Below are 101,687 nucleotides of genomic sequence, written 5' to 3'. Positions count from 1 at the left end.
GACGGGAAGTGGGGTAAAGATGAGTGAGACCTGTTGTCGCGGCGGACAATAGTGAATATATATTTTTCCCACTCTTACCTTTGGAAATATGGACTTTTTTTCCTTGGATTAGTTTCAACGGGTACCCGGACTCTGCAGGTCTGCATCACATCTTAAGTACCGGTATCATTTTCTGTTAATTTTGCTAGCTGTGGTTTTTGGACTGTGTACTTTATTTTCAGTTACAACCGCGGGACTTAATGCCGGGTTAGGGCTAAATTTGTGATTGTGTTACATGTTCAATGTGGGTGTATGCGGCTTATATTCAGGTGCGGCTTGTGTAAGTACAAAATCTGTTTTCCTCATAAAATGTGGTGGGTGCGGCTTATAATCAGGTGCGCTCTATAGTCCGGAATTTACGGTATATAGATATATGTACATATATAGATATAGATATAGATATAGATATAGATATAGATATAGATATAGATATAGATATAGATATAGTTATAAATATAGATATATTCTCAGACGCTGCCCTACTTACGGACATTCATGCTATACTTTGTATGTTTAAGGTTTATATACGTATGTTTAAGGCTTTTATAAGTAACCTGTATTGTTTTGTACTAGAAAATAAACATTTCATAAAATAATGTGCTCGATAAAGCTGAATAAAGTGAAGTTTGAATTACTTGTAGAAGATGGGCCTCAAGAGTTAGGCTACTTTCTCCTCCGTGGTAGAAAGTGGGCTACTTTCATATAAAAAGAAATGGCTTGCCTCTTCTTTACACTTCACACCAACCATATTGAATGGATGCATGAGATATCAAACAATAAATACGTCAAAGTTCTTAGCGCGCTAGAGATACAGTACACGTAGCATGTTTACACACGAACTAAGAAGAGGAAGCGGATTTCTTCTTCCGGGTGGATGCTGGGTGACCTCTCACAGCGCCTTAACACGCCGGTAGCGGCGGAAAGAAGCACCACAGTCATGTCCTCTACTCGGAAAAAAGTGCACACAATACAAAATCTAACATACAGCAATGTCGGGATATTTTTCGACATACAAAAGAAATGTTCGTTTTTGCCGTTTTTCGTAAGTTAAATAGTCGGGGAGCATCTGTACATTCAGTATTAAAGTTATTTCTCATTTATTGTCAAATTTATTTGATTTTCTATTTCATAGTAGCATTGTTGTCATGTTTACAGTTCAAATCGTCAAGTCAAGTCATGCCCTTAATCACAAGGGGGTCTCAAAGGGCTGCACAGACCACTGACTATTGCAAGCTACAGACTATTATAACATAATCCCCTGATCTAAAACTTACATTAGTAAGGAAAAAACTAAAAAAAAAAATAATAAGAAACCTTGAGAAGGGATCGCACATGAGGTGACCTCTCTTCCAGGATGACAAGGCTGCAATGAATGTTGCATTAACAAACAATGAATTAAAAAAATAAAATGTAAAATAATTAAAGTATGATATAAAATAAAAACAAAATCTAAAGAATGACCAGGTTGCAATGGATGTAGTATTGACAAACAATACATAAATATTGACAACATAAAATATAGATCATTCATAAGCTATGGAATATAAGTGTGTTTTAAGCTTAGATTTAAAGAGTACTAGGAGTGGCTACCGAGAATCACTTGTTTCCCGATTGCCTCTATCAAGTGCCATAGGAGAAAGGTGTGCCTCATTTCAACGGAGGGATTCTGATTCAGCACACTCCCTCACGGTCAATCAATTAAGAAATTAGACCCAAAAAACCCAAATTGTCCAGAACATTGTTAGTGCGCCTTATAAAAAAATTAACCTTAAATACCAAAAAAACATGGTGGTTACAATTGAAAATGCATCGTTACAATTAAATGATGCTGCATATAGTAACTGTTCTGCATTTGAGAAACATATAGAGAGGTCTTTGAGTGCCCTTTTCCTAAACCTCTGGAGGTCTCTGGCTTGCTTCATCATTTCAGCCTCAGTCAGCTCATTCAAGATGGACGTTCAAGTATTTCTATTTCTAAGACGCGCTCGAATCAAGTTCTTTTTTCATTAGGTTTGGGTTAGGGTTTGAACTCTACTAGAAACAGACCTTTTCTTACTTTAACCATTTTCATGCTGCACTCACGGGAATTTAATGTGTTCTGCCCCAAACAGCTCCGATAAAAATAAGGTAAAAGCAGATAGGTGCAGAGGAAAATCAAGCATAAGGGCGCTTTGAACTCGGTTGGGCATTGTTTACCTTTTAAACGACCCCTTTAGACGACGCACCCCACCTTTAAAACCGGATTTAGGAGTCGACACCCATGAACTTTAATGCTTCCTATACATCTGTGTTGAACTTCCTTCTGAAATTCTGGATACAAAACTGTTTAAGAAAAGTAAAAACCTTTCAAAAACGTTACTTTTTGCAGGCGTCACAAACTTCATGACTTCCAAGTACACTTTTGCTGCGTTTGAAGTGGGAAGTCAGATTCATGCCACATAGATCAGTGTGGTTTCCATCATCGAAACGTTGAAGGTATATCTAAATAACAAAGAGGGCTGAATGAGATAAAGTGTTCGTCGTTACGGTTTTTCCCAATCGTGTATGCGTTTGGTACGTGAATCTATGGGTATCGAGTCAGACAACCTTCTTTACTTGATAGCGTTAACCCCGAATGACGTTGTTGCGGTTAGTCTCCCGGTACCTTGATGAGATCTTAGATGGGTACGCTTTAGTCACAGTAGTACGACAAGCAGGCTGGGTGAAACTTGACTGCGATATCCGTTCTAGTAATCCATTGCAGTTTCTCAGTGGTTCAAAGGCTGTCCTGCAGCACAACTGTGCAACATCAAACAGAACTCAACTTGGAGGCGAGCGTGGAATGTGGAAGCTTCAGCTCAGCTATGCATGCTCCAACACTCGCTTTGATTTTTTCTTTTTTCACAGCGAAGCAGAATTGAGAAGAGGTTGATTCGAGAGGCCCATGACAATAAAGATCACAACTAATACGCCCTGTATTAGTGCAGGGTGTGGGAATTTAGCATCATCAACTTTGTTTATCTGATTACCGAAAAAAAGTGATATTAAGACAACTGTCATTATCCATCCATCCATCATTATCCATCCATTATCTGCACCGCTTATCCTTAGTAGGGTCGCGGCAGTGCTGAAGCCCATGCCAGCTGTCTTCGGGCAGTGGGCAGGGGACACCCTGAACTGGTTGCCGGCCAATCGCAGGGCACTCAGAGACAAACAACTTACTCATTCACACCTAGTGACATGCACGTTTTTGGAATGTGGGAGGAAACTGGAGTGCCTGGAGGAAACCCACCCAAGCACAGGGAGAACATGCAAACTCTACACCGAAAGGTTTGATCCCATGACCTCAGAACTCGGCTGCACACGCTGCCGTGCATAACTGTCATTATCATCAGTCCAAAAAATATTAGAATCGGAATTGTCTTTACTGTCATGAATTACAAAGATGGGCACCACCAGGCTGTACCTGCGCAAGACACACTCCAGGAAATGGTGACCCTATGACCTTGGTGGTTAAGGGATCCAACCAACCAACCAACCGAACATTGTTTACGACAACATCTAATAAAGTAAAAATTTAATAAAAAGAATGTCAGAATAAATTAGCAAAAATATTTACAGGGTAGTAGAGGTAATATCAGGCCCAAAAAATCCAGGCCCACGGGTGTTGAAGCCCAAAACCAGCCCGAGCATGACCAATTAGGTTTTTGAGTTTTTCCTTGCCCTCATGTAGGTTTTAGATCAGGGGATGGTGTAATAGTAGTCTGTGGTTTGCAGTCATCTGGGGTCTGTGCAGCCCTTTGAGATTAAGGGCTATACAAATAAACATGACTTGACTTGAATTAATGTGTTAGATTAAGAGGCTGTGGAAACCAGAACTATTAGTTTCATGTTGGGGAGGGCAAACCCCTATCCAAAAAAACGGCCTGTAGAGAAATGGGCGGCGCCAGGCTGTATTTGCACAAGACTCACTGCATGAAATGGTGCCTCAGCAACCCAGGTGGTAAAAGGATCCGTCAACAGTGAACCATGAACCGACTCTCCATGACCCGGTTGGGTCACGTGTTGGTTTCATTGGAGATCTTTGTTTTTTTTTTAATCTGTCGACGGCGCTCGGCTCCAAACATAATCCCGCACGCGCCGTCTCAGTGACACTTTACGTCTCTGGCTGTAATCTGACTAAAAAACTGGATTAAAGCTTCACAACCAAGCTTTCAGAAAAAAGCTCTCGCTGCATTTTGAATCGAAGGAGGGTGGGCGTAGGGGCGCATCTCACAAACATAAATATTGACATAAATGCGAGCATCCCTCCCACCGCCTGCTGTCCCGTGTCTGCAGCTGTCAACACGAGCAGGACATTTGTTGTCGTTTGCTGAACGTGTCTCGGTGCAACAGATGGAACATGACATAGTCAATGCATTGAATCCTAAGGTCGTGAAATCGGCATGAAATTTGGCAACGTCGGTTCACATGTGCTAAAATTATCCCACGTTAGCACCGGGCTATGTTTTGTGTCAAAGAGAAAAAACAGGAACAAAACAGTTTTGAATAGAAAACCTTTCCAAACTGGTCCTGTGATGTCAGACAAATTGGATTGTGGGTAGAAATATCAGAAAGATGCAATAATCCTCTCTTTATGTCTATGTCTAAAAAATCATAACCATTCAAAGGGATTTAAAGTATGAAGAGAGACAAACATAATGAGTTGAGTCAAATTTTTTTGTTTTTTTCCGCCAAAAATCTTTTTTCCCCAAATCCACCTTGTCCAGTGACATGTAGTCAGAAGAGGCTGGGGAATCCGTGTCTCACCTGTCATCATCCTTATCCTCAGTAGGATCCCGGGGGTTGCTGGAACCCATCACAGTTATCTTCGGGCAGGGGGCAGGGGACACCCTGAACCTCACTCATTCACACCTAGGGACAATTTGGCCAATTAACCTGACAAGCATGTTTTTGCAATGTGGGAGGGAACTGGATTGCCCGGAGGGAACCCGTGCAAGCATGCGGAGTGCATGCAAACTCCGTACAGGAAGGCTGGTAGTTGAATTGGAACCCATAACCACAAAACTGTGCCGCGTACGCGCTAACCACTCAGCTGTGGTGCCGCCCTGGAAATATACAACTACAATATATATCAAATGGTTGGATTTACATAGTGTTAAAGTTTTTTGTTATTAAACTTTTGGAATTTAATTTTTAAAATCACATAATTTTCTTATTACAATATGAATATTTTTAACACACCGGCAAGAAGGCCTGGCATCACCCAGGACATGCTGGAGAGACTACGTCTCTAGGCTGGCCTGGGAACGCCTCGGGATCCCATCAGATGTGGATAGGGAGGTCTGAGCAGCCTCAGCAGGGAAGCCCATTCCCTGCTGAGGCTGCTGCCCCCGCGACCTGGTAAGCAGAAGATAATGAATGAATGAATGGATTGAATAAAATTAGTATCACTCTGCTAAGCGTCTGCAGTTGGTGAGGGAAGCACACAATTCTCAGGCTCGGGGAGTAACTGGATATATGTAACGGCATTATGTAATCAAGATATAAAAAATAAAATATAATTGTATTCCTTTACAGTTACATCAAAAGATATGTTATCCAATTACAGGTATATTTTGTAAAAATAAGGATACTTTACGATTACAATTTTGTTAAAAAGCATTTTTATGTTCCACACTACAGGGGACAACATTTAGGCCCGGTTTGCTTTGCTTTTTATTCTTTTCCTGGTTCATAACTTTGTTCACGTTCGCCAAGTCTGTTCGCTACTCTCTTTCTCTGCTTTCATTCTACGCACATGCCTCTGTGTAGAGGAGCAAAATATTGCAGCCTGGTCATCTTGAAAGGGGCCTTACCTCTTGTGTGCCCCCTTCTCAAGGTTCTTTATTTTATTTATGCTGAGGTAATCGAGTTTTTCCTTGCCCTCATGTAGGTTTTAGATCAGGGGATGGTGTGATTTTTGCTTGCGCAGTCCTTTGAGACTTTTTGTGATTAAGGGAAGAAAATGGCGTCTGAATGATAAAGCAAATGGTAGATGTAAGCAAATCAACGTTGTTATTGTTATTATTAATACCATTATAATATAATGATAATAATAATGATAATAATAGTAATTATAATTATTATTACTGGCATTAAGGGCAGCACGGCGGCGCAGTTGTTAGCGCGTGTGCGGCACAGTTCTAAGGTCTTGGGAACCTGCTGTGTGGGTTCAAATCCAGCTACCAGACCTACTGTGCGGAGTTTGTATGTTCTCCCCGTGCTTGCGTGGGTTTACTCCGGGTACTCCGGTTTCCTCCCACTTTCCAAAGACATGCATTTCAGGTGGATTGGCCGGTCCAAATTGTCCCTAGGTGTGAATGAGCGAGCGAGTTGTCTGTCCCTGTGTGCCCTGCGATTGGCTGGCAACCAGTTCAGGGTGTCCCCTGCCCACTGCCCGATGATTGCTGGGATGGGCTCCGGTACCCCCGCTACCCTACTGAGGATAAGTGGTGCAGCTAATGAGATGAGATAACTGGCATTAATTGTTATCATTGTCATTATATTTTGTTTGTTTGTTTGTACATGATTCAAATTGAATCGTTTCTTCCGGCGCCGTCACGAATGGCAGCCACTCCAGCAGCTCCCGTGTTATTTTCGATTGTTCTCGATTGTTTGTTCTCAGCTCAGGGATGCTGCTGGAAATGTGAATTTCCCTTCGGGGATGAACAAAGTATCTATCTATCTATCCATCTATCTATTGGTGAACGAATTATATTTAGTGAGTACTATCATTATAGAGTTAATAAATGGGTAAGGAAGAGACTGCGTATCCACAGGGCCAATGTAAATATGTGTATTCATGAGTATTTTTACATGTAAATACACAAGGGATCTAGATATTGGGACCCAATTGTTTAGGAAGTCTAAGGGTAGGATTTAATAAGCATATACTTCTTCCTATTCCCTTTCGAACAGGTTAACATTGTTTGTGGTTTTTATTTATTAACCTATTTTGTTTTTGCTTTTGTCATGTTCGAAATAAAACTTTCATTCATTCATTCATTCATTCATCTATTACTAATGGACTTGACTCAATACTCTTCTCAAAAGTATTATCGAGGCATCAAACCAAAACCACTAAAATGTCCTTAGTAAGCGATGAAATGTCTTATCACTAGACCCATTAATTGAATCCTTCACAAGATGTTATGACAGAAAATAAGAACAACATCTGCAATGGGAGGTGCTCACTGCTCATCTGATCTCACAAACGACTCCTCCGCTTTTAACAGTATCTTCCCCGCCACTCGAACCATAATTTCAGTCTTTTCATTTTATATCAGTTGCTCTATACAGATATTTTAGGTTCAATAGAGATTATAATATCAGATTTGCCAGGGGATAGGATACCAGGACTTGATTATTACCTGGGGACGGCTCTGGTATTACAATATGACCCGATATGGTACGTTCACAAGGAATGATACATTTACTGCACATGCATTGCATGTGCCTAGTAATCCCGCTAATTACCGTATAACGATCCAAATCGGGCAAAAATAAAGAGGAAAAATGGAGACCGATATGTACAGCTCAGCGCTAATGAGCGAACCACCCATGGGTCACGGACATCGACTATTATCACCCCTGCATGCAAGAAGCTAGCTTCAAATTCCACACGGATGCATAATGGAGGGGGATTAGCAAAGAATGCTTTCTGTCATCTGCGAACAGCGTGATGAGTTGAGATGAGGGGGCGGTGGGGGGGATTGAAGGAAAAAGACAGAGCGATCATAGGACGAGGGAGACAAAGACAGAACTAGGCCAATTGTTTTGATGCGCTTAACTCTTTCTGGCTTTGCGTGTGCATTTGTATTCTTATGTAAACATACTTATACGTCAGCGCCGGGCATGATGCATCAAAGAACAAAGGCATCGGGATGCTCATTATCCAGCTCGACGAGCTACGGTGACACACAGTTTGATTATAAATGTAAATGATTCTGTGTTAATTGTTAATTCTGCCAATTATTTCAATCCACTTGATGGTGATGGCGGTGATGGTAATCAGAAGATCCTGACAAACATCACTTAGGTTAAGGAATTTGCCAGATCGGTTGGGCGTTGCACCATTTGTTGAAAGAACGCAGACAAGAATTAGGGGAAGCTTTAGGTTGTAGCACACCTGGGGGTGTCACGTGTGTGGAGGTAGACCCAAATGTGGGGAAGTCGGAATGGAAGCAATTGTGCTCAGCAAAGGATTTTATTTATTGACAAAAAAAAACACAGGAAAACCAAACAAAATTAAAACCAGGTCTCAAAACAACTACCAAAGTGTAGCCTGATAGGTTTATAGTTCAGTCAAGACTCAAGAGAAGGAGAAAAGACATCATCCATCCGTCCATCCATTGTCTTCCGCTTATCTGGGGCCGAATCGCGGGGGTAGCAGCCTTAACATGGAAGCCTAGACATCGCTATCCCCAGCCACTCCCTCCAGCTCATCCGACGGGATCCCGAGGCGTTCCCAGGCCAGCCTAGAGACATATTCTCTCCAGCGTGTCCTGGGTCGCCCCCGGGGCCTCCTGCCGGTGGGACATCCCGGAAACACCTCCTGAGGGGGGCGTCCAGGAGGTATCCTTATCAGATGCCCGAGCCACCTCAACTGGCTCCTCTCAATGCGGAGGAGCAGTGGCTCTACACAGAGTCCCTCGCGCATGACTGAGCTTCTCACCTTATCTCTAAGGGATAGCCCAAACACCCTGTGAAGGAAACTCATCAATAAAAGACATTAATGAATTATAAACTTGCAAGAAGAACAGGGTAGGACTGTAAGGGGAAGCTAAAGAATGCCAAATTGCAAAGCCCTCCCCTGAGCCCTCTGTTTTTGACAAATAGGCCATAAAAAGCATATCCACCCTAAAGGGTGTGGAAATCAAAGAACAGCAACATTATTGGACAACAATGACATAAACGGTGCATAATAGTCAAAGTAACGGTAAAAATGTTAGGCACAATTGTTAATATATCAGACTGGTTCAATATTAAAAACAGAATAAACTTATAACCACCCATCCCAGCTATTCATAGTAGACAACTGTGAAAATGCATTCAACCCTCAAATGATCTTTAGCAGAAATATCAGAAAGATGCAATAAACCTCTCTTTATGTCAAATGAATGCCTTGAACAACCTTCCAGAATCAGAGTAAAAACCTCCAGGTGTCAAGAATAAGCATAAAAAAAAAACAATGAATAAGTCAAATTTTGACCAGACGCATTGATGGGTTTGATGATTATGAGGATTTTTTTTTCAAAGAATCTAAACAGTTCATAGGTTTACGTGGCACGAGAGAACAGAAAATATCCATTTTTCACTATAGAGTTTTTTGAGAGGGTGCACCGTAGACAGCGTCAATGACACTCAATAATGCAGCTGTTAACCAGAATTTCGTCAATGTTTTTTTTCCACTGAGATTTACTTGAAAAATTCATGTTCACTACCCTTTTGAATGGGGAAAATATCTCAAATGGAGAATCTCACACTTTCAAAGCATGCATTATTTCAAAATAAGGCGCAACAAGAGAATGTGTTGCTTATACATTCTGGTTTGAATTGAATCACATGCAAAGACTGCAGCCTCTATCACTTTTGGAAAGACGCTTGCACTTAAATCTGCGTGTGTGCATTATTCAGATGGGGGAACTATGCTATATGGGAACACTATGTAATAAGTACATTTTATATGTATGGCATCCACATCGTGGTAAGCTGGGAACTGGTTTTAAATATATTCAGATCAGGTAAATCTTGCATATCAGTAATAGTACTTGAGGCTACATGTAATTGTCATGTTCTGTACTTTAACCCTAACCCTAAACCTTCATGTTTTGATCGTTTGTGTCCACGCTTGGTTTAGTTGGAGTTTGTTACTGTTCCAACATATCCTGCGTTTTGCAACTTCTATGTTTTGTTCAGTTAGAATTAGTGTTCCAATATTTCCTGTATCGTCTTCCTTTCATGTTTTTTCAGTTATATCTAGCGAGTGTGCCCGCAGTATATTTCATCGTCACGTCGTCATGGCGCTCGTGATGTTCTGTTTACCTGTGTAAATGGTTTTCATGTTGTTTTCCTTTTGTGTTTTGTTCTGCTGGAGCCGGTAGGAATATCAAGTAGTTGTTCTGTCCACGGATTACCTGCGTGCTCTTGATTTTGTGTTTTGTTCAGTTAGACCAACTTAGTATTTCAACATATCTGTATTTTTTCAAGTTTTGGTCAGTTAAGGCTAGTTTGTGTACTATCATATTCTGCATTTTCCTCGTTACTTGTTTTGTTCAGTTGGAATTTGTGTTCCAACATATACTGAGTTGTCTTCTTTTCATGTCTCTTTTTCAGTTGTAGCTTGCGGGTGCGCCTGTAGTACATTTCATGGTTTCATCATTCTCTCTCTCTTAACTTGTGGGAATGTTCCTTGTGTTGCCCTCTTTCAAGTTTTGTTCTGTTAGATCTGGTGGAAAAAATCTGTAAATGTTCCACTCATGAGAACGTTGTGTCTTCTTGATATCTGTTTTGTTCAATTAGAACGAGTTAGTGTTCCAACATATTCTGCGCTGTAACTTTCAAGTTTTGTCCATGTAGAGCTAGCCTGTGTTAAAACCCATCCGGTGTCTTCTTTTTTTCATGATTTTTGTTCAGTTGTATCTAGCAAGTGGCCATGCCAGATCATGACAACTGTGGCCTGAAAATAAACCAATATACTTTAGAACATGATCCGTGGAAGAACTTTGACGATGACGAAGAAACGATCTTGTTAGGATGTTTTGTGTGTGGATAGTACACAAATACACTGCCTTAACACTGAATTGCCAATTCTGTTTCAATACTTGTGAAGACTGTATAGTTCCAGAGCTATGAACCCGGCAGCATGAGTCGATCTAGGTTACTGAGCCGTTACCAGCGATAATAATAGATGGGCCGCACCTTTCGGCCCACTGGGAGGTGTTTGCTCCTTTTGAATCACTACAATGACAGCGATAACGATTAGAAACAGGCCATTTCGCCAACGGGCACGATCCAAAGTTTGCATATTTGTAGAGGCAGAGGTTTTGCTCGATGACTGCTCGGAAATCATTGGTTTGTTTGAACTCACACATATAATTGACAAAAGCAACATAACAAAGAATTGATATTTGAATAAGCTTGATAAAGAAAAATATAAGTAAGAGCGATTTTATCTTCTCTGTTTCGGTTTTCTACGTTTAGTGGGGTTAGAGGTTATATTTTTCCCCGAGCCTGCATCTTGTTAAATTGTATTTTGTCCACGTCTGGTTAGTTTCTTCCTTTGTTGGTGGCTGCCTTTGAATTCCCACAAGGTTTGCACAAGGTGTGTTTGTTATTTTGCAATTTTCCTCCTAGATTAAGAATTCTGTGATTTTGTTGTTTTAGTGACTTTTGATTTTTACTTTGTATCTGATATAGGTTATTTAAACAACGTCTTTTTGAGAACTCCCTTGCCTCCCTGTTCCTGCTTCCCTGCATATGGGCCCTCCCTCAAAATCCCTCACAAGTGATTGGCTTCTCTGTTGATCATTCGATGTTTATCGGCTGGTAGAAAACAAAAATTAACATATTGAAGATGGCAGCCACGGACAACATACCTGTCAACCACGAGTGATTAAAATATGTACGGGTCAGGACACACAAAAAAAAAATAATAAACTCATAGTGCAAAGGCATGTGCAAGAACTCTTCTTTGGGTTTCTTTACAACCGTAAAATATTTCGAACAGCACTACATTGTGCTTGTCACACTTGTTATTTCAACAACTTGACTACGTATTTATACTTATCACTCAATCTCTCAAGATACTTCCTGGATTTGTAAGGTGTAAATGTAATAGTTTTCTTTCTCTCTTCTGCCGTTTTCAAATGTACCACGATGTCCAGATTCAACACCAGGAGCAATCAGGGAGACGAATCAATGTGCACACATATGTAAAATCTCAGTTGATTTGTAAACAATGCCCCCCCCCAAAATATTTTAAATAATGGTTCGCAATTCACAAATCCCTTAACCACCTGCATCATAGGGGCACCACTCCCGGTGGTGAGTACTGGAGTATAGCCTGGCAAGCATCATCCAGGCCGTTTTTTGGTGATAGGGGTTTGCTCATAGACATTAAAAACTGATTGGTTTTCCATGGTTACCGGTAGTAGGAGAAACCTCCTGATCTGACTCAGATACAGCACCTTTGTCATCAGGTCGCTGTTGTCACATCTTAAAGTACGCACTGTATCACTTGTGGCTTTCATAATTTTGTTGAAAAACAAACTTTATGGCAATGACATTATGTTCTTTGCTTTGTGACATATAAAAGGCTCTTTTTGATTTTTATATTTGTGGGTAAAAACATTTCTTGGCCTGGAAAGGGATGGGCGCGACCAGGCTTTACTTGCCCAAGACCTACCACAGTGTTGCCCCTAGTAGTTAGGGGATCCAATACAACACAACACAACACACATGCTGATTGAAAACTATCTACAAGTATAAAGTGTTAAGCATACTGTATGGTCAAGCATGATTTATAGTCTGTTTGTGCTGTTTTGTGGCTGATTGTCGAGTTTTACCTATTTTTATTTTCTTTTGGGGAGAACAATGTAATTTCTCAGCAAAACAATAATACTTAAAATTCCTCATCGGGAACTCCTGTTTAGTTGTGAAAGACACACTATGCAGACAAATAACCGAAAGAAAAGTTAAATCTCCCTATCAGGATCCTCAGTATTGCGCGTGAGAGGGGGACATATTGTCCGCTATGCTAACAATGAGTGGGTAACTTAGTCACCATTTAACTAGTAGTGTTTGAAAAGGAACTAAAGTAGCAAGAGCAGTGGCATGGGCGTGGTTTAGCCTAATTGACGACAGCAGTTAAAACGGCAACTAATAATCTAAATGACCATAAACTGTTTTGAATATACTAAGCAATGCTACGCTAATTAACCATCATTAACCATAGAACTCCCCGTCGGGAAATCGAATCCTAGTCTTCCGCCTGACAGGTGGAGATATTGTACATTACACTAACAAGGAGAGGTTAATTGAGTCTCGATTTAACTAGTAGTGTATGAAAAGGAACTAAATTAGCAAGGGTAGTGGCATGGACGTGGTTTGGTTACAATTGACAAAGGCAGTCAAAATGCCATTTACTGTAATTATCTTTATGAGTATACTGTAAACTGTTTTGAATAAACTAAACAATGCTATGTTAATAAACCGGTAAGCGGAGAACAATAGAACTCAGGAAATCAAACCCTGGTCTTCCGCATGACAGGCAGAGATACTGTCCAATATATTATTGAGGAGAAACACCAATTAGTCAGTGCTATCATTTAAAAAAGTGACTCATGAGCTCTTGTTTATACTAAAAATAAAATACTGTCAAACAATGTTGTCATTTTTGTGATATCAACATATCTACGTCAAATGAAAATTACTTTTTGAACAAGATCGTATTAAAGAATTTTTCAAAAATGTATAGAAAATACAATAAAATTGTATTGGATGAAAGATATGCTTACACTGATTGGTGAGAATACTCTTTTTTTTAATTCTACAGTGTTTTGATACAAATCGCTGCTGATTTGACAGTTTCGAAACAGGCATTATGGTATTGTTATGTTCAATAAAATCTGTACGTCAGGACTTCCGATACTTTATTGGCCTGGATCACTTGAAGGCAGGAATTTAAGACAAACTTGCAAAAAAGTTTCTTCGACACATCTTAATAACTACACAAAAGTGTAAAGACTATTGTGATATTAAAGAAAAAAAAATTGTTTTTTCAAAAGTGTCCTGTTTCCATTGTTACCTTGCATATTACTTAGGTTCCCTATAATGAACGATCAAGGTTACTTCCATTTATTAATTACGGAATGTAATAAAAATGCGGTATTTTTCTAACTTCTTAAAAGGACAACATGTAAATATGCCTTTTTTTTTTGGTCTAAGTGATGTAAGGAGAACAAAGAAGAAAGGTTGGGCAACGAAGAGCATGGCCATTAGGAGATTGATTCTCAACCGTGAATACAGAAGAGCGCTTCAGAACGGGCGGGATATTTTCCGAAAACGTTGACTTTCTCTTTACTTGTCAATACAAAGTGCATTATCTGTTCAGCGCTTCCGCCACGCCGTGCCCTTGTCCCCTCCACTGAGACCAAACACCCAACTGTCAACTGTCAATCAGGCAGTGACATACGCCGACCTTCGGTGGCGTCGTTAGGAACGATTTGAATCGACCTTGCCTTTTGCTTCCCCACTCGGTTTCCTGGGAAAATTGGCTTGAGGAGAAACCCGCATGATTGATTGTCCCTCAGAATTGTCCCTTTCGTGAATTTCAAACCTATGGCGCAGGTGGTTTTCATAGGATTCCTATTGTTCAAATGAAACTGTCAGGATCTAGCATGCCACCTTCCTCCAGAGGGCGCCAACTGGGTTTGGCGCAAGACACACTTGAGCCCACACCTGAAGATACAACAAAATTCTGCGTAGAAAATAGTTCGTAGATAAAGAACTGTTACGGTTGCGGAGGTGGACCAAAACGCAGGGTAGCTGGAAGGAAGGCAGGTGAAAACAGTCATTATTAAGGGTCAGAGTAATCACCGCCAGGTGTGGGGAGACTGGGTGCAGGTGTGCCCAGTGTCACATCCCCTGGTTGGCACCATCTGTTGAAGGTAGCTTGCCAGATACTGACATTACCTCCCACTGAAGGCCCAGATATAAGATGGCCAAGACGGAAAACATAAGAAAAGGGATCCTTTCGCTGAGACAGTGCTGTGGAATCTTCCTGCCGGGTTCTTTGGTGGTCGGGTCATTCTGTCACGTTCTGGATGGTGGACCTAAACGCAGATAAGCCAGAATGTAGGCAGCAAACAACAAACAAAAACAAACCAGGTATTAAAACAACCAGCAAAGTGGCCGAACCATGAACAAAACACAAACATGACATGGTAACAAAAGACAGGGTGGAAGTGTTATGGAAATGGCATGTGGAATGTGCTGTCCAAACAGTCATTGTAAAGGGTCAGGTTAAATAACATCAGGTGTAGGAAGACTGGGCGCAGGTGTGCTCACTACCACATCCACTGGTTGGTGCCCTATACTGAGGATGGTGTGCCAGATGCTGACACTGAAGACACAAACTAGCTGAACGGATGATTGTCGTAGTTTACAGAATTCCTACATCAAGAACTTCAACGCCAACATACTTTTACTTTTACGGGGATTGATGTTTTTTTTACAATAGCGAGTGTGTTGCAGTGAGTTGGCGCGGAGTTGCCTAGGACATGTGATTTTCGTGAGATGCTACAAGGAGACCCAAATAGTGCACAGACAGTGGATTTATGGTCATTATTATTGTTGATATTATTTTGGTAAAAATACAAACATGTTTAATGCCGCCCTAATGGAGGGCTTTGAGCATATTGCTTGACATTAAACCGGTCCGTAGTACAGAAAAGGTTGTGGATCACTACTTTAGTTGGCACTTGGATGGTCAACAAATCCTTCTATTACTGCCGTTTGTTGCAGCTTGAGCTGAAAATGAGCAAACAAACTAGTCAAATATCTGGTGAAGAAAATAGCTACCGGTAAGTTTGTGTACTTTATGGTAATATGAAAAAAGAAACACAAGCTTATTTCTAATATCGCTCATATTCATATTTCATGGACGTGTGGCGCTTATTTTCTTCTGCACAACATTTACCACGGGAAGGACTACATTAGAAAAGGCTTGCTGTGTGTTTTGACCAAAAGCTACTTAAGCTAAATCTTTTTTTACTATTATTTCTAGTCTCTGCTCCAGGTCTCAGATCAGGGGAGGTTGCAGTGGTGTTCCCGGCAGCCCTATGAGACTGTTTGTGATTAAGGGCTATACAAATTAACATGACTTTACTTGACTTGACTTCTAGCCATTACAGTTTTAGTACTTTCTGGTGTAAACACTGTAAAGAGATTGAGACATAGTAATCAATTAACATAGGTGTACCACTTTAACTTGCTTTAGTGGAACTGATTTGAGGCTAAATTAGGCCAAAATAACAAACATATCCTGCTTAAGCCCTTATCTTTTTTGTGCAAACACTACGCATCGACAGATTCCATTATATTGTTGGGTTGTACAGTGTTCACGGTTCACGGATCCCTTAACCGCTTGTTTTGTCAGGGCACCACTGAGGAAACAATTCTGGCTAGCTTCTCCAGTGCTGACGGGGCCTGGCCTAACTTTGTGTTGTGGCAAAGTTGGCACCAGTACAGGCCTTGATATTGTTGGCCCAGTTTTTCCTCTCTCTTCCTCTCCTCCTGCCCCCTTGGACTGTGCCCTGGAGAATGATCTTGGCCAGTCCTGATGATCTTGTCACGTGACCATACTACTGCAGTTTTAGTCCGTGCACATTTGACAACAGTTCTTCGTAGGGGCCGATGTGCCCTCCCATGGTGTTGCACATTGTGTCATTTGTCACATGGGCTATGGAGCCGATGCCAAGAGGATTCCTTGTGCATCTCATCTGTATGGCCTGAATTTTCCTTTCCAGCTTTTCTGTGACAGTGCATGTCTCACAAACAGAGGAAGATGGAGGTGACGAGCGCTTGCATGAATCTGGTCTTTGATTTCACTGCTATGTTCTTGCCTCCAGATGAGTTCAGGTCTGGCAAGTGCGGCTGTAGTTCGAGTTATACTAGCCATGATTTCTGGTCATGACCCCTCTTCTGATATCATAGCTATTTAAATTTAGTGACATGTTCAAGCTCTTGGTGGTTGATGGTGATGTTTGTTGTGATACTTAGGAGGTTGTTGGTCACTATATTTTGTTTTTATGGTGTGCTGAATTCCATTCCAGTGCACCGGAACATATTTCCCTCATACGCTTCTTACCTTTTTAACACCTGACCCATTTTTATGCCTGATACGAGGTTTGAAATTGAGTCATGGAAATGCTCAACTGCCACATTATCTTCCTTTCACCATCGGTTTTCTGATCTCGACACCATTGGTGAAGAAACAAGACAACCAGCAGCCTCTTCAAAGCTGAGCCTTTGTGAATTGGTCATATACTGATGTTTCTTTTTTTTCCCAGTCAAGCTGATTCTCACACATGGAAGCCCCCACACCACCCACCCGCCTCCCAACCTCTCTTTTCCTCTCTCTCTCTCACTCATGAATGTCACCTCTACTGAATTCACACACACATCCTCTCCAAACCATTCGCTGACTTTGGATGAGGAGGAGGAGGAAGTGGGGAAAGGAGAGACGGGGTAACCGGTGTAGGGACGGAGGGGGTAGGGTTGGGGATGGTGAGAAGGGGGGCAGTTAGAGGTAATTCGCGAGGACTGTGGGAACAGAGCGATGCCATCCAGAGGCAGAAGAGAAGCCTCCATCGATCTGGGTCCATGTCTCTTCACCGCCAGCGCACCGCCCGCCGTCCTAGCTCCGGATTTAAATCCGGCGGATTAGCGCTCGGACTCCCACATCCTTGTCGGGGGCTGCCGCGTTTCAATGGGAGGCAAAGTTCCTCCACGGACTGCGCGAATGGAGATAGACGCCTTGGTTTTCCATGTTTCTTCAAAAGATTCCTAGCATTCAAAATGCTTTCACCTCCCTCGAGGGAAAGTCTTTTTATATGTGGAGTCGGGTTTTTGTAAAGTAAGACTAAGTCTATGCATCAATTGGGAAGATGCGTTGAGAAAAGCATCTTCTCCTTTTTCCACAGACACATTACTATCTTCAAAATGTGACTGTAACACTTTGATATATATTGGCGAAGAACATTGGACTGCAGGTGAACTTCCACCCTTCCCAGATTTTTCCAGATCCAAGGTAACCCTCCCACTAAACGGCTTCCCTTTAACCCCCTTCGGGTACCTCTGGTGGGGGGCTTCAAGCACCTTCGTCTTATTCCACAGCTATACAGCCAGGTTATTATCTTCAAAATGTGACTGTAGCACTTTGTGATATATTTGCAGAGGAGATTGGACTGCAGGTGAACTTGCAACCTTCCTAGGTTATTCCATATCCAAGGTAACCCTCTCAATAGACGGCTTCCCTTTAACCCACTTCAGCTTCCCTTGTGGGGGGCTTCTCCGCAACCTTTGGTTCCTACTCCGGCTTTGGCGCAAGGCACAGGCGCCGCGAAGGACGCCCCCCCTCCCAAAGTTGAGAGGGGGGTGGGAAGATGGCAGCTCTCGCCAGCTCACTCATCAGACAGAAACGGGCGGTCAAGGACGACCAAGCCAACCGACCGGTGGCCAACAAGCGCAAACCCTGTCCGAGGAGCAACAAGTCCTTGTGTCAGAAACAGATCCTGGTCCTCATATCCAAAGTGAGACTGTGCGGGGGTCGCAAAAGTCGCAACGAAAAGAGACCAGGTGTGTCATTGCCGTCATAAAACTAATCTGTGCATAACGTTAATACTTGGAATTTGATTTGCCCAATTGGCTATTAACTTGGTTTATGTAGGTCGTAAAAAATATATGAGTGTTTCCTCCCAGGTAAATTCAATTCCAGTTTGTTTCCAATCTAATAACGAATCAAATATATTTTACCAAGGGATTTATATGCATGCAAATGTAAAGCAGTACATAATTCATGACTGCATGCGTAAATACATTATTGTAGTGATGATATACGTTCTTCATTTATAAAGTCTTCATTAATTTAGTCATCATGAAGTAACCTCAGTTTGTTTAGTTCATAAAATAACTTCACCTAAGGTTGAATACACAGTGAAAGACAGGAAACATAATTTCAGATTATGAGATGACTAAACTAACACATTCCTGAGAAGATCGTATTAAGTAAAGTCCAGCTTTTGTCTGTTTTATCAATGTTCTAGGGATGGGCGATACTGTGAATTTTGGTATCCATCAAGTTCAAGTAAACACAGGGTAGTATCAATCGATACCAATACTTTCTGCTTGGATATGTTATGATCACTGAACAATTGAACCCCTCCTTATAATTAGCTTATAGTGTAAAGCACATTGTAAAGCGCTTTGGGAGGTCTTCATTGACTTGAAAAGCGCTATATTAATGCAGACCATTTACTAGTAACCATAAACACCGCACAAAGACTAAAAATTGTTTTGTTTGTTTTTAAAAAACTATAAAGGAACAGTGTGTATTATTTAGCGCCTCCTAGCGGTAAAAAAGAAATGACATTTTTGGGGGGAAAAAAATATTTGTGGATATTTTAAGCAAAAATACATGAACTGTCAAAAAAAAAACGTTTTTTATGTACCTTAATTTGACATTACATGAGCCTCACCTAGACGGAGCTGACATCATCTTTGTACAGTTTCTTGCTACGATTACCCAAAAACCTTAAAAAGGCTGGGCAAAAACTTCAAAAGCCACAATATGAATTTTGAAGACTTTCAGCCTCCGTAGTTGGTTTTCTTCCTTGTGATATATAACAATTGTTTTCACTTGCACTCCACAGTACAGCGATATCGAGTGGTCAAATAATACACAGTGTCCCATTAACGGTATAAAAATGGATACAAATAGTTCTACTAGAACCTTTTTAAGCAACACTCAAAAGAGATTTTTTTTTTTTTGGGGTGGGTGCCATGAAATTAAATTATTGATTCAGAAATTATTTTGGGGGGGATATTACTCTCAATTTAAAACATGACTGATATGTTGTGTGACTCACGGGCTATAAGCAGAGTTATTCATTTGCATGATAAACAAAAACTTTAGTTTTACCTTTTGTGTGGATTAAGGGTACATTTGCATGACAAACACATCATCAAAATAGGAAATGTTGTTCTTGGAATTTTTGAAAAGTTGCGCTGCATTCACAATAAGCAGCCAAACTGTAAGAGGAGATGGAGATTTGCATATGGCGCTTGCGCGCTAGTTGTTTGTCCTCTCTTTTATTGTTCGGCGGCATGTTTGCCAGTCTTACGTCGTCTCTGCTTAATGAAAATGTACACTTTGGCAGGGAAGATTTATAAAGATGTCAACAGCACATACGCAACATCCATTCTGACATTCATGAAATAATTAGGGCTGGGTACTCATACTCAATACCTGGACCTGTTCCAGTTTCATTCAATCCAAGTCTGATACATGCAATTGCAGAAATGTAATCCTTTTTAAATATCGAGTACAAAAACCTAATTACAGTTTTATGATTGTAAGACTCAAACTGGTAAAATGTTTTTTTTTTTTTGGTTTTATATTGATTTGTTGTACACGGCAGCGCAGTGGTTAGCGTGTCAGTGGCACAGTTCTGAGGTCAAGGGTTCAAATCCAGCTGCCAGCCTTCCGGTGCAGAGTTTGCATGTTCTCCCTGTGCTTGGGTTTCCTCCGGGCACTCTGGCTTCCTCCCACATTCCAAAAACATGCATGTCCGGTTAATTGGCTGTTCCGAATTGTCTCTAGGTGTGAATGAGCGAGTGAGTTGTCTGTGTCTGTGTGCCCTTCAACTGGCTGGCAACCAGTTCAGGGTGTACACTTCCCACTCCCAGAATAAAGCTGGGATGGGCTCCATCACTCCTGTGACCCTACTGAGGATAAGAGCTGCAGATCATGGATGAATGGATGAATTGTCATATTTGTAAAAACTTAAGTAATAAGTTTGTCCTGTGTTTAAAATTGGACAAATGCAAAGGAGATTTCATAGGATTCCAGTTCCTTATTTTGACTATTTTTGTGCACTATTGTTCGTTGTTTTGACTATGAAATCATTGTCGCTATCGGCCAATTATGTTGCTGTTCTTTGTTTTAGACTTTCGTTAAAGCTGATCTGTGTTTTGTAACCTTGAATATTTATTCAAAGAGGAGGCTGAGGGGAGAGCTTTAGGACAGGATGGAATTCTCTCATCCGAAGGTTCCTCTCCCGGTCCTCCTTGCAAGTTCAAAATCCATTCATGTCTTGTCCCCTTATTTTGAGTGTCTACTAAAGTTTAACCTTATAAAGGACTTTTTATATGTTGTCCTAAGTGAAAAATAAATAGTCAAGTAAAAAAAAAACATATATACAATGCTGAAAAATCTGTTTGTTTTGCTGCTTATCCAACTAAGCGGCTAAATTGTTGAGCTCCTTAAACACAGAATTTAGGTAGTGTAAATTTCAGTCATAGAAGGAAACAACATTAAATCACTGCTGAGAAGATCCTGTCGCTAGTTTTTGGCATAAGATAGGCTAAAAAAGGAGCACAGAAAAAAATGTTGTTTTCATCTCAAAAGAACTTGTAACTTAATACGAAACACAAGGATCATTCTCTCATAAAATTATCCTTTTTTTTCCTTTAGAAATCAGCTTAGTGTCACAGGGACAGCCAATGTGAAAATAGGGTGCTTTTAAATTCCTTAAAACACTCAATTTCAAGAAAATGAAAGAAAATCTTAAATTCAATTTTTCACATGACATATTAGAATAATAAATTCATGACCAAATGGAATCAGGACAAGGAAAATTGTTTTGGTAATCAATTATTGGGTTGCTAATCTATTCCAATTAAAATGAAGATATCTAATGTAAACAGCTCCTCACCTAATCATTGCAATAAAAAGAGATTTTGAAGTGGCCAACTAAACATAAAATCATCCAAACAAGTGATGCTTTCTTGAGTACCGCACGTTTCAAAATAAGCTCAAATATTAAAACAAACCATGGGAACTGTATACCAATATGTTTTATGTTTCTTTTGATTTTTTTAAATCACGGGTCTCTGACATATTAAACGCTGTAACTTCTCAAAGTAAAAAAAAGGCAGCATTCGATTTAGTTATAGTTGTACCATGAACTTATCCACTGTTTAATTATATTAACTGTCATGATTACCGATATGCTTCACCTGTGCCCGCTCCTTTGGCGCCAAGCGCCTCGAATTCTGATTGGCTCCCTGTCCCTATTTAAACCCACTCCTATCTGTCCCCGTTTGTCAGTCCGTCTGCGGACCTCAGTTAACGCTAGGCAAGCCTTTTTCGACCCTGACTCCCACCTGTTTTTTGCTCTCGCCTTTCCCCCGGCTTCGACCCTTTTTTGATCCGACCATGTCTACTCTCTTTTCGTGGCTTACGACTCGCTTCTGACCCCGACCACGTATTTACTTCCTGTCCTGGCTACTGACCCGTTTTTCCGTTCCCGACACCGCCATCGCTCGCCACGGAAGATCCACTTCCGTGTTCAGAGCGACCTGCTTCCCGTGCGAAGCGAACTACGGATCGATGGCGCAGCCTTTCCTCTTTCCTTTAATTAAACTTGTCAGAAACGTAACCCAAGTGGGTCCTGTCTCCGTTCTGGTCCTGACAATGAACAGTAGATAGATGGATATAGTTAACCGCTGAATTACTGATGTGCGTAAGGGTTGGCAGGTGTGTTACCTCACTCTTCTTAACGTAAATATAAAGTAAAAATTATATTTAATGGTAGAATGTATTCAGTGTTAAAGTTCATTGTCATTATATTTCATAATTTTGGATTTTCTTTCTTTTTCAAAATTGCTGAATTTTCACATTGTATTATAAATATTAGTAATACAATTAGTATGTAACGTATCACGGTGCGGAGCGTCTGAGGATGCAGAGTGAGGCACGCAACAGACTTGCCTCATTGCATAGGATAGTGAGACCAAGTATTCTGATTTGGTGCTCAGTAGAATTAGTCGTAGTATTAGCAAGCTAACAGTAAGTCAAGCTATCATTTTCTTATTCTCAGTGCAAGGACTTTTTTTTTAATAATGGAGTATTACCTACTGTATCTATTGAATAATTTATTCAAAAGCAGCAGCGCAAAGAACTGATTTATAAGTTGAGATTTTTTTTAAGCTACAGTTTATGTATTGCTTTCTTGCTCTGCCAATGAATAATATGTAGGTTCATTTATTTGTAAATCTGACTGTGCCTTAGCAGGCACAAATCTCACAGCACGTCACTGATGCCAACGAAATGGAAAATGAAGGTTTGACGTCCATAACCTCCTCTGATATTGAACCCGTTACATCCGCGCTTGCAGTACAACACAATTCTACCAGTTTGGAAGACAGAATAGTAAGTGGTCCTGTAATTAGAATACTCCTATGGTGTGGCATCCAACCTTAATAACGTTTGTGGCGCAAATTCCAGACGCGTTGCTGAGAAAATATTCCTAATCAGGGGGCCACATACCGACATGTTTGATTGGCAAAGACTCTGCCTGGCGGATTTTTTGTTTGCCTGCCGTGCCCAAGGCTTTATAGGTCTGTTTAACTCCAAAACAGCATTTGACAGTAATCCCTTGTTGTTTCGCGGTTTTGCTACTCTGCGGATTTTCATCATACATTTGTTCTGCAGCAGATAACATGCAGCAAATGCTAGCACGGGGGTGGAGGGACTTGTGTTTGTGTGTTGGTGAGCGTGACAGTCCGTGTGCACGACTGAAAGGCAGGTGTGTGCTTTCAGTCAAAGAGCAGGGCAGGCGCACCATTAAATGGGGCAAATAAAATAAACAGCTAAGCACACCGAAAGCTAGTATTTTAGCAGCTCGTTACATTGAAAATAAATTAATCAATTGTATTATACTCTGAGAAAAGTCAGAAGAGTTTAAAGAAATGCTGATCACCAGCGGGTGCTCTGTGGAATATTATCGGGTTCGGGACGACACTGAGGCGGAGTCGGGAGAGAAGGCAATAGCTGTCCAGCAGGTCCAACCTACTGCAGCTAGGCTACGTAACAACTCTCACAACAACCCCCTGGTAAGCTTGTATCTCAACAACACCAGATCCATTACCCATGGAATGAATTACCTGGAGCTATAACTCGTGGGACACCGCTACATTTGTGACGATTGTATTTTAATCATCACGGAGACCTAGCTCAACCCAAGTATCCCGAATACTAACTTGCAGCTAGCCAGCCGCTCTCTTCATTGCTTTCCTAAACTAAAAGTAGAATTCCTCCAATTTTATTGCACTATTGTATAATTAATTAAAATTAAGACTATTCATTTATTCATTCAACTGCAACTTTGCGTTGAGTGTTTTTTCTTGTAGATCTATAACTATTCTTTTACAGTTGGGTATATTATATATTACTGATCCAATAAATAAATAAACGTTTTTCTTCCCGGGTTTTAACTATCACGAGGCTTTTTTGGAAAGCAACCCCTGTGGAAAACAAGGGATTACTGTATTCCAGAATCATCACCTCATGAGTATAAAAATCAGGATTGATGTTTAATATATGGGAATAACCTCATGAATTTCTAGCACTGCAAGTTTAGACAGAATTGGATCTACGGTATTGCATGTTTATTTCGATTTCACTGTACCGTGTGGGTGGGGGGTAGCAAACAATTCAAGAGTAATCTTCTACATTTTTATGACTCAAGCGCATGTCAATCGCACACACAATAGTTTCCCACTAGCAAAGGCTATAAGAGGAGCTCCATTTGCACAAAGAAAGACCATGGGCGCTGCGGATTATTTAATCTTTTCACTAATCTCAAACTCTCTTATCTTTTTTTCAGAGCGGAAGAGTTGGCTCTACAATCGATCAAACCGGGGCAACACATTGCCGCACACACGGGGCATGAAAAACGAGCAGAAATGAAATCAGCATTGATCGAAAAAAATATACATAAAAATACAAGTGCATACATTAAGGCGCTGCGTTTAAGAAAAAAATATGAATCAGTCATAATCGAATATTGATTAAAAAAACATGAATTAGTTATGTGCAAGGAGAACGGGCTTATTTAATACTGCAGAAAAACAATATTAATCAGAATGTCGTGTACAACATATAACTGAAAATATTTCAAACATCAAATTATATTATATCAAACTGAGATTTATCATTTCAAAAGCAAAATGTCTTGGTTTTTTGACATGTGTGCCCAAGAAACAATTGCATCTATCAAGCCGATGGTAAAAGATTGGACTCATCTGTTTGGAGTGGTCGGTGGTCGGGAGCTGCAGTATCCAATTCGGCCGCCCGAGGGCGTTATTAGTTTCATTTTTAAATAAATAGGATTACCTTGCTGTTTCTTGCTGTTGTCTTTACATTTACTCAACAGAATTTCAAAATATTTCGATATCAAAATATTTTAAATCCAAAACTTGACTTAAATGGTTATTGTGTATCATTTAGCGTTTTTTGAATGTTAAAAAAATGGATTCATTAAAATAAACAATGCATATTGATTTGAATGTCAAGCAAACCATCAGATCTTTTTAAAACACTTGTAAGTTGGGAAGATTTGGGTACTTTGAGTCGTTATAGTTTTTAATCTCTGTTGCGCTTTGTAGCGCTCATTTGCTGTTGCACCACTCAAGTATTACACATTTAAATTGCTTAAATATCAGTGCTAAATCTCCATGTAAGGGTCTTACTTCGACCAACAAAAATCAACAAAATACTTTGTCAAGGTATTGCCTCTTCACCAGTACTTTTAACAAAGCAACTAAATAAACTAAATTAATATTATTTGAATTAAATATGTTTACACGCGGGCAGCACGGCGGCGCAGTGGTTAGCGCTTGTGCGGCACAGTTCATGTCATGGGAACCTGTCGTGGGTTCAAATCCAGCTCCAGACTTCCTGTGCGGAGTTTGTATGTTCTCCCCGTGCCTGCGTGGGTTTTCTCCGGGCACTCCGGTTTCCTCCCACGTTCCAAAAACATGCATTTCAGGTGAATTGGCCGGTCCAAATTGTCCCTAGGTGTGAATGAGCGAATGAGTTGTCTGTCCCCGTGTGCCCTGCGATTGGCTGGCAACCAGTTCAGGGTGTCCCCTGCCCACTGCCCGGAGATGGCTGGGATGGGCTCCAGCCCCCCCGCGACCCTAATGAGGATAAGCAGTACGGCTAATGAGATGAGATGTTTACACGCATACATAAATATAAAGAGGTTGTATCACTTTACACACACAAAAAAAAGTTATATAGTTTTTTATGTCTATACATACATACTATACATTGCATTGAAACCAAAGAACAAACCCTATTTACAGCCTAAACCATTTGATTTACGATACTTTGTAATAAAATAATTTCTGTACTGTCGAATGATAATTTTTGAAATAATCTTGCTGCTATAATTCAATATTGATTCGAAAAAGGGTTCGAAATGATTTCAGGACACGACTTTTCAAGTTTAGATGATCCTTTTTCGCTATAATGTGGACGTTATTGAATAACAAAAATGTGCCGTAAAAATGCTTTTACCTTCCTTTAGCATGTTAAGAAGTTTAACTTTATCGGCAATGGAAAGCATCTTCCTTTGCTTTTGAGTGCCTTTGTGGGCCCCGAGGAGTCATTTTCAATTAGTGGGTTGGGACCAAAAAGTGGGTCGCCGACACGTTATCAGTGGGTTGTGGACCTTTGCATTGTCAAAATAATTTCAAGATGAAGAGAAACGGTAGAGTGTCACGACCAGAACAGAAGTCGGACCCAGATGCGTAACGTTACTCACAAGTTTATTGAAATATAGAGGAAAGGCAGCGCCAGCGATCCGGTGCTTGCTGGACGCGGGAAGCAAGCCGCTCACGGTATCGAATCGTGTTCCGAATGCAGAAGTGGATCTTTTGGAGCGGGAGATCGTAGCGTAGATAGACGGAAAAACAGGTCGTAACCAGGACGGGAGATCAGAATGGGGTCGGCGTCAAAAAACGGGTCGTTAGCTGGGACTGGAGATCAAAACGTGGTCGGAGTCATAAAACGGGTCGTAGCAGGAGACAAACGGGGAAAACAGGAACGGACGAGTGGAAAACGGGTGACAAAACAGGACCGACGGGAGTCAGAGTCAAAAATGTTTGCCTTGTGAAAACAGAGGTTCGCTGACGGACTGACCACAGGCGAGTGAAAGGACAGAGCTTAAGTTGGACGGAGATTCAATAAGGTAGCTAGTAGTAGCTGGCGCCAAACAAGCGGGCACAGCTGAATGTAATGAGTCATCATGACATAGAGAGCAATAATGCCCTGCTCGGTCTCTCCTTCCTGCTCAGGCAATTGGCGCCTTTAAAAGGGACCCCATCTCATTTGATTGTGATGTTGTTGGTTTTATTTCCTATTTCTGCCCATAACAATGGGTCCTAGGAAAGTTAGTGATAAGGGGAAGAAAAGGTGGAAAACAGTGATAACAAATATCGAGTCCAAAAAAAGCATTGGTTGCGAAAAATAGAAATGTTTGCCATTAAAGCTACGATATGCTTTGATCACGATTCATGATACTAAGGTGCTGATTCAATTCATATCACATTTCTTGGTAATTGCAATTGTGCAAGTATTGCGACTAGATACAATTGATGATTGCAATTTAGTTTTCTTTCCTAAAAAACAAGCAACTTAAATGATACACTCCTGGGACAATAAACCATGAAAGATATTCTAACAATGCATATCATTCTGTGTCAGTCAGTAGATTTAAAATAAATGGGCGCCAGACTTAGTTCTCGCTGCTCGCTTTATTCCTCCATTTTCAACTTCTGTTTGCTGTCCAACGTTTTTACATACTGGATATGACAGAACAAAAATCGGGGGAGAAACGTCAATTTTGAAAAATCGCCAAAAATAAAATCACGATATAAAAGTGAATCCATTTTTCGTCACATCCCAAATTGTAGCTCTGCTGGAAGGTACAGTAAATAATTCAATTTTTTTTTAAACTATTTACCAGTATGTTCATCTGTATTTACTACATAATTATCTCATTATCGATGTTTAGGTACAGGCTTGATTTAAATATCGATTTTGTTTTAGCGTGTGGCTATTTTAAAGCAGTTTTAGGAGGTCGCTAATATGCAATGTACGCGAGTATACAGTATACGTAAATTACTTGAAGTCGTTTTAGTTTTGGTGGTCATTTTATCATTTTATAAAACGGCGAATATAATCTAACTCCGCTTTAAAGGGCACAATCCTTTCATTGGATCAAATTGAGAAGTATATATTTTTTTCTTGAGTTTGGTAGTAGCTTGTCTTTTGGGTCGAATTGTGGTTCTTAAAGTCAGACCAGTTGAAAAACACTGGTCCAGAGTGTTTTGTTAACATGATGGCTTTTAAGAAACTCAAAATCTAACAAGATTTGCGGGTGAGTAATATAGGTTTCTGAAGTATTTTTCCATACGTGTAGAACTTATTGATGCACAGGCAGACACAGGCAAAAAAGGAGCAGGGCAACTGTTTAGCGAACCAGAATGCAGATCACAATGCACGATTAAAATCCACGAAGTAGCGAATCTGCAAAAAGCAAATCAGGACAGACAAGTGAGGGCTGTACTATGAAATCTGCAGTTCTTCTCAGATAACGATTTTAATGCAAACGGCAATTTATTTCCAAGCGAAACAATACGATCCAATCCGGTCTGTGCTATTTGCAAGCAGTAGCAACGCAGTGCAGCGATTACCTGCATCTGGCCAGAGCGCAAGCGTTCGGTGGCGGAGCAGCAGACCGAGTTACAAGGAGAGATCCAGCCGAGGGTGGCATTAAGCTGACCCCAAGAGATCGGGGCCCTGCAAAGTCGCTTACTCGGCAACACCTGATCAGACGACGCAGTGTTGGGTGGCTTCTCATCAGAACTTTACTGACTGTGACAGGGGTCAGAGAGGAGAGGAGGGTGAGGGGACGAGATGCAAAGGGAGGCAGGGAACGAAGGGGAGGGGGTCTCTGTCGAAGGTAAACAGAAATCGATAGGAAAAAAGTCAAAATCTTAGCGATGTATGTTTCTGGGACAGATAAAAAAAGGGGTAGGATCAAAAATACAGAAAGAGGTGTAAAGGGAGATAGCGGTGCAGATGATTTGGAAGGTAAAAGGATGAGAAAATATAAAATAGACCATTCTAGAAAATACTGGGTGGATATTTAGGACCAATCCCATTACTTCCCCTTTCGGCCAACCCACTTTGTCTTTTTTATCTTGCTCACTCCCTTCTACTTCCTTGGGGAGCACAAGGTTTCCGACAAATTAAGAATATACTTTGTGGCCACCACTGTATCACTTCGAAGCATGTTAGTTGTGACAAAACACGGAGATTAAATGGAACGTTTGGAGGGACAGAAAATGCGGAACAGGAAAAAATGTTAGATATTTAGGACCAATTTCAATACTTCCCGTTTCACCTACTCGCTTTGTTGTTGTTTTTTAAACTTCCTCATCCTCTTTCAATTCTATGGAGATAACAAAGGAAGGATTCATAAGAATTGGGAATATACTTCCTGCTTACCACGTCATCAATTTGAGCTATACTAGTTGCAAAACAAGTAAGTTCATTGGAAAGTAGGAGGAAGTGAAAACATACAGAAAACATAAGTCCCCAAAAATAAATGTTGGATAGTTAGGACCAATCCCATTACTTCCCCTTTTGGCCAACCCACTTTGTCTTTTTTATCTCGCTCACTCCCTTCTACTTCTTTAGGGCGCGCAAGGTTTCCGACAAATTAGGAACACACTTTGTGGCCACCACCACGTCACTTCGAAGCATGTTAGTTGTGACAAAACATGGAGATTAAATAGATAGATAGATAGATAGATAGATAGATAGATAGATAGATAGATAGATAGATAGATAGATAGATAGATAGATAGATAGATAGATAGATAGATAGATAGATAGATAGATAGATAGATAGATAGATAGATAGATAGATAGATAGATAGATAGATAGATAGATAGATAGATAGATAGATAGATAGATAGATAGATAGATAGATAGATAGATAGATAGATGGATAGATAGATAGATAGATAGATAGATAGATACTTTATTCATCCCCGAAGGGAAATTCACATTTCCAGCAGCATCCCTGAGCTGAGAACAGTACAATAATAAAGCCAAAAGAATGCAATATACAAATACCCAGTGTGACGTGCAAATGCCCACTGTAGCGTGTTATATAGAGTAACTAAATAGTGCTACACAGAATACATATTGCAGTAAGATTCGGTAATATCCAATGTAGGTGGTGTGGTTTAATGTGGGTCTTTACTCTGCCGGGTGGAGTTAAAGAGCCTCATGGCATGAGGAAGAAAAGATCTCTTCAGTCTGTCCGTAGTACAAGACAGTGACAGCAGTCTGTCGCTGAAACTGCTCTTCTGTCTGGAGATAATGCTGTGTAGTGGATGCGATGGATTGTCCATGATTGACCTCAGCTTTTTCAGTGCTCGTCTCTCAGCTACTGTTGTTAGGCTGTCCAGCTCTTTGCCCACAACAGAGCTCGCTTTCCTAGCCAGTTTATTGAGACGAGAGGCATCCTTCTTCTTGACGCTGCCTCCCCAACAGGCTGCCGCATAGAAGAGGGCGCTTGCCACTACTGTCTCGTAGAATATTTTCAGGAGCTTTTTGCAGATGTTGAAGGAGGCCAGCCTTCTGAGGAAGTAAAGTCGGCTTTGCCCTTTCCTACATAGAGCTTCTGTGTTGGCAGACCAGTCCAGTTTGTTGTCCAGCTGCACACCCAGGTATTTGTAGGTCTGGACAAATTCTACACATTCTCCCTTGATGGTTACAGGAACCGGGTGAGTTCTGGTTCTCCTGAAGTCCACCACCATCTCTCTGGTCTTGGTGGTGTTTAGGTGCAGGTGGTTTGCGTCGCTCCATCGGACAAAGTCCTGAATCAATTTCCTGTACTCCTCCTCCTGCCCGTCTCTGATACATCCCACGATCGCAGTGTCGTCGGCAAACTTTTGCACATGGCAGGCCTCAGAGTTGTACTTAAAGTCCGATGTATATAGAGTGAATAGGAACGGAGAGAGAACGGTCCCCTGCGGAGATCCTGTGCTGCTAACCACAGTGTCCGATGTACAGCCCCCCTGTTTCACATACTGGGGTCTGCCTGTCAGGTAGTCAGTAATCCATTCTACAAGGTGTGAGCTAACTCCCATCTCTGTCAGTTTCCTACTCAGTAGCAGAGGCTGTATGGTATTGAAGGCACTGGAGAAGTCCAAAAATGTAATCCTCACAGCCCCCTTCGCCCTATCCAGGTGAGAGAGGGATCGGTGTAACATGTATACTATAGCATCCTCCACTCCCACCTTCTCCTGGTAAGCAAATTGCAGTGGGTCGATGGCGTGACGGACCTGTAGCCTCAGGTGGTGCAGCAGCAGCCTCTCCATGGTCTTCATCACATGTGATGTCAGGGCAACCGGCCTGAAGTCGTTGAGTTCCTCAGGTCTTGATTTCTTTGGGACTGGGATGATGCAGGATGTTTTCCACAGCTGAGGGACCCTCCCCTGTTCAAGGCTCAGGTTGAAGATGCGCTGTAGAGGGTCTCCCAGCTCAGACGCACAGGCTTTCAGCAGTCGGGGGGATACTCCATCCGGACCAGCTGCCTTGCTGGTTCGTAGCCTTCTCAGCTCTCCACACACCTGGGCTGAAGTTATTTTTAGTGGGGGGATGTCTTCCATGCTAGTGTCCAGAGGGGGAGGGGGAGGGACAGCTGCATTACTCAGGGGTGAGGATGAGGCGGAGTGGTCAAACCTGTTGAAAAAGTTGTTCAACTGGTTGACTCGCCCCACATCTATATCCACAGCCACACCCTGCTTGGTGCTGCAGCCAGTAATTGTTTTCATCCCTTCCCACACCTCCTTCATGTTGTTGTTCTGCAGCTTTTTCTCCAACTTCCTCCTGTACTGCTCCTTCCCTTTCCGGAGCTGGACTTTGAGCTCCTTCTGTACTCGTTTTAGCTCCTGATGATCACCATTTTTAAAGGCCCTCTTCTTTTGGTTCAGAAGGCACTTGATGTCGCTTGTGATCCAGGGCTTGTTGTTGGCATAGCAGCGTACAGTCTTTATAGGAACAACATTGTCCATGCAGAACTTAATGTAGTCAGTAGTGCAGTTTGCCATCTCCTCAATGTCCCCACTGCTGGACCCTAGCAGGACAACCCAGTCCGTACATGAGGGAGTTAAAAAAGAAAATGCTGGACCAAGAAATAATGGTAGATATCTGGGACCAATCCCATTTCTTCCCCTTTCACCTACTCACTTTGTTTTTTGTTTTTTGTTTTTTTTATCTTCCTCATCCCCTTTCAATTCTATGGAGACAACAAAGGAAGGATTCCTAAGAATTGGGAATATACTTCCTGATTACCATGTCATCAATATAAGCTATGCTAGTTGTGACATAACATGTAGGTTTTATGGGAAGTAGGAGGAAGTGAAAACATACAGAAAACGCCAGTCCAAAAAATATTTTGGATAGTACTAATCCCATTACTTTCCCTTTCACATACCTACTTTGTCATTTTCATCTTCCTCATCCCCTTCCACTTCTTTAAAGAGGGAAAGAGAGGTATTCCTAAGAATTAGGAATATACTTCCTGTTTACCATTTGACATAACATGGAGGTTATATTGAAGGTAGGAGGAAGTGAAAACATACAGAGGATGCCAGTCCAAAAAGTAATATGTTGGATAGCTAGTACCAATCCCATTACTTCCCCTTCAACATAACCACTTGGTCTTTTTTTAAAAATCTTCCTCATCCCTTTCCACTTCTTTAAAGAGGGAAAGGGCGGGATTCCTAAGAACTGGGAATATACTTTCTGTTTACCATGTCATCAATTTGAGTTGTGATATAACATGGACGTTATATGGAAAGTAAGAGTAAATGAATACATACAGAAAACGCCAGACCGGAAATATGGGTACAATATTTAGGACCAATCCCATTACTTCCCCTTTCCTCTACCCATTTTGTCCTGGTGTGAATGCATAGTGCTAAAAATATAATTTTACTGCCGAAGCAGTAACATTTTTATTTATTAATTCAATTTAGGGGGTCACTAATATGCAATGTATGCAAGTATACAGTATACGTACATTACTTGAAGTCGTTTTGGTTTTGTTGGTCATTTAATCATTTGAACAAAAGGCGAATAAATGAGGGGCAGTGGCTCAGGAGGTAGAGCGCTCGTCTTGGGATCAAGAGATTGCAGTTTGAATCCCGGCTCCTCCGTGTTACATGACGAAGTGTCCTTGGGTAAGACACTGAACCCCCAATACCCCCAATAAGCAGGTTGGCGTCTTACATGGCTGCACGGCCGCTATTGGGAAATGTGAAGCACACTGTAAAGCGCTTTGGGAAGACTTGACTTGAAAAGCGCTATAAAAATGCAGCTCTTTTTTTTTTTTTGTATTGCATGACGAGTGGTAAAAAAAAAAAAACAATCCTCTATTTGTTTGAACTCGTAATTCCAACTACGAAGATCAGAAGTTACCAAAATATCTGGAACCAAATAGTGTGAAATGACATGAGTGATGATGTTCTAATCTCTTCCATCTATTAAACCTTATCAGATTAAAGCCAAGCTTCGTCCTGAAGTTTCCAAGCCTAATCTTTTCGGGATTTCTTAATAAAAGTAGAAATCCGCCCAAGTTGAAGGGTTTTATTTACAGGTTTACTTTGATCTAATCCTTCGTCTCTTGATTGCAGAGGCTTCTCGTCACTCTGTAAAAAAAAATGAATAAGATAAATAAATGCAACCGACATGAGCGGATTGTCTGCGCTATGTGAATCTGACGCTTGATTTTTTTGCGGCGGCCGAGCAGTTGACAAAGCTCTTAAGTCATATTTAAGAGTGAGGCAGAGGAGGGAAGGGTATGCAGAGAGCGTCCGTTTGTTTCCTGTCGTCCTGAAGGTAGCACCTTAACCTCCCACGCGTACTTGGCTAAGTGGAATCAGTGGGCGCTTTGATTAAACCTGACAGGGACAGACTGAGTGTACAAAAAAGCGAGACAGTGAAGATGTAGGACACCAATTGGGGCGCCGACAAGAGGACAGACAAGGAGGAGGCGAAGGAAATTAGCAAAAACGGGCAATGCGCCTCGTTCTTATGATTCATTCTGTGAAATAATGAAACTACGGTACGTGATAAATCACAACTCAAACAAGTCTAAATCGGAGAATCATAAAAATGTAGGTAAGTCTTAAAAACCCTACTAAACCAGTGATTTTTAAAGGGACACTGTGTAATATTCGACCAGTAGATGCCACCGTATTGTGTTTTGCAACAGAAAACGAGTGCTACAAAGCACAAGGAAGAATATAAACTACAGACCTAAAGTGGCCAAACCGCACAAACTTTCCTCTCATTTTTTTTGCCCAGCCCTCCACAAGGTTTTTAGTTTATGGGGGTACCCGTAGCAGCAAGATGGTGGACAATCATGTCAGTTCCCTCGAAGTGAGGCTCATTTTAAGTTAAATGAATACAAACTTCTCAACTTATGAGTACAGTATTTAAATCAGGGGTGTCAAATAGGTGGCCCGCTAAGGGATTGAATCCGGCCTGCGAGACAAAGCTCAGAGAAGCACAAGAGTAAAATGAGCTGCAGGTTGAAATAAGTCCACTTGATTTTGCCAAAACCAGGTGCCTCTCGCAAAGACGCTGTACTTGTATTTCTTTCTCACTCTCACTCTCTCTCTCTCTCTTTTCTTCCCTTTATCTTTTTTACTCTCTGTGTTTCTCTTTGTCTCTTTCTCTCTCTCTGTCTTTTTACCTTATTTTGCTCTCTCTTCTTTTATCCTTTTCTCTCTTTTCTCTCTTTTTCACTCTCTCTCTCTCTCTCTCTCTTGCTTTCATCTTCTCTCTTTCTCTCCTTCTTTTTTCTCTACTTCTCTCTTTCTTTCTCTCTCACTATTTCTCTTTTTGTCAATTGTTTCTCATGTTCTCTCTCTGTCTCTCTATTCTCTCTCTTTCTCTCTCCCCCTTTCTTTGTCCCTCCCTCTCTCGTTTTCTCTCCCTCTCTTTCTCTTTTTTCTTTCTCTCTCTTTTATAATTTCTAATCTAATAGTCCAGCCCCCGAGAGAATGTTTGTTTTATCGAGTGCCCCCGAGTTAAAATGAGTTTGACACCCCTGATTTAAATAAATGCAGGTTAGTATAATTTTTAATGTATTTTTTGCTTATTATTCAAATATATGTATTTGGTTGATTAAATACGTTTGTACCACTAGGAGGTGTTAAATAATAATAATGATAAACCAGGGCTCGGGAAACTTCTTGGCTCAAAGAGCCTTGAAAGCAAAATATGTTGAATTTTCTTTTTTTGAGAGCCACACAATATATTTTAAGACAATTCTCAACAAAACCACCAAACCAGCTTTGCAGACAAAATTTAATTCTTAGAAAAAAATTATTTTACTGTGTGATGTTTGATAATTTGATAACATCAGACAATTATACCAGAGTATGTATCCCATATCACCAAATACACTACTTTAAACCTGTTTCCTCCCCGCAGTAACTTATCGTTTTTAACCATCATTTTTGCCGTGAATAATGGTTTCAAAACAAGCTGCAAGCAGAGTTCTTTTTTAAAATGTCACAAAATACTGCAGACAAAAAGCATTTGGATGTACTGTATTTGACGAATGCGCTATGTGTGCAGAGATCTGCCTATCCTTACCGCTCACCCAATCAAATTGCTCTAGGTGCTTGGATGGCGTTTTCGGGTGTTTACCGTTTGTTCTGTGGGTTTTTATCAAGAAATGTCTCAACAGTTAAGAGAGATTGATTAATGAGCCCTCATCTAAAGGATTCCTTAGAGAGAGCCAAAACTGTGTCTGTTGGTGTAGCACTGTAAGTATAAACTGTCGTTGAAAATTTGCCCTATATATATTCTCGACTCAATATCCAGCTTACTGTATCATTTTGGCTTAGTGTACACCAAAATGGGAGTTATAGAGAAGATTGCCACTGTCGAATTCTATCTCTGACCCAGATGTACTCTGAAAAGATATCTGGCTTGTGAACCCTTAATGAAACAGGGCATAGTAGTCAAAAAAACGAACAAAAGTGAAGCACAGTAGTCAAATTCATATCCTTGGCAGTATCATTTGCAGGTGTCCAATATTAAAAACAGAATACACTTATCACACCCCAAAAAAGACACCAGAAAATCTCTTTGACGATCAAAGTTCCCCGGCTGCTTAGTTATGCAGCCCCTCCAATGACCTCCAGTCCGCAATACAAACTCAGCTACCGGCCAATTAGCAAGAAACATTCTGCACTTTAAAAGTAAACAAATAAATGAAATACCAGTGCAAAGATAACCAACACACTTAAACCTCAACTAGTGCCAATTACATCACGGGCCGGCGTTTAAGCGTCCTTGATGGCTGCAGTGATGCGTGAAGCGATTCCTCCGGCTTCTAATGCCGTGGAACTCGCAGACGCGTTCGTAATTGGGCGGCAAGCGGCGGCACAATTAGGACGAGGCCTCGTGGGACGATGGGGGATTAACGCCTTTATAAAATCGCGCTCAGTCAGATCCACGAAAACGCTCTCAATCGTCTGTTAACCAGCCGATCGGAAATATTTTCCGGTGCATCAAAGCTGCACCTCGCGTGCCAAACGGGAAGCCCCTTTCCTTTCGAAGGTCATCCGGGAAGTGCTGATGAGTGGACACATCACTGATGTACACAAACAGACAGCGAGAGCTCTCTTTTGTGACCGGCGCTCCACTGACCTGGATCAGACCAACGTTTTCTGTCGCTCCAACCCACATGGGTCCGGCTTGCTGCTAACATTAGGTTGTGAACATCAGGGCCAGTAATTAGAATAGAATAAAATATACCTTTATTGTCATTGTTACAACATGGGATATATTGTGACAACGAAATTGGACGTGGCACTCCAGGTCCACATTTTACAGTGAGGATATAAGGAAAACAAAGAGATAAAGGAATAAATAAGATGTTTGTACTGTCCTTGTTGTATAGGCTTTGTTTTCCTCCGGAGGGGGGGTGTATGAGGGGGTGAGGGACAGACAGAGTTTGGCGGATCCAACTAGATGTTTGATCTTACTGTACACACGGTCCAGTGTTTTTTCCCAATTGCTCAGTCCACGTTTTGAATGGATTTGGGAAGTACAGTCCTTAAACATGCCCGATTAAAGTCGCCGGCGAAGATAAAAACTCCGTTGAGGTGTGCAAGCTGCTGTTTATTGATAGCAGCGGGCAGGAGATTTAGCGCTATGCTAACGTTAGCATCCGGTGGAACCTTAGCATCCGGTGGAACGTAAACAGCAACCACAATGGCCACAGTTAGCTCTCTCGGTAAATAGAAGGGTCTACACGATACTGGTAGAAACTCTATATCGAGTGAGCAGTGTGTGTCGATGATTCGGCTGTTATTGTAGCGCATAGTCCCCAACCCCTGTTTTTACCGGAGAATTAAGATTTCTATTGTGTCTTGGAGCTGTAGGATGTTTTGCACCATCCATATTTTTTTTAATTTATCTAGAATGCAATTTAAAGTGTTATCAATAGGACTTGTGTCATCAAGGGAGACGGCAATGTACAGGTGCATAACTCTGGCAACAGACGCCCTATCTCCTGAGGAAGCATATAAAGTTTAAAATGTATTGGCCTTAAAATTGAACCATGGGGAACCCCAGAATCAGTTTTAGGGGTTGCAGAGGAACATGCATCCATGCTTACTAAGGGGCCGGTCACACAGACATTTGCGGCTGAATCACGGCTAAAATTTTGCGTTTTTTTTTTGCCCGTGGTTGCCCGGGATGGAAAATGCGCAAAATTTGACAACCTGCCGTTCGTCTGTGGTATGGCCGGAAAAAAGACGCCGGCGACTGTTCCGCTTCCTCATCGCGTCATTTTTGCGTCATTTTCTCGTGTGGACCACGGGTATAAAAGCTCCCGAGCCGGTGTTGTGCCCAAATCCGACTCCTACGCAACACACCCACCCCCCACACCCTCGCGTGAACGCGCATTCTGCTGCGATCCGTTTTTGACCTTTTCATCCGCGTTAACGAACGCATTTTGAAGAATACGATCGCACTTTATTGTTTAAATAAACGCGTTATATAGACTAGGATCCCCCAATTATTATAATTAGCTCGCTTTATTGTTTTAATTAGCGTTTAATATAGAATACGATCGCTTCTGATGAAAGCGCAGCAGAATGCGCGTTCACGCGAGGGGGGAAGTATTTACCGTTCGATTACGTTCACAACAAAAATAAGGACGGAATGGTTAATGTTGTATTACATTCCCAACGAATGCAAGACGAAGTGGATTTGGTTATATGTTCGCCATTACATTCCCTATAAGTGAGATAAAACGAGGTAAAAATGGTTAGAGAAGCGAGGAAATGCAAATCTCGGCAGGGATGTATTTCTCGGGGTGGAGAATTCATAAACGATTTAGACAAAGTCCCGTGAATATCAGGATTTCAAGCTATGGCATCATAATTATTTTATTATCTCGAAAAGAAATGTCAAGATATAAATATGGGTTAAGACGAGATCACTACGCTGACGGGGAGGGGTTTATTGAGGGTAATTGTTTAATCTATTTCGCTAATTATTCATTATCGATCAGTTCATAACACGTTACAAAGCTTAGGAGCCGGGACTCTTACTCTCGGCCAAAAGGCCAAGCTAAGGACCTAGCATCAAAGCCTTGCTACGACCATTGACAATGCACCGAAAGATTTATTCGAAATGAAGAGAAACTACGCTGACGGTGATCCATGTTCACCCCCCTGACGTCACGAGCACAATGGTGTGCTCGGCAAATCGCGCTGTATATACGCGGAGAAAGGCGTTTGACTGTCACACACGTAACACGCTAATTTCACGTAATAACACCGCGATACAGGCGCAGAACATGCTATTACCATGCTCCGCCCACGATTACCCGCTGAAATTTCCCGTCCTACCCGTGTGTAACTACGCCCTGGCCGCGGCCAGAGCACGTCGTTCCGCGTCATTTCCGCGTCATTACCTCGTGTTGACCACGTGTGCGGCACGCGGTTTAACACGTGCTCAAACTTTTGAGCAGCTCAAAAGTTTTGAACGCGGCCAACCACGTGAAAATTTCCGACCGCGAGTAAAGCACTGCTCTATCTCGTCTATATGGCGGTCTCAAAACGTCCAACAGCGCCTAACGACATCTGCTTCACGGTCAGAAGTTTATGGCCGCGGTCCAGCCTCGATAAACTCGTGAAAGGCTGTATCCACGCGCTCTCAAGAATTGAACAGCGCAAAATTAATTCGCGCTGCCACCCGCGTGCGAATTTCCGACCTCGTGTTATGCACTGCCGTAACTCGTCTGAATGGCGATCTCAATGCGTCCTATAGCGTCCGCCTCAAAGTGAGAAATTTCTGGCCGTGATTCAGCCGCAAATGTCTGTGTGACCGGCCCCTAAGAAATGTCAGGCAGTCAGGATTTTTCAATAGAATGTGGTGATAGAATGCAACAAAAAACAGGTGATGTGCAGTGATGTTGGTGTTTGGTGAGGCACATTTGGATTTATAAAGAAATTATCCATGCACCTTGTATTGATAATTTGATAAGCAGTGCAAAAAAGCCATTTGTAAACTGAGGCATAGAAAAAGAATATGTTATCCTCTTAAAGCCTTAGTGCATGATATTTGACCACTAGATGGCACAATATGTCATGATTACTGATTAGCATCACCTGTGCCCGCTCATTTGACTCCAGCCGCTGCGGGCTACCTGATTGGTTCCCTGTCCCTTTTTAAGCCCAGTCTTGTCACTCTCCGGTTGTCAGTCCGTCAGCGAACCTCTGTTGTTACAAGGCAAGCATTTTGACCCTGACTCTCACTTGTCCCGTTTTTGCCCGCGTTTTTTCCACCCGTCCGCTCCTGATCTCCCCGTTTGTCCCCGGCTCCGACCTGTTATTTGATTCCGACCACGTTTGCACTACCATCCCGGCTTACGACCCGTTTTTTATCCCGACCACGTTTTTTGCTCTCCTGTCCCGACTATCGACCTGTTTTTTTCCGTCCTTGACACCGCTATCTCCCGCTATAGAAGATCCACTTCCTATTCGGATCACGATCCGATTGCATGAGCGGCTTGGTTCCCGTGTCCAGCGAGTGCTGCCTTTCCTCTTTCTATCAATAAACTTGTGGTTAACGCTACGCATTTGGGTCCTGATTCCGTACTGGTCGTGACACTATAGTCATCTAATGCAAACAAAAACCACTGCAAAGAGCACAAGGTAGCAGCAAGATGCCAGGCAAACATGGCGACAACTTCTAGTGTGGTAAAAAAATACAAATTTCTTGAATTATGATTTTTTTATAAAAATTAAAATTGGTATGTATTTTTGCGGAGTATTCAAATCAATGTTTTTTGCTTTTTACTCAATGAAAGTGTTTGAACCACTAGAACCTTTATGCGCTGCTCCTTTTGGATAGCCTATTATGACCATTTTTTTTTTAATTCCATGCAACAAGAGAAAAGTGCTGAAAGGCTTGACTTGCTGTGTGCTTGCTAATACCATGACTAATTCTATTGTATGGGGCTGAGGTGTGCACCAAATCAGAATCCTTGTTTTCACTATCGCCCTCAACCATGAGGCAAAACAATTGTGTGCCTAAATCTGCATCTGCAGACGCTCAACACAATAGTATGTCACATAGTATTAATAATCTTCATAGAATAATGCGAAAATTCGTGATTTGGGGCAAAAAAAAATCGAATAATGTGAAGTTCAATGAAAAGGAACATTATCACTTTCAGGACCAGAACGGAAACAGGACCCAATTCCGTGACGTTGACCACAAGTTTTATTGAAAGAAAGAGGAAGGGCTGCGCCCACGATCCAGTGTTCGCTGGACGCGTGAAGCAGGTCGCTCTTGTACTCAGATTGTGATCCGAAGACGGAAGTGGATCTTCCGTAGTGAGCGATGGCGAGTCAGGGACGGAAAACTGGTCAGTAGCCGGGAATGGGAGAACAAGGCGTGATCGGGGTCGGAAACGAGTCGTAAGCCAGAACGGGAGAATAGACGTAGTCGGGAACAAAACGGGGTCGTAAGCCGGGACGGGAGACCAGACGTGGTCAGGATCAAAACAGGTCGTAGCCGGAGACAAACGGGAGCAAAAACGGGACAGGTGGGAGTCAGGGTCAAAAAAGGCTTGCCTAGTATGCACATAGGTTCCCAGATGGACTAACAACAGGGGACTGATAAGACTGGGTTAAAATAGTGACAGGCAGCCAATCAGAACCCGCAGAAGTTGGCGCGAAATGAGCGTGCACTGGTGAATCACATCAGTAATCATGATGAATAAATATAACCTTCTCATATACAGTGGAACCTCGGTTCTCGACCAAAATCCGTTCCAGAACCCTGTTCGAAAAGCGATTTGTTCGAACACCGAAATCATTTTTCTCATTGCAAATAATGTAAATATTTTTAATCCGTTCCAACACCCTGAATGTTTACCTTGGTTTACCTTTAAGACACAAATAACATAAACATAAATGTAACCCGGGCTAATCGTACGTTCGCGTTATCGTAATCTTCCGTACGAAAGATTACACTAACATGAACGTGTAAGAATAAAAAAAGGACGAAGAAAAGAATTATGAATAGGATTTTTTACCTTTGTGGTGGTCAGCAGAAGGCGCAGGTGGATGGTGGAGAGGGATGGAGGAGGAAGGAAAATTATTGTTTGGAAGGAGAGTCCGCTTCCATAAAAACTTCGGGGAGCTCTTCTGTCCGAGGGGTGCTCACACGTTCAAATCTCTTTGCTACGCATGACTCGGCTACAGGATGTTCTTTTCTCTTGAAATATCTATCCAATGACACTTGCTTCTGCCTTCTTTTTAGCACTTTTCGGAAGTGGCTCATGACAGTGTCGTTAAATCATTAATGACTCTGGTGGCGGCAGCTTCATCGGGGTGGTGGAGTTCGACGAAATCCTGTAACTCGGCCCATTTGCAACACATTTGTTTAATCTCGGACCTCCCCTAGTGTAATGGAGGTGCAATTGCACCTGAGAAAATTAAAAGGAGTAAAAAAATGTGATGTGAAACATCCACCCCTAAAATTGGTATGTCCCTAGACGGTACCACTGCACTACAGTCAGCCATAGCTGTATCGCGGAATACTTAACGTGGTTTTGCGACTTCACGTATTTTCATCACCCGTACGTCGCTCAGCATCCCACCCTCGCGTACGCACTCACGCGTCGTACCGGCGTTCGAACTCCGATTTTTGTTCAAACTACGAAGCAAGAATTTCCCAATTTTTTTGTTCAGACTCCGATTTGTTCGAACTGTGAGTCGTTCGAAAACCAAGGTTCCACTGTACTTGTTTTTATATTTCCATGATGTCAGGTGTCATTGAACAAAAGTAGCACATTAATCCATTATCACCAGGACTGTAAGGATTAAAACTAGACTGATATTTCTCTAAAATTCTGTTTTCTGCAAAAAAAAAAAAAAATCGAGAATACAGCTGGCTGGTGGTTACTTGATTTGCGCCATGAAATAAAAGTGTGTATTCGAACCATATGGACAGAATTAACTTTCTTTTTTTCTATCTGCAATTAACTGGTAATAAATGTCGTTTTCTTTCCCCCTCACAAAGAGCCCTTTTTTCATGCTCTGGGCTCTTCTTAGATTAATGAAAACAAGCAGATGGCTTCTGCACTTACCACCCAACAATTCAGGTGTAATCACTAGCGACTGTTATTACATACAAAATATCGTTAAGCCTGTTTCTTTTCTTTATTTCAGTTTTTTTTCCAAGCACGAGATCAGTTTTGCTTGATATTTCTTCCTCACTGTTTGCTTCCCACATGATGTTTGACTCACAAACATGCTCAGTGCAAACAATTTGAAGCAGGTGATGGCACTGTGCATTTCCATCGACCTACTTGTTTTGTTTAAAGCGACTTTACAAAATAAGACCGGTGGATATGGGCCCGAATGGATGTAAAGTAACTGAAGATTAGAGTTAACTATAGATTGTATTAGAGCTTCCTGTTCAAAATGCAAGTAAAAGACAGTTTTTCAAGATTTTGTGGTTGTCTTAGACCAGGGTTGGCAACCAAAAATGTTCAACAAACTTCTGCCCCACAAGACGTGGGTTCCGACTCGGTCCTGTTCCTGCTAGTATTTCCTGCCTGGTATTGTTCCCGGCTATTTTGTCCTGTTTAATTTCGTTTTCCGGTTTTGTTTCCGTCTATTTTGGTCCTGTTTATTACTTTCTCCAGTTTTCGTTCCCATCTAGTTTCTCCGGTTTATTTTCGATATCCTGATTCATTATTTATCCTGTCTGTCCTGCCCTGTCCGGTATCGACCCCATCTGTCCGATATCCACGCAATTGGTATCGATCTCGTTGGTCTTTGGCTTCCTGTCTTTCCATGCCAGACCGCTGCCTAACGTGCATGACTCCCCATTTCCCGTAAAATAAAAGGCTTGTGTGAGAACGTCACGCGTTTGGGTCCTGATCCTGTTCTGGTTCTGACAGTGGTCTGTGAAGCCCGTTGAGACTCCTTGTGATTAAGGACCATACAAATAAACATGACTTGACTTGATTTGGAGATCAAAATTAGAGAACAGCTTATAGAAAAATGAATAATTCGAAATATTACCATCTTCACTGTTCCACATTTAAACGGCATTTTATTGAGTCTATATCATGGTACTCCAACACTTTTTTCACAAAATGACTAAAGGCATTTCACAAAAATATATCTATTTTTCAGAAAACACAGTGATCACAATTAGAGAATACACTGATCAAAATAAGTGAACAAAAATGTCTTTAGCTTGGAAAAATAACACTGAAGGTTACAACAGTCAGCAATTGGTAAGAAGTGTACAGGCCTCTGCTGTGAATGACTTCAGCACATTTGCGGCCTCAGGATAGTACTAGTCCCTCACAACCACTCTGGTGTGATTTTGCTCCATTCTTCTTCCAGCCCCCTCGACAGTAGTGGGTTTATTGACTATACCTTTGTCATGAAGGATTTTCCAGGGGCTATCTACTGGGTTGAGATCTGGACTTTGGGTAGGCCATTTTATTTTTTTAAATTAACAATGCTTTCACCTTCAAAAAATTCTTTACCCGTTTTGCTGTGTGACAAGGAGTATTGTCCTGCATAAGACTGCAGGCTAATTGGGCGATGAACACAAGTAAGAAACCATGTGCTGTTGAAGAAAGTTATGCAGCTGTACAAGAGGCCTACTCCTGCTGTAAAATACATGCCCCTTCCACTGACTTTTTTACAGACTTTGACTTTAGTCCTTCACCAATGTGTCGCCAAACATAATTCTTCCCATCAGACCCAAATCAATTATATTTTCTCTTATCACCAAAGTGAACACTGGGCCAGTTGTCCTCTGTCCACAATACATGCTCCTCATCAAAGCTTAGTCTATCATTTTTAAATATTTTTGCTTATGAGAGGTTTGGTCACTGCAGTGAGGGCCTGCAGTCCAAATGCTCTTAATCGGTGAAACATTATGGCGAGACAGAGCCTTACCATATTCAGCACTGAACAGATGAGCAATTCCAGCTGCAGTGTGGAAACGATTACCAATTGACATCCTCCGCAGTGACCTGTCCTCTCTTGCATTTGCTTTCCCTGGACGACCAGCCTTCTTGGACGACTTGATTGAGTTCTTAGTTTTGTAAAGATTCAATATTCTTGAAATTACAGATCTGGAACTCACAACTTGTATTTCTATGGCTGATAGGGTCATCCCTTTCATTTTCTTCTGGGCAACCTGCTGCCTGAAGCTTTAAGTCACTTAAGGACGGCCCAACATCTTGGAAAGTCAGCAAGACTGGCAGTTAGAACAGATAATCAAGGAAATTAAGATTATATTACCACCATTAAGTGGGAGGCACCTGGAAATGTTCTTTATTTTTGACCAGTGCATTTTTTGTTAAGATTCTTATCCATTTTGTGAACAAGTGTTGTAGTAGCAATGTATAGACACAACCAAAAGTCCTTAAACTGTTAAGCAATAAAGATGTTTTTTTTTAATCATCCATCCATCCATTTTCTGCGCCACTTATCCTCACTAGGATCGCGGGGGTGCTGGAGCCCACCCCAGCCATCATCGGGCAGTGGGTAGGGGACACCCTAAACTGGTTACCAGCCAGTCGCAGAGCACAGAGTGACAGACGCTCATTCACACCTAAGGACAATTTGGACTGGCCAATCAACCTGACATGCACGGGGGAGAACATGCAAACTCCGCACAGGGAGGCTGCAATAGCTGGATCAAACCCTGGGCACCATAAATGTGGGGCTGCACGCTAACCACTCTGCTGCTGTGCCGCCCAAAATGATTCAATTGTCTGTAAATTGTTGTCTAATTTTGATCTCCAGCGTATTGAGCCTTATATAAACGGCAACAACTACTGTACATGTATTCTGTATTTATTCATATTCATTGGGAAAAGTTCATGTTTGTGTCATTTTTGTCCTACAAAAAAACACATGATTTTCCATTATCAAATATTTTTGAAAAAGCGCCAGGGAGCCACTAGAAGCGCCAAATAGCATGTTGCCAACCCCGATCTTAGACCGTGTAGCCCCCTTTGAAAAGTCTGCTAACACATTGAAACAGTTTTTCCCAACTTTTTTCGAGCAAAGGCAAAAATCTAAAAGCATACCGTAGCAAATACTGACAGTAGCATTAGAAAAAGTGACACTAGCATTAGCGAAAATGTTGCTAGCATTTGTGACTAGAGCCATGTTAGCGTATTAACATAGGGCATGTGCTGCCACTGCCTTTGCTTCATAGCTCTAATGACCCGCTTAAATATTTGATGCATTTAACACCGCTGTGGGCGAGGTTTATTGGAGGAGGAGGACCAATGAGGCTTCCTGGTCCTAAATTTTTATCCAAGTTTGTCCGCCTCATCGGGCATTCAAGGAAAAGTGAGATTAGTGAGAGTAGGGAAGCGGTAGGGGGTGAATTTGATGAGTCACTGTAGACCTGCAGGGTTTTCTTCGCTGTTTGAAACAGGAGGTTAAGTTATGTCTGTTTCCTAAATTAAAACGAGCTGTGGGGGCTTCGCTCATTAAACATTCACTTTTTTCACCCTGCCCGCCTCCTGTCCTGCACCCAGATTCCTGATTGCATCTTTTTGCTAACCCTCTAAATATCTCAGAGCACAATTATGTGCAGGATTTGTACCATATTTTATCTATTTAATTATTTTTGTAGTAATTTTAAACAGCTCCTTATGTGAAATATTTTTTTTACAATATTGTATATATCTTTTATATTTCTGCAGTGTAATCTTAATTATCTTTATCAAACAAAACAGGTTGCTATATACATACTGTACTACTCCATAATTAGTAGATAAACAGGAACAATGCAATATGCTGACACCTACTGGTAAGGATGATTTCCTTGTCTGATCACTGAAAGAAAGCCAAGACACTGAATAATGGCATGCTTTTTATTAATGACAAGCAATGGCCTGGCATTGCCGGGCCATTTGGAGATTGGATTCGACAGCTTGGAGTGGCTGGTGGTCAAGATAGGGAATTTGGCCACCAAAGGGGGGTTAGAGATCCCACGAAAGCAGACCACATGATAACTTATGTTTAAATTTTCACAAAAATGTGTTCAGCCATTTCTGAGCCTACAAGTCACATACAAACACACACTCAAACATATATTAAAACACTCACAATCTTGGACCTATAAAGTAAATTAGATAGATAGATAGATAGATAGATAGATAGATAGATAGATAGATAGATAGATAGATAGATAGATAGATAGATAGATAGATAGATAGATAGATAGATAGATAGATAGATAGATAGACAGACAGACAGACAGACAGACAGACAGACAGACAGACAGACAGACAGACAGACAGACAGACAGACAGACAGACAGACAGACAGACAGACAGACAGACAGACAGACACAGATACTAAAGTAAAATGTCATGAAAGTGGCATTTAGAAAAGAAATACAAAGTTTAGAAAAAGAATAGTAATTATATAAGCGTTTTTGTGGAGGGATTCGCCCCCTCCCCCTCAAATAAGCTAAACTTTAAATACTGAAGCTTCTTGATTAAAAGCTATACGAATAAACATGACTTCACTTAAATGATGCCCTTGTCTTCTTTTGCAGAGCCACAACTGAAAGGCATCGTCTCCCGTCTATACAGCCAACATGGCTACTACCTGCAAATGCAGCCCGACGGTACCATGGATGGCACCAGAGACGAGAGCAGCTTATTTTGTGAGTTCCCCTTGACTGATTCGGAGGACCGATGCTAGCATATGTGCAAATGTATGAATCAACAAATGCCTACAAATATATGCATCATAAATAAATGAATAACTTACCTGGTACCTTAATATATAACAAAAAAAATGCACCTTTTTTTTGTATTGTATAAATTATTTGGTGTAATTTATCATTTATTATGTTTCATATTTTGTCATGTATTTATTTCTGTATGTATTATGTCATATTTTGTCAGGTATTTTGTCATGTACTTTGTTACAACAAAACGTTATTCAAATGAGGAGGCGGCCCAGATGCTTGAGCTTCTCACCTATTGGTTAATCGGCGAGTGCACCAATCAACTGCAATAACAGCTGATTTATTTATCACTGATCAGCTAATAGGTGAAAAGCTCAGGCAACTGGGCCGCCTCCTCATTTGAACAACGTTTTGTTGTGACAAAATACGTGACAAAATATGCTACCAAGTATGTGAAAACGACATTACAAAATACACTACGAAATACATGTCAAAATATTTCACAAAATACGCTACAAATTATTCGAGAAATTACACAACAACATAAACAACAGAAAATTGCAAAACACAAACACAAAATACATGACAAAATACACAACATATATACATTAAAAAAAATTATGGCAAAACAAAAAACAGCAATAAAAATGACATAACAAAATAAATAACAGAAAAAAGGACAAAAATTCTAGAAAAAATAAACAACATCATACACAACTAAATGAATGATAAAATACACTACAAAATATAGGTGGCACGGCAGCTGGGTGGTTAGCGCGCAGCCCCACGGTGCAAGGTTCAGGTTCAAGTCCAGCAACCGCAGCCTCCCTGTGTGGAGTTTGCATGTTCTCCCCGTGCCTGCGTGGGTTTCCCCCGGGCACTCCGGTTTCCTCCCACATCCTAAAAACATGCATGTCTGGTCAATTGGCCGGTCCAAATTGTCCTTAGGTGTAAATGAACGAGTGAGTTCTCTTTCTCCGTGTGCCCTGCGACTGGCTGGCAACCAGTTCAAGGTGTCCCCTGCCCACGGCCCGAAGTCGGCTGGGATGGGCTCCGGCACCTCCGCCACCCTACTCAGGATAAGCGGTTCAGATAATGATGGATGGACAACAAAATATAACACATAAAACAAGACAAATACACAACAAAGAAGAAAAAATAAATGACAAAATAAATGAAACAAATATATACAGTACAGGTGAAAAATGCAAAAATATATGAATAAATTGTATTCATGCCATATATTTACGCATCATTTGAGTTATTCATGTGTTAATTTATTTTATATAGCATATATACAGTATGTCACAAAAGAAATTTCATCATAATGTTTATTGGAACATCACTGAAAAATACTTTTCTTTGACACAATGAAAATAAGTGTCAATAAAGGGCATGTCTTACTGAAAATATATCCTCTGGTCTGATGAGACAAAAACAAATGTATTTGGCTCAGATTGTGTGAAGCATGTGTGGCGGCAACCAGGTGAGGATACAAACATATTTGTGTCATGCCTAAAGTCAAATATGGTGTTGGGAATGTCATGGTTTGGGGCTGCATGAGTGCAACTGAAGTTGGGGGGGTTGCATTTCATTGAAGAAAACATGAACTCAAGCATGTACTGCGAAATACTGGATCTCTGAATGATCCCCTTCTTACAGAAACTGTGTCGCAGGGCAATGTTCCAGCCTGACAATGACCCCAAATACACATCTAAAATGACCAAGGCTTTTTTTAAAGGGGCTAAGGGTTAAGGGGATGGACTGTCCAAGCATGTGTCGAAAGGTAAATCCAATGGAACATCTTTAGAGCATCCTCAAGCGGAAGGTGGAGAATCACAACGTCTTAAATATAAGCCAGCTCTGTCATTTTGTCATGGAGGAGTGGAAGAGCATTCCAGTGGCAATTTCTGAGGCTCCATGGCCAGGAGAATTAAATTAGTTCTGCAAAACTATGGTGCCCATGCAAAATATTGAACTTCAGGAACTTTTACTTTAGGATGTACTCACTTTTGTTACCAGGGGTTTAGCTACTAATGACTATATTTGGGGGGTTTTCTTTGGGTAGGGGAAATAAATTTACACTGCTATATAAGCTTTACACAGACATTCTGTCAAAGCAATGTTTCTTCTGGATTGTTCTATTACACATTATTCGGAAATCTTTGCAGAAATGTGAGGGTTGTACTCACTTTTGTGACATACTGTATGAAGGTTTGCATTTATATACACATGTATTTCTAGATGGGGCGGGATGTGTCTACCACGTTGTTGTCCCCCAGAAATCAAATTCAACTTTCCGCCAACAAATGAAGCATATCGGCCTGCGGGTGAAATTGAATTTGGAAGTTTGACCCTCTGCACAAAGACTGCTCTTTTTTTTCTACCGTCTTTGCTTTGCTGTGTCTAACTATCCTCTTTGAGCCCCATTTGCTGAGGTAGCCCATCCCGCTATTATCCAGTTTTAGAGGCCGTGTTAAGCTTAGTGAAGGTGACACGCTGTAGAGTTTGCTGCAACATAAACTCTAGGAGGCCGCAGTATTTGGACTAAAAAAACTGGCCCAGGGGATTGGGAAATCGCAACAACAATTTTATTTTCTATGTTTTCGCTTGTTTGACTTTGTGTTTTGCTCTCTCTTTTGTGTCATTTTGGAAATGGTTTGATCCAATTTAGCGCAGTTTAACCTGATTCCTGTGGGACTGCGGATTGTGGCAATCCAGGGTGCAAAGACGGGGCTGTACCTCGCCATGAATAGCGATGGATACCTCTATACTTCGGTAAGTATGCCAGACCGATCAGACTATCAAAATAGTGCCGTACCGGTTTCTTTTTATTGCGGCAGCACAATCAATCAAAAACATTTTATTAAAAATCAAGTATCCCTGGAATTATATTAAGAGGTAAGATCTCTGGCCCAAGCTCAGTCCGTGCCCAATTTAAAAATTGGGTCGGGTGAGGCCTAAAATGTCAATCAATATGTTCAGGTTCGGGCCTGCCGGGTTTTTCTACATGGCTTTTATTTTTTTAGTCCACCTGTCATGTTCTTTGATTATTTTTCTTAAGGACGTACCGCTGTTGTGGTTTATGGTCAGATTTCCTAGCCGTCAAAATGACGGACAGCCTTAAATGTTACCGTCAACTCTTTAAAAAACCATCAACGTGGGCAACATATGGAGCCAAATCCTCCCATTTCTTCCTGTGTCCTAACAGATTGGTGCCTCAAATCAAGTTAAATCATATTCCATTGCCAGCTGATATTTTCTATTTATTTTCTAACTCGTTAGAACTGATTAATTGTCAGTAATATCTTTCTTCTTTTCCTACATTTTAAGTTTGTTTGCCTATTTATTCTGACAATCTTTCTTTTTTCCTCTCTTTAAATTCTTTATTGCATATTTACCCTGGCATGCCTTATCTAAATTTATTGGAAATAATGTTTCACCACGTTATCCGTCATGATTACTCATTACACTCACCTGTTCCCGTTTGTTTGGCGCCAGCTGCTACTGGTTACCCCATTGGTTCCCCGTCCTCTTTAAGCCCAGTCCTTTCACTCGCCTGTTGTCAGTCCGTCAGCGAACCTCTGTTATCACAAGGCAAGCATTTTTTACTTTGACTCCCGTCGGTCCCGTTTTGTCACCCGTTTTCCACTCGTCCGTTCCTGATTTCCCCGTTTGTCTCGGGCTAACGACTCGTTTTTTTTCTACCCCCACCACGTTTTGATCTCCTGTCCCGGCTAACGACCACGTTTTTTGACCCTGACCACGTTTTGATCTCCCGTCCCGGCTAACAACCCGTTTTTTGTCCCTGACTACGTTCTGATCTGACCTTTTTTTTTTTGTCTAACCACTCTCCGATCTCCCGCTCTGGAAGATACACTTCCACATTCAGAACACGCTCCGATCTCCTGAGCGGCTTGCTTCCCGCATTCAGCAAGCACCAGATCGCTGGCGCTGACTTTCCTTTATAAAGGTTACGCGACTGGGTCCACCATTTGTTCTGGTTCAGACAGTTATCAATGACAACAAAGACAATTCAATTCAATAAGCAAAAAAAGACATACATATGCAAGTATTTATTTTTATTTTATTTAATTTTTACCTTTTTTTGTCATTTGATAAGAAAAAAAACCTGAAAATGAGCATTTTCATCTGATGGCACGTGACAGAAGGTTTTGTGTATGATAAGAATTATTATCTTGATAAAAAATGGTGAAATGAATACAAAAATATCGTCTCTTTCATATAAAAAACACACTCAATTTAAGGATCACTTCCTTTATTTTACTTAAAGGGACATTTTAATAAGAAACTATTAAGAATCCATCTTTAGGAACTCTGTGTAAAATTTGACCAGAAGATGTCACTCAAATATAAAGTGCAACCAAAAATGAGTGCTACGAAGCACAATGAAGACAACTAACTACGGAGGCTCTGCGTTACCAAAGTGCGCCATTCTTAATTTTATGTTGCCCAATTTTTCACAACATTGTTGGGTATTGGGGGTACCCATGGCAGCAAGATGACCAACAATAAAGTCACCTTCCATGTTCTGTATAATAAAAATGAAGCTTTTGACCTACGAGTATCTTTAAAACATGCACTTTTGTTCATGATTTTTTTGCGTATAATTTAAATCAATGTTGTCGTTTTTTAAATGAATTCTGTTTTTCTACCACTAGGGGAGGCTAAATAATACACATATTTCATTTGAAAGACTTTTCTGTTGCAACATCTGCAAAAAAAGAAAGGTAAAATAATTCCACCACTATATATGCATTGCATTGTGTATTGCGTTATCTTGTTTTAGCTGAAGAATAGAAACCCAACAGTATGCAAAATTATGTGGAATACGATAAAAAGCGCAATCTTAAATTCTTTTCTGAGCCCCTGCTCATTATTCTTTGCCTCTGCGTACGGAATGGGGATTTCCTCTGCTGCAAGTCGATAGCCAGCGCGGGCCGCATTGCGTTAGGACGAACACATGTCGACGCGTCCTGCGCGCACGCGCTCGCGTGTCTTACGGGGGAACACCTGTCTTTTGCTGTAATATCATGCATATTTGATTTTACGACCTCATATTTTCCTCTCAAGTGTGCCTAACGCAGCGATTTAATGGTGCGGGGAGGGATTGAAGGGAGAATGGCAAACTTCGTTGCATATCCCTACTTAAAGGCAATGCACGCCCGAGTTTTGCATTTAAATTCATTTTAAAAAATCCAATTATATGTAAAATAAAATACTGTTAGTTGCTCCAAAAAGAAGTGCCTTCAAGGGGACCTATGCAAAAGTAGATTTGGGGACCCTTATCATTTAATCATTCGCATACTTACTCTTACTCTTACTCTTACTCTTACTAAGGGGCGTCACACAGCCGTTTGCGGCTGAATCACGGCTAAAATTTTGCGTTTTTTTTTTGCCCGTGGTTGCCCGGGATGGAAAATGCGCAAAATTGGCCAACCCGCTGTTCATCGGTGGTATGCCCGCAAAACAGACGCCGGCGACTGTTCCGCTTCCTCATCGCGTCATTTCTGCGTCATTTTCTCGTGTGGACCACGGGTATAAAAGCTCCCGAGCCGGTGTTGTGCCCAAATCCGACTCCTACGCAACACCAACACCCCCCCACCCCCTCGCGTGAACGCGCATTCTGCTGCGATCGCTTTTGTTGTAAGCGTGCATTTACGTTGGTGACTTTTTCATCCGCGTTAACAAACACATTTTGTAGAATACGATCGCACTTTATTGTTTAAATAAACGCGTTATATGGATCTCCCAATTGTTATAATTAGCTCGCTTTATAGTTTTAATAAGCGTTTTATATAGAATACGATCGCTTTCGGTGGAAGCGCAGCAGAATGCGCGTTCACGCGAGGGGGGGAGGATTTACCGTTCGATTACGGTAACAAAACAAAGACGGAATGGTTTAAGTTGTATTACATTTCCAACAAATGCAAGACGAAGTGGTTTTGGTTATATGTTCGCCATTACATTCCCTAAAAGTGAGATAAAACGAGGTAAAAGTGGTTGTAGTAGCCAGGGGATGCAAATCTCGGCACCGGGCTGTAGAAATCATAACCGCACAAGACACAGTCCCGTGAAGATCAAGATTTCAAGCTATGGCATCATTTTTATTTTATTATCTTGAAAAGAAATGTCAAGAAATAAAAATGGATTAAGACGAGGTCACTACGCTGACGGGGATCCATGTTCACCCCCTTGACGTCTCGAGCACAACTGACGTGTGCTCGGCATTCGCGCTGTTTATACGCGGAGAAAGGCGTTTGACCGTCACACACGTAACACGCTAATTTCACGTAATAACACCGCGATACAGGCGCAGAACATGCTATTACCATGCTCCACCCACGATTACCCGCTGAAATTTCCCATCCTACCCATGTGTAACCACGCCCTGGCCGCGGCCAGAGCACGTCGTTCCGCGTCATTTCCGCGTCATTACCTCGTGTTGACCACGTGTGCGGCACGCGGTTTAACACGTGCTCAAACTTTTGAGCAGCTCAAAAGTTTTGAGCGCGGCCAACCCGTGAAAATTTCCGACCGCGAGTAAAGCACTGCTCTATCTCGTCTATATGGCGGTCTCAAAACGTCCAACAGCGCCCAACAGCATCTGCTTCACGGCTAGAAATTTCTGGCCGTGGTTCAGCCTCAATACGCTCGTGAAAGGCTGTGTACCCGCGCTCTGAAGAATTGAGCAGCGCAAAACTTTTTCGCGCTGCCACCCGCGCGCGAATTTCCAACCTCGTGTTAAGCACCGCTGTATCTCGTCTGAATGGCGATCTCAATGCGTCCAATAGCGTCCGCCTCAAAGGCAGAAATTTCTGGCCGTGATTCAGCCGCAAATGTCTGTGTGACCGGCCCCTTAAATTTACCCACCTGCCATCCGTCACTGTGATGGGCAGCAGTAGCTCAGTAGGTAGAGCGCTCGTCTTGGGATCAAGAGATCGCAGTTCGAATCCCAGCTCCTCCGTGTTACATGTCGAAGTGTCCTTGGGTAAGACACTGAACCCCTAATACCCCCAATAAGCAGGTTAGCGCCTTACATGGCTGCACGGCCGCTATTGGGAAATGTGAAGCACATTGTAAAGCGCTTTGGGAAGTCATTGACTTGAAAAGCGCTATATAAATGTAGATCATTTCATTTCACTTCATTAGTCACCCCTGTCATGATTACCAAAGTCAATCACCTGTGCCCGCTAGTTTGGCGCCAACCACTGCAGGCTAAGATTGGCTCCCTGTCCCTATTTGTCCGTCTGCAAACCTCTGTTGATCCAAGGCAAGCCTTTTTTGACCCTGATTCTCTCCTGTCCCGTTTTGCACCCGTTTATCCACCTGCCCGTCCCTGATCTCCCCGTTTGTCTCCGGCTCTCCTGTCCCGGCTTACGACCCATTTTTGATCCGACTACGTCTATTTTCTGTCCCTGACACCGCCATCGCTCGCTACGGAAGATCCACTTCCGTATTTGGATCACAATCCGAGTGCGAGAACGACTTGCTACCCGCGTCCAGTGAACACCGGATCGTGGGGGCAGCCCTTCCTCTTTCTTTCAATAAAACGTTAAGCTATTGGGTCCTGATTCCGTTCTGGTCCTGACAATTCCATGTTCTAATCCAGGGGCAACTATCTGTAGTCGGGGGCTGCATCGAGTTCAAAAGCTTTGGCCAAGGGGTCGATCTTGGAAAAAAGATCTAATTTTTTCATCTGGCAATATATACAGTGCATCCGGAAAAGTGTTCACAGCGCTTCACTTTTTCCACATTTTGTTATGTTACAGCCTCATTCCAAATTGTATTAATTTAATCTCTTATCTCAAAATTCTACACAAAATACTCCATTATGACAATGTGAAAACGTTTTTTTCTTACTTTTTTTGAATTTATTAAAAATAGAAAACTAAGAAATCACATTTATATAAGTATTCTCAGCCTTTGCTGTGAAGCTCAAAATTGAGCTCAGCTGCATCTTTTTTCCACTGATCATTCTTGAGATCTTTCTACAGCTTAATTGGAGTCCACCTGCAGTAAATTCAGTTGATTGGGCATGATTTGGAAAGGCACACACCTGTCTATATAAGGTCCCACAGTTGAGTGTGCATGTCAGAGCACAAACACCAAGCATGAAGTCAAAAGAACTGTCTGTAGACCTGCGAGACAGGATTGTCCTGAGGCACAAATCTGGGGAAGGATACAGAAAAAATTATGCTGCTTTGAAGGTCCCAATGAGCACAGTGGCCTCCATTATTCGTAAATGGAAGATATTTGGAACCACCAGAACTCTTCCTAGAGCTGGCCGGCCTTCTAAACTGAGCGATCGGGGAAGAAGGGCCTTAGTCAGGGAGGTGACCAAGAACCCGATGGTCACTCTGTCAGAGCTCCAGCGTTCCTCCGTGGAGAGAGGAGAGCCTTCCAGAAGGACAACCATCTCTGCAGCAATCCACTAATCAGGCCTGTATGGTAGAGTGGCCAGACGAAAGCCACTCCTTAGTAAAAGGAACATGGAAGCCCGTCTGGAATTTGCCAAAAAGCACCTGAATGACTCTCAGACCATGAGAAACAAAATTTCTCTGGTCTGATGAGACAAAGATTGAGCTCTTAGGTGTGAATGCCAGGCGCCATGTTTGGAGGAAACCAGGCACTGCTCATCACCAGGCCAATACCATCCCTACAGTGAAGCATGGGGGTGGCAGCATCATGCTGTGGGGATGTTTTTCAGCAGCAGGAACTGGCAGACTAGTTAGGATAGAAGGAAAAATGAATGCAGCAATATATAGAGATATCCTGGATGAAAACCTGCTCCAGAGCGCTCTTGACCTTAGGCTGGGGCGAAGGTTCATTTTTCAGCAGGACAACGACCCAAAGCACACAGCCAAGATCTCAAAAGATTGGCTTCAAAATCACTCCGTGAATGTCCTGGGGTGGCCCAGCTAGAGTCCAGACTTGAATCCGATCGAACATCTCTGGAGAGATCTGAAAATGGCTGTGTACAAACTTCTCCCATCCAACCTGATTGAGCTTGAGACTTATTGCAAAGAAGAATGGGCAAAACTGCCTAAATATAGGTGTGCTAAACTTGTGGGATCATATTCAAAAAGACTTGTGTCACGTGGCGGAGTGGAAGGGGCTGTCACGGGGCGTGGTGGAGTGGAAGGGGTGACCGGACCAGAACGGAGGCAGGAGGCAGGAAGGGAGAACTCAATTGCGTGACGATCCATAAGTTTTATTTAACAAAATAAAAGTTGTCCAAAACTCAGGGACAAGACAAACAAAAACATTCTTACACTCAGAACAGAACGGTACCGAGTTCCTCCGGCACGAACTCAACAGGACAGGGCATAACAGACGGAAAATGTTTAAAACTAAAACAGGACAAGGCATAACAGACCGGGGAATGTGTAATGAGCCAGCGCCCGCCAAACCCACAACCCAGCCTTAAGTAGCAGACCAGCAATCAGCTGATCTGCTACAGCTTGAGTTCGACCGTGACAACTTGAGGCTGTATTTGCTGCCAAAGGTGGTGTATTAAGCGAAGGCTGTGAATACTTATGTAAATGTGATTTCTTAGTTTTCTATTTTTAATAAATTAAAAAAAAAAAATTAAAAAACTTTTTCACATTGTCATAATGGAGTATTTTGTGTAGAATTTTGAGATAAGAGATTAAAATAATACAATTTGGAATGAGGCTGTAACATAACAAAATGTGGAAAAAGTGAAGCGCTGTGAATACTTTCCGGATGCACTGTACATGCAGACATTTACATTTGAGATTAGTCTCATCAAATTTGTTTTTAAACAATAACAATTCAAGCAAAATAATATATTAGGTCCCTGTTTTAAGCACTTTATTTGATATTTAGTTTTCAAGTGTTGCACTTTTTTAAAAGTATTTTTTAGTATTTCTGTAGTTGGATTTCAGTTGAAGTTCAGTAGTTTATTTGTAGTATTACTCTGGTTTTATTTTTGTACTATCTCTGCAGTAGTTTTCTTAGTAGTTTGTCCGGAGTAGAAAATTCTTAGTATTTTTGTTGTAGTACGATAGTAAATTGTTTTGTTGCACGTCTGTCGTATTTTTGTGGTATTACAGTACTTTAATGATTTTGGTGTTTTTGTAGATATGCTACATTATTATATATATATATATATATATATATATATATATATATATATATATATATATATATATATATATATATATATATATATACATTTTGTAATGTAATATAATAATACTTGGTGTCCTCTTTATCACTCTCGTGTGTGCAAGGGATGGGAGAGCTTAAAATCAGCTGTAAGGCTCTACATGTGTACAGGCTGTTGTAATTGTACAGGATTCTAAATAGCCAGTGCAGCAGATTGAGTTTTGTTTTGAGACTGATTTTGTTGCACTCCTGTTACTGTGAAATAAAATGATATTGACTGCTGCGCTAGTTTTTTTAGATTGACAGCTGCAGACACAGTCCGCAAACAAGCGTCTTGGTATCTCAAACAGATAGAGTACACAAATACTGTTTAACCTATCGGAATGCAGAACGAAATGCACTATGCAAATCCGTATTCCAGGCAACGTGAGTAAAAGTAGTGTAATAATGAGATAAGAGTCTAGTGCAGGGGTCTCCTTAAATACAGCTGAGGTGCCCATGGACCGGTTCTGAAGATAGCTCACCAGAGCTGTGTCATTGTGATTTCCAAGTATATATATATATATATATATATATATATATATATATATATTTTTTTTTTTTTTAGTTCTTGGCCTTACTTCCAATAATCAACCTGGAAATGACCTAGTAACAACATAGTACTTACATGCTAAGTAGTTATTTCTAAAATGTATATCAAAGCGGGTTCCCTTTAAACTAATTAGTAAGAAAAGTAGCTCTCGGTTTGAAATAGGTTGGAGACCCTTGGTCTAGTGCAGGGATGTCAAACTCAATTGCACAAGGGGCCAAAATTCAAAACACACTTAAGGTCGCGAGCCAACCAGGATAAACATTTATTGAACACATTTAAACTGAACGTTTTTGGAACATAAATGGGGAATAAAAACAGACAAGAATATTAAATTTAAACCTTAAATCACCTATACAGTATTTATTATTTTGCCCTAAATAAAAATATCTTGTTAAATTATACAACTTAGAACTTAACTTGAACAACTTAACATTAAAATAACATTCAAATTCCTTTGCTCCTATGTCAATGTATATATTAAAAAAAACTTAAATATCCCAAAAAATGTTGCTCTCCTTAATATATCTCCTGTCAAAAGAAGAGATATGAAAATGCTAAACAAATTATTTTGTAAAAACGTCACAACATTCTGAGAACAGGGAGCCTGGTGTGCTTAGCTTTGGCGCAGACGGAGTAGGGCGAGAGATGGGAGGGAGTGCTTGCACTTTTTAAATAGCTCCACCCATCCCTCCCACTCACCCAATCAAATAACTAAGTTCTCTTCCGGTGTTTTGGCGTATTTACAATTTGTTCCGTGGATTCATCATAAAGTATCTGAACACTGAACACAGATTATATTTATATGAAGGATTCTTTAGCGTTGTACAGCCAAAACGAGGTTTTTTTGTGTGACACCTTGACTGTAAATCGTAGTGAAAACGTGCCCTATATATTCTGAAAAGTACTATTTGGTTTTTTTAGTCTGGTTTGGCTTTGCGTGTATCTGAACAGGATTATTGGCTCAAGTTTTGAACGAGATGGAGAAAATTTGCATGCAATTAGATTTGTCTCTGAGCCATAGGAAGAGCTATATCAGGCTGGCGAGCCATAGGTTCCCGACCCCTGGTATATAGTATAGTATACGTCATATATGAAGGAATATGTACAGTGACTAAAACGTCAGAATATGATGTCCAGGGATGAGACGGCGTTGTTCATATTGACGGGCCATTAATAACAATAATGTAAAATGGTCTCCGGACGTGGCCCGCGGGCCGGGAGTTTGACACATGTGGTTTAGTGGGTAAGTGTCACATGTGGTCTAGTGGATAAGTGTCGGCGTTCGATTTCCATAGCATACAATGTTGTGCGACTTTGGTCAGCGATGTTTAACGATCATTGCACAAAGTTTAATGATCGATCAATCATTGCACAAATACGTGAGTAACACACGGCTATAAATTCTGTATGCATTTTCAATCGTATCCACCTTATTCTGCAATGTACAAGGTGCATGGGGTTATAAGGTACTTCATTTATAAGTAAAGGTAAGACAAGACATTTTTATGTTGCTGTATTGCTCTGCCAATCTAATGATAAATAACAGGTTGTATTATTTGTAAATCTGACTATGCCTCACCAGAAATAAACCTCACTACACGTAACTGACTTTTCCAGATAGTATTAAAGTGTTTCATGTCATTTCTTGTGCCAAACCCTTCAGCTCCCATTTCACTTGACATATTCCCTCAGACCCTTACACAAGCAGTTCTCGTAATTGCCCAAAGCACATCAAAACATGAGTTATTTGTAGTAGTTCTCAATAGTAATTTGCCAAGATATAAAGTCCCGCAGGTGATAGTGACACAACCAAGCGTTACCCGTTTGCCGGGTAGCGTGGATAATTAAAAGCTGATTGTTAAAGGCAGCAGGTGTCGTAGAATGATGGAGAGAGAAAATTGAAGCTGCTCCTTCTCGCCTTTGAGTTTCATACCATCTGCCAGTCAACAATACCAGACATTTTAAGATTATCATCCGCATGCTTTGTGTATGTCGCCATTGAAGATAGTCCCAGATAAAATTTGCTCGAGAGATTTAATTTTAAAGTTCATCTAGCTAGTTTGCTGTAGGGATGTGACATCATTGAGGGAACACAACACTTTCAAAAATTGTAAATCCCAATAACACAACATGAAAGGATAGTTCTGAAACGGACAGCGATTGTGGTGAACAGCTGTTGCATACTGTTCATTTGTGGTTGGTGATAGGCAATTGTGGCTTTTCGTTCGTGATTTTTGCCCGTGTGTAAAGCGGTTGGTAATAATATGATTCAGCTAGCTCCCCGTTATCATCCAGGCTTCCAGTTTTGTTGGCACACAGTTGGCAATCGTTGGCTACCCACTGTGTGTTGTTTGGGATTAGCGCCCGCCGGTTTTGCCTTGTTCTTTGGTTCATTCCCGGACGGCTTTGGGTTTATCACCTTAGTCCTTGCCGCTGCACGTTGTTGGTTCTCGGTTAGCCTGGCTGCGCACCGCGTGTTTTTTGGTCAGCCAGCCTAGCCTCTTTCCTCCAGGGCTACAGACTCCTTTTGTTTATCGGTCCGGTTAGACCCCCGTTGGCCGCTCTCCTTGTGTTTTACTGTCAGTTATCCCATTTTTGACTGCTGGCCCTTTGTTGTACCGTTACTTATTGATGTTCACTGTGTTTTGTGTATTGTTACCCAATGCAAAACTTATTGCTCCCCAGTCATCCTGGAAGGGATATTACCACTTGTGAGGCCCCCTCTCAAGGGTTCTTATTTTCCTCATGTTGAGGTTTTTGAGTTTTTCCTTTCCTGCATGTTGGTTTAAGATCAGGAAAAGGTGTCATTGTAACCCGTGCAGTCCTTCAAGACATTTTGTGATTAAGGACTATACAAATAAATGTGACTTGACTTAACTTAACTAAAAAATGTTTACCTGAATATGGTAACTTTGCTGTTGGATTTTATATTACACTTCTCTAAACTTCTGCAAAATTAACCAGGTATTATTTCTTTAATTTGTATTTTTCGTACATTATTAAACAGTGCATCTGTGAATTTTGTTTTAGGTTAAATAACATCGGAATGGGTTTCCTTAATGTTCTCTGGTTGAATAATGGTAGTCAGCAAATACAGCTACAATGAGTGCTTTGCCAGTGGCACTAGGCTTTAGCAACATCCATTGGACATATTCAAAACTGCAAGTCATTGTGTCACGCGATGCAGCTAATTCATTTATTTATTTATTTCTCTTGTGCTTCTCTCTCAGCATTCTCTCGCGGGCCACCAAAATGATTTGACGGGCAACATTTCGCATTTTAGCTTGTATTAATCCTTGTGCTGTAGATCACTTGTTTTTATTTTGACTGACTACACCAGGGGTGTCATACTTGTTTTAAATCGGGGGCCACACGATAGAACAAACATTCTGTCAGTGGCCGGACTAGTAGATTAAAGAGAAGGGAAAAGAAATAAGAGAAAGAGGGAGGGAAAAGGAGAGAGGGCGGGACTAAGAAAGAGAGAGGGAGATAGCGTGAGAAACAAGGTAAAAAGTTGTGAGAGAGGGGAAAGAAAGGGAGAGGAAGAAAGAAATCCAAAGATAAATAGAAAGACAGAAGGAGAGAAAAGAGAAAAGAAAGCGCAAAGGGTAGGAAGAGGGAAAGACAAAAGAGAGAAAAGGAAAAAAAGGAAGTTAGAGCAAATGAAGTTAAAAAGACACAGAGAGAGAAAGAGACAAAAAGACAAAGGATGAGAAAAAGAGAGTGAAAAAGACAGAGACAGAGTGGTAGAAAAGGGTTGAGAGAGAGAGAGGGAGAGAGAAAGAGAGAGAGAGAGAGAGAGAGAGAGAGAGAGAGAGAGAGAGAGAGAGAGAGAGAGAGAGAGAGAGAGAGAGAGAGAGAGAGAGAGAGAGAGAGAGAGACAGAGAGAGAAAAATAAATACAAGTAGAGTGTCTTTGTTCGAGGCACCTGGCTTTGGCAACATCAAGTTGACATATTTCAACCTGCAGCCTGTTCTCTTGCGCTTCTCTGAGTGTTGTCTCACGGGCCGGATTCAATCCCTTAGCGGGCCTGATCTGGCCCGCGGGCCGCCTGTTTGACACCCCTGGACTACACCATCTAGTGGTCAAATACACACAACATTATAAGCTAAGATACTGCCGGACAGTGTTGACTGTTTCACATTTTCATGTTTAGCATTGAATGTGTTAGCTGGTTTATTTTAACAGTTGAGTAATTACAGTTATACACCTGAACAAATTCACCACGCTATATAAATTCTACACTGCCCTCTAGTGTCTGTAGAAAGGATTTGGTTTGTATTCATTTAAAGAATCATAACTGTTGATAGAAATTACCTAGAGACTACTTCTTTTTTGACATACTCAGAAATGTATGGCGTGACCGATCAAATAATCCAATGGGTTGGATTTGGCCTGCGGCCGGTTTGTTTGACATACCTTAGTCGATGATTATTTCACTGGCTTGGCATTGAAAGAGTTAATCAAAGCTTAGAGAGAAGCTCCACCTGGCCCCAAAAACAACATCAGCAACATAAGCTGCAGCCGGGTGTGCAATGCAATGCAGATTGTGACATTTTAATGTTTACATAGCATGATTTCTTTGCTGTAATAGATTTAAGAAAATACGGTCATTTATCCCAGTTCAGGCATATTTCCTCTTTCCTGAGTGCTGATGGTGTAGTGCACAATGTTAAATCAAGTCAAGACGTGTTTATCTGTATACCTTTTCATCACAAGAAGTCTCAAAGAACTGTAACAAGTCACAGCATTTAGATGGACCAATAACTAACATTTTATTTTTTCAGGGTTAAGGCGCAAGAAGGTAAGTGACATCCATGTTTTTATCTCATTGAGGCAGACCTCCAAATTTCGACAAATGCCTCTATTGGAAGATACTGTTGAGTGTCATGTGCCTAAGAATGGAAACTTATAAATGAAACGAAATGAAATTATCTGCATTTTTATAGCGCTTTTCAAGTCGATGAAGACTTCCCAAAGCGCTTTACAATGTGCTTCACATTTACCCATTCACACACACTCACACACCAAATGCGGCCATGCAGCCATGCAAGGCGCCAACCTGCTTATTGGGGGCATTAGGGGTTCAGTGTCTTACCCAAGGACACTTTGACATGTAACACGGAGGAGCCGGGATTCGAACCTGCGATCTCTTGATCCCCCAGACGAGCGCTCTACCTCCTGAGCTAATGCCGCCCCATTATACCTGCATTTAATATAAATTAGCAGAAGCATATAAATACTAAAAGAAGGGGACCAAGTACTAAACCCAGCGGAATGCCACAGGTGACAGTAGAGGGTTCAGAGGTCATAGTCACAGTGCGTCCAATATGAGAGGTAAGATCTAAATCAAGATAGGACAGTTCCTGAGGGACCAATCCATTTTTCCAACCGATCTAGTAAGGTATTATGGTCAAAGGCAGCACTGAGGTCCAGCAGCAGCAACCGTGATGAGGCACTAGAGTCCATTGGCAGGAGAAGATCGTTGGTTACCTAAACTAGGGCTGTCTCAGAAGAGTGATTAACCCTAAATCCTTAATACATAAAGATTATCCATGTGTCAAACGCATGCCCGTCACATGATTATATGTGGCTCGAAAGACATGGCGCTTTAATTCTCTTGTTTATTTTGTTTTTTTTATCTCTCCCTCACTATATCCCACTCTTACTCCCATTTTAATCTCCTTTCTTGGTCTTTTCTTTCTGCTTTCCATTCCCTCTAGCTCCCCCTGGGTCTCACTTTCTTTCTTTCTTTCTTCTACTCTCTCTTACTTTCTCTCTCTCTCTCTGTGTCTCGCTCTTCCTGTCTTTTCCTTTCTCAAATTATTTCTCTACTTCTTTCATTTTCCTGCTGTCTCTCTTGCTGTCCTTCTGTTTTTATCTTTCTTTCTTCCTTTTACTTTCTCTCGGTCTTTCTTATTTTCTCTTTCTTTTTTTCTTTCTTTTGCTCTCGTTCTTTTTTTACCTCTTTGACATACTCTTTTTCTCTATGGCTCGCTAGGTTTCTCTCATTCGCGCTTTCTCTGTCCTTTTTTGTTTTTTCTTCCTTTCCCTTTTATTATCTCTCTCTCGTATTTTGTCTCCCTTTTTTTTTTGCTTTTCACCGTTATTTTTTTCTTCCTTTCTCTCTTTCTTTCTGTGTCTTTCTTTTTTTTGTTTTCTCCATTTCTTTCTCTTTTTCTACCTTTTTAAAAATCTATTCCTTCCAGCCTTTCCGAATTCTTCTCCTTTTCTATCTGTCTTTCCTTCTCTCTTTTTTTAATCAGCGAGTCCACCCCCTATGGGAATGTTTTTTCTCCATGTGGACCCCAAGCTAGAATGAGTTTGACAACTCTAGCACTGTCGTGAATAGGCACAGGGAGCCTTTGAGACCGCTGCTGTCTAAAAAGAAGAATGCAAATAATTGCTTGACAAATGAAAATTCTCAAAGCGCTTCTGCATTTGTAGGGCACCGCTAGTAAATGAGGACATGAGCACAAATAAGACATTGAAACTGGGTTTCATTCGCTGTTCCAATTACCAACAATAACGAACATGGGAATTGGTAATGGAAGTTTGTTGAGCGATTCGTAATAAGGGTGGCCGATATTGTGACTTTTAGTATTAATCCAATCCAAGTAAATACATGGTAGTATCCATCGATGGCTATAAGATACCGACCAGACACGGACAATTTGCTCGGAAATGTCATGACGATTAAAAAAATGGATTCCCCCCGATTTAGTTTATATTTACTATAAACACAGAACAAAGATTTAAGGCCCTTAAAATGTTTCATTTTTTTCATTAAATGACTACAGTTTAGCCCTGCAACTGACTGGCAACCAGTTCAGGGTGTCCCCTGCCCACTGCCCCAAGATAGCTGGGATGGGCTCCGGCACCCCCGCTACCCTACTGAGGATAAGCGGTGCAGATAATGAATGGATGGATGGACTGCAATTCAAACAAAGGGTTCAGAACAAAATCCAAGAGGGCCAAATAAAAAACAGCAACGTAACGAAAATGCAAAAACAACAATGTCAGCATGTCAACTACCGGAAATCCCCGACTATAGAGCGCACCTGATTATAAGCTGCACCCACCACATTTTAAGAGGAACACCGAATTTGTACTTACACAAGCCGCACCTGTAAGGAAAGGCCGCTTGCGCCCACATTAAAACATGTAACACAAACACAAAACTAACCCAAACCCGACTTTAAGTCCCGCGATTGAAACTGAATGTCCTTCATTAAAGTACACAGTCCAAAAATCACAGCCGGCAAAATGAACGGAAAATGATACCGGTACTTAAGGTTTGATGCAGACCTGCAGAGTCCGGGTCCCGTTGAAAGTAATCCAAGGAAAAAAGTGTATATTTCCAAAGGTAAGGGTGGGAGAAATATATATCCACTATTGTCCGCCGCGTCTACAAACATGTCTCACCTTTACCCCACTTCCCGTAACCCCGCGTTGGTTCCGCCCCTTCTTTATCATTCGCCCGTGCAAAACATATCAGAATAAGTGTCTAAAATACAAATAAATACATTACAAAAATATACAGTTGCAAATACATTTACATGGTTACACATATTTACAAAGAAAGACGGTACACCGAGAGAGTTTTCAAAGCTTTAATAATAATGATATAACTTTCATCCCAAACGGTGCCTGTGACAGGGCAGTTAATGGTAGCAACACACTAGCAACATGCTCGCAACACAGTAAACGGGTCTGTTAACAAAACATACCGTACTTGTAAAAATCACGGTAAACCGTCCTCATCTTCCTCCTTAGAACTGAAGCCATCAAAGTCGTCTTCCTCAGTGTCGGAAAGAAACTTTGTCATATAGACGTCGTCCCACGCTCCTGCAGCCTCACTCGCGCTGTCACTGTCGCTGGAAGTCTCATCCACTCCTGATTCTGTGCCCTCCTCTCCGTCACGCAGCAGACCGGCTTTTCGGAACCCGTTGGTGATGGTGGATTTTTTGATGTGCCTTTCTTTTTGCATTTTGCATGATGAGGGTATGTTTACGCTAATTTAATTCATGCACAAGCCAAGAAGTTGCAGTCTTCCTCGGCGCATATATTCCACCGGTCTAAATCTTACCTTTTGTACTCGAGCGCCGCTGGCGGCCGTTAGAAAAATTCCATAAATTGGCCGCATCACTGAATAAGCCGCAGGGTTGAAAGTTTGGGAAAAAAGTTGCGGCTTATAGTCCGGAATTTACGGTATACATTCTCTTGCACAATATTTTAATAAAGTCAAAATGTGCCAAAAGTGTAGGATATATAATCTAAAAATCTTTAACTGCATAAAACATAAACTACTAACTAACTTATACTTAAGCAACTGTTACAGAGCAAAAGTCAAGCGAGTCAAACCAAAAAAACTCTAAAAGCACTATAACAAACAAGCCCTTTTAGCTCTGTTGTCATGCTGACAATGGATTACTGGTTTTTGTTCAGGAACAGTAACATGTTAACATTTTTGGTTGCAGCTTGTTTTTCAACTTGTAAGGTGAACTTTTTTTATGTGTTTATGTAAATTTGCCACAGTAACATCCACATTACCACACAAATGACACCTGGCGTTGAAAAAAGTCCACACTACACTGCGCTTCCCGTTTGCGTCTGTCCTATTTAGTTTCTAATCAGGGCGCACACATATATTTCTATCCTTTGGTTGGCAGGCAAGAGGCAGCAGAAGGCCAGGTAGGGAGAAATGCTAAAAGTGTGCCTGTCAGTCACGAAACAGGCCCAAATGTAGAGAGTGCCTGAGGGTGCTGGGTGAGAGCGAGGACTGGGCTATCTTCACATAGAAGCAGCACTTTGAGGAATTAGGTAGAGGTGTGAAATATTGATCTCAGGACATCAGTATCAATTACATTTTAAGTACTTGCTTGGTATCGATAATATTGATATTTGGATCCGGCCGCCCATCCCTGATTTGTAAGTGAGTTTAGTGAACGACGGAGAAGGGGGTTCAGCTTCGTGAGGGAGGTTGGAGAGATAGCATCAGAAAGAAGGGGTTGCACAGAGGTGGGTGCATTCCTGCATCACAATACGGTTTTCGGCTCATCTTGCCAATTCCAAGCACGGTAGTGTACTCTTTTGACCTGATTTCGTTTACATTTGTTTTGGCACGAGAGCCATCAGGCAAGCAAAGTCAGGCACTCAGCCATTGAGGGCTAAATGTTTTGATTTTCCTGACGGATCAATATAAAACGAACCATTGGAGCAGTGTTTTTCAACCAATGTGCCGTGACACACTAATGCAGTAATGTCAAAGTCAAACAGATATCAGGGCCATTTTTAAATGACGCACATAGTCGAGTGAACCTAATTGAACCTACTAAAACGTGAATAATTATAATCAAATATGATCAGATAAATCAATGGTTCCCAAACTTTTGCCGGCTGGCGCCCCCTTGGGTCCTCGGTGGATTCCTAGCGGAGGTTTGTTTACCTCTCAGTCCACTTGTAGATGTGCCTTCTTCGTGATCCTTTTTGACATATCCCGTATTGTAATATATGATCATTTTTAAGGTGCTGGTACCAATTACCTGTGTTTCCTCTGGACATAGCAACTACGCAAAAGCAAAAACTGCAACGGGTGTTTTCTTCTGTTCCACGTCCGCTTTGTCGAAACGAAAATAGGTCCAAACATGTGGTGTAGCGCCCTACTTCAGTGCAAGCTTCGTTTCCTTCTCTTTTGTTGAGTCTGGGACTATGTTTACAGATTCCCCCATGACACTCAATGAGCTCACACGGTGGGTGTGGCAAAGTGTGGTGGCTGCAAACTGTGAATCCAGTTTATTGGCTTGAGCTATTATTAAAACATGCCTCTGATTGGTCGGTGCTTTTAAACTTGAACAGTAACAATTGTGGTTTGCCAAAACTCCATCACTCACTAAAAAACCTTGAAAAAAACTAAGTGCTTTGCGGTTTCACAACCGCACTACGTCACATCGCTATGTCGATGCGATTTCGGTTAATTGTGCAGCCCTAACGTGTTGTGTACAAATCGTCAAACAAACGTTCAAACTTCTGACTTCGACTTCATACTGCCGCCCCCCTACAGCCCCTTTTTTGGGAACCACTGAGATAAATAAAGCAATATTTTCTTATATTCCTGTCAATATTTTTTAAAGTAAGAGTGTGTAATATTTGACCACTAGATCTTGTTTGACTATTCTGTATGACAGCGTTATAAATAATGGTGTTTCGTGTTTTAGTAAACGGGTAATCCAACTCAGTTTTTCCACCATTACCGTTACTAAGGGTCAAAAGCGATGCATCACTTAAGCAGCAGAACGCCAACGCTGGTAAGCCCTACACATCTGACGTTGTTTTCAGTGTCACGGTTTTCCACTCTCCTCCGAGTTGTTTACCCCTTTTTAGATCATGTGACTTTTCAAAATAATGACTACACTTTGGTTGGACAGAAATTACGAATATAGTTATTACAAATGTGCCAAAAGAAAATGTGAATGAGAGCTGATTGCTGAAAAATGTGACCCCTTTATTTGACAAGATCCTGATTTGTTTCATTTACGAACGAAAGGTCTCTTTGAGCCGACTCTTGGAAGTGAACAAAGGGAGAATGCTCCCAATCAATTGACAGCTAATTCCCTCCAAAATTTCTTTTTTTCTCGTATGATTGCTTTTGGGAGATTCTGTGTTGTTGACTTTAAACTTGTTAACCATAAAAAAGGTTCAAATTGATTTGTATTATTTTGCAGATTTATAAATATTTGAATGATATTCCCTGTGTTTTTAGTGTTAATGTTAAGATTTGATGGTAATGATGATGAACCCCGGCAGCATGGCGGTGCAGTGGTTAGCGCATGTGCGGCACAGTTCATGTCTTGGGAACCTCCTGCGTGGGTTCAAATCCAGCTCCAGACTTCCTGTGCGGAGTTTGTATGTTCTCCCCGTGCTTGCGTGGGTTTCCTCCGGGCACTCCGGTTTCCTCCCACATTCCAAAAACATGCATTTCAGGTGAATTGGCCGGTCCAAATTGTCCCTAGGTGTGAATGAGCGAGTAAGTTGTCTGTCCCCGTGTGCCCTGCAATTGGCTGGCAACCAGTTCAGGGTGTCCCCTGCCCACTGCCCGATGATTGCTGGGATGGGCTCCAGCACCCCCGCGACCCTACTGAGGATAAGCGGTGTAGTTAATGAGATGAGATGAGATGATGAACCCATGTTGAAGGTGCAGGAACTGCAGGCACAGGTTCTCAAAAAGAGGGCGGTATTTATCAACAAAAATCAAGACCAAAACACCAAACAAACAAGTGGGCACAAAAGCAATAATAAAATGTCCAAACAAAAAACAAACTTGACAAAGTTCAAACTAGAAATGACTGAACTGGAAACTGTAAGGAACAAAGTAACAAAGTAACAAACAAACCTGGTGTGTAAGAGAAAATGACTCCAAGGACGACGGAAAAACTCAAAATGACCAAACAAAGTTTGCTGAACAAAAATGTCCTTTTAAATGATTTAAGATGATTGGACACAGGTGTGTGATTTTTGGACACACATGTGCCCAGTTCAAAACGTCATTTGGAGCCCTCTGGTGGAGGGAGGTAAACCAGACCCTAACAGTAAATGCGTTTATACAAAAATGTAGTTTAGTATTTTTTTCCTTTTTTGTCTCTCTATTTCTTTTTGATATTGTATTTCCTCCCCTTTTTATATTTTTGTATTTTTTTCTCTATGTTTCCCCATGTTTAAGTTCTTTAAAATTAAAGCAACAAACCAAGAGAGCCGTCTCTTTTTAGTGAGCGAAGCTAAGAAAAGGTTCTGTAAAAATAGTCGGGATTCCCATCAATAGTATTTTGTATTTGCTCAGAAAATGTAAAATTCTTTGACATACAACTTATTTTCAACGTAACGGAAATAGTTAGTTTCCGTGGTAATTAAGTTACTTTTACTATAGAGTAATTTAGTTACTAATTCACTTACTTTTTGAAAGAAGTAGTGAGTAACTATAACTTTTTTTTTAAGTAACATGCCCAACACTGTCGATTGCAGGGTTCCCCTTGAGGACAGCTGAGGTTCCCACATACCTGTTCTGAAAATAGCTCATCAGTGCTGGGTCGCTGTTATTTTTGAGGAAAATTATTCTTTATTGGTTGACTCATTCTATAACCCTATTTCCACTAAATAACCTGGTATTAACATAGCAACAACAAGAAATAACATGACAAGTTGTTCTTTTAGAAATGCATATCATATCCCGATTTAGAGGTTACTCCAAGGGTGTTTCAAAAATTGACGTAATAACGTGACAACGAAGCCAAACTTTGTGCTAAACGGCCGTGAACAATCACTTTAAGGAACAACAAATGCATAGCAGCGCCAGGATTTTTGTTTTCTTTAAATAACGGCGAGCGCTTCCTAGCCGCTCGGATGAATGAGGATCAGGATTCTATTGTTTGGTTATTTTCGGGAAAGTGATTATGAAAGGTAATTAAGGGGATTACTATTTCAGAGGATAAACTGAAGGGCATTTGGTGAGAATGACGAGAGTGGGTTGCACAAAGTGTTTGTGAGATCAAGTTGCAGTAATGTCCCCAACGCCACCAAAATCTAATTTTTCTGTGATATAAATAAATCTCTACTGGGCTGTAGTGTTATCTCCTTTTTTGGTCTTGGACACCTTCTGCCCTCTGCTCTGATTAATAATGAATGAAGCACATCAACCTATCGATCCTATTCCTCTTACAGTAGCCAAAGCGGGGGATATCAAACCTGTCAACAGACCTAAAATAGCGCCACGCTGTGCGGCTCAGAGGCATTATTAAGTTTTAGGGTTGCAAAACAAATCTTATTGATAAAATGATTGATCTATTGATTATTTTGTTTGTTGGTACCAATCTATGTGGTGTCAAATGGAAATTTAGCACAAATAATCAGAGAAAACATGTACTTATTACCATTTAACAATTGGTTTGGTTTAATAAGGTAACATCCGAATTATGACCTAAATCAGTTCCGATCAACTGGTTTTAAATCCATTGCAATGGCGCCATCGGCTGCCGTGACGGTATCTTGTTACTGAGTTTAGTGGTAAAGGAGACCGAGTATTGCTACAACTCAATTGTTGTACAGATTCCAAAAATTCACGTCTTGCCCACGGTAGGACATTTCGAGAGGGGAGGACATTTGTGCAGAACATCTGTCCTCAAAAGTCACATTTCCTGCACGCTTCGGAGTTTTCTCTTCTCCAACTCAAGTGATACAAATTATCAGCTAGTTAGGGAGCTGGGCAAGCCGTTTATAACAATCTTGGTCATTGGAATAACCTGTATTGGAGCAGAGAAACTCCAAAAAACATAAAGGACATGTGGCTCTTGAAGACCGGGATGGCAACCCGTGCTCTAAAATTTTAGACAAGTTCTAATTCAAAGGTTACCTCAATGATTATCGTTTATTTTAATTGTTGTTGGTTGCATTGACAATTGGTAGTTGAATACAGGTATATTAGAATGTGTTGCACCTTCAGTAAATTTTTAAAATAAAGGGCTGGGGCGTTTTGTTTTTTCTGGTCAGGGAGCAGGCGTTAAACAGGCATAAGGTCTTAGAGCAGCGAGTGGACAGAGAAAGGTCACTAAGTCTTGAATTGCCTTGTCAGCTAAAAGGATGATGCCTCTCAGAAAAGGAGAAAGGTGATGATCTATGATAAGTGTAAAACTGGAAGTCTAGAGTATATATAGGCTTTCTGCTTTTGCTTGATCAAGGAAGTTTGTTGAAGCCGATTGGTGGTCCTGACGCTCTTGTCCTTCTCTTCAAAGTTTCAGAGAAACTAGACACTCATTTCTCTGAAGAGGATGGTGATTAATCAATTCGCCAGATTGGCTTTGGCGTCTGACAGGGGAAGGACCCTGACAAAATTGATAGTGACTCAGGAAGATGTATATCCGTCTCAATTGCTTCAACGTTACACAAGGTATGTTGTCCTTATGTAGGGCAGCTGACATGAGGGTATATTAGGGAGCAGAGAGGGGAAACGGTCCTTTGCAACCATTGGCTGAACAAAACATTGATTTTAAGCTTCAGTGACAAAACATCTAAAACATTATAGGTTGCACTTGTCTTTATGTTGGCGAGTAACCACCCAGCAAAAACTGGTTGGAAATACCTTTAACAAATACCTCTATATTACATTGAACAGTGAAAGTTGAAGGAAATTGTCTTGGGGAAAGTGTAGTTTTTTTGGGACTAATTTAAGAACTAAATGTTGACCATAATAAATGAGCTTAAACAACCCAATTTAAAATGTCTATTTTGTGAGTAAATCAAGTCTACAACCGACAGGAATAAACTCAGTCCAAAATCCAATTAACCTAAGAATTAGAATTGTCATTATAGTCATTGATCACAATGTTGTGAGCAATGTTTACAACAAGATCTATCTATCTATCTATCTATCTATCTATCTATCTATCTATCTATCTATCTATCTATCTATCTATCTATCTATCTATCTATCTATCTATCTATCTATCTATCTATCTATCTATCTATCTATCTATCTATCTATCTATCTATCTATCTATCTATCTATCTATCTATCTATCTATCTATCTATCTATCTATCTATCTATCTATCTATCTATCTATCTATCTATCTATCTATCTATCTATCTATCTATCTACCTTGGTCATATCCCTCAAGAGGGGTGACCAACAGCATGACACACACATACAATAACAAAGAAAATAAAAGGGAAATGAATAGCAAAAAAAAACACACAAAAATTTTTGGACCATGGCCAACCCAATTGCCCAAACACCCAAACAAGTTAGGCACCTCGGCACCCAAGTTGGTCATGCTTTCGTCCCTCCAGATGAAATGGGACACCAGAAAGCGGCGATGTCACTCGGGTCAGAGTGTCACAACACACTCTTTTGTTCAACAGCAGGGCCCGACAGCTTTCACTGGTTTACCCCTGCCGCATCATACGGGTGCCCAGCCCATCCTTAAAAACGCGTCCACAATCCCATTATCCTTTCACAACACCTCTCCACTCTTTTCTATCACCAACAAGAGCTCTAGCTTCCATTATATTTAGACCTCTTTCCTGCAGTACACTCATAACACCATCCATCCACGTCAATCGTGGCCTTCCTCTTGGTCTTCTGCTCTGTAGATCCTCTTCAACATTCGCTCCTCATCCATCCTCTCCATGTGTCCAAACCAACCGAGTACTCTCTTATCAACACGCATGCTCAGTTCCACAACTACTCCAGTTCTGATAAGATCACCATGATAAAAAAAAGACTTAAAAAGGAAACATGAGATAAAATAGAATGTTAAGATAAATAGGCAGATATTTACAATGTATTGTTTGTCGACTGTAGACAATTTCCAAAAGACGTTTGTTACCGGCTAGGAACAGATAGCCGATGGGACTGTGCACAATACATACAGTATGGTGGTTTAAGAGGTTTATATTTTCAATGGTACAGTAATCACTTATACGTTTCAGGTTTCGCTACTTTACGAATTTGGATCTTGTCAGAGACCAGAAACTCAGCTTTATTTAGAAAGAGGAAAGGACTTGCACCCACGATCCGGTGATCGTCGGTCACAGGTAGCAGATCGCTTGGAACGCGGAAGTGGCACTTCCGTGGCGAGCGAAGGCAGTGTCGAGAGCGGGGGAAAGAACAGGTCGATGGCCGGGACGGTGGAGCAGAAACGTTATCGGGTTCAGAAAAAGGGTCGGCGCCGGGAATCAAACGGGAATCAGGACAGGATTGAGTCAGAGGTCGAAAAGTGCTTGTCTACCGAGGGGCTGAGGTTCGTAGACGAACTGACAATCGTTGACAGGTAGACGTGGGTTTAAAAAGAGATGAGCGGCCAATCAGCGTCCGAGGCCGTTGGCGGCAACGGAGCAGACTTAGGTGCCCCGCATCAGTAATCATGAAACATCGTGTATTGTGTACTGCATTCTGATTGGCTAAACCAGGGGTGGCGAACAAGTTTGACACAAAGAGCCAAAATTTTTAACTGTGAGAGTCAAAGAGCCACACCACGCACTGACCTGCCATGACAGACAAACACACACAATTAAAAACATATTATTTCCCCTAACACACTCCTCTCCTTACAATACAACAAGTGTTGTTCTTGTGTTGATTTCAAGGAAAGTGTCCACCCTCAATACGCAAAAAAAATAAAACTAGAAATGAAACAAGGCAAACACTATAGAATATATGATGAGGCAAAAAGCCTCTTTCTTACTGGCCAAGAGCCGCATGCGGCTCTAGAGCCGCGTCTTTGCCACCCCTGGGCTAAACAGTCCCTCCACTCAATATTATTTAACGACAGAGTGGTCATTTGTAGAGAAAAAACTAAAACAAAAGAAATGTTAATACCGTACTGAGTATTGAGCCTGTTCAAGGGGTTTGTTGTATGGATTCAGTGTATAATATTCGATTGTATAGTCATTGTAAAAAAAGGTGTCTACTTCACAGATTTCGCCTATTACTGGCTCTATTTGGAATGTAACCCCCCATACGCCCCGCCCCGCCCAACAAACGAAGGATTACTGAATTCGTTGTTTTATCAAGTGAATACTTAATTAACAAAGAATAGCAAGTCTAGTCTGGACCAGCTTCTGAGTAAGGCAGGACAGACACTGTAACAAAACTTTTAAAGGTCAGGCTCCAGACCGAGACCTTTGGAATGTGGTTTTGCGACTCAACAAGTATCTCGCGTCAAGAAACAGAGTCTGAAAGAATCTAAAGGCCTTTCTTTAGTGTTACAACAATAATATTCAGGTACAGATTATTGCTATAATAGTTTATTACTAGCTAAATACCGAATGATAGTTTCATGTCCCATTGATAGGATACCATCTGTTTGCGGACCTTGTTCAGACTTGATTTGAATCCAATATCATCAGGTCAGGTTGTTACTATTGTCGGATCTTGTTTAATGTTGTTCCTTTGAATCAAAACAAAACGGTTAATCCAATGAAACAATGTGTCAGTGTTGTGCTTTTCATCTTGTTTACACAGCGGAATGTGCACTGATTAACAAGGATGTTTTTTTGCCATGGACAGCATAAATGTGTTTGTCCCCCTAAGGATAAGAACGTCCACGCTCTCTTACACGTTTTCTTTTTGCATGTTCAAAGACTCATACGATGCCTCTGCGTTCTCATGACAATTGTATGTAATATGGAATCCCTTGCAAGAGTTGCTAATGCGAATGCACCTCTGCCCCGTTTTCCCTTTTGGTGTTTATTTCTAGGATCACTTCACTCCAGAGTGTAAGTTCAAGGAGAGTGTGTTTGAGAACTACTACGTCACATACTCCTCCATGCTCTATCGGCAGACTCAGTCTGGTCGCGCTTGGTACATCGGTATCAACCGCGAAGGCCAGGTCATGAAGGGCAACCGCGTAAAAAAGAACAAAGGAGCGGCGCACTTTTTGCCAAAAGTCATTGAGGGTAAGTTTCAATTTTTTTAGCTCAAGACCTAGAGGTATTAGGAATTAGTAAGTCGTCAACCTCTTGCCAAATGTATCACGTCAGTGGTCGGCAACCTCTTCTGTACCACAGACCAGCTAACTCTTTGACAATATTCTCAAGCCGCGGCCCGCTATTATCAATATTAGTTATAACAATAGGATTAATGACAACAAAAATGATTATAAGCTTGCACCGGGCAGCACGGCAGCTGAGTCTTCAGAGCGTCCACGGCACAGTTCTGAGGTCATGGTATCAAATCCAGCGACTAGCCTTCCTTTGCAGAGTTTGCATGTTCTCCCCGTTCTTGTGTGGGTCTCCTCTAAGATTTTATCTTATCGTCACATTATTTTTACTCACGGTACCAAATTATCTCTCCTTTTTATCATAAAGGCTCACGTGATCGGTCAATTGTTGTACAACGTTTTAATGGAGCATTATGGGAATGATTTCAGCCAAAGTAACGTTGTACAAGGATTGACCGATTATGTGCGCCTTCAAGATGAAAAGGTTGAGACAACATGGTACAGTGAGTAAAATCAGTGTGATGATGAAATTACCGTATTTTCCGCACTATAAGGCGCACTGGGTTATAGGGCGCACCCCGAAAAAATAGTTTTTGGTCCAATTTTTGACATAGATAAGACGCACCGGATTATAAGGCGCTACAATGGGAACGTGGACAAAACAGTCAGATAGTTCAGTCCAACCGATTACCCCCTTAACATTCCCAAAGCTTGCAAAGAAGCAAATACGTGTCGTAGACACGTGCGGATGCGGTGTCCGTACGATGTCACTTAAATGCGTCATTTCAAGTATCATTCGAAAGGTTAAAGTCTTGGGATTCAAGAAATGCCAAACATTTCTTAGTTTCTATTTTCATTTTCGCTCGCAACTTTACTGTGCATATGACAATAAACACTTGGAATTGAGTTTAATTTAAAAATAGACACTCCATTCCATCCATTATCTGCAACGCTTATCACAGAAACATCGAGTTCAGTCTGAAACAAGATACAGGGACAATATAAAACCCGAAGTAGCTCACCGAAGTCGTTGTGTTCATAATAACGTGCAGCCAATGTCCTCTTATATCCGTGAGGGTAGTAAATCCAGGAGAATAAAATAATTTCAAATACAGAATAGAAAAAAATGCTTTCTCCATGCCGTCAGCCACGTGCCATAAACATTCATCTTTTTTTGGCCAATTGCAGGCTTTGTGTTGCCGTTTAAGCCAATGCCAGCCTGTAAATGATAAAAAGGATCCGCCTCTTGACCTTCGAATAACTTTAGCCAATAGTGATCGATTCAAATGATGATTGACACATTGGTTAGCCAATGAAACGCCGGTAAATAAATCCCAGCATACACCGTTGTTTTGGCCAATTGCAGGCTTTGTGTTGCCGTTTAAGCCAATGCCAGCCTGTAAATGATAAAAAGGATCCGCCTCTTGACCTCCGAATAACTTTAGCCAATAGTGATCAATTCAAATGATGATTGACACATTGGTTAGCCAATGAAACGCCGGTAAATAAATCCCAGCATACACCGTTGTTTTGGCCAATTGCAGGCTTTGTGTTGCCGTTTAAGCCAATGCCAGCCTGTAAATGATAAAAAGGATCCGCCCCTTGACCTCCGAATAACTTTAGCCAATAGTGATTGATTCAAATGATGATTGACACATTGGTTAGCCAATGAAACGCCGGTAAATAAATCCCAGCATACACCGCGTACTACTTGGCGTTCGCGGGAAAATCGAGTCGGCGGCTGCAAGTTAGTTGGAAAACTTTGCAATTTTAAAATTGATCCATAAATAAGGCGCACTGTATTATAAGGCGCATGGTCAGCTTTTGAAAAAAATAAAGGCTTTTAGGTGCGCCTTATAGTGCGGAAAATACGGTAATACAAATCGTTGAGTGCTGGGATGTGCCAAAAGAAGAAAAAAATCACCCTTGCTTTTTGTTATAAAGGTTTTTATGCACGCGATTTTTTTACCAAAAAGCTCTTTCCCAAATGCTAGGTACTAAATGCCTTTTCCATTGTTATCAAGTGCATTCTTCCTCCTGCGATCTGGATGTAATTCCCTTTGCATCAGATGTTGAGCATATGTGTTCGGCAGGATTTGACAATAGATCAATTATTGCTTAAATATGGTAGGAAACTTATTACTTACCGAAAAAAAATAAAGCATGCATTAATGGTTATAATAAAATAGCAAAAGCAATTTTTTTTAACTTTCGGTACCAAACAACCCATGGCCACGTACTGTAGCTCGGTGGTTGTCGACCGCTGCTTTACATAATTTGTCCAAATTGCTGTAAGAAATGTTCTTGAATTTTAAATGCCTATCCATGTCTTATTCAAATGCATAACAACTAAGTGTGTATATTTAACAGTAATTACAGTGTTTCTTTACTGTGCAGTGGCGATGTATAAGGAGCCATCTTTACACGAGCTAACAATTGAGCCGGTGAGTCCACCGAGGAAGACGACAAAAACATCCGATTCCCCGACCTTAAAAAATGGCCGGAAAGAGGCTCCCAAGGCTGACGCCTCGTAGCACAGGAGACTGAGGGTGGGTCAGGGGTCAACTGTGACACTTAAAACAAAGTCACCCATCATGCATGGAGGACGCCCTGGAATATAGCCCTCGTGGTCCGCTATTTCAATGATGAGCTATTGAAGGGTGAGCAATCCATCAGCTGACAACGAGATGAGAGAGGAGTCTCATCCCTTTGGACCCTACTCCCACCCTTAACACCACAGAATGACAGGCCTGGGCCCCCCGCATTTAAAACTTTCCCCTGCCCGTCCCAACCATTGTCTTTAACACAGTCCTTTCGAAGTTGTGTTACTTTCACTGTGACCATTAAGTCGGGTTTGTTAGCATTTTATAATGATAAACCCCATCATTTATGAAACCGTTTCAACTCGGTAATCCTGACCCATGAGCCCATGCTTCCTGGAAATTGGTGACTACACCACCCTGCTGGATTTCCGCGCACCATCTGCCAACCGGCTCGGCTAATCATCAAGGTCAGTTAAAGCTCAATGAAAGATGCAACAGCTCAAAGAGTCAGGATGTCAACTGGAATCCAGGGTCAAATCAGGTCAAAACAAGATGGGGATAGGCGAATACTGGAAAAGTCTGTATGTCACTCAATGACCATCAGTATTTCTTATCCGGTATTTTGAAAAGGGCTCGACACTGCGACCAATTTACCTGCAAATGTGGTCGAATTTACAATGTCTGCTGGTAAATAACTTGTTTTGCTTAAAATGCACTGCAGTTGCCCCTCTTCATACAAGATCCTGGATCTTGCGCCTATACAAAATTATCCATATCTCAAGCAAATTTTCCCCATAAAAACTATCTAAAAACGAATTTATCCATTCCTGGCCTCCCAAAATCATCTCAATCACTCAGCCCTCTAGTGGTAGCATCTGGAAATTATCGTAACTTGGATTTTCTCTCATATGTAAGGAAAGATGTTTGCTCGAAAGACATTTCAAATCCCTCGTAACTAGAGTAGATTGTATGTAGAGGGGCGTCTGTACTTCTAAGTTGCTGTCTCTTCTGTTGACTCTCCCATATTTCCATAAATGATGGTGCGACTAAATCACGTGCCGTGCCACCAACTAAAGAAGGCGAAGATGCATTTCACATGTAACAATGAAACGTACAACCAAATTAACATTCGTCTCTGGTACCGTGACTGAAAATAGTGTAATGATGAGATCAAATGTACGGTCTTTTTGAAAGACATCTTCAGCGCTGATGGTTCGGTGACCTCTAAGTTAAACATGGACCTATTAAGAATGTACACAGCACAACAGAAAGTTAATGTTCCATGGACTTTTTTTTAAAGAACCCACTGAGTGTTATACGGTTATTATTTATTTTATAAATAGTGTTGTTATGTATTTTCTGATTTATATTCTTTGAAGAATCCAAATAGGGTTAATTTGTTATCATTTATGTGATCATTAGTGTTTGACTTTTGTTTTGTGAAGAATTCAGAAGGGTTACAGGATTGTGGCTTTCTAGGAAAACAATACATTTTTTACATTTAGGCACTCCTGCAATCGTCACACTATTTCTGCTAGAAATTGACCCTGGCCCCTTATCAGAAAAGGGAACAAATATGCAGCCCTCACAAGAAATTTTTTGAGGACCCCGGTTAACGTTAGCAATAAATTATTTATATCGTGGTTACATGTATAATCAACAACGTTCATCACTTAGTTTAGTTCGAGCAGAGAAAAAGAAACACAATTTTATAGTGATTTTTATTAAATATAAGCAGTGCGCAAAATACCTGTGTGCGAGTTGTACACTAATAAATACGACATGTATTTGCATCAAAACAGCAAGGATTTTGTCCCCAAAAATGAAAATCTGAGACACTAAAAGAGACAATTGGCATTCTCCTTCCGGTCTTTCTACCCATCGGTTGATCATTTATCATTAGAAAGCGAGCTTAAAGGCTACCAACGAACAACTGGGTCACACTTTTCAATCCAGAGTGGATCAGAACCGAGCCATTTGAAAAAAGAGCAGAGGTGTATACTTCACTCGGCATCTGCCGTCAGCACAAAGCCGGGTTTGAAGGCAAACATCAAAGCCAGAGGAGCCTCTGAGCAGAAGCACTTGTTATTCCGATGATGTCTGGCAGCTTATCCACCCCGCTCGCTTTATCAAATCACCTTGGAAGAATCACCCTCAAAAATGGAGCTGTCTGAATGGATGCCTTGGTGGGACTGTGTCGTAACCCTTGTGTGTAGATATCAGCGAAAATGGAAGAGATACTGCTGCTATCCTTAGCCATGTTGTTCATAGAGAGAGCAAAGCTCTGCGTAGGAGAATAAGGGCATTTTACGAAGGTTTTTCTTTTTTTGGTCAATCCAGACTTCTAACACTAATTTGGTCGCAAATATTGCAATTTTTTTCATGCAGGTAAATATATGTCAGTTCACTTAATTGCCGTACTCCCTCTGGCTCACTTTCTCTAAGGGGCATCGATCTGATCCAAATAAATACCTGGTAGTATCGATCAATACCGAACAAGATCATGAACATTTAATAATTCATAGATCCAACAGCGAGTGCTAAGCCACGCCCACTATAGTTCCGGTATCCATGTATCACAAGAGGCGCAAATAGGCTGGCGACTCTTTAATGGATATTCTTGACAGCATAGCTGTATCAATTACTCCGGATGATGCAAACTTATCTCAAAAGTCAGTAAAAAATGGTCTCAATTATGATATGCAAAGTTATATTTATGGCATCAAGGTGTCTAAAGACGCTGACCTTGTGACTTCAGAGTCTCCAGTGAGGAACATATGGAATACGTCATGAGTTTCAAAAACGAGATATACTGGATCACGAATTCCACATCCTATTTATCGCATAGTTCACAAGTTTTACTTTAATTACGAAACGCCACCTTTGCTTGTATTTGTTTTTGTCATATGTTAACGAGAGCACAGTGATATACTCAAAGAAAATGATAGGTGTCTGACCCTGGCAACAAGTATTGATTGAAATGTGCTTGGTTAAATGCTTGAATATGAAAGCGCACATCCTAAAGCAGCACAACCAAAGGAAAAGTAATGACAATAAACTGACAGATAATTTGGAATTATTCAACACGTATTCATAGACAAAATATAATCAACATCACGTTTCAGATGTTTTTTAGGCCAGCAGAGAATGCCTTGCAGGCCCTGACTGCCCACCGTTTCCATGCAGTTTACAGATGAAATTATATTTGAAGTCTCAAGAGGACAGAAGAATGCCCCCCGCAAGTTGTCAAGACGGCAAAATGACATGTAGAAATATGGCAAAATAGAATGTTCAAACTACCTGGCATTAAACGTGACATTAAGACTGCCTTGGTAATGTTTAAAAAAGGAAATCAGTAAGTTGTTCAGGGAAAAAGTCAAGTGATGTTTGAAAAAGCAAGTTAATTAAAAGTTGAGGAAGGCAAGACAGCAGAGGAGAGAAACAAAGGGCACGGGATACAATGATCGATAGATCGGATAAAATGCAAACAAGAGACTTGTGATGGTTGCAAAAAACCTCTCCAGGGCCTGCAAGAAACAGCAAAATATTTTTGTTCTGGGAGAACTCACAGGCCAGGTGCGTGGACGACAGATTTTCGTATTTTTGCGGAGCCATTAAAAAACATGTTCCGGTTCGAAACAGCCCGAGCAGACCGATTTTCTTTGATGCTATGAATCGAGGCTCGATTCTTCAAACAAACCACCCACGCAGCCAGGATACCTTGTAGAGTAATTGACTATTCAAGCTCCGGCCATTGCTCGAAACATTAAAACATTGCCTTAGTGTCCCAGTGAGGTTTACAGACAACAAAGAATATTAAACGGCTGTGAATGTGGCAGCGAGGAACCGTGGAGTTGATGGACTTTCAAACCGGCGTGCTAAATAGAAACCACGGCTGCGTTTAGCGCTGACACGGAGACACAAATAAAACGCGTTCAATCTTGAAATGAGCACTTCAATAAAACTCAAGGGGGTACGCACTGCTGTAACTAATCACAGTGTTTGGAAAAGGAAACGTGGAAGAGAATATTTTACAAAAATGATATTACTTTTTTGTGAGTAAACCATAAATTGCAGTTTGAGGTAGAATCTAGATTTTTTTAATTTCCTACCAGTTATATGTTGGATAGCTGGGGTCGGAACCGATGGCTCACGAGCCATGTATGGCTCTTTTCATGAACAAGTAGGGCTCGGAGAGAAAATCTTAGACATACAATTTCCATTTATAGCAGTATAATTCTTTAAACAGCAATGGTGTGTAAAGTGTATGCATAGCGGACTGAATACTATTAGGAGGAAGGTTCGGGCCAATATATAAAGAGCATATCCCCACTAATTTCCAGTCACGGTGTCACTCCAACAGACTCAGTTTTAGCTCTATGACGCTAAGGAGTCGTTTATATGGAATCTCATTAAGGAATTTGGGTTCACTGTTCAGACACTTAATGATAAAACCCACAGAAAAACTGCTCAAGCACACAGAGCAATTTGATTGGGTGAGCGGTAGGGGTTGGCAGAGCAATACACAGTCTACCCAGCACCGTATGCACCGCAGGGAAATACTGTACGTCAGCACCCTCATTTGCAGTAATTTGTGACATTTTTAGAAAAGAACCTGTGCTTGCACCTTGTTTTGATACCATTATCAATGACAAAAATTAAGGTCAAAATGAGACTCAATGAAGTAATTGTGGGAAGGAGACAAGTTTAAAGTGGTATATTTGTTGAAATAGGACACAGGCTATTATTATTTTTTCATAAATGTTACTAAATCATCTAACGTCACACAGTGAAAGGAAATGCACTGAGAAATTAGATTTGTCTGGAGGGCGGAAATTTGTCTTGAAACATATGGTATGGCTCTCTCAGAAAAAAATAAAAATTGAAAATTCAAAATTTTGCTATTATGGCTCCTTGGGTCAAAAAGCTTCCCGAACCCCTGTTGTATAGAGTGGATAGTAAGTATATCCTTGTGCTTGCGGTTTTCTGTTAGTGTAGAATGTAAATTGGGAAAGTAAGAAAAGATCTGTTTCAAATACAGTCCAAACGCCAACCCAAACCCCATAAAAGATGAACGAAAAGTTTATTCCAGCACGTCTAAAAAATCTAGGTACTTGGACGTGCCACACAACCAGGTTGACTGAAGCTTCAATGATGATTTAAGCCAGAAGCAAGTAGAACATTTTCAAACTCCGGACAGCATTTTTAAAAAGAAGTATGTTAATATTATAGTTGATGTAATTTTGTTAATTATTTGAATTAATGTTTTTTTTCTTTTTTAATGATTGAAGTTTTTTACCACTAGGTGGTGCTAATTAATACACAATTTCCTTTTAAACATTATATTTATAAAGGAAAAAAAATCTTAGTGATATGGCCCAGAAATATACCCTCAACTTTCCCGGTGAGTCTGAAGAATTATGAGTTTAATCAATGATAGCACTCAGTCACAATTAGTCTCGAAGGGCTGTAAACATTCAAAAAAAAAAAGAAAGAAAAACAACAAAAGAAGAAAAAATTAGAAAAGAAAGGAAGAAAAAGACTGCAAAAGAAATAGAGCAATAAATATAACAAGAAAGAGAAAAAGAGGGAGAGATTCAAAAATTGAGGCATAGAGAAAAATAATCACAGAAGAGAAAAATAAAGTTCTGACTAACTTGATTAAATGTCACAATTACCTTATTTTCTGCACTATAAGGCACACAAGATCATAAGCCTCACCCCCCAAATTTAGTCTTCTGTGATATACTTTTTATATACAGTATAAGGCTTATGTATTTAAAACTACAGCAACAGCTAAGGTTGCATAAGAAATAAAAATATACATTATAATTTAAATAATTTACATATAACATAACATAAATTAACATTATGACATCTATTTTCACCACTAAAATTAATTTTAGCAACAAACAATTAACATGTTTCCCACAAAAGGACATTCGAAGACCATTCTATATGTTTCTCAAAGGCAGAACACTATCAAATTTGGGGGTTTTAGGTGCATCTTCCAGTCCGGAAAATATGGTGAATATTATTTGAAAATAATCTCCAGCTTTAGGTTACACAAATTAAACTACGTATAACATTCCTACCCCTGGTTTCACCATCTGGGCCGTTTGAATTTGTAATTTTTTAAAATAATGTATTAATAAACAGATTTGATGGATTACCCAGCTCTAGATTTCTCTGCAACCAGTTTAGGGTGAGCCTGCCCACTGCCTGAGGACAGCTGGGATGGGCTCCAGCACCCCCGCGACCCTACTAAGGATAGATTCCTCTGCTTTCTCAGGCAGAGCCATAATTGGTCATTCTTCATTCAACAACATTCTCAACAAAGGGCCCCCAAAGGGAAGAGAAAAATCAGTAGATGTTCCTTCTTTACTCATTCCACAAAACAAAATGCTGTGTTTATACTACCTGAAGCCCGTGCAACAAAGTTTGGAAATCCTTTGGGTTGACTTCCACTTTGATTCTTCAGAAAGTATCGCTCTATTTTGTCTCCTTAATGTATGCAAATGATAAAGATGAGTCAGTAATTCTATTCACTCCAGTGGGAAAAGAGAATACGAGCGTGTATTACGGCCTGAGATAGTAAAAACTACTCATAATATTCACACGCTTCACATCTTGAAATTAACCATCTTTATAAAGAATACTGATCACCGACCCATTATCTTCCTCTTGCAGTTTATCACAGAATGGGAAATTTCGGACAACAATTCAAGAGTGTTCTTTCTATGCTTATCATCTGTGTTATTTATTTTGAATGTGTGCCATAGTTTCATCATTTTAAATGGATACTATGTTGATACATTTCGTACAATCTCTGAGAAGCGTAGAATGCAAAGTATTTTGTATTCATTCAATAGTTCTCAATAGACACTACCGTTCAAAAGTTTGGGGTTGCTCCAAATTTTCCTTATTTTTTAAGGGAAATCACTGTTTTTTTAATAAAGATCGAACCAATCAGAAATACAACATTTACATTGTTAAAATGGTAAATTATTTTTAGCTGCAAATATTTGTTTTTTTAATGTAATATATACATAAGTGTATAGAGACCCCTTTCCAGCAACTAGGAAACCAGTGTTTTAATAGTACATTGTGTTTGCTTATGTTAGAATGCTAATAGATGATTAGAACCCTTGTGGAATTGTTTTAGCTCAGTTGATTATAGTTAAGTTAGTCAGAGAAGCAATAACACTCACCTTCTTTTGAGCTGGTCAAGTATCTGAAGCATCACATTTGTGGGTGTGATTAAACTTTCAAATGGACACAAAAAGATAATTTTATATTAAACTCGGCATTGTATTCTTGTGTTAAGAAATGAAGGCTATTCCATGCGAGAAATTGGCAGGAAACAGAAGAAACCACTCAACGGATGACAAGTAAATTAGAGTCTCCAGTTTGAATAATAGACACCTAACTAGCAGTTTTATTAAATAGTACCCACAAAACCCCAGTGTCGAGAACTACTGTGAAGAGGCGACTCCGAGAGACTATCCTTCAAGGCAGAGTCGTAAAGAAAATGCCGTAACTGAGGCTAGCCAACAAAAAAGGGGGTTTATTTTGGGCAAAAAGACATAGGAAAACTCATTTGGTAAAAAAAAGTGTGTTTTTTTTTCCTGGATAACAAAAAATATTCTGGTTGACCCCGAACTTTTGAACAGTAGTGTACATTGTCTGTTTTTGTTGGTCTTGTCTTTTCGTTTCCAAAACAAACAATTTATTGATTTTATAATTTTGAACTAGCGCATCTTTACAATACCCAATCCCATTTTGTGACATTGATCCCAGGTGAATCCTACCAATGTAACTACAGTATGTTTGTGAAAATGTAACTGAGAGAAAAAAGAAGTGGGGGGGGAACAAAGCTCAAACGTGTCCCCACAAATCCGAGAATGACCTTTGTGAGCTTCAAGTTTTGGTCACGCACGTCTTCCGAATAACGTTCTCTATCTCGCTGCCCTCTCGAGCTCTTCTCTCAGTCCGACTTACAGTTTGTCTTGTCTTCCAACAAAGTGACACATTTCAGGAAAAGACAAGAGCTGATTTAAAGCCATAAGGGAACGCGGGCATTGGCTTTGATTAGCCAAAGAGAGATGGTCTGTGTTCAAAAATATATGGAATGGACTCCAAAAGAGCAAAACAAACCAACAAAAACTGTTTTTTTTCTTCTTTTTATCTCTCTTGTTTTGGGTTCAATCATTCCCTGGGAATGAAAACCAGCAATATGCAATGGGACTTTTCACCCCTTTGAAATCAAGGATGAGAACATTGAGCGGGAGGATTGGACTGCGATGAGAATTGCTATGGCAATCTTTGATCTGCAATAATTATGATAATGACTGAATGTCTACAAAGACATTTTGGTTTGTTTTTGTAATGTATGTCTCTGTGGTTTTAGACTTTGGGTATGACTTAATCTCAGTATCAACAGACACAAGCCCTCGATGTACCCTCTCAATTAACCTGATGTTTCAGTATCGCTGTGCATATTTCTACGACTCCTATATCTGAAATTAAAAGGAGATGTGCTATTCTGGAATATTATATAATTAAACTGAATATGTTTGTATTGTTGTGCAGTGCTTTTTGTCTTCTGACTTTAAACACACACAAACAAAATAATAATATTGTGTTATCCATCTTATAAAACGAGATAATGTGTTATTTATTAGGATATTGTGGATACATTGTCAATATTAAATATTTCACAATAATGTACGGACGCTGCCCTACTTACAAACGAGCTAGGTTACGGACGAACGTTTGTCAGTTGAATTTGTTTGTAAGTTGCTTCCGTGCTGTATTTTCTATGTTTAAGGTTTATATAAGTATGTTGAAGGCCTGTAAAAGTAACCTGTATTGTATTTTACTAAAAAATAGATATTTTATAAAATAATATTCTCGATAGATTTAAAGTGAAGTTTAACTTACTTGTGGAAGATGGGCTTTAAGAGTTAGGCTACTTTCTCCGCCGTGGTAAAAAATGGGCGAAAAAAAGCGATATAACCACTTTCTCAACTGCATCAGGCTTTCTTATTCGTCTTTCATTTCAAAAGAATTGGCTCGCCTCTTCTTTACACTTTACACCAACCATATTGAATGGATGCACGTCATTAAACAATGAAAATGTCAACGTTCTTAGCGCGCTGGAGATACAGTATAAAATGTTTAAACACGAACTAGGAAGAAGAAGCGGATTTCATTACTTCCGGGTGAATGCTGGGTGACCTCTCACAGCGCCAGACACTTGTAGCCGCAGTAAGAAGTACTACAGTAATGTCCTGTACTCGGAAAAAGGTGCACACAATACAAAATCTAACTTACAGCAATGTCCGGATATTTTCGGCATTCTGAAAAAAAAATTCGTATCTGCCGTTTTTCGTGAGTCGAATGCTCGTAGGGAGCTTCTGTATAAAACCTGTATTAAAAAAAAATTCAGTTTGATTTTTTTTATTGATATTTTTTTCTATACTACAAAAATACTATTCAGTAATACTATTATATTTTTGAGTGTCTATTAAAGTTCAAACGTAAGACTAACACAACAATTTTACAAAAGGTCTAAACACGATAAGTTCCTGTTTATCTAGTGCAGGGGTTTTGCATTTTATTTTTTATAATTTTCGTTATGCTGGAGACACGAGGTGCCTGTAGATTAGATGACAAAACAGGCCTACTTAGATCAAACTTCAACGCCAAATTACGGATTTTGCCCCTTAAAAATGGCTACCGCTTTAAAAAAAAAAAAAAAAATCTACAACTTTTTCAAATGTAATCAACAAAAATTGCCTCAGGACTAGTATTATTGTCTACGGCTAATTTATCTTAAAATCTACCGCTTTTTAATATCAATAGATTGGCATGTATGTATACAACTTGATTACAACACATTACCATAATTTCTTTATTAGAAGTGATGGATTTATATAAATTATTTTTTTTAAGCAGGCATGTTAAAAAAAAGAAAGACTGATAAAATTGTATACATAGTGTTGAGTTTGCATAGCTTTGTGAGTTGGTTCAGGTGTAAAACTGCATTCACTCAACTGTTAAAATAAACCAGTTACTGCATTCTATGCTAAACATTAGTATTTTCCCCCCTATTGTTTGTGGGTATCTGTGTTGTGTTGACTAAAGATCCCTTATCTATCCATCCATCTTCTGCACTGCTTATCCTCAGTGAGTTCGCAGGGGTGCTGGAGCCCATCCCAGCTATCTCCGGGCAGTGGGCAGGGGACACCTTGAACTGGTTGCCAGCCAGTCGCAGGGCACACAAAGATATACAAACATTCACACGCTCATTCACACCTTGGGACAATTTGGACTTGCCAATTAACCAGACATGCATTTTCTATTCTGGAAACCAGAGTGCCCAAAGGAAACCCATGCAAACATGCAAACTCCACACAGGGGAGGCTGCAACAGCTGAAATCAAGCCCTGGAACTCCGCACCGTGGGGCTGTGTGCTTACCACCCAGCCGCTGTGCTACAGATCCCTCAGTATAAGATATTATAATACGTAGGGTTCGGTTTCTAATTTTGGCTGAATGATAAGGCATAATACTGAAAAGCAGAGCTAAACATTTGGAGTCGACATTGTCTTACAGATTGGGCCCGCCTGAAAACAGAGTCCGGATCCGGTCCCTGAGCCAAACTGAGTTTGACATCCCTGATATAGTAAAAAACATCATAATTTCACCAATAGATGTTCAGTTGCCCCGCGTACCTACTCAGGATAAGCGATGCAGAGAATGAAAGAATGAATGAATGAATGTTCAGTTAAAGAAATTCAGAGTAATGCATAGAAGCTCAATTGCAATGATAAGCGCAGTCATTTTACAATTAATTTAACCAACATGTTTACCAAAAGACTGCTATCTGTGGCAACTTCCAAAAAGTAGCCTTATAATTCCCCACTCACTTGTGAGTAAATAGTATATTGTAAGTGTGAAAACTCCATGTTCAATGTCACTGTACTGAAGTATAATCTTACCAATCTGCACTTTTAAAATATACACAGTTGGTATTCTGCAGCCAAAGGCATTGATGCTGAATTCCCCACGCGGTTGGCGCAATGTATGCACCAGGCTTAAACTGTAAGAAATACACCTGAATGAGTTCATTTTTATGACTGTTCAATCTAGCGTGGCTCATACAGAGACACAATTTAGTTTCGTTCTGGAACATGACCATGAGGCTTTTAATCAGGTGCGCTCTGTAGTCCAGGATTTACGGTAAATCAAAATTACAAGCAGAAAAAAATGTATATTTGGACAAAAGGCCGCTCGTGCTTGCCTCCTCGACAGGGTTAGGTAGGGCTACAATAACTTGATTACTTTCAATTACTTTTGGATTACTCCAATACCAAATATGCTAATAAAAGACAAAAGAAACTGAATATGAATAAAATTACTAAATTTTGTGCAGGCTTGGGGAGTAACGGAATACATGGAACGGCAAAAATGATGTTGGCAAGCTGTTTGGATTTATTTTCATTTTGTTTCTTTCGCATTTTATGTTAGTTTTGCCGGAGATCAAAGAGATCAAAGCCAGGAGAGAAAGCTTACCACGTGTTGTGAGTCATAATTGTATTCATCTTTAGTTTATTTTGTCTTTTTTTAGCATATTTGGTATTGGAGTAATCCATTGGATTGGATTGCTTGTAAATGGCATGTAAACAGGGTTATTTGTTTGTCACTAGACATGTAAACTATCTGTTCAGATAGGTCCAAAAATTTAAATTCTGATCCCAGTCGGACTATTCCCTACATGTAAACGCAGTCACCGTTAAGGCAAGAATAAGACCTGAGGAGTTACTAAACAATCTTTATGTGTTTATTGACTAGTCCAGGGTGACCAACTTTGCATCATTTGAGATCATGTACGGTACAATTAACAACAGAAAAAGGGTTGGTGGTGACATTTTAATTCATATTTGCAGTGTATTCTAATCAACAGCATCAATCTAATAATTCAAGGAAAGTCGACAATATTGTGCCAACAGTTATCCGTTTGCAGACAACTATGTCAGGATTGACTCAGGAACTCTGAAAGAATCTCAAATACATTCCCCTCCACCATGCAAAGCATCTCAGGAATCTGGAACATGGAATGAAGACGATCCAAGCCTGATATTTCCCCGGCAGAACTCACACAAGATACGACATACGATGCATAAATACATTAAAGAGCTGAATCTTTTGGATTAGATTTGAAAATAAATGAACTGCTTTTCAGCTTACTGCAAATTAACTTTATTTGACCATTACTTATTTTTACACAAGGTAGCGGGTTTTAAATTTTAGTTTTTGGAGCAAAAGTGAACAATGTGGAAACCAATAAACGAGTACGCTAGTATTGGGATTTAAGAACAGAAGACCATTAAGAATACAGTGCTAGTTATAACCATAAAAAGAGAACTTTTGACTCAAAAGAAAATGACCACATATTTTGGCGTATGATGAGTTTATTCTGTTTTCAATACCAGACGTCTGAAAAGAAGTTTGCTTAGGATGCCATTTTGTTATTTTGACTATTATACCTCACTGTTGTTTGTTACCTTCACTATTATGCACTGTTTACATCATGTTGTTGTTTGATATCAACACATTTAAGGGCAAATCTGTTTTTGTAACTTGAGAGATTTAATTAAAAGAAAGGGCTCAAGAGCCAGCATTTGGAACAAGTTGTAATGTCTTATCTGAAGTTGCGGTCTTCTCTTGTTGTCTTCACGCCTAAACTTGAGTGTCTACTAAACTATAACCATAAAAAAACATAACATAATAAAAACACAATACAATATTCAAGTTATTGGCCCAAAGAAGAAGAAAACACTAGTTTTTGGATTAGAAGAAGATGACAATTTGTTTGCATAGTAAAAGAATACAATAACTTCAGAGGAACACAAAGCTAACATTTAGCCAAGATGATAACAAGTATAGTTTTGGGTGCAAATTACAACTATGCTAATGTACAAAGCTCAAGTTTTCAATAAAAGTCAAAGCAATAAAGAAACTAGTTATCACCATAGATGACCATCATTTTTGGCATTAAAGAATGATATGATTTGATGATTAAAAGTTTTCGCATAAAACAAGTTTAAGACATAAAAGAAGACAATGCAAACCATCACACTGTTGCACAAAACTTTGGCATAAAAAGTTGAATAGATATCAATCTATAGGAAGACAAGCGTAACCTTCCAACTTTGTGGGCACACTTTAAAGAAGGCCATTTTTCATTCAAGCTCAGCTCTGTCCCTGTAAAAGCACATAAAGTCATGCTCTGCTGAGTTTGCTGTGACAGAACCCTACGAGAACCTTGACATCAAAACCACTAGACACCTTTGGGATCAACTAGCGCATGTGTCTTCGTCCATGCAAATGCAATACATGATAAAGGATTGTTACCGGGGGGGGGGGGAAAGGGAAGAAAAAAAACTATGTTGCGGATATTGACAAATACTTGGCACTGTGCAATGTCAATTTCATCATAGCCTCACGCACATTATGTCAAATTTCTTCAACACACGTAGCATATATAGCACGGCATGCAATTAGCATTTTCGTGGCGTCAAAAAAAAAAATCAAATCTCTGCCTCCAAAATACTCATCCGCACAATCAATGGTGAAGTCAGCCATCTTTGTGAAAAGCCAGGATTAACCCGGAATATATATCAGATAGATGAATAGATGCAATTACAACCAGTTCACAGCCCAGCAGTCAATTAGACAGTACAATGTCAGAATGATTACCATGCTAAATGGATAGCTCATGTAGCACGGATTAGGGTAATTAACTTACTACTCATAGTCGCGATCAAGCTGAGGAGGATCCGATCCGGTCGAATACTGCTCGAAAGGGTTTCAGACTGACACTGACTTCCATGACACAATCTCTCTTTTAGATGCCACCTAAAACAGAGTATTTCAAAAAATGTTATTTAAAAAACAAACACACACACACAGATACTTTCTCTTTATGATCCGTCGAGCTAAGCGTCTGAAAAATATTTCTGTGGTTCTACAGCTCAAAGATAAGATAATTCTCAGTAAAAGCATGCAAAGCCAAACAGTCTGAGTTCAAACTGAATTCACATTTTCATAAGGATTATAGGATTTAGCCATATAAAGTTCGCAAATAACAAAGTTCAGAGTGTCCTCATGACTATAAACGTTCAAATGGTGAGTGATAAAAAAAATTACGTTTTTTTTTCAACTTTAATGTGTTTAGTGTCTTTGTTCAGATTTAAACTTGCTGGTATTGTTTAGTTACCTTCACACCAATTCTTTGCAAACTTACCATTGGGTGGCAAACTTTCACTAAAAGCCATTTGTTATAGTTCTCTTACCTGTCAACCTCCACGACTCCATGCCCGTACAAACTGTCGTATTTTCCCTTACCAAATACAAAATAATCTTACACTATATATATATTTTTTTTTTTTTCCCGAATGATGCATGATAAGAAATCCCCAGGCGGCAGACGCATGCGCACAGTAGCATCAAACCGCTCGCTTCGTTTGCAACGAAAAAAACGATACCGAGATAAAGGCTACCGCGGCGAACTCGTTAGACTTGATTGATTTGCCGTCAGTGTTTACCGGATGGTATCCATAATTGACAAATTTGCGTTTTTCCGTACAGATTTTCTTGTACTTTGTACATGTCTTAAAATGTATAATAAACGTACTTTGTACAGCAAAAACGTACAGGTTGACAGGTATGAGTTCTAGTCTATGCATAGTTTTTGCTGAAAATATGTATTATCACCTCCTGTCATTTTCGAGCCAGCAAGGCAAAATCTCAATAACCAAATGTTTGTCATAAATTTGGTTAACTCATGTCATTATTTGAGATTCTGATTAAACGTTTGAGCTTGAAACTTCTTTGTTGTGTATATGACATGCCAAACATGGTGACTCTTCACAAAAAATGAAAGATGCAGAGCACATCACACCAAGCATGGGAGCATTTATTATCACAAATCGGGAAACAGCGTTAAGACAAGGGCAATAGACCAGAAATAGACACTCATAGCCTTGTAGAAGATACCTAATAATAGTTCAGTGAATTCTTTTGAAGTGACTAATACTTTTGGTTGTTGTAGTTGTGACGTTTGGATAATCAAATTACAGCCCGCCTCTTCAGTGTGACTCAGTGGGCAAAGTCTAGCCAGTATCAATGGATAAAGATTGCAGAATATGCCGAATTTGTCAGGGACCAGAACAAGCACTCGGATCCAATAGCGTCAGTTAAAGCATTTATTTGGACAAGGTTCGGTGGAGCAGGCTTGGGACGTCGTCTCTTGGTAGCAGAGAGCCTCTTTGGACGATATGGCAACTCCGTGGTGAAAACGCGTGACGAGTAACGTAGCAGGTAAGTCGGTGGCCGGGACGGAAGAGTAGATCGTAACTTTTAACAGACAAGGGTCAGGCAACGAGAATCAGACTTGGAATACACAAAGGGATCGTGGTACCTTGAATGTTGGAGGCTCACTCAGGGAAACGAGGAGTACACTCGAATGTCCATCTCTGGACGCTGACAGCTTATGTAGAAAGCTTCCACCAATCAGGAATTCGCGTTCCAGCACACCAGCTGATTACCTCAGGTGGCTCCAGTTAGGTAATCACGACAGAACCCCCCCCTCAAGGGACGGCTCCAGAAGTCCCCCAGGGAAAAAAAAAAAAATAATCCAAACACGTCACGTGGAAACACCGGTAATCCAAGGAACAAAAGTCACAGGCCAGTTACGAATAATCCAAAATACATCACCAATAATCCAAAATGGAGGGCCTAGAGGTCGTCCGATGAACCCCAGAAGGTCACCATCACACCAGCGATCCCCGGGGATGGATAATAAATCCGTTTGCAGCGCACAAACACAAAAAAAAAAATATCCACAGGTAAACTGAGAACAAACAGCACAGTACCTCAGAATTCTTCCGAGTGAATAGACACCCCTTCGTCCGCATCTGAAGGGGCGGTAGCGGGTGGGTCCGCCGGTGGAAGGGTAGCAGCGCTGGACCTACGACGACGACCACGGCGTGGTGCTGGTTGGTCAGGATGCAGTCGATGGAATTCTGCCACAAGAGATCGGTCCAGGATCTGCCTGCTGGGAATCCATGATCTCTCCTCCGGACCATATCCCTCCCAATCGACCAAGTACTGGAAGCCCCGACCCCTGCGTCGGGAGCGGAGCAGGCGGCGCACTGTATAGATAGGCTCCCCGTCCAAGGAGCGTGGAGCCGGGGGAGGAGGTGGAATGGGTGCCAACGGGCTCTGGCTGACGGGTTTGATTCGGGAGACATGAAACGTGGGGTGCACTCTCATAGATCTTGGTAGACGGAGACGGACTGCTGAGGAGTTGATAATTCTTACTATAGGAAACGGACCAAGATACCGAGGAGCCAGCTTCCTCGACTCAGCCTTCAGTGGAAGATCAGCTGATGCGAGCCACACCTTCTGGCCCACCTGGTAATTCGGAGCAGGACTCCTCCGTCGATTAGCCCCGACGGAATGAGCCTTGCTTGCCCGAAGGAGTGTGGCCCGAGCACGAGCCCAAGTTCGCCGACAACGGCGTGCGTTCGCCGTAGCTGACGGGCAGTTTACTTCCTCTTCTTGACTAGGGAACATAGGGGGTTGGTACCCATATACGCACTGGAAGGGGGACATACCAGTGGAGGAGCTAACCAAGGAATTGTGAGCATACTCCACCCATGCCAATTGCCGAGCCCAAGACAACGGTTCACTAGAGACCATACAGCGAAGTGCCGTTTCCAAATCTTGGTTCACTCGTTCAGACTGACCATTGGATTGAGGGTGGAACCCCGATGAGAGACTGACTGAGGCACCCAACAGACGACAGAACTCCTTCCAAAACGCGGATGAGAATTGGGGACCCCGGTCAGAAACAATGTCCAGAGGGATGCCATGGAGGCGGAACACATGTTGCTGGACTATCAATGCAGTTTCCTTGGCGGAGGGGAGCTTTGGTAGTGCCACGAAATGGACCATCTTACTGAACCGGTCCACGATAGTTAGTACAGTCGTCATCCCCTCGGATACTGGCAACCCCGTCACAAAGTCCAAGGAGATGTGGGACCATGGGCGACGGGGAACCGGAAGTGGATGTAACAGACCGGCCGGACGTTGGTGGGATGCTTTGTTCTGGGCGCACACTTGACAGGCGGAGACATATTCCCTAACGTCCTTGGCCATGGTAGGCCACCAGAAGCGTCGGGACAAGAAACTGTGAGTCCGAGCCGACCCCGGATGGCAAGAAAAGTGAGAATTGTGCCCCCATTGGAGGACCTCGGACCGCAAGGGTTCGGAGACGAATAGTCGACCCTCGGGACAGGAGCTGGGGCCCGCCTGATTGGGTAACGCCTCTCTGACTCGGGACTCGATATCCCAGGAAACTGCTGCCACCATACGGGAAGCTGGAAGGACCGTTGCGGGATCCTGAGGTGTTTCATTGGAATTCTGGAATTGCCGGGAGAGCGCGTCGGGCTTCACATTACGAGATCCGGGTCTGTAGGACAGAGTAAAGTTAAAGCGGGTGAAAAACAGGGCCCAACGTGACTGGCGAGGGTTGAGCCGCTTGGCCGATCTAATATATTCTAAGTTCTTGTGGTCAGTCCAAACTATGAACGGCACCGTTACCCCCTCCAACCAATGTCGCCATTCCTCCAGGGCTAGCTTGACGGCCAACAACTCACGATCCCCCACATCGTAGTTGCGTTCGGCCGGGGACAACCGCCGGGAAAAGAAGGCGCACGGGTGCATCTTCTGGTCCTTGTCAGACCGCTGGGACAGGACAGCACCCACTCCCACATCTGAGGCGTCCACCTCCACCACCAGTTGGCGCGCAGGGTCAGGCACCTGGAGTATGGGGGCCGTAGAGAAATGAGTTTTTAGACGGTTGAAAGCTGCATTAGCCTCGGAAGACCACCGAAATGGCTCTTTAGGGCTGGTAAGAAGCGTGAGAGGAGCTGCCACCGAACTGTAGTTCCTGATGAACCTCCGGTAGAAATTGGCAAAACCAAGGAATTGTTGGAGTTTTTTCCGAGACTCAGGGACAGGCCAAGAGGTGACTGCTGATACCTTCGCAGGATCCATCTGAAGGGTCCCCTCCGCCACGATGTAGCCCAGGAACGAGACTGTCTTGGCGTGAAACTCGCACTTCTCTGCTTTGACAAATAAAGAGTTCTCCAGGAGACGACGGAGAACCAGCTGGACATGTTTTCGGTGTTCATCGAGAGACTTTGAGAAAATTAAGATATCGTCCAGATACACAAAAACAAAACGATTAAGCACATCTCGTAAAATGTCATTTATCAAGGATTGGAAAACGGCTGGAGCATTGGTTAATCCGAACGGCATTACCAGGTACTCGTAGTGACCGGTGGGTGTGTTGAATGCTGTCTTCCACTCATCACCCTCCCGGATACGGACTAAGTGGTAGGCGTTGCGCAGATCAAGTTTAGTGAAGATCGTGGCCCCCTGTAGAAGCTCAAATGCAGAGGCAAGCAGAGGCAAGGGATAGCGATTTTTAACCGTGATTTCATTAAGGCCCCGATAATCTATACAGGGCCGGAGTGACCCGTCCTTCTTTCCCACAAAAAAGAACCCCGCCCCTGCAGGAGAAGAGGAGGGTCGAATGATACCAGCCGCCAAGGCATCGGAAATGTACTCCTCCATGGCCTTCCTCTCGGGAATGGACAGGGAGTAGAGGCGGCCCCGAGGAGGAGCGGACCCAGGCAGGAGATCAATCGCGCAGTCATAAGGTCTATGAGGGGGCAAGGAAGAGGCCTTAGCTTTACTGAAGACCTCCCGTAGGTGGTGGTAACAGGCTGGGACCTTGGACAGATTGGGTGGGGCCCTTGTGGAAACAGGATGATTTGGGTAAGGAGCGGCTCGCAGACAGGTTTGGTGACAGTCCATGCCCCATTCAAGTATCGACCCAGTGCGCCAGTCGAAATGGGGGTTGTGTTGCACCAACCAAGGATGACCCAGAACAAGGGGTTGGTTAGGGGAGTGAAGTAAATGAAATCGGATCTTCTCTCTGTGATTTCCAGACAACTGTAGTTCTATGGGTTCAGTTATTTGGGATACGGTGCCTAATAGGTGACCATCCAAAGCCCGAGCTGATACCGGGTTAGGAAGGGTTTTAACAGGTATCCCCATCTTGTGTGCGAGTGACAAATCCAGGATATTTGTTTCGGCGCCAGAATCGATCAGGGCATGGAAGGGCTGAGATGAACCGGAAATAATGAGATTTGCCCGGAGAACAGGTCTATCAGTCTTGGGGGACGATACTAAAGCCGAGCTCAATCGGACGTCCCCTATATCCGACGAGCGTTGGCTTTTAACGGGCAATTGACCACCCTATGTCCCTGGCCGCCGCAGTAAAAACATAACCGTTCGGAACGCCTTCGCTGGCGCTCTTCGACGGAGAGAAAGGTGCGGTCCACCTCCATCATCTCATGAGGTGCGGTAGAAGTGGTTGGGGGGTTCGGTATCCTACTCATGTCTTGACTTTGCCTGGTGATGGATTGGCTGGGATCTTCTCTCTCTCGGCGTCTTGCCTGGACCCTACAGTCGATCCGGGCGGTCAGTTCGATAGCGTTGTCAAGAGTTACCGGAGGAGCGTGGGATACCAATTCGTCTTTGAGATAACCGGACAAGCTATGGAGGTAGGCGTCGACCAGCGCCTCTTCGTTCCAGTGACTCTGGGCTGCTAGAGTGCGGAAGTCAATGGCATAGTCGGCAATGGAGCGTCTCCCCTGGCGGATGTTCAAGATGGAACGAGCAGCATCGACTGATGAGGAACCAGAATCAAATACTTTAATCATTTCCTGGCTTAGCAAACTAAAAGAGGTGCATGCTGTCGCCCCTCGTTCGTATTCTGCCGTTCCCCAAAGGCGGGCTCTGCCAGTCAAGTGATTTATTACATAGGCCACCTTCGTCTTTTCGTTCACAAAGGCTCGCGGTTGTAGATCAAAAATTAATCGGCAATTTATGAGAAAGGGGCGGATCTGGGCGGGCTCTCCACTGAATCTCTCTGGCGAACCTACTCGTGGTTCAACACTGCCGACCTGATCAGAAAGAGGCGGAACCGGATCTTGTGGTTGTGTTGCCGGGGAAGCTTCGCACTGTTGCTCAAAAAATTGTTGGTGACGTTGTACTTGCCGGACCAGTGTGGATACGTCATGGGCGATCTGTTGTACCGCGCCTTCGGTATGTAGTAGGCGCTGTAGCGCGGATTCCTGCTCGGCATTTCCGCATTTCTCGGAGGTGGGAAAAAATGACGCTGGATCCATTTTTTGGTTCGAGTGTTCTGTCAGGGACCAGAACAAGCACTCGGATCCAATAGCGTCAGTTAAAGCATTTATTTGGACAAGGTTCGGTGGAGCAGGCTTGGGACGTCGTCTCTTGGTAGCAGAGAGCCTCTTTGGACGATATGGCAACTCCGTGGTGAAAACGCGTGACGAGTAACGTAGCAGGTAAGTCGGTGGCCGGGACGGAAGAGTAGATCGTAACTTTTAACAGACAAGGGTCAGGCAACGAGAATCAGACTTGGAATACACAAAGGGATCGTGGTACCTTGAATGTTGGAGGCTCACTCAGGGAAACGAGGAGTACACTCGAACGTCCATCTCTGGACGCTGACAGCTTATGTAGAAAGCTTCCACCAATCAGGAATTCGCGTTCCAGCACACCAGCTGATTACCTCAGGTGGCTCCAGTTAGGTAATCACGACAGAATTGTCAACACTTTGCTGAGGGTTTTTTATGTCAATAACAGCATCATGTAATTCTCAGTCGAGGTGAGCGATACTGGGAATTGTAGTATTAATCCAATCTGAGTGAATACATGGTAGTATCGATCAATACCAATACGATACCTTTTCCATGGAAATGTCATGATCATTGAATAATTGAACACTCTGCCACATCCGGCCCGCGGGCCTAGGCTTTGTCATTGTTATTAATAAGTAAAGTATTGGCGACCACGAAGATTTAAATCAATAAAATTTACATATCTGGTTGAAAGAGTCAAATGTAATAGTTCAAAATATGTTAAATTATCCCCAAACGTTAAGATTAAATAGAGCTTTTGGGTTAGGGAATGAATTGTCTGGGGATTTTTTTTTGTGGGTGGAAGACATATTAACAAAATATTATGCAGGGGTTGGAAAAAAATATATATACTTTTTATGTCCTTGAATAGAGCTACAGTAATAAATTACCAGCAAAACGTGTACATGCCAACCTTTCGACATTAAAAATCAGTAGCAATATTGAGCACTCTATTTTTACGTGCAGAACACAAACCGTCTCCAGAAGATTTAAAAAAAAAAGCGTGCTTGTTTGAAACCGGAAGTTGAAAATGTTTAACAAAAAGGAGTTGTAGTGCCAATGTTGGAGCATCCATGTATAAAGACTTTGTGTTGCTTTAAAATAAAGCAGTCGTAGATTAAAATACTAGCCTCTTATCGAGATTGTTTCTTTCGTTGTTTAAATTTGGAAAAAAAAATATTTTGTTTTAAAAATTGGTAGGCGTTTTTAGTCTAATGCGTAATTTTATTCTCGTTGCAAGTTTATTTTTCATAACGGGGGATTACCTTTCCATTCATTAATTTATTTGAAAGAGGTAGCGCTATTTTTTTGATGCTACAGTTTATATATTGCTTTCTTGCTCTGCCAACCAAATGATGAATAAAATGTAGGTTGATTTAAATGGGAGTGCGGCTACCCTGACACAAACATAGCAGCACGTCACTTATTGAAATGAATAAAATTGACGTATCTGGTTAAAACATTTGAAGATAATAGTTCATAAAATGTACGACAGTGATCCCCTAATGTACAAAATAAATAAAGCAGGGGTCTCAACTTTGTGACTCGGTGGCCAGTTACAGCCTGCGGGATGATAGTCTAAGGTCTCTGCCTTTAAATTTAAAGGTACAGAGTGTATTATTAAGTACCTCCCAGTGGTAAAGAATTCCGCATTAAAATAATTGTATTGATTTTTATAAAACAAGCAAAAATACATGAACTATGTATAAATACCATAAAAAATATATTTTTCTTGTCTATCTCTTTGTATTTCATTTTTTTCTTTCTTCTATTTTATCATTTTTACTTAACTTATTTCTTTTTATCCCTTTATTCATTTTTACTTGTTTCTCCTTTCCCTTTTCTTTCTTTCCTTCTGTTTTTCCCCTTTCTCCTTTTTTAATTTCTTTTTTTCCTCTTAATTTTTTTCTTTCCCTTTTTTCTGCTTTTTTTCTCTTCTTTCCTTTTTATTTTATTTTTCTCCTTCCACGTTTTCTTCTTTTTCCTTTGCTTTCTCTTTCTTTCATGACAAAGGTTGTGTGAAAAAAATGAATATAATGTCATTTTGTTTCTCCCTAGTTTGTATTCTTTCTTTGTAGGACTTGATTTCGGTTGCCAAATAAAGCAACTTATAATGGTAATCACCGGTAAATATTACACAATGTCCGTTTAATGTAAGTGCACCCCATGCAAATTACATTTTCACTTATTACTGATGTAGTGATTAATTTTCACATTCATTCCTGAGTTTCATATTTAGATCTTATTTTGTGTAAAAAATTGTCTCATCTCATCATCCGTACCGCTTATCCTCATTAGGGTCGCGGGGGGGGGCTGGAGCCCATCCCAGCCATCTCCGGGCAATGGGCAGGGGACACCCTGAACTGGTTACCAGCCAATTGTAGGGCAAAATTGTATAATAGGTAATTGAAAAGAATGGAAAGGTTTTATCCAAGCTTTTCTTGTGAAAACACGATTTGGTCTAACCTCAACCTGACCCTAACTCTAGCAGCCCCCAACTATATCGAGTTGGACAACCCTGAAATATATCCATTGCGTTTGGGAAATGTCTCGCCTAATATTTGAGAATTATAGTACTTTGTAGAAGGGGTGTTACCAGAGTGGGGGTGTGGGCTGTGCCCACCCACAGATACACTCTGCCCACCCAAAGAAAAGTGGATGTAGGAAAAATAGGAACATAGGAAAATAAAGAACAACAGAAAAAGAAGAAAAAATGGGAAAATATTGAAAAAGATAGGAGAAAAAAAAGAATTAAAAAAGAAGAACAAATCGAGAGTGATACGGGAGATTGGAAATACTACTTTTGAAACTACGGTTAACTTTGTTCTTATTGTTGCTATTATTATATCATAACTGTTATTATTAATATTATTCCTATTGTTTTTATTATCATTGGTGTCGCAGTGTTGTATGGTTACTCGTGGCATTATGATGTTGAGGGATGGGTACTACAATGTTTAGTGTATAAAATATGTGACTATTGTTATTATTAGAATTATTGATATCTGACCTATGTAATGTGTGTATCCTTGAGGTTACGTTGTATTTAGACACAAAAGAGGCGCTATCTATAGAATGTAATTAATAGGGAAGATGAAGGGGTAGGGAAAATAAGCGTCTCCTTCATACCACCCCTTTTCGAACATGTTATGTTAACATTATTTTGTTATTGTGTCATTGTTTTTTTCTTGTTTTTGATGTTCAAAATAAAGTTTTCATTCATTCTTTCATTCAATCCTTTTGTAAAACACAAAATGTAAAATTAAAATACATATTGACTATTCAGTGCAGCAACAGACAAACTTCAAAATACAAGAATAAACTTAAGTTTCTTAAAAGCGAATCGTAAAACACATCCCTGAAAAACACTGGTTACAAAATTATTTAAAAATCTAAAAAAAGATGCAATACAAAACAATTTCAACCTCTTATATACTCGACAGATTTAATGTCAACAACACATAATCCATTGAAAAAAAAAATGCATATTGACCAATAACAAGAGGGAAAAAAGCAT

General features: G+C 41.1%; 1 protein-coding gene across 1 annotated transcript; it reads left to right on the top strand.

Annotated features, from left to right (window-relative positions):
* The first annotated feature begins 17,384 nt into the window (after window positions 1–17,384).
* Window positions 17,385–86,377, top strand: fgf11b (fibroblast growth factor 11b). The gene is made up of 5 exons (XM_088320575.1): window positions 17,385–18,420; window positions 46,878–46,988; window positions 49,690–49,793; window positions 75,011–75,209; window positions 77,651–86,377. The coding sequence occupies exons 1-5, from the start codon at window positions 18,228–18,230 to the stop codon at window positions 77,785–77,787; spliced, it is 744 nt and encodes a 247-aa protein (XP_088176701.1). The 5' UTR covers window positions 17,385–18,227; the 3' UTR covers window positions 77,788–86,377.
* Window positions 86,378–101,687: the final 15,310 nt, after the last annotated feature.

Source organism: Urocampus carinirostris, chromosome 17 (genome assembly GCF_059441175.1).
Source record: "Urocampus carinirostris isolate Australia breed hairy pipefish chromosome 17, RoL_Ucar_1.0, whole genome shotgun sequence".
Taxonomy (NCBI): Eukaryota; Metazoa; Chordata; class Actinopteri; order Syngnathiformes; family Syngnathidae; genus Urocampus; species Urocampus carinirostris.
The sequence above is the reverse complement of the archived record's forward strand: the minus strand, read 5'-3'. Positions and strand labels throughout refer to the sequence as shown.

Excerpts from the sequence above, each read along its gene's own strand:
- fgf11b (XM_088320575.1), top strand. The coding sequence starts at position 18,228 with ATGGCAGCTCTCGCCAGCTCACTCATCAGACAGAAACGGGCGGTCAAG. Across the intron at positions 18,421-46,877 it reads TCGCAACGAAAAGAGACCAG|AGCCACAACTGAAAGGCATC; the intron begins GTGTGTCATTGC and ends CTTCTTTTGCAG. Across the intron at positions 49,794-75,010 it reads ATGGATACCTCTATACTTCG|GATCACTTCACTCCAGAGTG; the intron begins GTAAGTATGCCA and ends GTTTATTTCTAG.